At 37.5% G+C, this 144,179-nt stretch overlaps 2 protein-coding genes and 2 long non-coding RNA genes across 5 annotated transcripts; 1 reads left to right on the forward strand and 3 right to left on the reverse strand.

The window, feature by feature from the left end:
* The first annotated feature begins 13,417 nt into the window (after positions 1-13,417).
* LOC145821457 (uncharacterized) lies at positions 13,418-14,430 on the forward strand. The gene is made up of 2 exons (XM_082917978.1): positions 13,418-13,582; positions 14,131-14,430. Exons 1-2 carry the CDS (start codon positions 13,418-13,420, stop codon positions 14,428-14,430), a joined length of 465 nt encoding a protein of 154 aa, XP_082774104.1.
* Positions 14,431-36,010: 21,580 nt separating this feature from the next.
* LOC114294239 (uncharacterized) lies at positions 36,011-41,504 on the reverse strand. The gene is made up of 5 exons (XR_014363827.1): positions 41,275-41,504; positions 40,669-40,742; positions 36,462-40,449; positions 36,298-36,364; positions 36,011-36,173 (listed from the first exon to the last, which is right to left on the reverse strand). It is a non-coding gene; the product is annotated as an uncharacterized LOC114294239 (long non-coding RNA).
* A 33,939-nt stretch (positions 41,505-75,443) lies between these two features.
* On the reverse strand, positions 75,444-76,844 carry LOC145820961 (uncharacterized). Its single transcript, XR_014363005.1, has 5 exons — positions 76,456-76,844; positions 76,198-76,301; positions 75,910-76,125; positions 75,740-75,805; positions 75,444-75,636 (listed from the first exon to the last, which is right to left on the reverse strand). It is a non-coding gene; the product is annotated as an uncharacterized LOC145820961 (long non-coding RNA).
* A 509-nt stretch (positions 76,845-77,353) lies between these two features.
* LOC145820962 (uncharacterized) lies at positions 77,354-81,712 on the reverse strand. 2 transcript variants are annotated; one of them, XM_082917616.1, is made up of 8 exons: positions 81,375-81,712; positions 80,467-80,505; positions 79,224-79,373; positions 79,065-79,142; positions 78,884-78,969; positions 78,680-78,728; positions 77,972-78,037; positions 77,354-77,789 (listed from the first exon to the last, which is right to left on the reverse strand). In XM_082917616.1, exons 3-7 carry the CDS (start codon positions 79,317-79,319, stop codon positions 78,011-78,013), a joined length of 336 nt encoding a protein of 111 aa, XP_082773742.1. In that variant the 5' UTR covers positions 79,320-79,373; positions 80,467-80,505; positions 81,375-81,712; the 3' UTR covers positions 77,354-77,789; positions 77,972-78,010. The 2 variants fall into 2 exon arrangements, with proteins under 2 accessions (XP_082773742.1, XP_082773743.1); XM_082917617.1 differs by lacking the exons at positions 80,467-80,505; positions 81,375-81,712 and having other exon boundaries at positions 79,224-79,451.
* Positions 81,713-144,179: the final 62,467 nt, after the last annotated feature.

Here is a 144,179-nt window from a genome sequence, read left to right on the forward strand (position 1 = left end):
GAGCAGGAACACTCTAAGGCCATAATTGTTTTCGAGAGAGCTGAGAAGAGACGGCATCAACAATTTCTGAGAGATGAAGCTGCTGCTGCTGATGCATTCCAAAGGGAAACTGCAAGAAGGCAACAAATTGCCGAACATTACTATGTTCGTAGCTCTCCTATTATTGCCAACACTTCTGAAACAAGTAATTTCTTTTATGCTTCTGCTATTTTTCCTTGTCAAATCTTGGTATTGAAACTTGACATTACTTTACATTTCTTCCTTTTGTAGCAATAACTACTGAGTCTATTCTTCCAATGAGGACTCCCTCAGTTTCAGTTAAAGTTGATCAGCAGCAGAACGTGAGGACTATTCAAATCATCCTTCCACTTCCCAAGCCTGCATTTGATGTACTCTCCTTGAGACCAAGCATTCCTAAATTCCTTTCTTTTGGTTTGACTCCAAATCTTCCCCATCTGACCTTTGACCCACCTTAATTCGGTTCTCTTTCGAACCTTGCTCTTCCTCCTTCTTCCAAGGAGATTCCAATTGCTACTCCATCTCTGATGGCAGTTGATTTTCCAATAAAGGGTACTGGCAGCTTTCAAACCCATGGTTTATTACCTCTGCCTTGTTCCAGCCCCTCTTCCCTTGACCTATTGGTGGTTAGGACCATAGAGACTACTGAAGATGCTCCACCCATTTCTCTTATCCCTATGCAGTCCTCTGTGCCTTTCACCACAGTTTTCTCTGCGCCCCTGATGTCTACGGATGAGGTAGATATCTTCGAAGCAAGGCTAGCCAGTCTATTCGACATACCCTCTACCTCTCCAATAGCCAATGACGAAGCTGAGCCATCAGTCTTGGCTATCTCCTTGCTAGAAATTCTTGAAAGCTCATCTTCCTCCAGTAGCAAGCCTTCTGAACCTCTAATGGACTTAGATACCTGCTTGGGATTATTAATCTCTTTTTCGAGGATCCCTTTTGAGGCTTTACAAAGGCCTATAATAAGAAATGGGTTCCTTCAGTGCTGTAAAGTTGCTGAGCAGTCCGACATGAATGTCTCGAATCATCTATCTCAGGCAGCAGCTACCATCGACTTCTATATCAACATTTGCCATTCTGCCAAGGTTACAGAGGAGAAATTAATAAGAGACCAGAGCTTTGTTTCCACAGTACATGCTGAAGTCTCAGGGCTAAATTCCTTTGTCTCCCATTTTCGAACTCAGCTACTGGAGAGAAAAGCTCAACTTGAGGAGGAGCTATCTGCAGTGAACCAGGCCTTAATTCGAACTGACACCAAACTGCAAATCACCAACCAAGGATTGGCCGATCGAAAAGAAGAAATGACTGCAGCTATTCAGTTGTTTTCATCATTTAACAATAGGAATCTGTTGTAAAAGAACAATTAAGACATTGTAATGATTTTTGGGCCAATTTATGGCAAAATGTGCTCTACTCTTTATGAAAAAACAAATTCTGATTTATCATTTGAGTACTCTTGTGTTCTTTTGCTTGACATTTATTCTATTCCTTGTGTTTTTCAAATAGTTGGAAAATAAGGCTTCAAATATCTGCCATTAATCTTTTTGGGATGTATGTATCCATTCAAATTTCTCAAATGGTATGCTCCGAAAGGCAAGACTCTATGAATTTGATATGGTCCTTTCCAGTTAGGTGACCATTTACCAAACTTATGGCTTTTAATTCCTATTGGGAGTATTGTCTTCATACCAAATCACCTTCATCGAAGCCAATGTGTTTGACTTTCTTATTGTAATTTTTGGCTGCTTTCTTCTTTTGAAAGAAAATGCTATTTAATGCCAGGATTCTGGCTTCATCTATTCCTTCTAATTCCAAGCACATACTCTGATGGTATTGCTCAGGATCTAGCTGGTCTTGGCATCTTACCCTCAAAGACTTAACATTAATTTCCACAGGCAACACAGCATCATGCCTATACACCAAGGCATAAGGAGTAACTCCTGTGCTTGACCTTGGGGAAGTTCTATAAGCCCACAATACATCTAACAATAAGTTATGTCAATCCCTAGGATTGTCTTCCACAACCTTTTGTATTCCTTTCTTCAAGGACTTATTGGATGATTTAGCCTGGCTGTTGGCTTGTGCATAATAGGAGGTGGAATTAACAAGGCTAATTCCAAACTCTGTTACAAAAGACTTCACCATTTTCCCATCGAACACAGTCCCATTTTCAACAGTTATAGTTTGTGAGATGCCAAACCTATGGATTAAATCCTTGATGAATCCAATGACCTCAGTCTGGTCTACAGCCTTGTATGGCTTAGCTTCGACCCACTTGGTGAAGTAATCAGTAGCCACTAAAATGAAACAATGATGCTTCGAAGAGGGTGGGTGTATTTTTCCTATCATATCCATGGCCCATCCTCTGAATGGCCAAGGCTTTACTACTACATGCAGATCAGTTATGGGCACATGCCTTATTGTGCCATGTTTTTGACATGCCTGGCAACCCTTTGCATATTCTATGCAGTCTTGAAGGATAGTTGGCCACTAGTAGGAATGCCTTCGAAGCAACCATCTCATTTTCACACCAGGATGATGAGTACCACAGATGCCTTCATGAACCTCAGCCATAGCTGTTAATGCTTCTTTTGAGCCTAAACATTAAAGCAATAAACCATCTCTTCCCCTTTTGTAGAGAGCATTGCTATATATGATGTATTGCAGAGATTGCAATTTAATTTTTCTACTGGCCTTCGAGGATGGGCCAGCCAAGTACTGCATTATTGGATGCCTCCAATCTTGTTCCTGTAAGTCATTATGATTGACTCCCAAGAGCACATTCCTTTTATTTAAGGGTGGTATAGATTTTTGGTATGTTGTTTGGCTTATGCCCCTTTGAGTATTATCCCTCCTCTTGAAATTCGAAGCTTTCTGAGCCACATCATTAGCTCTATTATTTAAGAATCTTGGGACATGAGTTACATTTGCTATTTGAAATTGAGAAAGCAGATGTAATGCAACAACATAGTATGGCAACATGCTTATACTTTGACATTTGAAAATCCTTTTCACTTGGTTAACCACCAATTGAGAATCTCCAAATATGTCAACTGCATGAACTTGTAATCCAATAAGAATTTCCAATCCCACTATTAAGGCTTCATATTCAGCTTGATTATTAGAACAAGTAATTTCATCCACTCTGAAACCATGTGTGGTTTCTATTCCTTGTGGTGACTTAATCACTATACCAATTCCAGTTAGGCCATTGGCTTTCGATTCATTGAACCACATTTGCCATGGCTCAACACTAGCCATACCAAGTTCCATTATCTCTTGGCTCTCTGTTTGAGATGGATGGTCTGCCAAAAAATTAGCTAAAACTTGCCCTTTCACTGCCATTTGGGGAACATATTCTAAATGAAATTCTGACAAGGCTAATACCCATTTGCCAATTCTTTCTCTCAACATAGGTCTAGATAACATATACTTAACCAAATCTATGGTTGCAATTACCAAGACAGTTATAGGCAAACGATAATATCCTAATTTCACTGCAGCAAAATACAAGGCAAGGCACAACTTTTCTACAGCTGAATATTTACATTCACAAGAATTTAAAAACCTACTAAGGTAATAAACAGCTTGCTCCTTGCGTTTTTCATTGTCTTGGGCTAAGAAAGCTCACAATAAATCTTCTGCTGCAGCTATGTACAACTTCAAGGGCTTATCATTCTTTGGTGGTATTAGCACTAGAGGGTTGGCCAAGTAGGCTTTGATTTCTTCGAAAACAATTTGATGCTCTGCTGTCCATACAAATTCCTCTTCATCCTTTAACCTTAACAAGGAAGAAAATACTTTAGTTTTCCCTGTAGTGTTAGAAATAAATCTTCGAAGAAAATTAACTTATCCAAGGAACTTTTGTAATTCCTTCTTACTGGATAGGGGTTTGGCTTCAATGATGACTTTGGCTTTATTCTAGTCAATCTGTATTCCTTTCTTGTGTACTACATAGCCCAAGAAATTTCCAGATGATACGCCAAAAGCACACTTAAGAGGATTGAGTTTCAACTTGAACTTTCTCATTCTTTCGAAAGCTACTTCTAAGTGAAACAAATGCTCCTCCATGGATTGGGATTTAACTACAATATCATCAATATAACACTCTAAATACCCTCCAATGAGGTCGTGAAAGATAGTGTTCATAGCCATCTGATATGTAGCCCCAGCATTCTTCAGACTAAATGGCATTTTAACCCATTCGAAGGTGCCAATATTTCCAGGACATCTGAATGTTATTTTGTGAACATACTCCTCTGCAATGCAGATTTGGTTATAACCAGAGTGCCTATCCATCATTGATAAAATTTGATGCCCTGCTGAACTGTCTACCAGCAAATCTACTATAGGCATAGGATACTCATCTTTTGGAGCTGCTAGATTTAAGTTTCTAAAATCAATGCATACCCTCATTTTACCATTCTTCTTAACTACAGGCACAATATTAGATAGCCATTCCACATACCTGGCTGTCCTAATAAAGCCTGCCTTGAGTAGTCTAAGAATTTCCTCCTTAACTTTCTGAATCACTTCTGGACCCATTCTTCTTGATTTTTGCTTGTATGGCTTGAAGTTAGGCTTCATAGGGAGCCTATGTTCCACTAATGACCTATCCAATCCTGATAGTTCATTATAAGACTATGCAAAACAATCTTTATATTTCCTCAGAATAACCAACAATTGGTTCCTGTCAAGAGCATTCAACCAAGCACTTATATAAATGGGTTGTTGTATAGAACCTTCCCCTAAATTTATCTCTTCTAATTTATCTCTTCTGAGAACTTGCTGAAGCTCCTTCTTTGATTCCTTCTGACTTCGAAGCAATCTCCTTGCTGTGTTCTGTTCCTAGGTTCTTTGATTCAACCTCTTTGTCTTCCTCTTCATGGACAAAGTCTATCCACAAGGCTTCTTCTTCCTGTATTTCCTGGACTTTTGTTTCAATGTCCAATGCACATTATTTATCAAGGGCCAAAACTCTGGCTTGTTGCTGCTCCTGCTTGTAGCCTACTATCATGGCTTCTTTCTCTTGCTCCTTCACTTTCTGGACTATTGACTTTACATCTAATATTGAAAACTTAATTAAAGCCAAAGACTTGCCTTCTGGCGCTTCATCTCTTTGCCTATAACCAGGCATCATTGTCATCTTTAATGACAACCTTTTCATTAGCACTCTCCTGGACTAAGTGCTTCAGGTGTGTCACTTCCTCATCAGCCGTCACTTCGGCTGAGCCATCAGATTTCCTCAGTATACTGAGTGGTGTCACTCCCTGAATATATAACTTGGCCTCTGCGAAGCCTGCGTAAGCTATGAAAGGTTGAGGATCTGCATCAATTTCCTCTGTCTCTCCATTGCCCAAGGCCATCATTATTTTCTTATGCAAAGAGGAAGGCACACATTTGTTAGTGTGGATCCAATCTCTACCAAGTAAAGCATTGTACTTAGCGTTACTGTCGATCATGAAGAACGCCGTCATGCAGTCCCTGGTTCCCACACTCAGGTTAATGGGTAGAATTTCCTGAGCCATCTGTCTGTCTCCAGCGAAACCTGCAATGGTTGTACTGGTTGGGATTAACTTGGGATTCTTTTTCCCTAATTTCTTCAAGGAAGATTTCGGTAGTAAGTTCACCGCTGCCCCATTATCCACCAAGACTCGGTTCAATTGTATCCCATCGAAGAAGGCCTTAATATACAAAGGCTTGACATGCTGTGTCATAGAATTCGAGGGATACTCAAAAGGATATGAGAGGTTAATATTCACCACTTCTTCACTCTCATATTCAATTTCCATTGGGGTAACCATTCCGGAATTATCTTGCACCATACTCACTTGTGAGTTTTCACTAGAGATTGGAATTGGGTCAATTTTTTGCCCCTCTTAATTCTCATCTCCAGCTTGGAATTCACGTAGTAGTATGTGTACCATGTTCACTAACACTGAGCCAAATTGAATGGCTGGCTGTGTCTGTTTCTCCTTTTGGCCACCTTGTTCAATTACTCCAGAAGCATCCTCCATGCTGCTCTCTGGCACTTCATCATTCGAATGGTCTGTCATGACTGGTTTTTCAACCAAAAATGTTTGTTCAGCCATGAAGGCTTCGAACATTTCTTCCTCAACCATTTCTTTTTTTTGGCCCAAGCCAACTTCTTTCTCCGTCTCGCTGTCACTCTCCATCAATGCCTTCTCCAATCTCGCTAAACTGGACTTCTCTCTGGCTTTTAGTTCAGAGTGAACTTTGGCCAACTGTTCTCTGTTGCAACCCATTTTGCCTTGTAGAGTTGGTTTTGGAGTATGGTCTGACTTTGGATTCTTCTTTCCTTCTGTTTGTACCAATGAAGAACTCTCTCCATTCTCTTTCAGGTCTCGCTGGTACTAAGTGTACCTACGCTGAATTTTTCTCCTTTGTGATCTAGAAATTATGGGGACCATATCTGGTTCCTTTGTTTTTGGGTGCTTAAGCAACATCTAATTGTTTGGAGCCACCAAAGGAGGCTTAATCATCCTGTCTTGGTTTCCAATTATATCTCTTTGGGTAAACACTTCCCTAGGTTTATTCTGAATCACAAACCAATCTGGGACCCCTGGTACCCACGAACCTACTGACCCTACTGTTGAACTGCTTCTTTCCTCCTTCGAAGCCATCTTCGAAGCTAGCTACGAAGGCCACTGCTTGGTCCTGACTTCATGCTTTGGGCCTAACTCAGGCTTTCGATGAAGGTGTCCACTTTCTGTCTTACGTGAGGCTGGTCTAGGGGGCCAATTTGTGGCTTTGATCCCATAAACTGATCCTCTCTCCAATCTCCTCTCAGAATGACTGCTCTTCATTCTGTAATAATTAGACGGCCTGGATTCATGTAAAGGCCTTTTGCCTTTGGAATGCATCCTATCAGCTGTTGGTTCAACCCTCAATGGCTGCTGCCTAACACCAGATGGACATGGCCTTTTATGTAAGCATTGGTTGGTTTAGGATGTCTCTGCACATCCTTGTAGTATTGCTTCCCATCAATTGGAAGTCCTTTCAACCACTTGTAGCTTAGTCTGCACCTAGGACACATCCTCTGCATTACAGCTGCTTCTAAGGAATCGTCATCCAGTGCTTCTTCCTCAGAGTCTTCCCTCTGGTGTGAGAAACCTTGTCCAATAGCTGGTAGATTTCCAGTGTCTTTCTTGATAGTTGTCTGGTTGGCTACATGCATCTGCACATTGACTTCTTCTAATTCTTTCAAAGACAGGTTCTGAAAATCCGGCATAATGACATTGGCAGCCACCTCTCCAATTTCTGGAAATGGATTACTGTCGATCCCCATGGCTTTTTCAGCTTTGGTTGAGAATTTCAAACTTCCTTTCCGAATTTGTTCTTGGATCCTGTCTCGAAAAACAATACAGTTCTTAGTCGAGTGAGACCAAGAATTATGCCATTTACAATCTACTCTTCCTTTGAGTTCATCAAGAGATGGAATTTTAACCCCTTTTGGTAACTTAAGGAAGTTGGCCGCAAGCAAATGATCAAAAATATCATCTACCTTAGTTAAATCGAAAGAGTATTTCCTGTGAAGGTCTTTCTTTTTAAACTGCTGGTCAATTGTTGTATCCTTATGAATTAATGCTTCACAGATCACAGGTTCTTTCCCCACAATCTCTGCTACATCAATCTCATAGTTAGGATCTTTGTAGTATGTCTTATATGATGCATTATTTCGATCTTGTTCCTCTTCTAGTAATGCTTCATACCTAGATACCTTATAAGTCAGTTCCACTATGTCCCTGAACTCTATTGAGTCAAACTTCTTTCGAAGCCTAAATTCTAAGCCAATCTTACGAATTCTGGCTCTGGCAAGATGACTCTACATTTATTTTGAGCCCTTTTAAATCTGGCAATAAACTGAGTAGCCTTCTCTTCAAGCCTTTGACTCAACCTTGCCAGGTCTGCCATGGAAACCTTTGGCTCTGATTGGAAGAATTAGGCATGAAATGCCTCTTCCATTTGTTGCCAAGTTTGGATTGAGCCAGGTGTAAGGTTAATGTACCATACAAATGCTCCCCCAGTTAGAGAGTTTGGGAACAGTCTCAGCTTTATATAGTCATTATTAGTAAATTCACCGCATTGAGCAGCAAACCTAGCAATATGCTCTACTGTTGATTGGTTTCCATTCCCATAAAAAAGGGCGAAATCTGGTATCCTGAAACCTTTTGGGTATTCATGTACCCTATCTACCCATTCTGGGTATGATTTTCTGTACACAGGAGTTTGGACCCCCTGAGCCATCGGTCCACACATTTCCCTAACGATGTCAGCAATTTGGTCCCTAAGAACCATATTTTGTGCCTGCTGAACCACTACTGGAGAAACAAACACAGGATTTTATGGGTAAACTTGTGCCTGTGGTCCTCTTGGTCCATAAGGTGGTATATTTGGAACTGGTTGTCCCTGTAGTACAGGTTGCTATTGGGGGTGTGGGTAACCCCTTTGAGCCTGTCCTGCTAAAGGACCTGTGAAAGGTGCTGGAACTGGTGTTACGTCTCTTCCATTTGTAGGAAAACCTTCCAACCCTCTGGGTATAAATTCGAATAAGGGATTAGTGAAACCCCTTGTGCTAGGTATGGCTTCGAACATGGGATTTGGAACCATTCTTATGCCATTTTCTTGTACTGGACCAGATCCACCAAATTGCATGGCTTCACTATTAAGTACTGAGGCATTTTGACCTGCTATAGGCCTCGGAATAGGCTCGTACCAAGATTGAGGTGATGGTCTCACAATTCTGATTACTAGTTTGACCATTAGAATGTCCATTAACTTGCATAGGCTGTTTATCTCTAGCCAATGTTTGCTGAGGGACATTCGAAACTTCCTCCATGTGTCTTACGTTTGTTAATTGGTGGTTATTTATTCGATCCAAAAAGGATGTTGCCCACCTTTCCATTGTGTTCATTAATTACTGTCCTATTGCATCTATTAAGCCACCCCATGGATTTATTGTCTGAGTAGATGGGACACTGGATGGTCCAATTCCTTGGTCTCATCCAACATTACGAACATGTGGTACTTGTTCTGAAGTACTGGTCTGTTCGACCATATGTTCTGGTAAAATGGGAATTTTCACAGGATGTGTTATTACATTATCCTCTGGATTAGGTATGTCTACCTCTCCTTCTATGCCTTCTTCCAGGCGTTCATTTTCTCATTGTCTCCTATGTCTAGCCATTTCAATTAGTCCCACTCGGCGTGCCAAAAATATATGTTGGCTTTTTGGCTTTCGAAGGTTATTATTGTAATTGCGAGCGTGCTAGCAAGGATCATTCAGTTCTTACAAAAATTTAATTGCCAACCAATTATTAGATGATTGTGTTTTTTAGTTCTCTCAGCCTCAATGAAGAGGACTTTTACTGGTGGCTTGATTTAGGAGAATTGAGCAAAATATCAATCAACTAAAGAACAACTAAAGCATTTCATTAGAATAAAAAATTTACAATGATTCAAGCTCAGCCTCGTGGAGGTTTACAGCGACAATCTACTTGAAACTATTCCTATGAATGAAGTGCAGTGCAAAATTTAAAGTACAGGAATGTAAAGAATAGGAAATGTAAAACTAAGTAAAGTAGAATAAGACTGGTTTTTTGGATCTGAGTCTGGGGGTTTTTTTTGGGGCCTTCTCTGCTATTTATAATGCTCAAGGATGACCATCGAACTGTATTTCAAACCGTCAAACTGCTCCTCCATGATCACTGATCATGTTGCCTTAAGATTAGCTCCATTACGCCATCACTTGCAGTTAGGCTTCCATCTTAAATTTGAATTTAAATGTGAGTAACCGTTGATGCCACATCACCTTGTATCTCTTTATTGATCCACTGCTACTCAGATCTCGTAACAACCAATGCTAACTGCCATGTGTACGATCAGGATTGAAGATTTGAATAGTCTTCCCGTACTACCCTTACTTTGCCACGCGTCGAATTGTAACTGGCTTGTACAAAATATGTAGCCAACAATATCTATCTTGTATTTAGTGCAAGTTCTTTCTTATGTGATGCAAAATTTTTGAACATGTTAAAATTACACTAAAAAAAATTCATATATATTGCAATTTTTTAGACTGTCTCTTTAAGATCCAATTGTCCTTGTATATTTAGTTGGGGGAACTACATGCAGGTGGGAGTTGGAAAAAAAAATTATCAACACATAGAGCGGCGCAAGTGTGACAACCTTTCATTTGCACCCCACTACTGCCTTTCATTTGTACCTTATCATAGACACACTTACACCCTTTATGCGTTTGTAATTTTTTTGTCCAACTCCTATCTACATGTAGTTTTTCCTATTTTGTTCCTACTATCAAGGTATGTTGAAGTACACGATATGTCAAGAATGTCTCATTTCATATTTCATTTTAATTTTGTTTATAATATATCGAGATGAAGTTGGCACCTGGGTATGGGGATACTACGGTTACTTAGGCAACTGCACTAGTTTGGAAGCTGAACTATGGAGCATTTACAGAGGCCTCACTATAATGATGCAAAAAGGAGTTTCTAATGTTGAAATAGAAACTGATTCTTAGATGGCCAAGAAGCTGATTAAGGAAGGTGTATAAAGGATCTTTTCTTATAGAGCTCTGATTAAAGACGCCAACTTTCTACAAAGAAGATAATTGGTCGAATGAGTTCATCCCTAGAGAAGATAACCTATGTGCTGATACATTAGCCAATCTTGGAGTCAACCAACAAGAACACACTTCTTGAAGATTCACCTAGTTCCTTAACTTCAATGCTTGTAACTGTTGGAAATTGTGAGGACATATTTTGTGAGTGACAGCACATGGTCGAGGTGACGCCGAAGTGTCAGCCAAGGTGCCACATGACATGGCCCTGATACCGAGGTTATCTCGGCTAAGCTGAGGTTATCTATGGAGATACTAGAATCCAAAATGAGTGGATAAGGGACAGGAGTCTTAACATAGGGGAGGATCTCAGTCTGGATAAAGATAAAGCTCTCAGGGAGTTTATCCCTATCTAGCTGAGAGTCCAAGATGAGCACTAAGCCAAAGTTCATTGAAGTGAGGCTTCTACAGGGATCAGGTTAGTGCTGGCTATAAAAACAGGGCACCATCGTGGGCCTAAGGTATGCTTTTATGTTTTGTCTAGTGAGTGAAGCATTATTGATTATCTTTAAGAGATATTTGATTACTGGCTTGATCATCGGGGTACCCCCGGGTGGACGAACCATCGTCGGATTCTTATCTTTCTGTGATAAGTTGTTCGGCCTTAATCTATTCTGCCGGTGCTCTCCTGTTGAGTTTCCCTATTTTGTTGTGTAGTCAAAAATCAACACCCACAATTTGGCACCGTCTGTGGGAACATAAGGAGAATAGATGGCCAACAACGGACAGAAAGAGAAGATTAGGGACAACATCTGTAGTGGGAGCAATAAATTCGGAGTTGTAGGCAGGCACCAAGAAAGTAAGCACAGAATTCACAGTAATTGACACCCTCTCCCCTTACAATGTTATCTTGGGAAGGCCATGGTTGCACGCAATGAGGGTTGTTCCCTCAACACTACACCAACTGTTGCGGTTCCCAACAGAGCATGGAATTGAGGAGGTCAGAGGGGATCAGGCGCAGGCAAAGAATTGTTCCATGGTAGCAATGAAATCCACATGCAACGGGCGAGAAGCAAAAATAGTAGAAATTGATGGTGAGGACATGAAGGTCCTGGATGATGTTGGCAAAGCGCCAGCCGACAAAAGCGAGAAAGCCTTAAAGAAAATTCTAGTGCAACAAGGTGATGAATAACACTTCTTTCTCCTCGGCTCAGGATTGGCTGAGGAGGAGGAAAGGGAGTTAGAGTCATTCTTGCGAGCAAACATAGAGGTGTTTGCCTGAACGCCATATGAGGTGCCTATCCCGAGGTCACTTGCCAGAGACGAAATATAGAAAGGTCGACTAAACTTGTCATTCAGTGAGCAAGGAGGCCGACGTTGATTCATGTGGAGGCAGTAGAGGAGGAAATGGACAAATTATTAGAGGCCAGAGCCATTCAAGAGGTAAACTACATAACTTGGTTGTCAAACATAGTTGTTATGAAAAAGAAGAATGAGAAGTGGAGGATCTGCGTGGACTTCACCAGCCTGAATAAGACTTGTCCCAAAGACAGTTTCCCACTGCCCAATATCGATTAATTAGTAGATGCCATTTCAGGGCATGGAAGGATGAGCTTCCTAGATGTTTACAAGGGATACCACCAGATAGCAATGTACCCCCCTGATGAGGAGAAAACTGCATTTATCACCTCAAAAGGGCTATATTGCTACAGAGTGATGCCTTTCGGGTTGAAAAATATAGGAGCAACCTACTAGAGGTTGGTGACCAAGATGTTTAGACATCTGATTGGCAAAATAGTGGAAGTATACATTGATGACACAGTCGTGAAGTCTAATGAACCTGAAAATCACCTGGCCGACTTGAAGGCAGTTTTTGATATTCTTAGAACATATCGGCTCTGACTTAATGCTTCGAAATGCGCATTTGGAGTTAGGTTTGGTAAGTTTCTAGGATACCTGGTTATTAGAATGGGCAATGAGGCAAGCTCAGATCAAATCAAGGCCATTATTGACTTGAAGAGCCCAACATTGGCAAAACAAGTACAGATGCTGACTATAAGGGTTGCAGCCCTGTATAGGTTTATAAGCAGAAGTTCAGATAAGTGTAAACCATTTTTCAGTTTATTGAAGAAGGCCATAGATTTTTTGTGGACAGAGGAGTGCGAAGTCGCCTTGGCCGACTTGAAAAAATACCTGACCATAGCTCCAGTTCTCTCAAATCCAAGAGTTCACACACCTGGTGTCATCTCACATCGGGCTCTTGTAAGCCGAGGCTTAGGGTGTCCAGGGAAACAAGAAGAAACCCAATTGGGAATAAAAAACCCCACAGCAGAGCAAAAGAAGGTAGAGAAACCAAAACCTTGCGACATCTATATCTGCGCCTCCTTTCGCTTATTTGTTGATAGAAGTTCAAACCGTCAAGGAGCGGGGGCAGGAGTAGTGTTAGTATCACTAGATGAGCGAATGTTAGAACAGTCTATTCGTTTGGCGTTTAAGGCCTCAAATAATGAAGCAGAGTATGAGACACTGATCATAGGGTTGAAGTTAGCAGCAACAATGGAAGTCGACGAGATGGTAGTCTTCTGAGACTCCCAACTTATTGTGAACCAGGCAATAGGCGAGTATGTCGCCCGAGATGAAAGAATGATAACCTATGTCAAAGAAGTTGTTAGACTGCTAGCCTTATTTTAGGATTGCCGACTACAGCAGGTTAGCTGAGATGACAATAGCCATGCCGATGCCTTAGCTAACCTGGCTAGTGCAATGAAATCAGGGGAGGTAAGGACAATAATGGTTGATTATTTGTCAGGTCCAAGTATGGAATCACTGATCACAAAATATGAAGCAATGTGTGTGGAGATGGGTCTAAGTTGGATGGATGTAATAGTGATGTTTCTTAGGGACGACATGTTACCGGATGATCGCAAAGAGGCGCACAAGACCAGACTGAAGTCGGTAAGGTTTAGCCTAACAGCAAAAAGACATCTCTACAGAAGGTCTTTTACTGGTCCCCTTTTGAGGTGTGTGCATCCCTCCCAGGTTGAAGATTTCTTGTATGAAATACATGAAGGGGTATGTAGCAGCTATGCTGGGGGCAGATCACTTACTCATAGGGCCATTACTTAAGGGCACTGGTGGCCCTACATGCAGAAGGATGTTGAAGCCTACGTCACAAAGTGCGAGAAGTGTTAGAGGTTTGCGCTTTTGATACATCAACCAGCCGCAGATTTGAACCCAGTAACCAGTCCTTGGCCGTTTGCCCAGTGGGGCATGGACCTAAATGAACAATTGTCCCAAGCAACTAGGCAAAAGAAGTTTTGCTAGTAGTAATTGATTACTTCACAAAGTGGGTAGAAGCTAAACCCCTTGCAAAGATTTGAGACATTTATGTGAAGAACTTCATATGGACGAACATCATCACCAGGTTTGGGATTCCAAGGGCAATAATAGCAGACAATAGTATACAGTTTGACAATAAGCTAATCAAAAACTTATGTGCAAAGTACAAAATCAAGCACTACTACTCTACTTCAAGTTTTCCTCAGAGTAATGGTCAGGCAAAAGCATCCAATAAGACTATCTTGGATGGGATCAAAAAGAGGCTGGAAGCAGCAAAGGAAAAATGGGTGGAGGAGTTACCCAATGTACTATGGGCATATCGGACTACGTCGAGAAAATTAACTAGGGAGTCTCCATTTGCTATGGCTTATGGCACTGAAGCAATTATCCTACTAGAAGTCGGCATTCTAGGGATCAGAACCCAGGGAGTGGAAAATGGTACAAATGAGGCATTTCTAGCCTGAGATGTAGACCTATTGGAGGAGAAAAGAGAGAGAGCAGCAATTCGGCTGGGGGCATACCAGTAACAACTTGCTAGGACTTATAACAAGAAGGTCAACTCTAGAGAGTTCAAAGTTGGAGACCTGTGTTGAGGAAAGTAGTCAGCAACAAGAAGGATCCTAGGGAGGGTAAGCTAGGCCCAAATTGGGAGGGGCCTTATAGAATTATCTCGGTTGCCGGCAATGAGGCATATCGGCTTAAGGACATTGATGGCAAAGAGTTGCCAAGACATTGGAACACTTGCAACTTGTTGTTTTTTTATCATTAGACTTTTGTTTTTCGAAGTTTATGTCATTAGTTGAAGTAATAATAAAATTTTAGTTTGATTTTTATGAATCTAAAATTTGTGTGATACGACTGACCAGTCCTATGGCGATGTTTCTGAATGAAACATGACGAATAACTTAGACTTATTATATAGTAGAGTTGAATTATATTTGCATATAATAGAGTTGAACTAAGTTGTCGATGTTTCTGAATGAAACATGACAATAACTTAGACTTATTATTTAGCAGAGTTGAATTATACTTGCATATAATGGAGTTGAACTAAGTTGACAATGTTTCTGAATGAAACATAACGAATAACTTAGACTTATTATATGGCAGAGTTGAATTATACTTGCATATAATAGAGTTGAACTAAGTTAGTGATGTTTCTGAATGAAACATGACGAATAACTTAGACTCATTATATGACATAGTTGAATTATACTTGCATATAATAGAGTTGAACTAAGTTGAATTAACCTGGACCTCCCACATCGGTAAAGTCAAACTCAAAATGGAACTAAATTCATTAACAGAGAAAACCAAGGTTGAAACACCTCGGGAAGTATTTGTTTGAATCTGACTTCGGCAAAGGACCATAGACACATGCTTAAATGTGAGCTTAAGTGGAACTTAGGTTCACATTTAGGGGCAGGGAGCAGGAATGATAAATAAACTTAAGAGCTTGGGACTTGTTGGAATTTTTAGAAAAATTTACAAGTTGAAATGGGCTTAATACTTGTTGAAATTTCAGAGAAATTTACAAGTTGAAGTTAACTGAGGTAAGTATGAATAAAGTATCCGAGATACATATTACTTGAGGTGACCAACCAGATTGATAAAACTTGGAAAGGGTGAAGTCTTAATAGAAGATAGCATATGGAGGTAAAAAAACAATACTGAATAACACTTGTAAAAATATTTTGATATTTTTAAAGTGTTAGTCGAGGTATGCCAATGGTTGCCCGAGGAAGACAGCCAAGGTTTGTATCCAAGGTATTATATCCCGGAGTTATTATACAGTTAAGGTATATTATGAAGAAATGCCAAAAATATTCTATATAAGAAAGCAGTAAACATGCACAGAAAAAAAAGAAGGCATACATTCAACACTTGACTTGCATTTAGAAAAGACAACTTGTTCAAGTACAAAAAGGCACATCGGCCAAATTGAAGTTAAAACATTGTCCAAAAGGTTACAATGACTATAGAGGAAAAAGTACAAAGTACAAAAAAAGAGGAGATTCTAAGTGGACCGCTCTGCTTCGGCGATTGGCTATGTATCGACCTTGACAGACAGCTGGGAAAGCTTTTCGGCAGTCCTCTCCGCCTCGATCTCGAGAAGAGTTTGGTCGAGGCTCTTCTCGGCTGTTTGTACCTCGACTTCTAACACGACTCTCTTGGGAGAGGCACTTTTGGAAACCTCGTCCTCCTCATCTTGAGTCATGTCAAGGACTTGCTCATTTAGAGTAGGGGACTTGGCCCCAGTAGTAGTCTCGTCTTCATTTGCAGCCTCATCGGCATCGTCATCAAATTCTTGTAAAGCTGGAGGGAAAGGCACTTGGAACTGGTCAATATCACAAAGTGAGGAGTCCATTGGGACAACCATCTTGTTGAGTGCCATTGTCTAGCCGAGGTAATAACCTCGGCTGCAAGCCAGGTTGACTTGCTCTTTATATTGGTCGTGGATGGCGGATTGCCCTTCTTCAAAGGCCTTTTCATCAGCCTCCTTGACCTCGGCGTTCTTTGCGTCAAGGACCTCTTGAAGCTTGGCCTCTAGCTTAGCTGCCTTGTCTTTGGCAGCCTCAAGATCAGTCTTGACAGCTACGGCTTCAGCATCGACCATTTTTTCTTTTTCCTCGGCTTGATTTTGAGTAGCTTTGGAAGTCTTAGCCTAGTCCAACAGAGCTTGGTTGTTGCCTTTGGCATGATTGAGTGAGGAGAGGAGTTCGGTAGCTTCCTTAGTCTTCCTTGCCAACTTCTTCCTTGTCATCTCTGTCTTGACCGTATACAAATGTGCATGCTGGATGGCCTGCAAGGATTGAAACAGATTAGTGAAATTTGGCTAAGTATTGAAAAACTTCAAAAAAATGTAAAGAATGTGACTTACCAAGACTGAGTGTTGTATCATCAGTCCGAAATTCTCGTATTCATGGAGGTTGGCTATATAATTCATGTCCTCGGGTTGGAACACGGCCGTTGACAGGGCGGTCTTGACCTTGACGTCATTGAGCGCGCTATCACTAGCTATTAAAGGCTCAGCTTCTTTGCTGAAGGTACATCGGGCGATGGGGCCTCTGCAGGCCTCTTGTCGGCAGCAGGAGTGTTCTTTTCAGCCTTAGCTAGCTTTGAGATCGATACAGTGTCCTCAGAATCAATCTGAGTCACTGTAGCCTTGGCCTTAGCCTTCTTGACTCTCTTTGGCTTTGGCTTGGATTGAGAGGAAGAAAAGAAGGACTGTATAGTCACTACCCCTAGGATGTTGGCTAGAAAGTCTTCAATGACTGCTGGTTTACCACCCATTTCGTCAGCAGTGGCGACAAATGTAACTTTGGTGTCGAAGTGAATAGTGGGAAGGGCGATGGGAGAACTGGTCGGATTGTAGGCTGACGCCTTAGAATCTTGTTGTTTTCAGCTACGAGTTTGGCCTGCTGGTACGTTTGGTAGAGCACGACACCGGCGTCGGCGTTGGGATGGTGGGATTAGTTGAGCTGGAGCAGAAGTGGAGGGTTGCTCTAGTGGGTCCGATGAAGAGGCCTGATCTGGCCTTGACGATGAAGCAACTGTGGGAGTTGTTACTGATGGGGGAGTCTTGCTCCGGTGTTGGACGTCAGGTAACACAGACTTGTAGGTCGGGCTATAATTAAGCAGCAAAGGGGCTTTGCACTTATTAATATCCAAACTTAAAAGCCTTTTTAGATCGGGGCTGGGGAAGAAGGTCTGCCGAAAATCCTTCGTTGGCTAGGGAAGAGCTGCAAAAAGAAGTAGAACATCACAAAACAGATATATACCAACAAATCTTAGCCGAAGTATGATTAAAAAGGTAACTCAGCTCTTACCATCACCCTCTTTAAACATCGATCGGCATAGAGGATAGAGATGAAGGTCGTCGTCAGGTGCAAACTCCCAGTTACCTAAGACGATGAAATAATCGTCTCTAGCACCCTTGTTAGAGTCTGGGAGGTCGGCTATTAATTTGTAAGCGGTCGATCTGGGCTTGAGGTAGTATATGTAGCATTTTTTAGACTTAAGGCCATACATAGTATAGCAGAATTGGATGTCGGTTAGAGTGATCCTAGCTTTTTCTCAGTGTGCTAATTCAATTATGCCATTAATGATCCGATATGAGTTTATGGCAAGTTGCATGGGGTTAAGTTTGTAATAATGGAGGATTTCATAAAAGAGTATATCAAGGGAAAACCAAAGTCCACATTTGATAAAGGCAACCACTGGGAAGGGCATGTAATCCCCATCCGGCATAATAGAGTCCTCCTCCCCAGTAAGCCTAAGCTGGATGTCGGCTGGGATAGAAAACTCTCTCCTAAAGTGCTCAAGTTTTTCTGGGGAATCTACCCTCTACCTAAACATACCCATTATCTCAGCTTTGGGTGTTTTGGGGTGAATATCAGAACAGAGAAAATGGTAGGGATTGGGAACCTCGGCTAAAACCTAAGCTGGAACTGGAGCGAGGGTTTTTGAAGATCTAGGAGGAGTTTGTTTCAATTTTTCTAAAAAATGTGATTTCTATCAAATCCCAAACCTAAGTCTATACGAAAACAAGAATCAAAGGCAAGAATCTAGAAACAAGTCAAAGAAAAACATAAAAGAACATGATTTAGAATCAAGAAAGTAACATTTTTCAAGAAACATTAAGCAAGTGTGTGCAGATGTGCAAAAGTAAAGTACAGTGGCAAAATTGTTAGAACTTTAAATTTATGAACACTATGTGTGTACGGGAATCACGAACAATGTGAATAGACACAAGGATGTATTGTACAACAAAGATTCAAGAACAAAAACTGATTTGCAATGACAACGAATAAACATGTAAACAGGTAACAGATACGCAACAAATCAAAAATAAAGGACAGAGATTACAAGACAAGAAGTTATGAACTTACACATTAAAGGCTGGAAAGAAGTTCGCCGGAGTCCAACATTGGTATTGTCTAGGGCCCGGTGGTAAAAAGCTTTCCTGAAACGGAAGTCAGGTGAACACAGAAAGCTTGAAAGGACGGTAATGAACGTTTGAGGGAAATTTCGTAGACAGAGAAAACTTTAAGAGAGAGTACGAGAATGAGAAAGTGTTTTTGTTAAAATGTGAAAAGACGGCAAAATATAATTAAACACCTTGGACGACGTGCTTGTTAGGCGGCGTGCGCAGATAGCGCATGTCAGGTACAAACTGAGAAGGAAAGGACACGTGGCAACAATGGTTGAGAAAAACTGTGCGTGACAGCTCATGAGTAGATAAAACTCTTGGAGTTCTTGATTGAATAAGGCAGAAACCTCGGCTAGAGGAGCAGATTCGGTTGAGAAAACTTTAAAACTTGGTTTTTGGTTCTTGATTTGTGACGAATGGACAGTTGAGTTCTGGGTGCATGAAGCTGACAAATAATGATCTCGGATGTGGAAGAAAGAATGAATTTCAGCTAACGCTGTGAATGAACTAGCTATGTAAGTTCCATCATCTCAGGTTGCCGAGGTAATAAAACTTAGGGGACAGTTGTGAGGACATATTTTGTGAGTGACTGCATGTGGCTGAGGTGACGCCGAAGTGTCAGCCAAGGTGCCATGTGACATGGTCCTGATACCGAGGTTATCTCGGCTAGGCTGAGGTTATCTGCAGAGATACCGGAATCCAAAATGAGCAGATAAGGGACATGAGTCTTAACATAGGGAAAGATCTCAGTCTAGATAAAGATAAAACTCTTAGGGAGTTTATCCCTATCTAGCTGAGAGTCCAAGATGAGCACTGAGCCAAAGTTCATTGAAGTGAGGCTTTTACAGGGATCAGGTCAGTGCTAGCTATAAAAATAGGGCACCCTTGTGGGCCTAAGGTATGCTTTTATGTTCTGTCTAGTGAGTGAAGCATTATTAATTATCTTTGAGAGATATTTGATTATTGGCTTGATCGTCGGAGTACCCCCGGGTAGACGAACCACTGCCGGATTCTTATTTTTCTGGGACAAGTTGTTCGGGTTTAATCTATTCTGCCAATGCTCCCCTGCTAAGTTTCCTTGTTTTGTTGTGTGGTCAAAAATCAACAACCACAAAAATTATGGTTTTTATAGGCTTTTTTTAGCCAACTTTGAGCCCGAATTTGAGTGGGGCCCATACGTCATTTGGGGTGGGTCTAAAGAGGTGATGTGTTCTTTGCCTCATGGTAAGTCACACGGTGCAAACGGTTCGTCAAAACCATTTATGAGTGAATGGAAAGGTGACGTCATTTTCGTATTCATTGAAAGGGAAGTTAAAGAGTTAAACGTAGGTTTCCTTAAATTGGTTGTCCCACATTGAAAATTTAAGAGAGCTTTTGTAAGTACATAAGTTCTAGGTGAACAAACTTGGGTTGGACCCCAAAAGGCACCCCAAGTTTGTAGAACGAAGGAGTTATGGACAAAGTGGGCTTTGGATCAAACCACCACACACGTGCTGCCGCCGCCGTTTGTCTGGCCATGCCGAGTATGGGTCAGGTCTTAATATTAATTTTTTCAAAATTCTTGCAAAAAAAAAAAAAAAAAAATTGAATTTTGCACCAAACAATTTGAATTCAAATTTTGTTTTTGCTCCCAACCAGTGTATCCTTTCCAAACCAGTCCAAATAGATTCAAACAGATTTTTAACCTGTTTTAATAGATTACACCGGACAGATTCAATTTCTTCCTAGACAGATTCAAAACTGTTTTAACAGTTTGCAACTATTCAATTCGAAATTAGACATGTTCAGTTTGAAATCATACTTGTTCGACCTTTCCTAAAGGTCACCACTTAGCCTATAAATACTAGAAGTTTTCCAGCAGTTTGATCATCCGAAAATTCTCTGCTTGCCTTGAATTTTGCTCTCTTGCATAGATATATTTTTCATATTAGTTTTAGACAAAATTCTGAGAGTATAGAACATAGATTGTAGTTCGGTAAAACAAATTGTTTTTAGTGCTAATACAATCTATGTAAGATCATTGTATCCTGAGAGATAGACGTCATTATTCTGTAAGCACCTGAGCTGGGCGAATCTATCTTAAGGACAAAGTGTCACACACTTAACTTGATCATTATTGTTATTAAGCTGTTTCGATAAATAAATTCTGCAAGTAATTTATTTTGTTTGTTTGATTTGTTTCAAATTATTTATTATACACAGAAGATTGTTCCAACAATCTTAAGACAGACCCGAATTATTTTGTTTATATAGAATTTTTCGTTTGTTTCATTTTCTTTGTTTATTCGTCTTGCATAAATTATTTTATGTGCTTATATGAAGTAATATTCTGGTTGGGAAATACAAATAGTAGTAAATACTGTTTGACAAATAGTAGTAATATACTTTTTATTTTCTTTGACAAATAGTAATAATATACTATTTATCATTAACAATTTCAGAATATTAATTTGTGAAGTTGGTCAGAAATTAATTTCGGTTTTCAGAAATAATTTCTGAGTTTTCATTAATTAAAATTTTGTTTTCATTATTTTAATTTTTGAAGTGTTACAGAAATATTTTTCTGTATGGAATTAATTTGTTTAAATAAAATTTTATTTTCAAATTAATTGAAAACAAAAGTTACAATTCTTGTTTCTTTTATTTTTACAGAATTAAATTCTGTGTTTATTGTTTAATTTTTTTGTATAGTATAAAATTCTAATTATAATTTTGTTTTATAATTTAGAATTCAAGGCTACTGAAACTAGTCAAACTAATGTTCAAACTAGTACTGGTATGGTGACTGCAATTGTTATAACCCCTCATTCTGTTATGACTATTCCAGTCAATCACGGTGAAAGGTCAAAGAAGTTCTTAGGAACTGATTTTAAAAGATGACAGTAGAAAATACTGTTCTATCTTACAACCCTCAACCTGACACGTTTTCTCCATGAGAATGCTCCTACTCTAAAAGAGGATGAAACCGACCGACAAGTGGTTGCAGCGGTCGATACCTGGAAAAATGTTGATTTCCTTTGTTGGAACTACATCTTAAACGGACTTGATAACATATTGTACAATATCTATAGTCCTAACAAGACGGCAAAGGAACTTTGGAAATCCTTGGAAAAAAAAGTACAAAACAGAAGATGTTGGCTCAAAGAAATTTGTGGTTGGTAAATTTCTGGATTTTGTGATAACTGATTCAAAATCTGTGATCAGTCAAATTCAAGATCTCTAACTCATTATGTATGACATTCATGCAGAAGGCATGTTTCTCAGTGAATCCTTCCAAGTTACTGCCTTAATTCAAAAATTACCACAAGGTTGGACGGAATTCAAGAACTACCTCTCAAACACAAATACAAAGAAATGACTTTAGAGGAATTGATTGTGCGTTTGAGGATTGAGGAGGATAACCGCAATTCTGAGAAGCAGGCTGGTAAGTATCCAATGAAGTCTAAGGCAAATGTGGTGGAACACGCACCAAAAGTAAAGAAACGTAAGTATTCTGGAGAAAGTTCCTCATAAGGCTCTAAAGGAGGGGAAACTAAGAAGTACAAGTTCAATGGCAAATGTTAAATCTGTGACAAAGAGGGACATCGGGCCAAAGATTGCCGTAGCAAGCGCAAAGGCAAAGGAAGATCAAGCAAGAAGCCTACTCAAGCCAATATGACCGAAGTAGACAAAATTTCTAATGGTGTAGAAGACATAGATCTTTCTGTAGTTGTTTCCAAGGAAAACCTTGTCGGAAATCTTAAAGAATGGTGGGTGGACACTAGTACTACTGGCCACATCTGTGCCGACAAAAAGATATTTTCATCTTATTCTGTGGTGGACAACGGCGAACAATTATTCATAGGCAATGCCTCAACTTCTAAAGTCGAAGGATAAGGACAAATTATTCTAAAAATGACATATGGAAAGGAATTCACACTCAATAATGTGCTACATGTGCCGGATATTCGCCAGAATCTAGTCTCTGGATCTCTACTAATTAAAAATTGGTTTATGCTAGTTTTTTAAAGTAACAAATTTGTACTTACCAAAAACGGGATGTATGTAGGAAAATGTTACATAAATGATGGCATTTTCAAAATGAATGTAATGACAATTATTTCTCCTATGATTAATTATAATACATCTTCTTCTTATTTGCTTGAGTCTTCTAATTTATGGCACGGTAGATTAGGACATGTTAATTATGGATCTTTGCGTAAATTAATTAATATGGAATGTTTGCCTAAATTTGTAATTGAGCCAAATCATAAATGTGAAATTTGTGTTAAGGCAAAATTAACCAAAACTTCTTTTCATTTAATTGAAAGAAGTATGAAATTACTTGAATTAATTCATATTGATATTTGTGATTTTAAATCAATTTAAACTAGAGGTGGGAAAAAATATTTTATCACTTTCATAGATAACTATACTAGATATAGTTATGTTTATTTATTTCGAATCACGGATGAAGCTTTGAAAACTTTCATCCAATATAAGAATGAAGTTGAAAATCAACTTGAGAAGAAAATTAAAAACCTAAGAAGTGATATGGGTGGTGAACATAAATCACCTTTTGGTGAGTTTTGTAAAGAACATGAAATAATTCATCAAACCACCACTCCTTACTCACCTCAGCAAAATGGAATTGCTAAAAGAAAAAATAGGACTTTAAAAGAAATGATGAATATTATGTTAATAAGTTCTAGATTACCTCAGAACTTGTGGGGGAAGCAATACTTTTTACTAATTATATTCTTAATAAAATATTCCGAAAGAAAGTGAATCAAACACCTTATGAAATGTGGCGTGGAAGAGTACCATTTTACAAATACTTAAAAGTGTGGGGGTGTTTGGCTAAAGTAGCTATTCCTAATCCTAAAAAGACTAAGATAGGTCTTAAAACTATTAATTGCATATTCATTGGTTATGCCATAAATAGTAGTGCATATCGGTTTTTGATTCATAAGTCAGAACATTCCAAAATGCATGTAAATATTATTATAGAATGTCAGAATGCATCATTCTTTGAACATGTGTTTCCTAATAAAACTGGACAAGAGACTAATACTAATAAAAGATCTTATGATGCTATTACTAGTCATGATCAAGAACAATAACAAAAGTTAGATCAAAATGAGGAAAATGAATCTAGGCGTACTAAACGTGCTAAAACCTCAAAATATTTTGGTCTAGATTTTCTAACTTTTTTGTTAGAAAATGAGCCTTTAACTTTCAAAGAAGCTATGTCCAGTCCTGAGACTCCTTTATGGAAAGAGGATGTAAATAACGAAGTTGAATCCATCTTACAAAATCACACTTGAAAATTGGTGGATTTGCCACCAGATTGTAAACCTTTTAGGTATAAATGGATTTCCAAGAGAAAAATGAAAGCAGATGGATTAATTGACAAATACAATACAAGACTTGTGGTTAAAGGATTTGACACATATTCACCAGTTACTAAAATAACATCCATTAGAATGCTAATTGCCGTTGCATCTTTGTACAATCTAGAAATTCATCAAATGGATGTAAAAACAACTTTCTTAAATGGTGAGTTAAATGAAGAAATTTACATAGAACAACTATAAGGATTTTATGTTTCAGGAAAAGAAAAGAAAGTGTGTGAATTGGTTAAATCATTATATGGTTAAATCATTATATGGTTTAAAACAAGCGCCAAAGTAATAGTATGAGAAATTTGACAAAGTAATGATGTCAAATGGATTTAAAATTAATGAATGTGACAAATGTGTTTATATTAAAAACATAAACGAAGGTTATATTATAGTATGTCTTTATGTGGATGATATGTTTGTCATAGGTAGTAATAATGACATGATTAAAACTACTAAGAAAATGTTAAACAAACATTTTGACATGAAGGAGATGAGAATTGCTGATGTAATTCTTGGTATGAAAATTACCAAAACATTAGAAAGATATGCTTTGTCACAATCACGTGACAATGAGAAAATACTTAACAAATTTAGCAAAGATGATGATCATCTTGTTAGAACACCTGTGGATGTTAATTTGTTTCTTTCTAAAAATGTACAGGAAAGTATTTCTCAATTAGAGTATGCCTAAATTATTTGAAGCTTAATGTACTTGATGAACTGCATTCGTCTAGATATAGCCTATGCGGTAAGTAAATTAAGTAGATATACAAGTAATCTATGAGTAGAACACTGGAAAACTATTATAAGGGTTCTAAGATATCTCAGATTTACTCGTAATATTGGGCTAAATTATACCAGATATCTAGTAGTACTTGAAGGTTACTATAATGCAAATTGGATATCAGATACTAGAGACTCAAAATCCACCAGTGGATATGTCTTTACCCTTGGTGGTGCAGCTGTATCTTAGAAATCTTCCAAACAGACTTGCATTGCTAGGTGAAGTATGGAATCATAATTTATAGCTTTAAATAAAGCTGGGGAAGAAGCAAAATGGCGTCGTTACTTCTTTGAAGATATTTCAATGTGGCCAAGACCGATGCCTACTATATGCATACATTGTGATAGTCAATCAGTAATAAGTAAAGCACAGAGTCATATGTATAACGTTAAGTCATGACATATTTGTTGTCGACATAACACTGTGAGACAACTACTCTCTAATGGAATTATTTCCATTGAATATGTAAAGTCTAAAGACAACATAATAGATCTACTAACCAGAGGGTTATCAAGAGAGTTGGTTGAGAATTCATCGAGGGGAATGAGACTTAAGCTTATTAAATAAGAGTTACCACAATGGTAATCCAACTTAGTTGACTGGAGATCCCAAGATCTAGGTTTAAAGGGACAATTGAGTTGTGTATGACTCGTACGGATCACTGGGGAATCAAACTTCTACCCATTTTTATGATGAAATAAGGATGTTTGCAGCATTTTAGGTTAAGTAATACTTTTAATGATTCTTATATTTAGGAATATCTAGTGGAGTATGGCAGGATACTTTTCATAAGAATCACCTATATGAGTGTGAACTGGGCCGATTCTATGAGATTTGTGAAAGGCTATAAATCTCTAAAGCACTCATGAAAGACCAGGTTGTTGAAGGCCAAAATGAACAAAATAGTGAGAACTAAACTATATCTGATAATATACTGTGTGAGTTCTATTGTCTTGGTTTACACAAATGGCTGAATAGTTCAAGACATCATGTTCATTGGTTAGCTAGTAAATCCGATAGTGTCTCACAAGGGAAGGTTCAAAGCCAAAAGCTACCTATCTTTTGCATAATATCTCCAATTTTTGTACTCTCTGTAATAAGATCATGTTTCTACATTTTCTCTCCGTCAAATTCCATTCATGTGGGGGATTGTTGGCAATTATTATTTTTATATGCTTATTTTGGGCCAACTTTGAGCCCAAAAGTGGGGCCGATACGTCGTTTGGGGTGGGTCCAAAAAGATGACGTGTTCCTAGTTGTATGGCAAGTCACACAATGCAAACGGTTCGCCAAAACCATTTATGAGTGAATGGAAAGTTGACGTCGTTTTCGGGTTCGTGGAATAGAAAATTGAAGAATCAAATGTAGGTTTCCTTAAATTGGTTGTCCCACATGAAAATTTAAAAGAGCTTTTGTGAGCATATAAGCTCTAGGTGGACAAACTTGGGTTGGGCCCCAAGGAGCACCCCAAGTTTGTAGCAGGAAGGAGTTATGGACAAAATGGGCTTTGGCTAAAACCACCACACACGTGTGCGCGCCGCCACCACCGTCCGTCCGACTGAGCCATGCCGAGTTGAGTGTAGGTTGTGAGTCGGGTCTTAACATTAATTTTTTGGACAAAATTTTTCCAAAATTCTTGCAGAAAAAAAATTAATTTTGCACCAAACCGTTTGAATTCAAATTTTGTTTTTGGTCCCAACCAATGTGTCATTTCCAAACCAGTCCAAGCAGATTCAAATAGATTTTCAATCTGTTTTAACAGATTGCACTGGACATATTTAATTTCTTCCCAGACAGATTCAAAACTTTTTCAACAATTTGCACCTGTTCAATTCAAAATCAAACCTGTTCAGTTTGAAATCATACATGTTCGGCCTTTCTAAAGGTCACCACTTAGCCTATAAATACTAGAAGTTTTCCAGTAGTTTGATCATCCAAAAATTCTTTGATTGCCTTCCATTTTGCGCTCTTGCATAGATATATTTTTCATATTAGTTTTAGACAAAATTTTGAGGCTATAGAACACAGATTCTAGTTCAGCAAAACAGATTGTTTTTAGTGCTAATACAATCTGTGTAAGATCATTGTATCTTGGGAAATAGACGCCATTATTCCGTAAGTACCTGAGTGGGACAAATTTGTCTTAAGGTCAGAGTGTCACACACTCAACTTGATCATTCTTGTTCTTAAGTTGTTTCACTAAATAAATTCTATAAGTAATTTATTTTGTGTGTTTGATTTGTTTCAAGTTATTTATTATACACAGAAAATTATTCCAACAATAATTGACATGATAAATGTCAGCTTTAGAAGGGATTAGTTGATCCCATTGCTTTATTTGGTTATGTAAACTCCAAAGCTGCTTTCACTTTCTTATGAATCAAAAAAGAAAATAGTGAACAATTCAAGCTAGCAAAATGTCACATACCGATTCATTGGTAATGCGAGTTCTACACTAAGCACCTTGTAAGCACATTAGTTTGTGAGCGGCAAGGCAGGTAAGGTAAATCTCTATCGCATCACCTGGGTTGGTCTTTGGACATAATGTACGGGGTACGCAGTACCACTCGTGGGACCGATTTGTCGGGAGGATGACAAGTGTCCAGTCCATGACAAGTGGTATCAGAGCCAGCCTATGGGCCCTGTGATGGGGACAGTACGTGAGACTTACACCAAACACCTTCATTATGGGGTCCGCACCATGGTTGGTGTCCTCGCAGGGCGGGTTTCCCATGGATAGGGGAACGGACAAGTATGGAGGCAGACAAGGTAATGTTCCCCTGACGAGGTCGTCATGGATTGGTAGTGGTAGCATGTCACATACCGACTCATGAGTAATGCGAGTTCTACACCAAGCATCTTGCAAACACATTAGTTTGTGAGCGGCAAAGCAAGCAGGGTAGATCTCTATCGCATCACCTAGGTTGGTCCTTAGGCATAATGCACGGCGTACATAGTACCACTTGTGGAGCCGACTTCTCAGAAGGATAACAAGCACCCAGTCTCTGACAAAAAGCTAAAGAAAAAAAATTGGGTTAATTTTTCACTTTGATAAAAATTGTTGCACAAAAATTGTTCTGAACTTTAATGATCATTCCCATTATAATGTTGGAGGTCATTCCCTATTGTAATTGTTAAAATTTTTTAGGATTTTTATATGATTGTATTTGTGTTAAATTTTCTTTCATAATTGAATGTCCAGTCAATATAATTTTTAAAGTATTAATAACAATAAATAAATAGAAGGTGCACAGAAGTTGATGTCATTGTATCTTTTGACTATTTTATTTATTTATTTATTTATTGTTTTATAAAAAAAATCTCTATACCTATCTCGCTCAAGTATAATGCATTAATGCAAATCATATGTACAGAAGCGCTATAGATTTCCACAATCCCTACGCACTTGTGTGAGAAAGAGAGAGAGAAGAAAAAAAAATACATAATGAGTGGTCACTAATCAGTTGAGAGTCATGCGAATCATCTATTTTGAAAGTCTCAAGCATTAATCCTTATTTGTACATTGTGTGCAAGGTCAATGAGATGATTATTTATTTATGCTTCTCAAATAAATGAGATGATTTTTTTTTTCTAGGTTCGAAATATATCCTATTTGGATGGAGAAGGAGAGCCGCTAAGTGACGGAGACAAGTAAACCTGCAACAAGTAACAAATGATACAGATAAAAATTAAAGGAGAAATGCGACCAAATCTCATATCTGACGAGACTCAAATATTATCTTTGATCTCTTGCGGGAAAATGCCACTAGGCCAAAAACCCTAATGGCGTGTTTGGTTGGAGGATTTGGAGAGGGATTTGGAAAGAGAAATGGAAAAATGTAGATGAAATGTGAATAAAACATACTTATATTTCACATAGTTTCACATACCTTTTCTCTTTCCCTTTCTAAATCCCTCCCCAAATCCCCAACCAAACACAATATTAATGATTAAACAATTTTGCTTCCAACCATGACGAGTGATTAAGAATTTTAATAGCTTTAGTTTAAACCATTGACTTTCCATGAATTTACAATTATTTTGCTCCAACACAATGGCCCTGTTTGGTAGAGCTGTAGGAAAGTGCTTATAACTTATGCCTAAACAGCTTATAGCTTATAACTATGAACATAAGTTGATTTCTGACTTATAAATTAAACATCTCCTGCCCCACTCAAAGAATAAGCTGATTTTTGACTTCCAAAAAGCTATATGCTATAAGCTATAAGCTAAACCAAACACATCAAAATAGCTTAAATTAAGCTGAAAGCTGAAATAAGCAGCTTTTAAGCTGCACCAAACAGGCACGACACGCAACTTACCACAAATTGCTTCTCTCTTTATTAGACCACTCTTCTCTCTTTCACACACAATTTTACTATTTAAAACAAATCTCTCTCTTTTTTTTTTTTTTCTTTCAAAACCATACTAGAAAAACAAAATTGAAACATCATAATTATAGCACGATCCTTCAATTTAGGCATGATCAATACAAATGTAAATGTGCATGGTTTGATTGGTTCGGTTTAGAGACAAACTTATAATCGATCCAATTTTGATTAGTTATTAAATTTTAGATTCAGAACTAAAATCAACTGGGGTTGGCTTGGGTTGAACATCACAAAAATCAAAAAAAAAAAAAAAAGGAAAAAAAGAAATGAAATACATTTTATTGTTTATCAAAAAAAAATCCCCAAATGATTGAGTTATATGGGAATAAGTTAGGGGAATAATTGGTTTGATTTGGGCAAATCAAACTTAACTTTCGTGTCAAATTTTAATATTCTAAGATTGGACTAAAAATTTTCCACCTAGCACTTGTCATGAATTGCAATATGTGCCTTTTTCGGAATTCATAAATGGTTCAAGATTTGTTAAATCTTTGACTATTTCTCACTTTCTATTCTTTGACTCCATTAATTCTCTCGTGGGGACCTTTCTGTTTAAAATGGGATTATTATTCAGTAATTTTGAAATGTTGTGTAATATTATTTATGTAGTGTTCTCAATTAGTGATATATTAAAAAAAAATTATAATTGAAACAAAAAAATACTTTTGTTAATTAGTTGAAAGGCAGGGATCAACCACATAATGTGTGTTGTGATTTTTCATTTGTTGGGAATAATATGTACCTAATAATTTTTTTTTAAATGGGAATTTAAATACGAATAAACTAGATGTGATTATACATAATATAAGGATCTCTTAGTTAATATGGATCTTGTGTCTCAAATAAAAATAATAATAATAATAATAATAATGGTCCCATGGGGACACAAGAGATCCGCAAAAAAAAAAAAAAAAAAAAAAAAAAAAAAAAAAAAAAAAAAAAAAACTATTGCATTGAACAATCAAAAAAGAGATTAAAATTTTTTAAGGGATCCTTCTATAGACAACATTTTCTTAAAAATTAGGTTTTAGAATTTGTTTCTATTTTTTTTAATAAAAAAAAACACACACACACACACACACACACACACACAACTTAGTTTGACAAAAATAAATACCAAAAAATTTATTGTTGAATTTGTTAAAAAAATTTTTGTCCCAAACAAAGATAAAATCATATGAAAATAATAGTATGTTTTTTCATTTCTTCCACCCAACTAGTTTTTGAAAAAAATTAAAAGTAAATTTTGAAAACTAAACCAAACATAATGGTAGTTTAGTAGGTCTCATTTTGAGTCCAAAACTCAGTAAATGGTTCAAAGTAAATTTTTTTTTTGGCACAATATAATTCTTAGCTAGGGCAAACAAAATTGTAATTATAGGTTTTTTTTAATATTCAATTAAATATTTACTAACTTTTTGTGATTTGTGTGTGTAAAATTCATTTTTCTATTATTCAAAATAAAATTTTAGAAGTTTTATGTACAACATTACTATTGAGGCCTTTTGTCTATAAAAAATGTATTTTTAACGGGGCCTTTGGAGATTTTTTTCCTCAACACTAATAGAGAAAAATGATTATGGAACTAAAGAGTGAAATATGAAACCTCAACTTACAAAGACTTTTTGGTACTAGTTGAGGTTACTAGGTTAGTGAGCATTGAATATATTCATGATGGTTAAGTTCATAGAGTAACCTACTTTAAATAATAATAATAATAATTGAATGTAAAATTTGGCTTGCAAAGTCAAACATGCACAATTATTATGTGGTAGCATTAGTACACTACAAAAATTTCAATTTTTTGTGACGGCAAAATGTGACGATACATCTAATGTCGTCTCAAAAAAATTTTAGTGACGGCAAATGACTTTTAGCGATGGTAAAAGGGGGGTCACAACAGAGGTTGTTGCAAAAAAGTTTTAGCAATGGCATGCTGCCTCCGTTTTTTTTTTTGCGACGACAAATGTTGGCTTTCGCGATGGCGTTTTACTATCGCCTATAATATGTAAAAAATGAGACCTTTTGTGATGGCAATACTTCTACCGTCGCTAAAAATTTTATTTAAGACGACAAAAGAAGTTATCACGATTTTTTTTTTTTTTTTTTAGACGGCATTACCTCTATCGCCAAAAACTATTTTGCGACGGCATTACCTATGTCGCCAAAAAGTTTACATTTTAGGTCTAATGTTTTAGCGACGGTATAGTGTTGTCGCAAAAAAAAATGCAATAAAATTATTAAAAATATTAAAACTACATGTATTAAATGAAAAAAAATAAAAAAAGAAACCAATAATTGTATAATAATATAAAAATTTCTGTACAGAAATAACAATTTCTCTATAATAAAAATATTCTTGCATTCATAACTTAACATCAGCAAATTACCCCACTACATAATGTTGCATAATACATATATAATGTTTAAGTACATAATGTTGTTCAGAATTCAAAATAACATAAACCAAAAATAAAAGTTTTCCTCATCATTCTTTGTGGGTAACAAAAACAAAAGTTAGTCACATTCTTCACGGGCATGCATTCCACAAGAAACAAACTCCTACTCGGGTAATATTTGAAAACTAAAAACAAAAATAATTAATGACAAAATAATTATGTGTTAATATGTTAATTACAAAAAACATACAAATTTAATAACTATATAATTACAAATATAATTAAGTAAACAAATTTGCCCAGACCGAAATCTGACTCTAACTCCCAAACTGGGAACCCGATTCGAGTCCCATCTTCTCCCGCAAGTTTTTCGTGCCTAGGTGATCGTGTGTGCCAAGTTTCGTGCTAATCCGACATTATTTGGTGATTTTGGGACATCAACACCTCGAATTCAAAGTTTCTTAAAGAACTAGATTACCGAAACCGAAATCTGACTCTAACTCCCAAATTGGGAAGCCGATTCGAGTCCCGTCTTCTCCCACAAGTCTCTCGTGCCTAGGTGGTCATGTGTACCAAGTTTCGTGCTAATCCGACGCCGTTTGATGATTTTGGGACGTCAACACCTCGAATTCTAAGTTTCTTAAGGAACTAGTTTGCCGAGACCAAAATCCGGCTCTAACTCCCAAATCGGGAATCCGATTCGAGTCCCGTCTTCTCCCACAAGTCTCTCGTGCCTAAGCGGTCGTGTGTGCCAAGTTTTGTGCTAATCCGACGCCGTATGGTGATTTTGGGACATCAACACCTCAAATTTTAAGTTTCTTAAGAAACTAGTTTGCCGAGATCGAAATTCGACTCTAACTTCCAAATCGGGAACCTGATTCGAGTCCTGTCTTCTCCCACAAGTCTCTCGTGCCTAAGCAGTCGTTAATGCTAAGTTTCATGCTAATTTGACGCCGTTTGGTGATTTTAGGGTGTCAATACCTCGAATTTTAAGTTTCTTAAGGAATTAATTTGCCAAGACCGAAATTCGACTCTAACTCCTAAATTGGAAATCCGATTTGAGTCCCATATTCTCCCACAATTCTCTCGTGCCTAGGCAGTTGTGTGTGCCAAGTTTCGTGCTAATCCGATGTCGTTTGGTGATTTTGGGGCGTCAACACCTCGAATTCTAAGTTTCTTAAAGAACTAGTTTGTCAAGACCGAAATTCGACTCCAACTCCTAAATCGGGAACCCGATTTGAGTCCTATCTTCTCCCACAAGTCTCTTGTACCTAGGCAGTCGTGTGTGCTAAGTTTCGTGCTCATCCGGCACCATTTGATGATTTTGGGGCGTCAACACCTCGAATTCTAAGTTTCTTAAGGAACTATTTCGCCGATACCGAAATTCGGCTCTAACTTCCAAACTAGAAATCCGATTTGAGTCCCGTCTTCTCCCACAAGTCTCTCGTGCCTAGACGGTCTTGTGTGTCAAGTTTCATGCTAATCCGATGCTGTTTGGTGATTTTAGGGCGTCAACACCTCGAATTCTAAGTTTATTAAGGAGCTAGTTTGCTGAGACCGAAATCCGACTCTGACTCCCAAACCGAGAATCCCATTCGAGTCTTGTCTTCTCCCACAAGTCTCTCGTACCTAGGTGGTCGTGTATGCCAAGTTTCATGCTAATTCGACGTCGTTTGGTGATTTTGGGGCGTCAAAACATTGAATTCTATGTTTCTTAAGGAGCTAGTTTGCCGAGATCGGAATCCGGCTCTAACTCCCAAACCGGAAACCCGATTCGAGTCCCGTCTTTTTAACTTCCAAATTAAATTATATGGTTCGGTAATTCGAAATCAACTTCTGAATGAAACGTTATGATTCGAAAGTAGATGTTCAAACCATGTAATTTTGTTCGGACACCAAATTCTAAATGAAAATGGGTGTGTGAACTGAGAGAAAGTTGTGGGTGGAAATTGAAGCTCCCATAATTAGACAGGAAAAAACAATGGTTGCATGTATATAACAAAAGTAGACAATTGAAAGTGTGTAAGATGACATGGATTTATGTAAAGAAATCACACTACCGTAGAGGAACAAGAACATTACAGTTTTCCTGACTAGGTGGTACCAGGGGAGATAATTTCTTTTCGAACTTCTGGGTTGGTAGATTATCTATTTCCTTGAAATCAAATGAGTGTACATCCTTAGAAGAGGTATTTGACCTAACTCTTTTTGAAGCAACTGGATTTCCTCCTGCAGCCATACACGGAATAGCATGTTAGAGCAGCAAATGGAGAATATAGTTAGAAGCAATATTGGCACAGGAAACTGCAGAGAATTTATTGGGTATCAAATACGATCCCTACTTGAGCAAAAACCTAAAAATAACATATTTAACCATGTTTTATGCCTAGGCAAGCACATCAAACGAATATAAGCCGACTGCCAACTTACCTTTAAAATAACACAGGAATCAGTCTAGTTCCAACTTTCACAATAGCCCAGCATGAACCAAGATGCTTAAATTTGGCATGAACTGAATTTGGACTATTGGACCAATGGACCTTCATGTTGGACAACAAGGCAATTATTACCTTTTAACCTACCAGGTCAGCTTCCAATCTGATATTGGTTGATCAAGTTAACAAACAAAAAGATCAAGTATGTCTCTGATTTTTCACAAATTAAAGATAATGCTAAACAAACATAAATTTCTCATAAATTTTTCTATAACCTTATATCAACCTCTTTTCCATTAGAAGATTTTCTGTGCTTCTAAGGCAATGGCGGATCCAATGTGGTCATGTGAAAGCATGGCCTCAAGGACGTACAATAATTTCTCTATGTCGTACTTCAAATATTGAAGTATGCAGGTGGGGACAAGACTATTTTAATCGAACCAAAAAAATAATAATAATAATTTCCATATACTATTGCAGCCATTCATCATATAGTACTTAGGCTCTATAGGCAAAAAATAAGAGCATATTCAGAAAATATACCTCATTTCAAAATCTAAATTTTCATTAGTGAGGAATATATGATAATTGAATCTTCAAAAGGGGGGGGGGGGGGAATAGTAGTTAGTAGAAGAATATATCAACCACCATAACCTGCCATGAAAAGAATTGCAAAGTATTTAATTAAGTCAGATTTCGACTAGAACTTTGCATCATCATCCATTTGTTCACATAAAAAACCAGACATCACACCAAACTTCAAGGCTGGTTTTAATAATGTCTCCCTAAAAAGAACAGTAATTAGGTCAATGACTATAGGGAAGTGCTCAAAATGTATTGTCTTAGAAGCAAAGGTGTCATGTGTCCAAACGATTGACACATGTACCATCGGCCCTAACCAAAGTTTCAATTCCATGGAATGAAAGGCCCTGCCAATGAGCAGGCAAACATGTCGCTTGCTACACAAAAAATACTTCTATTTGAGGAAGTTTGGTCATAGATAACCTCATTAATACAACCCACATTCGATACAAAACTACAGGTTTGGTCATAGATAACCTTACTATTACTGTAAGAATAAGAAAGTAATTGCAATTTCATGAAAATCATTTTGAGTCGAGTCTTTACTATGTTTTAGTGCAAGTGTTACTAACTAAGTTACACAAGACTAACAAAAAAATTCATTTAAAATCACGAGTATTTTGCCTAACCATTTCTTTTTCAATTCCCCCATGAAAGATAGAGAGATTTCAATAATACGTTTTGTAAAGAATTTTTGCACCCCTCATCATTAACTTGAATTGAATCAAAATTATGTGAAACATATTAGATTCTCACCTCTTGTAGCCATTACACCGTCTTCATTGACTGCCATTGCATTGATGATGGTTTTCTGCCGAGAGCTGCATGAACAAAGGCTGAGTACTGAAATCAATGGACATGATAAATTGAAGTTCAAAGAGAGAGAGAGAAGCACACAGTATACTCAATGCTTAAACTTCCTATTGAAATTGAAGTGTATGGGATGATTGGTATAAGCGGAAAAAAGATCATTCAATGGGGGTGAAGGAGCTTTATTAGTTGGAAGAATAGATTTTTGAATCTCTTCATAGAGTTGGAGCAATTTCCCCATTTCCAAAATCTAATAATGAAGAGAATAAAAACGACAGAAAGAAAGAAAGGGAAAAAAAAGATAATAATGCCAAAATATTCATGGGAAAGAGCAAACTATGTATCTTGCAGTAGCATTGGAATGATGTCTATGTATAAATATTTTTAAAAAATAAAATAAAAGATACTCACAGTATGTTGTGCATAAATTCTCCTTTTGGAAGGTTGAATTTTTTTATGTTGTCAGCTGACGCAGATGCAAAACAATTCCTAAAGCATAAAAGCAAGAAATTAAGTTTAAGGTCAAACTAGAAAACATAATTATTGAAGCATTTTACATCAACCATAACTTGAGGGCCTTACAAAGGAACAAATTATATTTATAGATACATACTCTTTAGGATGTAAAGCCATTACTCGCACAAATTTCTTATGGTGTGTAAGGGTTGTCATCGTTTTACCTGCCACACAAAAATCAATTGCTATCATTAGAAACTTAAAGGAGAAAAAAAACACACAAACAAAAGCACAAAAATCAAAAACCAAAATATTGATTACCAAATCTAAGATCCCGGAATTTTATGATTGTGTCAGGAGAACCAATTACAACTTGTGGATCTGTAGACACCCCATTTTTGACGGCCCTTCAAGACTTGGATATTTTTGTAGGTACATCTGATGACGAGTCTGATTGCTTGCCGAGCGCTCAAAGTCCTCAATGGAACGCCACAGGTTTGAGCTTTCCAAACCCTGCATCTTTTTTGTCTCCTTCTTGGACCATGCCTTGGCCTCTCTCCCCTGCAGTCTTTGTTGGCCTACCGGCCATCTATGAGGGCTATTGGCGAGGTCTTTTGGCCTGCCGGCCATCACTGATGGTCGGCCGGCCACTAGTGTTTTTTGTAGATATTTTGTACCAGCTGTGCCAGCTAGTTGCATAGAGGCTTGTATTTGCCCACACGTGGAGGGCTAGATCTCTTGGTATGGAATTCATATTTTCTATATATTGGGGGGTTCTTCCCCCATTTTTGGGGGTTAGAAATTTTGGAACAAAAAAATCTCTCTCTCTAGATTTCTCTCTCTCTTGCAATTTTGTGCCTGGTTACTTGTTTTCTCTACACTTTTACATACACTACCTTAATCAAAGTTGCTTCTCTTTGAGTTGAGGTTATTTGAGACCCTCTTTGAGCTCTAGCAAGTGGTTTTAGCTTGGTTTGGTGCCTAAACTTGAGCTTTGCTTCAAAGGTATAACACTTGCCTTGTTCGCTTTGTTTTAATATACTTGTTTTTCCATCTTTTCTTACTATTTTGGGGCTGGTTTTAAACTAAAAAAAAAGTTTTGTTTTTGTGGCTTAAAAGTGGTGGTTTGAGCCCTTTTTTAGTTAGGGAGTGGTTCACTCTTCTTGCTTCTTAGTTTGTAAATTTTTTGTGCCTTTGTTCATCACTTTCAAACCAACTTTTTTGGGCCTTTTAACCACTAAATTTTAGAGGTTTTTCAGTAGTAAAAAACTCATTTCGAAGTCTAAAATTGAAAGGGTTATCCTCCCCTCCTTGTGTCTTGTTTGCATGCCTAGTTAGCCCCATGTATTAGCTTAATGTTTTAGCTTTTTGTGGCTCAAGTCTAGCATGTATTAAGCTCTGTTTTGAACTGTTTTGCCTTTATTTTTAGCTGTTTGTTTCATTTAAGCCTTGTATGGCATAGTTGTAGTGTAAATTCCTTCACTAACTTAATGTTTTATGGCTTTAACCACCATTGGTTTGAGTTGGTTGCATGTTTTAGTGCTTTTATCACTCATTTTAAGCACTTAATCATCTCTGTAACCTCCCTCCTTTCTTGGTTTTATTTTTACTTTGAAAATGGTTCAAACCATTTGCTTGTTTAAAGCATGAAATTGAGGTTTTGTGCTTAATGGTTTAATCCCTTTTGGGGTTCATTATCAATGGCATGAGGTCTCTTTCATGCCTAAAAAAACCTTTGGTTTAAGCCTTCTTTCCATTAGAGGACACTCACCAAAGGATTTAATTGATTAAATGATGACTTGGTAATTAAAATGAGTAAACAAAATTGGTAAGTAAAAGAGGCAAGATAAGCATCTTTTTGTGTTGCATTGCATGTGTTCAAATCGGACATTAATTTGAACCAAAGAAAAATGGGACATTTCATACTCAAAAGTGATGAAATGTGCCACTTCCCTTAGTCTCTATTGCCCTTGATCATGCATGATAGGGTGATGAATATTTTGGTCTTGTTTGTGTATTTATTAAACTTGCACAATTAGTTTCACAAGCCATCATGCAATGAAATTGCTTGATTGATCGTTTGCGAACCAAATTTTGTCCCTCCTTTGATTTCCCCATGAAAGGAAAGGCAAAGCGTGCAAACAATCCTTGGAAAAACCCCATTTTTTGCTCTGTTTGTGCTCTGTTGCAACATGGTGATCCAATGCATCAGTGGCCGGTAATGCACCATCAGTGGCTGGCAGTGCACCATCAGTGGTCGACAAACCCCCTTTTTTGGCAGGCAGAGGGCCGGCAGCAGCCATCCATGGCCGGCAGGTCACTGATGTGAACCTTAGTTGATTTTGGTAAGATGGAGCAAAAAGGTTCTGGAAATTCTCAACCCTGCAAATAGAGGCTTTCGAGAGCAAAACAGAGGTCTTTTCGGGCCAAAACCGAGCATGTGCATCTTTCATTTCCCGAGGCGGAGTAGTGGCAGCATAGTTTAATGTCTTAAATGATTAGTTCGTGTGCATTTGTGTTGTAAATTAATTAATTAGTTTGCTAATTAGTTAAAGTGTTGTAATATTTAGTAATTAGCTTGGCTAGTTATTCATTTGGCCTGTAATAATTAGTCTAATTAGCTTAATTAGATTAGCATAGCTAGTTAGCTTTTATTCATTCGGACCCTCTTTCACGAGGGCGTAATGTTGTAATAAGTGTGCGTGCATGTGTGTATGTCTTCCAAGCCCATGACTTTCTCCCTTTTATTTACCCACTTTTGATGGTTAGATTAGGGACATATTTCAATTAGCATATCGCAAGCTTGCATCCATTCATTCGTATTGCATGCACCGAGGCTCGGCGCATCATTCAAACTACATTTCCATTTCAAATATCTTATTTGAATACGTGTTTAATCGCATGTTGTTCAAATCGATCCATATGTCATATTCGTAGCCGAGTCTATTAATTGCATATTGCATGTGTTGCATTAGGCATCTTAACATAGTTAGGAATCATGCATATTTCACTAACTCATATTTTCCTAGCTTGGAGTACTAGGTGAGTTTTTATGCTTTAGCATACTTGCATAAATGTGAATGTTGCCATGATTAGCATGCTTGCCATGAAGCTATATGCTTACTTGCTAAACTGCTTGAATGCATGTGGAAGAAGGCTTGTTGTTTGAATTGGAACGATTCAACGAATGAGCGTTTTAAGCCTACTTTGTTGAGTGGCAAATCATGTTTTAAACCCACTATGGTTGGTGGCAAATTCAAACCATTTTCGCAAACAAACATGAGTTAAAATTGTTCCAAATTGAGCGAATTAGTTTATACTTGCTTGTGCGCATCACATAGTAATGCTAGTTTAAATAATCGGAACAAGAGCACATAATGTTTATAAAATATCACATCATGATTAGTAGAGGCCGATCTTCGATCGAGCGAGCAGGGGTGCTCGATTCACGACCTTCCCTTCTCGTACCTAAGTTCCCGAGCCGAGGCAACTTTGGTGATGACGGACACGTGGCCTTTGGCACGAGTCATGGGTTTCCTAAATTTCTCCAAAAATAAAATATTTAGGTGGCGACTTTATATCTGACAAAGCAATCCAATTGTGGCATTTTTTGATTCAAAATCAATTTTCCAAAACGATTTGCCGAGGACTCTTTAGTGTTTATCAATTTCACATTGCACTTATGAGATTAGATTTAGAGCCACGGAAGTCCGAACTGTAGGGCTTTCTTTTTAAGCTTCCGAAAGGGGGTGCGAAAAAGCCAGGCTACAGGATCCTGGAACAAACATTTCACAATGAGGTTTGATCACAAGAAAAAGACTTCCTTTCTATAAATAGATGTTATAATGCATAAACTACACAGCATAACCTTTTTCTACTTTGTCATACCAGAGAGCTCAAATCCTTGTTGGAGACCAAGCCTCTATCTCTATATTTTCAACATTGAGAAGAAAGGGCCTAGTCTCTCTCCACTTTCATGTTGATCACCAACAGAAGTATATTTTTGTGCTGTGTCCTTTAGCATAAATTATCAAATCACCCTATGCTTCTGGCATCTATGACATGACTAAAAAGTATAATATATCTAATAGATGAAGAAAAATATTCTAATGTTGCAGCCACTCAGAAATTTTATACAGTTTCTCTCCCATAAGATTCTATCACAATTTTATTTAGTCTAAAGGTACAAAATACTTTTTAAGAAGCACATGCAATTTTATTTCAAAAGGAACTAATACGTTTAGAATAGCACAACATAGCTGCTAACAATACCATTTGGGCGAAAGGCAATTGATCATACTCATGTAGCCTGGAACACAAAAAAATGAAACAAGAAAATTGTGAGGAAAAAAAATTCCATCACCGACCACTAGCAGTGAACTCAACAACTGGTCCCTACAATTTCTAGTTGAAGAAAAGGAAAAATCAATGCTTTATAAGACTTTAGTAAGTAACTAAAAAAATATAAACTTTCACAGATATTCAATTATAAATTATCAATGAGTTTAGGGTCACGCAAGCCCAATACCTCATCCGGTCTGGTCGATCCAATCAGTTCCAAGGTCTCTAAACCCCAAAACTTCACTGTCCTGTCTGCTGAACCTAGAAAATAACTCACCCATGACTATAACTTACCAGGGAAAGAAAGTGAAAACAAGAAGCCAATTTAGAGAACAAATGAGGTAGGAAATCTTATATAACCCACTTCAATTCAATTCAATTCAATTCAATTCAATAAAAAAGAGCAATCTCGATGTAGAGAAGAATATTGTTGTAACGAATGGTGTTAATTGAAAGTATATATGAAAGACAAGGGGTTTTGTATGTGGTTACAAATGTACATAAACAATTTCAATAATATTGACAAATCCACAAAAGAAAATTAAAAAAATAAAAATAAATAATGGAATGAAATGGAACAAAGAGAAAGAGAATGGTGTATAAGTCTGAATGAAGTATGTGTTTGGTGACTGAGAAAATATGTGATTCGAATGGAAAAGGAAACTGATAAAGGATGTGAAATTGGGAAAATGCAAAGAATTGGAAGGAAAATGTAAAATGAGAGGACGATTGATGCAATGGAAAGGAATGTGTGTGTGAGAGAGAGAGAGAGAGAGAGAGAGAGAGAGCATACAGGCGTCGTCACTCGCTAAGTGAGTGAGAGAGGCACGATTGAGACTGACTGCTGCTAGCCATCGTCATCGTGGTTGCTCGTTGCTCGCCGTCGTCGCTGCTCGTTGCTCGGAACAAAATTCCGCCATCGTTGTAGTCAATATGTCTCAAAGGTAGCAAAAATCCACTGTCGTCACTCACTTGGAATTTTTGCTTCAAAGGTTTTAGGGATTTTGGAGAAAACGAGCTCGAATAGGGATTTTGGGGAAAATGAGCTCGAATGGGCTAAAGGAGCGGGATATAGAAAATTTTCATTACTTTTTGCGACAGCATATTTCAACTGTTACAAATAATAAATCTAACAAATAAAACGATGTCGTTTTAATAAGAGTTTTTTTGTGATACACAATTGCAGTCCTCTGTTTGCGACAATAAATTTTTCTCGTCTCAAAAAGGTTTGTTTTGCGATGGGACGCAAGGCATTGCAAATACTTTCGAATTTAAACACACCTTTTCTCATATGTTTATTCGCAACGGGTCACTACCGTCACAAAAGGTATTTATTGGTGACGGTTAAAAATGATATCACAAAAGACCATTTTCTGTGCCGGGATAATTGCCGTCACAAAAAGTTTCGTGTTATTTAACCACTTCTCTGTTAGTGGTAAGTGATTCTGGTTATTATGTTTGTAAATAATATTGTCATATTATATTACATTTATTATTTTATTTGTCAATACATTACCAGCGTACTTGGTCTCACTCTCACACTAATATATTTTCAATGTACAATATTGACAATTAGACTGAGATAAAATAAGTTAATAAAAATAGATAATCATTATATTATTATTGATTTGAAAAAAAAAAAATCGTATTTAAAAAGATTATTTTTATTTAATCAAAGTCAATTTTTTTTATTTATTATGAAATTTGGTTTTAGTTTATTTTTATACTGTCATACCAAATATTAATTTTTTTTTTTTTTTTTGAATATTTTGTCAAAACAAATGGATCATAAACTCATTATGGCTCAACTTCAATACTCATCAAGTACAATCTAATCAATACTCGATAGCCTTCAATTATTTTTTCATATAAATATGATGCTTTACACACTTTTTTTTTATTTATTTCTACCATTTTTATGTTTAAAATGAGTGTACAATTTACACCATCTACATTCAAACATCAACAATATGAAGTTAATGGGGGACACTGATTAAAACAAGGTTCACAATCAATTTTGTGTCTCAAACTCACAATCTTTGTATTCAAATTTACTTTAGCAATCATGAGATTATGTAAGAATTTTAAAATATAAAAATCTCAAAATATAATCAAACAATTAATAATCTGAAAAATCTAGTTTTATCCAAAATCTTTTTGAAAATCTAGATTTGTCCTGTGATTATTGATTTAAGTAATCCAATTAAAAATTAATGCAACCATGATCAATGTAGAAAAGAGAGAGTAAAAGAGAAAATCAAACCACGACACAAAATATTTTTTATGTGAAAAAAATCACAATTGGAATCCACCAACTTGTGATAAAAAAAACCATAGGCCCTCAGTCAATCGAACAATCCACTATAAAAGAATATAGTACAGGAGATATTTTACAAAGGCCACTCTAAGCATACGTGTTTGTTCAACCTACAAGTTACACTTCTTCCTCTACTGGATCTCCGCAACAGATGTGGAATCACGACAACGCCAATGATTCCAGAATCCACCAAAATCCACAATCTTGGAATCCACCAAGAAGGTTGTTGAATCACCACAACGCCTATGACTTCAGAATCCACAGAAAAAGTTCACAGTTGAAAGGTGTGAATGACTTGTTACAGCTTGATGATGAACTTGAAGCACTGATGAGCTAACTAATCATCAAGCAAATATAAGAGTAATACAATTGAAACCTTACTACAACATTTACTCTCAAAAACAAAATCTCTCTACAAAAATGATCTCACTTACAAATGATCCACACTCATAAAAATAACCTTTCGCAAGATAGAAAATATTCAGAAAAGCTTAGGAGAGAGTACTTAGAAAAAAGAGTGCAAGACATACCCAAACATAACAGTCGAGCATGCCTTAAATAGGCTTGGGCCAATAACCATCGCAGCCGCAGACCAGATGGTTGCGGGTGCAACCACTCTTCGCGGGATGCAGACGAGAACTTCTAGGAGCTGATTTGGTCACAGCCTAGACGTGACCTGGTCGCGGGTGCAATGTGGCATACCAACCCAGCAGTCCATCAGCTTTTTAAGACTTTGTCGCTCCATTTTTTGCATGTTTTCTTCCTTACTTTCGGCCATGATTTGTCTACCATTTCTCTCAACACAAGCCCATCTTTTAGGTTGGAAAAATCCATACTCGTTCACACAAGGTTGTCCATAAATCATTTTGCAAAGATTCTGACTTTTGACTAACGAAAATTCCATACTGTTTTACACAAGGTTGTCCATAAATCATTTTGCAAAGATTCTGATTTTTGACAAATGAAACCAAAGACAAAACTTCAACATAGATAAAGTCACATGCCATCTTTGAGCCACCATAACTTTTTGTCAACATGCTCATATCAACAAGATCAGGTCAACCCTAATCTTGAGCCCCCCAATCTGCAACTTTGTCATTTTATAAAACCAAGAAGATGATAACACAAGAAATAAAAAATCTAATAAAGATTATAACTTTGACAAACAAGATCAAAGAAAACTCTAGCAAATATTAGTCCATGCATGCACATGTGAGGATCTATCTTTTCACTCATGTGTTGCCACCAATCGGCTGAGACAAACAACCTTATTTAGAATCCCACGATTGCCATTTTCAACTTCTGAAGATTCATCACCACATGTTTCTTGTCCAACATGATCATCACTTTTTTACTTAAACAAAATGTTAGAACAATTGAGTCCATTTTATGTCAACAAAATCAGCAATATCTTAACAATCTTGAAGCACAATAACAAATCAAAACAACTTGAATCAATGATTTTAAGTTTTGTCAAGAAAGGTATTGTCAAAACATTAACTCCTTTAGGATAAAAATCCTAACAATCTTTCTTTTTGGCAATGTCGGGACAAAATTTCATAACCCAGTCCTGCATAAGATCCGTTGATTCAAACAACAAAAGAGACGAAAATGATTAAATTAAAAATCATGATTTTGTCTTTGGAACAGGATTGCCAACTTGCATTGTAATGCAAAAGATTAGGATTGAAAATCTTAACATTCTCCTCCTTTGGCAATTTCGTGACAAAAATATTAGTAGTATGCAAGACAATACAATCTCTCCCCCTAAGCAAATACTCCCCATAAACATATGACAAAAAAAATTCATAAAATTTTTCTCTCTCCAAATAAATTCAAGACCATTCTCCCCATTTTTGTTCGGAATTGACAAATGCGAAACATAATAAACTGAAAATAACACATTCAAGGCAATGAAGAAGGACAAACTAAACAAACACGCACTACAAAACAAGAAATGGCTCGAAAGAATCTTATTGCCATTCTCTCAATTTGAAAAACAAAATTTTATAAAGATGAGAATGTTTAACAAAGTATAAAATGACACTCACTTGAAAACCATTGGAAATCGGCAAACATAAATCTCATACAAAGACAATGTGTTGTGCGGAATGAGAGAATACCATGTTTAACAATGCCATGTAGAGATCAAAGTTTAACATTTTGTATTGAAATTGAGCCACTATTTTTGGAAGTCAAACCTCAAGTTTGCAAAGTATGTATGACTTTTGAGAGAGCATTTATCCAAAATTTTCTAACATCCGTAACCTCCTTTATTTTTCATAATTGCTTTTCAATTTCTTTTCCTTTTATTTCAAAAATTCAAAGGGGACTTTTACACTACTAAAAGCGGTAGCTGAATCTAATAAATCATGAATTTTATCATCTGAAAAAGGCACCTATAACACACTCTTACATGTAGCCCTTTTCCCACGAGCGTAGCACAGATGCAATAAAATATTTTTCAGCTCAACTCTCATTATCATACTTGTGAGTATTCGATATCAGTCAATCCGAAAGAGTTAAAGCACAAAAAAATTAACACATTGTTCAAGATTTCTCATGAGCTATGGATAAACATTTAATCCTCCTAAAAATGTGTACAAAATAAGATCATGTTCATCAATCCTCAAGTATTCTAGGTGAAGTGAGAATTACACAAATCGTACACGACATACAAAATAAAACAAAGTTTTTCAAGAGTGAGTTTAGAGACCAAAATTCTTTTAGACCAACAATATTTTTTTAAAAAAAATTTGGTTTCCCAAAAACAATTCTAAGACAAGCATTCTAAAATAATCAAAATACAATTTGGGGAAAGACTCTAAAACACTCAAAAGACTCAGTAGACATGACACCAAATAAATTTTTTTTTTTTGTCAGAGAACAAAAAAAATATTTACAACCCAAGAACACAAAACCCTTCAACCTAAATCATTTTTCCTAACCCAAACAACTCTAGTTTTGACACGAGGAGGTTCAATACAGTTGTTGGGAAAGTTCACCAAATTTTGAAAATCTTTTTGACACTTGGGTTTTTGTTGGATAACAAGGGTTATTCAAAATTCTTAGAGGTATTGGAAAACTTATTACCTCTATGTGGAATGTGGCCATGAAGCAAATAACAATAGGAACGAAGATAGCCTAATTTACCACAAAAATCACAACAAAAAACAAGCTTACCATCCTTCGGATATTTTGTGGGTGACTTACCTCATTGGATGTTCCGCTTATTCACATGTTGTGGCCTTTGAGCTTGTCGAGGAATAACTTCATCCCTACCATAATTAGCCTTATACAAATTCAAGCATTTAGGCCGAATGTGACCAACAGCTCCACAATAATGACAAATAGGTATAAATTTCTTCTTCAAAATATTTTCATGAGAAAAACTAGGAGTTGAAGAAATTGTACATTTCACCTTGTCAACGCCTTTTACCTCTTGGGTGCTTGTAATGTTGACTGTTGACGCTTCAACCATGGCATTTGCATCGATCAGTTCAAGTTTCCTTTTTGCATACTTCTTCGTAAGCTCTTTGATTGTCTTGGCACAAATTTCAGCATTTTCTTTAAGAATATCATTTTTCTTTTTGAGCTCATCATGTGCGCCAAGAAAGAAATCTCTCTCATTTTTACAGGTGGAAAGTTTATTGATCAAAATGTCCTTTTTATTTTGTAGGACATGAATTTTTGCTTGGGTCTCTAAAAAATCAATTTTCAACCGATTCTTCTCTTTCACACATTTTTCCAAGCTGTTTAAGAGTTCTTTTCGTTTCATCAACTTACAACATTGGAGGTGCATCTTATGAATTTCATGAGAATTCTCGTCTTCACTATCAGAAGTGTCTTTATTTTCTGAAGTCCAATCAAGACTTGCAACCAAAGCATTATGGGTTGCATCTTTCTCAAGTTTTAAAAATTTGAAAGGACATTCGATTGAAACATATTGAATCCCATGACATTTTAGAGCATTGAACTTCTTGAAATTTGAAGTTTTTATTGTTGGGCTTAAAAAAATTTTGCTCAAAATTACATCTGTCTCTTGAATTTAAATCTTTGAAATTAGGCTTTTTCTTTTTCAAAAATTGTTGGAACTTTTCAGTAAACACAGCCATTATTTTGGATTCAAACTCTTGATCAAAATTGTTTCCTTGGATTGAATCCATCAATAATTACGAAAGATCACACTCTTATAGCTTTAAAAAACAAAGTACGAGCGACTCGCTTTGATACCAATTAAAAAATCTAGTTTTATCGAAAATCCATTTGAAAATCTAGTTTTGTCCCGTGTTAACGTGATTATTGATTTAAGCAATCCAATTAAAAATTAATGTAACCATGATCAATGTAAAAAAGAGAGAGTAAAAGAGAAAATCAAACCATGACATAAAATATTTTTTATGTGAAAAAAATCACAATTGGAATCCACCAACTTGTGATAAAAAAAAACCACGGGTCCTCGGTCAAGCGAACAATCCACTATGAAAAAAAAGAGTACAAGAGATATCTTACAATGGCCACTCCAGGCACATGCGTTTGCTTAACCTACGAGTCACACTTCTTTCTCTACTAGATCTCCGCAACGGATGTCGAATCACCACAACGTCAATGATTCCAGAATCCACCAAAATCTACAATCTCGGAATCCATCAAGAAGGTTATCGAATCACCATGACTCCTATGACTCCGGAATCCACTGAAGTTTACAATCTCGAAATCCACCGAGAAGGTTCACATTTGAAAGGTGTGAAGGACTTGTTACAGCTTGATGATGAACTTAAAGCACTGATGAGCTAACTAATCATCAAGCAAATATGAGAGTAATACAACTGAAACCTCACTACAATATTCACTCTCAAAAACAAAATCTCTCTACAAAAATGATCTTGCTTACAAATGATCCACACTCATAAAAATAACATCTCTTAAAATAGAAAATATTCAGAAAAGCTTAGGAGAGAGTACTCAGAAAAAGGAGTGCTAGACATACCCAAACATAATAGTTGAGCCTGCCTTAAATAGGCTTGGGACAAGAACCATCGTGGCCGCAGACAAGATGGTCGAGGGCATAGTCATGGGTGGTTGCGAGCACGACCACTCTTTGCGGGATGCAGATGAGAACTTTTGGAAGCTGATTTGGTCACGACCTAGATGCAGTCTGGTTGTAGACGTGAATGTGAGGGTTGTGAGCGCGATGCGGCATGCCAACCCAACAGTCCAGTAGCTTTTTAAGACTTTATGGCTTCATCTTTTGCATGTTTTATTCTTTACTTTTGGCCATGCTTTGTCTACCATTTCTCCCAACACAAACCCATCTTTTAGGTTAGAAAATTGAACACTCTTTCATACAAGGGTGTCCATAAATCATTTTGCAAAGATTCTGATTTTTGACAAACGAAACTAAAGACAAAACTTCAACAAAGACAAGGTCACATGCCATCTTTGAGCCATCAAAACTTTTTGTTAACATGCTCATATCAACAAGATCAGGTCAACCATAATCTGAGTCCCCCAATCTATAACTTTGTCATTTTATAAAACCAAGAAGGTAACCAATGGAGACGACGCCAAGGCAATGACCAGTGTTGATGACAACGCTTGTAAGCTTATTAGGGATCCACACCCTCATTGGTTTGTCAAGTAGACCCGTCAAGAGAACCATCGGCCGCTTATCGGTGGCTAGGACTTACGTTGTCATACCTCCGTCGCCGCTATATTCTTACTCTTCTTCTTCCGCCATCGATGACCTCAAATTTGAGCTCGGAAAAAGATCTGCCCGTTGGATCCGTTGTGGAGATCCACGAGTTTGACAGATCCATTGTTGCTCGCTTTGGATTTCTAGTCGTCGGCAATGGCAGAACTGTAGTGGGACCCCCTGTTGTTTTTTTTTTTACCCATACATTCTGTCTGCTAGGTCGTCAAGGCCTGCTGCTGAGAGTTGGTCGTAAAAGTCATCCCCATCTCGCATGGGTGGTTTATCGTACCATTCTTGATCATTCTCTCCCATCACCGGTGATTCATGAGAGACGCCATGCTGATAGTTCGGGTACTGACTTTCATCGACAAATGTCTCTTTGCTGAATGGATATCCTAGGATGGCTAGATTACAATGTATCTTCTGATGTTTATCTTCACAGACTAAATGTCCATAATTTCCATTATAGGCTAAGAGAGAGTTGCTAGCAAATTTTCTCCATTTTTTGAGCTGGTCTTTGAGTGAAAATCTTCTGCATGGCCAGGGTCTCCTATTGAGAAGTCCTGGGTATCCTGGGAATGTAGAGGTTCCTCTGAGGTACATTTTGTGTTTAGCTGGATTGCACTATATTCCCTTCCACTCTGGTAGTTTGCTATCTATCAAAGCTTCCACATACGAATGATGTTCTTCCATTACGCACAGTACTGCATGAGCAAGCTTATGTCCAAAGTCATCTGTCTGATCTGGATCTGTGAAAATTAGTCTAGAGACAAAGCCGTAATCTAACAATTTTGGGGCTGTTAGATAACGAGTTTTGCCCCTAATTTCTATCTCCAACGGCTCGAATGTAGCTAAATTTATCTGGCAAAGGCAAATGCTGAAGTCTAGGTTACACTGACATCTACCAAAATGTTTTGACCTCTTATTGCATTTTTCTTCGTCTAAGCAGGGTTGCTCTTCGTCTTCATAGGTATAGGTCCATTGATAAGCTAGGCCGAGGCAGTCAACTCTTGCTATGGAGAGATTTTGAAGAAATTGCTGAATAATGACTAACTCGTTATTCCTGCTATCTCCGGCTAAGGTATAAATATAGGGTTTTAGGTCTTCCATTACTTGGCTTTTCTCACAAAAGGATCGAATGATAGAATGCCTGAAGAAATACATTCTAGCACTCAATTGATCAAATTCCTCACTAGTGAGTTTTTTGATTTCTGGGCTAGGTAAGGAGGTAGGTGTTCTTTCTGGAGCTAATTTTATAAGCTGGTTGGTTAGGGTTCGAACGGTTGCTCTCAATTTTTTTTCTTCGTCTCGGAGCTAGTCTAGCTCTTCACTGACCTTCTTGTCTTTATCCATAATTTTCTTGAAATTTCTGGAAAGGCCTTCACAATGTCTGCACATTTGGAGAGGATTCTGAGAATCTATCTGAGGATTAGAACTACAGCTGCCTGTACTACTGCTTCCAATTGTCTGGCTAACTGGAACTCTATTGGTAGCAAGGATGGTAGATCTCATCTTGCTCAATGTGTCCAGGTAATCTTTAGCTATCTGGCTAATAAAGTAACTGGTTCCTATTTGTCTTTGGGCATAGGTACTGGCTGACTCAAAATCATAAAATCCTTTAAACTGAGGTGTGGGAAAATATTTGACTAAAGGTTCTACTTCTGTCCAATCATGGTAAATACCAGGCTTGGTTCCTTTAGCTACTACATAGAAAGAAAAACTTTTAGACAAGGGCTTGTTTTGGATTTTTGAAAAATATATACTGAGAGAGTTTAGGGCTGAAAGGTGCTTAGCTGGGTGGTTTTGACTGGTCCAAAGGTTATCTAAAAGACACTGTTGAATTGGGTCTAACTCAATCCCTGTTAAAGGTCTGAACTTGGTTCTGCCTTCATGAATGGGAAGAGAAAATCCCCCAAAGTTCATGGTCTTGCTGTTTTCCATTATCTGCACAAAAATCAAACTGGTTATCTTCTTTTTCTAAATAAATTTTTCTACTTAACTAGTCTGTTAATCTATTATCACTTCCTTTAATATGCTCAAATTCTACTTTATATCCATGTCTTACTATACAATCTAAAAATTTTGCCCATCTTCTAGTACTTAATTTACGCTCGTTTAGTTTGTTATGAAATCTAACTATGGCTTCACAATCTGTCCTTATTGTAAAAGGTTTGTGCAAAAATAATCTAAATTTATTTATTGCGTATACTACTCCTAGTATTTCAAAATCTAGGCTGGTCATAGTTGTATCTTTTTCTTTAAATTTTCCAGAACTGTATCTACAAATGCGTTCTTTATTTTTACTGTCATATTTACTGGGTTTAGAAAATAATATTGTTCCCCATCTTAATTGACTTGCGTCTGTTTCTACAACTATGTATTCTGATTCTAAGGGAAGTTGTAGGTCTGGTAGATTTTTACAAATGTCTTTTATTTTTCTAACTAGAGCTATATCTTGCTGATTGAAATATTTCTGTCCTGTGGTTGTGGTTTTACTATAAAGGGGTCCTATTATTTTACTAAGGTTTGGAATATACATTTGTGTATAATTTAAAATTCCTAAAAAGGATTGAAATTGTTTTGTATCTTCTAATTTATCTGTATAGTCTAGAATTTTCTTGACTATATGAGGTTGTAACCTAATTTTTCCATCTCCTAGCTCCATTCCTAAAAATTCTATGTAGGGTTTATTTAATACCATCTTTTTCTTGCTAATTATTATTCCATTATTTATGAATTCTTCTAATGTTATATACAAATGATCTATGTGACTATTTTTATCTGGACTGAACACTAATATGTCATCTATATATACCAGTATAAAACTATATTTATTAAATATACTATCCATTTTACGCTGAAATATGGAAGGTGCATTTTTTAATCCAAAGGGCATAACTAGCCACTCATAATGTCCTTGAGGGCAACAGAAGGCTGTCCATGGTATGCTTTCCTTTTCCATTTTTATCTGCCCTGACTTCCAATCAAATTTGCTAAATATCTTTGCTGCCTGTATTCTGTTTATGAGTTGGTCTTTATCTGATATATTATATTTATCATCTTCTGTATTATCATTTAATCTTTTATAATTTATCACCATTCTAGCTTTTCCTTTTTTTTATCTCTGCATGATTTCTAACCATAAATGCTGCGCTCCTGTGCGGGCTATTGCTGGGTCTAATTACTCCTAGATCTAGTAATTCCTTAATCTGTGTTCTAAACTCTTCTATGTCTGCTGGTGTATGATCTATTTGTGCTGAGGTAATCCTATAATCTTTATTTTTTATATCTAGACTAGCTAAGATTTTATTTCTTTCCCAATATTTCATGGGCTGTTCTCCTAAAATTTCTGCTGTTTCAGCTAATCTTATTATCTCATCTAAATCATTTTCGGTTCTCCTGCATATTGGTTTTTTCTTTATTTTTCCTATTTTTACAAAAATTAATTCTAAATTAGCTGGTTGTTTAAAATCTTCTGGGTTCCAATAATCTTCCTTATTTTCAAAATCAAATTCTTCTAAATCATAATTTTCTGTATCTAAATTTTCTGAAGACGTATTTGCTATCTCATTAGGTATGTATTTTTGGGCTAGGTCGGGAAAAATATTTCTACTTGAAAATAAAAAACTAGCGGGAACTTAATCTACTCCTATGGTACCACCACGCTTCGTACGCAACTCTGAGGAATGGGCGATGGTGCTAAGGGCATAAGCTGTTGGGGTATGTACAGTTCGCTTGAAGAAACTAATGTTGTGTTGACTGAGTAACATGCCACCCTGTAAGCTAAGGATGAAATTAAGTCCTAAGATGAAAGGATGATTCTGTCGGGTATTTCCAATCCAAACCTGAGGTAAAGGAAACCATTCTATATGTTGATCTTGAGAACCTAGATGATGAAAACTAATCTGTGCTCCATTGATGCAATGTGTGTATATCTGTTTAGTGCCGTCGGCTATACTAACTAAAGTTGGGGTTATTAAAGTTATGCTCCATCCTGGGGGAACTACTTGTTGTTCAATATATGATTTACTAGCTCCTATATCTATCATGGCATCTATACTAAGGGTTTTTGCTGCAAACTTGATTACACAAGAGATCTTAACTAGATTTGGTTTAAGTATAACCGGATAATTGAATGGTAAAGATATAGTAGCTGGTTGGGCTTTAGAGTATTGACTAAAGGGTTGAGAATCAACTAGGTTGACTAATTCTAATGAATTCATATGTTCTTCAATCAGTTTGTCTTTTAAATGGTACTTATTGTGAAATTGTTCTAGCTGCTGTTTAAGCTGTCTATTCTCTAATTCTAAACATTCTATGTCAAAACTAGTCTTAGTTTCTATCTCGTGTATTTGTACCTTAAGTTCTCTTACTTGTAGTTCTAATTCTCTAATTGTTAAATGTAATTCTCTGCTTTCTAGACTATGATCTTCTTTAGTACTTCCTAATGCTATCTTATGTGTCATATTTAATTTTTCTAGACAGACTATACAATAGGTTATACTGCATAATAAACATTGAGCTCGTTTATCTTTAGCTAGAAACCAATTACAATAGCTGCATCTAGTGGTATCAAATCCTAATCCTATTTGAAAGTTATGCTGACATTCAGTATCTGCATTACATTCCATCATAAAGAAAGTATCTTGGGAAGGTGTTAGTCCTATTTCTTGGTTGAGTTGTCCTAAAAGATTATCTATATTAGTATCACTTTCTGGATCACTATCTGAACTTATGGCTTCTATTTGATATTCATAATCGCTTACTATACTATATACTTCTGAATCATCACTAGTTATGCTAACTATATCTTCTTCTAAGTCTTCTATAATATGTAGTCTTTCTATCTGTTTATTAGTATTTGGTCTTTGTCTTTTTGGGCAGTTTTTTGCAAAATGATTGGGTTCTCCACATATAAAACAATTGCATTTTTTACTGTTGGGTTTTCTAACATATCTTTGTTTTCTTTTATCTTTTTCTTCTCTGGGTAATTTCTTATAATTTGTCCTATTAAAAGTTCTACTTTTTCTAATGAATTTTTGTTTTTTCCATGGTTTTCTATATTTTTTCTTCCAATATTTGTCTTTTCTATATTTTCCATATTTTTTGTATTTTTTTCCTATTATATTCATCTTCATATTGCTGAGGAATATATATTACACTGCTACAAAAGTCGTAACTTTGTTTTTTCAAGTTTTTCTGTATTTTAACTTCTATACATTTTTCTCTGAGCTTATAAAATGTAAAAACTATTCTAGGTCCTATTCCTAAAGTTCCTTTTATTCTTAATTCTCCTGTGGCTATTTTTGCTGGTAAACTTGCATAATAAATTGACCATTTGTTTTCTATCTCTCTTCCTAATTCTCCTGGTAATTTTCTAAAATATTTATTTCCTATTTCTTCATCAAAACTTTTTCCAGTTCTTGCTGCTATGGCTAAGTATTCTCTACTAAAAGGTACAATATATTTCCAACTTCCTAATGTTATTTGGTCTAACTCAGTTAATGCTATGCTTTGAGCGGAATCATTTCCTCTAGAAGGATCATATCCTATAAGTATTTCTTTAATAAAATATGTAAAATTCCACGGGTTATTTCCTAATTCTTTGAGCTGTTTAATTGTTTCTTCATATTTCCCTTTGAAAGTTAAATAAATATTATAAGCTGAATCTCCTAAAAATGTCTCCATATATTCCCACATATCCGTTGATTCATAGGGACTAGTCATCCATGCTTTTACTGCATCTTTTTCCCACCTTTCTATTACTTCCTGCCATATCTGAGGGTCGAATCTAGCTAAATCTAAAAGGGTTCCTTGATTACGGACTGGCTGTAATTGTATACTCATATCTAGTTGTCTACGCTTTCCATGAAACTTATAGCTTTTATTTGGGTCTGCGTGACTACGTCCTGAACTGGCTAATGGTCTTCTTCCTCCTACTGCATACTGCATTGGTTCTATTGGATCTTCTACAGTTGGTTGTGGATTATTGGTTCCTGAGCTTTCTGTATTCATATAAAAAGTATCTTCTAGGTTAGATTGTTCTGGTATTCTAAATATTTTGCTAGGATGTATATTATCTTCTATGATATCATCTACATATTCCGTATGAAATTCCTGATCCAAAAATGACACTGCATCGTCATGGGTATCTCCTCTGGCTAAGTATTCATAATATCTAGCATCTAGTATTTTATTCATGTCTTCTAGGGTAAATTTTTCTAAATCTATCTCATCAATATTATATATCTTATTTTGTGATATAGTTTTTTCTTCTGTCATTACGTAAAGCAGATTTATTTCACTACGATTATCTTGATTTTCTTCCCTATCTATACTACTAAATTCATCATCTTCAGATTTTTCTGGTGCTACATAAGTGTACTGAGTAAATCTTACTGCATAATTTCCATCTACTGTTTGGTATAATAAATTATCTTGAGGGGCTAATCTCTTTTGTCCTAGAAATCTCGTAGTTGTCAATCTAGTGCTGCATTATCTTCAGAATTAAATTTTTTAGCTGGTAATGCTTTTATTCCTTTTGCGCCTAATAATTTAACTATCTGATCGTTAGCAAGTCTATAGTGAGTATTGCTTTCTGAGACTGCTAAACCTAAAAATCCTATGCAAACTAATAAATTCTTTTCTCCCTTTTTCATTTTATATCCTCTACTCTTTATTCCTATTTTTATCTTTTTATGAAAGGTCGAGGTAGGTAGTAAAAATCTGGTGTAAAATAAACTATTCCTCCTTTTGAATTCATATCTAGTTCATAACTACCTAAAATACTCTGTCCGATATCATTAAACCTATCATCATAGAAACATACAAACACTTTAGTTCCTAAATTTTCTCTGGTTAAAGCCTTAACTCCTACCACTACTAATCCTAAATGAGTCATTTTAAGGTGTTCATTTACTGCATATTTATAGCTTTCTCTTTCTATTAAATTTAGCTCTATTTTCTCATCTTCTTGAGTCACACTAATCATTTGTTCACCATAGTATTTAAATAAATATTGTTTTTTATGAATCTTACCTAGCTTATACACATATTTAGCTGGAATTAATTCTAACTTTTCTTTTTTGAATTTTTCTATTTGTTGTTCTACATCTATAAATTCTTCTACTTTAACATCTTCATCTTCATTACGCTTTTTACTACTACTTCCTTTTATTAGCTGTTTAAATATTTTTATTTTTTGTAAATTCTACACGCTGGTTTCCTAGGTAATTTAAGCTTTTCAAAATATCTAGCTATATCTTCCTCGTTTACTTGAGATTGAGGTTTGTTGGATTGTCCTTCTATTCCTTTTGCTTTCTGAAGTACTATCTTTTCTAAAGACGCTAGACGATTTTCTAAGCTATGTAGTTGTTCTGATAGGTATTCAAATTTTTCACACAATCGAATTAAAAATAAAATTTCTATATTATTTTGTCTTACTGATATTTTATCTTATTGATTTATTCCTTGATAACTACTAATTCCTTCCGGGTTATTATGAAAATCTTCTGGTTGTTTTAAAATAGTCTGGTAATCTCTATTAGCTTTCTTATCACTACTCATAAACTAAGACCTTACGAGTTGTTCTAAAATTTCTAATTTTTGATTTAAATTATCTTGAATTTGATTAATTTGTTCTATTTGTTTAGCTATTTGATTTGTAGCTGAAATTAATGTTTCTATTTCTAGCTTAGTAGGAAATTTTTCTAAATTTAAATCTATTCTTTTTTGTAGGATAGAACTACACTGATTTTGGATATAATCTAATTTTTTTATCTTAATCTTTAATTATACTACGATTATTACGAAGATGATCTATAGATGAAATAAAAAGATTACTAATTTTATCTATGTCCTTTTTAATATTTTCTGCAAAATTAATTTGATAATCTATGATACTATTTAGCTGAGGATTATGTTTACTACGAAGCTCATGTGTAAAAGTCTCTTCAAATTACAACGGGAATTATTTTTATTTATGCTAAGGCGACGGTTATGGCTGCTGAGTTCTAAATCTAGATACTCTACTTTTTTCATACACAAAATTAACTCCTACTTTAAAATTATTACAGGCTACTATAATATGAAATTTATAACTAAAATCTCAAAAAATAAAAACTACTCTATTACCATAAGCAAAATGCATAAACTAACTTAAACTGTCCTAAAATCGAACACCACTCTGATACTAATTTTTGGGGGGTTGAGTTAGTGGTCTACCACTATTTGGAATTGGGCTGAGAATTATCTAATTAATTCTACAGTTATGCTAAAAGATCTTCAAGCTGTTGTATGGCTAACTTTAAGGCTTCTTGTTTTATAGTTAGTTGTCTATTTATCTGAGAAATTTTTAAACTGTAATTTTCTAGAGATCTGTTAGAAGCTAATGATAAAAGAAACTAATATCTAAATTTTTGATCTCCTAATTCTTGTATTAATTCAGTACTAATTTTAATTTTATTCCTAAGGTCTTCGTTTAAGGGCATATACTTTTTTGATTTTTTGAAATTTAATTTTTATTTCTAAGGTTTACGTCTAAGGGCATACAAATTGTTGATTTTTTAAAATTCTTATATGGACAATATTTCCTTAATATTTTTACTCGGGTTGCTCTCCTTTTATTCTAAAATTCTTTTCTATGGCAAAAACTATTTTTAGGCAATGCTTGTTTTCATTACATGTACTCTCACCTTGAGACTAAGCCTCGTTCAACATAGTATATTTTTATTTTCCATTTTTTACTTTTCCCTTTCTGCCTACAATTCACCCTCCAACGCCTAACCACGGCTCACACGGGCTCTTCAGCTAAGGTCACTCAGTAACAAAATAGAAAACTGAAGATACTATGAAGGTTCAAAGCATGTAATATTAATGAGCAAACAAGCATTCCATAAACTTAGCTTTCCCAAAAAGAAAATAAATTTTTAGAATAGAAGAGTTACCCTTTCGAAATATTTAAGGAAAAAGAGAAACTACTCACACTTCATATTAATAAGAAATATACTTACAAAGATTATATTACAGACTTTGAAACTCTGAAAAACTTAATACACTTAGAGGTTTTTGAGAGGGGTTAGAAAATTTACAACGCAGAGTGAAGTGGTGTTTTTTATTCTGCTTTCATCGTTGGCATGCAAGCCAATTTATACAACTCAAAAGAAAGATAAAAACAAAAACCCTAATCTATGTCCTATGACTAACCCACAAGCCTAGACTCTAGGCTTTTTGAAAACTTTCCTAAACATATGCAAACTTTGACGGAAAATTGTATGCATATAAAGACAAGACATATATGTATACAATTATAAGCTTGACTTAAATCACTATTCTAGATATAGGTAAATTTTATCAATAAAAGACTAGGATAATGATATCGGGTACTACTTTGGGCCCCATCGCATATCATTCAATCCTTCTTTTTTGACAAAATTTTGACACTATAATTTATTACAAGACACGTATAAAGATTTTCACACATTTTCTTTAATAAAGCAGGATAAGAGATATCCACTTTATTAAAGTAGTGAGTGAAGGAAAATCCTTACCACTGACAGACTCACAAAATATCTACAAAAATCTTTTTTGTCTTTTCTTGGCGTGCATTTTTCTGATATCTGAGGAGAATCTTTTTCTTCTATAGATTTTGTCTTTTTTTGACGGAGAGCCAATTATTGATGCTGACCCATGGAGTGATGCTTCTAGGCGGGTTCTCGAATGTTTTGCAAAATTGAAAGATTCACGTAGAAATACTTTTTTTTTTTTTAAAGATTATATGAGTCTTGTAGTGGGACCCCCTGTTGATACAGACAAATATAAGAGGCTGTGAAGATAATATTTCTCTTTTGAGTTTGTTCAAATGAGAGAGAATTTTGCCTATTTCAATTGTGGGGCAACACTGACGGCCCTTTCTCAGGAGGCAATTGTTATTGCAGTTATGGTGAGAATACTTTCTGTTCTTTGATCCAAACACAGATATGAGCCTCAATTTTCTCATTAATATCTTCTAAATGCATGAATATATATCTAATTAAATACATATTATTATATATATTTACTTTAATAAAATTGTTGATTTAGGTTTTCCTAAATGGTCCTGTTTGAAAGCCAAATGTATGAGGATAAATAAATCATGTTGAGTTAGGTTTTGCCTAGTTTGATTTGATCTGAAAAAAGATTGTTATTTATTTTCTATCTGATTTTTTTCCCATTTTTCTCTTTATTTTCTATTGTTGTTGTTGTTGATGATAATGATGAAGATAAAGAAACAGATTGCAACAAACTGACAGATAGGATAGACTTATTTTGAACATATTTGTTCAAATTTTGAACAGATAACAGGATAGATCTGTTCAAAATTTGAACAGATTGCAGCTTGGTATTTCAATAAATAGAAAACAAAATGAACTGATAATAAAATTTGGACAGATATTTGAACTGATAAGAGGGAAAAGTTGAACAGATAGTCAAAAAATTTGAACGAATAAAAAATAATTTAAACAGATAGTCAAAAAAATTAAACAGATAAAAAAAATCAACAGATAGATTAAAGGGTAAAATTAGAAACAAAATGTCCTTCAAAACAAATAAAAGAATTTCTTCCCAAACTATTTCACAAAGCGTAGGCCTCTCACTAACAAAAATTATCCACTGGACCTAATGCATTATATTTAGGTTGGACTTTTTAACAATTTTTTAATTAAAAAATTGGGAAAATGGATTTTAAAACAGAAAAACTTTATTGTATGTTTCAAATTGCAATTTATATTGGGAAGCAACAAAAATTACAAAATGAAAGCTTTCTGATTCAAAGCACTCATTGAACTAACAAAATCACGAGTGCCTATTAGGTGCTCCTGAAGTACGGTTACATGGGTACTTCAAGGTGTTGTGATTGATGAAGAAGGTAGCGCCCATAATTTTGTGTTGGGCCATTGAGAAATATGAAGATGCAACATGTATGATAATTAATTTTGGAATATGAACACATGACGCTTTAAAAGTATTGAATAATTTTTTTAAAATCACCCAGACTTGCCAAAATTACCCTCCAATTCCAACAATTTCTACTAAAACACCATTCTCTTGACATAAGTTTCAACTAAACCGGTCTCTTGACATAAATGGATACAAATACACATACTAATGACTTATTAAAAATGGAAATGAGCCGTAGCTCGAATCCAATGGCTCGAATTGGCTCGAAAGAGAGAGAGAAGAGAGGAGGAAGAAGCAGAGGAGAAAGAAGGAGAGAAGAGAGGAGGAAGAGAGGAGGAGGAAGAGAGGAGGAAGAACAGAGGAGAAAGAGGGAGAGAAGATCGTCGCTGCTCGCCTCACCTCCACCCCCCGGCCCCACTTCCAGCCCCAAATGTTGGGCCCCCTCCAGTCCCTCATCCTCCTCCCCCTCCTGTCCCTCCTCCTTCCTCCTTCCTCCTCCTCCCCTCCTCCTCCTCCTCCTCCCTCCCCTACTTCTGATTCTACTTCACCTTCATCTCAAAAAGGAGGCCGTTTTTGAATTCGAGACATTTCGAGCCACTCGGTTTCGAGCTACCTATCACTGCCGTATTAAAAAAAAGTTTGGACTAACAAGTGCCTCTAAAAAAAATTAAATTTTTTTTTTTTAAAATAATATAAGATATTTTTTACTAAATTCAATATATTTTTATTGAAATCAATACACATTTTAACATTTTTAAATATTTTCAAAACACTTTTTATATACTTTCAACATTAAGCAATACTCATAAAGCACATGTTAACATTTGCCTTAAAAAGAAAAAAGAAAAAGAGTATAGTAGAATTTATGTAGAACCTCACACCCTATTTTTAGGCTTTTGGTGACCCTATTAAAAAACCCACAACTTAATACCCTTTAACTGAAAGCAGCTAATAATTTATTGTAATTTACCAAAGAAGCAGTTGTTCATTAATTTCAACATTTTCCTCTATTTAAAATCTGAACAGACCCTCTAGCCTCCAGATTAGACTAATAAGGCCTAGTTTGGCATGTCCAAAAAAAGATAAAAAGTTAAAAAGTTACTTAAAAAGTTAAAAAGTTATCACTATTCATTAAAAAAATATTAAAAAATTAATTTTACATACAAAATTACAACACAGATGTGACTGGTTCAGATCTGGGGCGGCCTTTTTTTAAGAAAAATTACACAATTGGGGTGTAATTTTAACACACTGATTTTCGATTCGTAGGGGCCCATCACGGGTCCCATTTTGACAATCTAAACCGTTCAATGTGTAGAACTTGTCGAGTACTATATGTCTATAAAAAATCACATTGAACGGATATCACTAACTACATGATCAAATCAGTTTTGTATAAAAAAGGATGGTATTATAGTTAACGGTTGAAAAAAAACTAATATAATCTGATAGCTATCGATATCCGATCAACGTGATTTTTTACAGGCATATAGTACTCGACAAGTTCTACACATTGAACGGTTCAAATTATCAAAACGGAACCTGTGATGGACCTCACGGGCCGAACAACATCGTCCAGTGCAATGTCCGAAAAGTAGTCCATCATTTCTTAGCATCAATTCATCTACCTAAATAATACGGCTGTCCAACTCACCCTCCTAATCTTCTCCTACATACTAATTTATATAATTTTTTAATACACATTTTTCTATAAAAAGTCAAAAAGTTAACCCAAACAACTATATTTTTTTCTTCAACTTTTTAGTCCAAAAAGTTAAAAAGTGTACTAGTTTAGGACACCCCAAACAACCCCTAAGTTGATTACTCAAATGGGGAAAAGCTATTATGTACACTCCTTAAACAGTGCACATGGCAGACTAACACTATAGAAATTCGTAATTTTTATTATAAATTAACATAATTTTTCTCTCCACAAAAAAGTATAATTTTTTATTCATCATAAGTATTGTAACTTTTACAACAAAGTTGTATAATTTTGCTATTCTTAATTTTAGAGGGTACACCATAAATTCGCTTTTGTAACTTTTATCACAAAATACTACAACATACCACAAAAATTTATATAACTTTCACTACCAAAAAAAAAATAAAAATGTAACAATTTCTTACAATGGGCTCCTTTTTCTATTTAAAAGATGAAATCCAAATCATAGACAAGCCAAACATGTCTTTGTTTATGCGTCATTAAAGCATTTTGAGCAATATTAAGAACCCCCAAAAAAATTATCAAATATTATACGCCATACTTAGATGAATATAGGACCTATATTTGTGTGAGTATTATGTAAAATATTTAATAAATCATTTAAAATCTCTAACATTTTTTATCGACAAAACCTGTCTATGTTAATGTATCAGTAAGGCTTTTTTGAAATTATTAACATAAGGGCTTTGAAAACAGTTGAAAAAAATCAACACTGCTGGAAAAATGACTTTTAGCGGCTGTGTGAAAAACGCCGCTAATTCCTTTAGTGACGCTTACCACCAAACGTCGAGGACGCGGCCGTCGCTATAAGTTTATGACGCTTTAAAAACGTCGTAAAATTAGTATAGGCGGCGTTTATAAAAACGCCGCTAAATGTCGCAGCCAACGGTAACATGACGTCACACAGCATTCAGCGACGCTTCAAAAACGTCGTAATAGCTTTTTTATTATTTTAAAAATATAACTATAGTGACGTTTTAAAAAACGCCGCAATAGATTTTTTTCCTTTTTTTTTTAAACTACTAATTTTGTAAGCTTTAACTTTAAAAATATACTTGTAAAATAGCAATAATGAATAAAATTTTGTACAGACATATTTCTGTGAGATTATTATTCCCTCACATCTATAATAGTACCCAATACAACATCCTTCAAGAAAAAAATCCAATAAGTTAAATCCATGCAGTAGCTGATCCATTCCAAAATAAATTAACACTCACTCTACCGTAGTTTTAAGTGTTGATTCTTGATGAATCCATGCCATTTGGAAACAGTGGTGAGGACAGTCCATGATATTGATTACCAAAAAATTATAAAGAAGATAAACATGGACATGGCATTGCACATGCTCACAAAATATACAATGGTGACACAATATTTAAAATTTTAAATAAAAAAAAACCCCATTTTTTTTTTTTTATTCTATTTTGTGTTTTGGGGGTTCATGGCTCTTGACTGCTGTGAAGTTCCAGCATCTCATGGTTTGGGTCAACAGAGACAGCAACTCGATAGTCTCGCAAGGCACCCATAACATCACCGATATGCTCGTGAAATGCTGCCCTCAAGTGTAGCAGGTTGAGGTCCGCTTTGAATAACACAGAGCACGACATCTCAACCTTTGGATATCAACAGGTAGATCATTATTTGCGAGTCTGGAATCTGATTTTACAACATGAACCACCTGCAAAAAGTGAATTGATAAATGATCCCTCAAGCTCAGACAATGTGATAATCAGATTACTCTGTCTAGGTTAAAATTGGTTTTTTCATTTATTTCAATAAATAACAATATGAACCACCATAATAACAATAGTAATCTTTTTTTTTGGGTGAATAACAATAGTAATCTGCTCTAAGAAATAAAAGAGCAAGCCCATATGTACACATTGACTATGCAAACTCAAAGTTAAACCTGCCTCTCACAGTGCCTAGCGTGACACTTAAACCTCCCTCTCACAAATCACAATTGGCATTCATATCTTTATCATTGCCCAAACTTCTACTAATAGACTCTACTGAATCCATGAGAAAGGTGACGTGTCAGTTACCTTCACAAAGACTAGATAAGTGTCATGTCAGTAAATTCAACGCTAAAGTGACATGGTGCCAAACAACAAGGTGTCGAAATATAATTTTTCCTACTTTTGGAGGGATTGTGGAAAAGTTTGTCAGCTTCTGATAAGCCTAACTCAAAAAGAATAAAAACTCAAATGCAAAGCACTAACCGTGGACCCATGTCATGGATAGATTTTGCAGCAGAACGCATGTCGTCGACTGTTTCCAATTGAACACCACCAAGTAAAGCAGATGCTTCTTTTAAATTTGGAGTTACAATGTCAGCCATGGGAAAAAGATACTCCCTGCAGTCAGAATACAGCAAGAAACGGTTCAGACCTAACAGATTAATCACTCCAATCTCATATCCCTTGAAAATCTAAGTGATTCGTGATTAGATCAAGATTAAAATATTCCAAATCCCAAAAAGAACCAAAACACACAATCTAAATCAACAAGCACTTACGAAAGTGATTTAGATTGTTTGTTTTTGACAGATTAAATAATAAATCGACACAAAAGATTTTTACGTGGAAAAAACCACAATTGGACACCTCCAACTGTGATTAAAAAACCACGGGCGAAACGCCATAAATCAATCCACTACTGAAGTAAAAAGATTACAAAGATATCTTACAAATTACCCAACTTAGTCAATCTGTCTTCGAATCTTCTGTAACTCTTTTTCACGACTTCATCTCGGAACTGATCAATCTTGAAGTTGATTCCACAACCTCACTCACATATAGAATCAAACACCTTTCGAAACTATATGCTAGAATCTTCGGAATCCACCGAAGAGAACTCTCTCTTGAATTTAAAGAAACCAACTCCTTGATGTATGTATTTTAGATCCTGAGTGAAGAACTCTTCTCAAGACATCAAGAAAAACTCTCAAAAATTTCCCAAGAAGACTTTTAAACACAACCCTAGTTTGTTTTTCTCAGATCTAGGAAAAACGTCCCAAACAAAACAACGTTAGCAGCTTTAAATAGGAATCTGAATCGCGATCTCCGCTCGAGCTCACCATAGCCCGCTCGAGCGGACTGAACAAAAAACTGCATACGAAGAAACAGAGATGCGCTCGAGCGTAGGAGTTTCCGCTCGAGCGTCAAATTACACCTTCCAGTATCTGTGCTTGCCCTGTCAAACTACTGTGACCTGCTAATCTACGCTCGAGCTCAAGAGTCTCCGCTCGAGCGGACAGTACAAAAACAGAAAAACATAGTTTTGAATCAACACAAGATTTTGTCTCCGGATTTGACAACACAGGGACCTAACAATCTCCCCCTTTGTCAATTCCCGGACAAAACTATTCTAAACAAAAGTCCTTGAACACAAGCACTAGACAAAATTAAAAAAAAAAACAACCACAAAAACACTCAAAATAATTCTATAAACAAACAAGCTTTCCAATCTTCCAATCTTGCCATATATCGATCCATCAATCCAATTCATCATCCACCATTCACCTGTGAAAAAACGAGCAACATACCAGAAAAACCAAAACTTGTGGAACGATATAAGAATATAACAAAATGTATCCATTCAATAGAACCAACAGAACAAAATATCAAAATATAAGAATATAACAAAATGTATCCATTCAATAGAACCAACAGAACAAAATATCAAAATATATCAAAAGATCCATGTATCATAACCAAAAGACAAAACGAAACAAAAGATATCAACAATATCCAACCATTAACAAAATATACCATCAATATCCATCAAATCCATCAAAGCAAATGTATCCAAACTCTCCCCCTTTTTGACCGGGAATGAAGAAAGCAACATATCAAGCACCAGAGGGAGGAGGGGGCGGCTGAAGCGTCAGTAAGGAAATGATGTGATCCAGCTGTGAAGTAGTGTGCGCAGCAGTCTGCTCCAGCTGACCAAGACGACCATCAAAGGCGTCAAAGCGAGCATCAAGAAAGTCTAACCTCCGAGTCATAGCCTCCTCAAAATGCCGAAGCTGAGCAGGAAACGAGCGAGGTGGAACAGGTGGAATAGGATCCTCCTCACCCCCGGCGGTAGCAGCATCATATTCAGCCTCCTCAGCAAGACCAGCTGTAGTACCTGTAGAAGGACCAGCCCGAGAGGACTCCCCCTTAACATGAGCCCGACTCTGGGAGACAGTTTTCTTTGTGAAAGGGCGAGAGGGAGAGGCAAACTCATCATCATCGAGGATAGGAGTCCCAAGGTCAGACAAAAGTCGGTTGATCAAGCAACCGTAAGGAAGGCCAAGCTTGGAATGGCCATGGGCACTGATCATCTTGGTGATAATAAGAGAGGCGAGATCAATAGAACGGTGATTGGCAATACAAGACAGAATGAATCCTTGGTCTTGTTTGACCTCGGAAGAATGTGTGGTGACAATAATGTTGGCACAGACAATCAAATTAAGCAGTCTGAACTCCGGAAGAAGTTCAAACTGTTGAATCAAACCGCCTTTAGGCCAATGACGGGCAACACCACAAAGTTCCAAAGACACCTCATCAAAATCACACGTAGGACGATCAGGTACAGGAAACGGATAGTATTGAGGAAAAACTTGTTCAAGCTGTAGAAGTTGGCGAATCAAAGCAGGGGTGACAGATATGGATTTGGACCTAACCCAAGTGGTGAAAGATGGCTCATAATCCCGTATACCCTCCATATTACAGTAGAATTCTCGAACCCAATCGAGATTCTGACGCCCCGAAAAAGATAAAACAAGGTCACCACCTAAAGGATCGAACAATGATCGAATTTTGATGGACTCAAAAGTATCGGGTTGAACATTACGTTCTAAATGAACGGTTCGAGTCACAAAAGATTTAAGGAATGACTTGGATTGAGAGGCCGACTGAAACCTCTCAGGGTTATAGGTAGGGCGAGAAACGGTGGCCTTTCGGCGTTTCGGAGCAGGAGCAGACATACCGAAGAAGATACTATGACACCCAATCCAAACCCCAACCCAAACCAAAACAAACCAAAACAAAACATTAGTGCAAGAATCAAGTCAAAAACAGGGCATAACAAAAAAAACAGGGCATGAAAGCATGGTAGGGAAGAACTCATAATAAATACACAAAATGTGAGAGAAATTGCACAGGATAAGTATGGATCATGAGTAAACCACAGCAGTGTATCTAAGCCCAAGTTGTTACCCACACAAAGAGACCTCAACAGCCCATGAAAGGAGGAACACAGAGATCTTCAAAATACCACAGACACAACACAAAAAAAAAAACACAAAAAAAAAAAACAAACAGACAAAGAAAAAGAATGTGAGAGAGAGAACCACAGACACGACACACAACACCCCACAAAGCTACAAACCCAACAACCAATCGAACCAAATAGAACAAGAAAACGGGAAAATAAGAGAGGATAAACCTTACCAAAGAGCAAATCAGTGGGAAAGATGATGAATGGGAGGAGAATCGACCACAATGCAGCCACACGACCAACCCTAGATCGAGAGAATGAAACAGGAAGAGAAAAAAAATACCTCGAAGAGTCAAGAGAGGGAGTTAAGTATGAAACAGGTCCGCTCGAGCATACTGAGTACCGCTCGAGCGTACAATACTGCAAGCAGACTCCCGCTCGAGCGTGACAAAGGCCGCTCGAGCTCAAAAAACCATCTCTCAGAACTGTCAAAACACGAACAAACTGCTGCAAGAGTAAAAAACACGCTCGAGCGTAAAAAATTCCGCTCGAGCGGAACAAAAATTTTTTTTTTTTTTTTTTTTTTTTTGTAAAAACACTCTAATATGCAAAATCACGAGGTGAGACCTGAAACAAAAATAGATGATCAGACTGAGCCAAATGAATACTAAGATGAAATAATCCACAATTCATGAAACGTGTGAACTTGCACCTTTTTATTTAAAAAAAACGACACTGAAAATCATGAGCATAGCAAAAAAAATATAATCACTGATCATAAGCTACATGAGAATGTACAACTCAAAATCCAATATGAGAGCTCACATAAAAAGTGTGTGTGTGCAATCCATGAGAGGTCACTGAGCTAGAGTTAATCCTAGTAGTGATCGGATGGCTGGACCTCCATCAAGAGTAACTCAACAATACAGTGAAAAGTCAAACCACTAGGAATCACGGGGTATTTGTTGAGTAAATGCGGAGGCTCCCCCTCAGTCAAAGAGTTTTTTTTTTTTTTTTTTTTCTTTTCTTGTGGGCACTCACTGGTGGCTTTCACTCTCAAGAGTATGGAAACCAAACCAGAGAAAAATGAAATCATAAAGGATGGCCTGGTTGGTGCCTCTGAGGTAGCCTTTTCCTAATGCCCGGACTTCAGGGAACTGAGGGAGAAACCGTGGAAGTGAAAACAGATGGTGGATGGTTAAGAGACTCAACATCACCCATGATATGCTAGTATCGGTCAATTCCACAGTAAAAGTACAAGAAACACTGTTAGTGGTCCATAGAGAACTTTGATCACTTGTGCGGAAACCCCTGCAACAATTAATCTCAAGGATGTGTACAGAATGAGATCATGAGGTTAATGAGCATGGGCATTCAAAATGAGCTATGACCAATGAACAATGAGATCTTGTAAGCAGCATGAGTAGTGTATAAAAATTGGATGCAAGTAAACAGATATCAATGATAATGAGATTATCACATCCAAGCATTCATAAGGCACAAACATTTACACCTACTCAAGAAACAAGTAACACTCTAGTGATCGAGCATGACACCCAAGGTCTTTCTAAGGAACTCAAACCGAAGAAGATCAAGGGGTTTTGTAAAAATATCAGCTTTTTGATGCTCAGTGGGAATATGCTCAATAACAACAAGGCCCTCTTCCACTAACTCTCGAATAAAATGATGACGAATGTCAATGTGTTTGGTGCGAGAGTGTTGGACAGGATTTTTTGAAATGTTTATGGCACTTGTGTTATCACAGAAAAGAGTAAGAGTGTTCTGTTCTATCCCATAATCATGAAGCATTTGCTTCATCCACAACATTTGAGCACAACAACTCCCTGCAGCAATGTACTCAGCCTCAGCAGTGGAAAGAGAGATGGCATTCTGCTTTTTACTATGCCAAGAAACCAGATTATTCCCAAGGTAAAAACACCCCCCAGATGTACTTTTCCTATCATCAGCACATCCTGCCCAGTCGGCATCAGAAAAACCAGTAATTTCGGCTGTAGTGTCAGTGGAAAACCAAACCCCATACCCCAAAGTCCCATTAACATACTTGATGATGCGTTTTACCGCAAGAAGGTGAGACTCTTTAGGACTGGCTTGGTAACGAGCACAGACACCGACACTGAAAGAAATATCAGGACGACTGGCTGTAAGATACAAAAGACTCCCTATCATACTCCTATAAAGGGTAGGATCAACATCAATACCAGAGGAATCTTTGGAGAGGTGAAGACTGGTGCTCATGGGAGTGCGTGCATGCTTGGAAGACTCAAGACCAAACTTAGACACAAGATTTTTCGCATACTTAGACTGAGACACAAATATACCTGAAGGAGACTGTTTAATCTGAAGACCCAAAAAATAAGACAACTCTCCCATCATGCTCATCTCAAACTCATGTGTCATACATTCCGAAAAATATTTCACAAGATGTTCAGCAGTGGATCCAAACACAATATCATCAACATAAATCTGAGCAACAAGAATATGAGACTTAGTATGTTTCACAAACAAGGTCTTATCCACACTACCCCTTTGAAAATCATTGTCAAGAAGAAATGTAGTAAGTCTATCATACCAAGCTCGAGGGGCTTGTTTCAACCCATACAAAGCCTTGTCTAACTTGTAGACATGATTAGGACATTTAGGGTCCTCAAACCCTTTTGGTTGCTCAACATATGCCTCTTCTCTCAAGTACCCATTCAAAAAGGCACTTTTCACATCCATTTGAAACAATTTAAAGCCAAGAAAACATGCAACACAAAGCAAAATACGAATAGATTCGAGACGTGCAACTGGGGCAAACGTCTCATCATAGTCAACACCCTCTACTTGTGTGTAGCCTTGAGCAACCAACCTAGCTTTATTCCTAACAACTATACCATTCTCATCAGATTTATTTTTAAAGATCCACTTGGTACCTATCACATTCATGTCTCTAGGTCTGGGAACTAGAGTCCAAACCTTGTTACGTTCAAATTGACCTAATTCTTCATGCATAGCATTGACCCAACTATCATCTAGCAAGGCCTCTTTAAAATTTTTAGGTTCAATTAAAGAAACATAACACATATGTGATACCTCATCCCGAATCTGTCTTCGGGTTTTCATTCGATCCGAGACACTTCCAATCACCTGTTGAGCTGGATGATTTAGTTTCACCCTAGCTGATGGTTTAAGCTCAGGACTCGCAGTGACAGGGGCAACAGGAGTTATGTCCCTTGGAGCACTCTTTGGACTTGACCTTACCTGTGAAGATGGTTCTGTAACCATTTCTTGTGATGGGTCCACACCTTCTCCTTGATTTTGTGATTCCGTGTCCAAGATTGGAGACTCATCATTATCATCCTCATTTGTTGCTGGAGTAGGTGCACCTGTGTCATCTATAACCACATTGATAGATTCCATTAAAGATGAAGTTCGCAGGTTATAGACTCTAAAGGCCCTACTAGTGGTTGAATACCCTAGAAAAATACCTTCATCACTTCGGGAGTCAAATTTGCCCAAAGGCTCTCTATCTTTGAAGATGTAACACTTACTCCCAAAAGTTTTGAAGTATTTTACATTAGGTTTCAACCCCTTCCACAATTCATATGGAGTTTGTAAAGTGCTGGGCCTTAAATACACGCGATTTATGACATAAACAGCAGTATTTAAGGCTTCAGCCCAAAACTTAGGAGGAAGTTTCTTACTAAGGAGCATGACCCTAGCCATTTCTTGAACAACCCTGTTCTTCCTCTCAACAACTCCATTTTGTTGTGGAGTAATAGGAGCAGAAAATTCATGCTTGATTCCATGCATATCACAAAAATCCGAAAACGAACTATTTTCAAATTCACGACCATGATCAGTTCGGATTCTTATGATACGCCCAATGGAAACACCCTGTTCATTTTGGATTTTAGGGACTAAGGCCTGGAAAGCATCAAACGTATCAGATTTTTCCCTTAAAAAATTTACCCACGAAAATCGAGTAAAATCATCAACAGTTAAAAAAATGTATCTTTTACCTCCGATGCTTTCAGTGCGAGTAGGACCCATTAAATCCATGTGAACTAATTCAAGAGGACGTTTGGTTGTAAAGCTGTTCACTTTTTTATGAGGAGCACGGGTTTGCTTTCCAAGCTGACATGGTCCACACACATGGCTCAAATTCTTACCTAGTTTAGGTATTCCCCTCACAAGCTCTTTGTTGGCAATCTTAGTTAGGTCATTGAAATTCATGTGACCTAATCTTTGATGCCACAAATCAATGTTACTAATGATGGCAGAATGACAAGTGAGATCATTAGTTGTAACAATCCCATAGCAGTTATCAGATGTGCGAACCCCATGTAAGACAGTATTTCCTTTTTTATCCAAAATTTCACATTTATTTTTAGAAAACAATACTTCATGATGGGAATCACACATTTGACTAATGCTTAAAAGATTTGCTTTAAGACCATCAACTAGTAAAACATTATCTAGCTTGGGAAGACCAGCAACACTTATAGAGCCCTTACCAATGACTCTCGAAGTGCCACCGTCTCCAAAGGTAACAATTCCTCCTTCATATTTTTCAAGGGAGGTGAAGTAGGATTTGTTACCGGACATATGACGAGAACACCCACTATCAAGATACCACATGTGTGAATCACGTGCTTTTAGAGCAGTGTGAGCAACAAAACAAGTCAAATCCTCTTTTCTAATCCAAATCTTTTTAGTCTTGGTGTTCAGCCTAGACATGTAAGGTTGTCTCCTAACCCAAAAAGTATTAGACTTTCTACCCTTTTGAGACACCTTACCAAAGAGTTCAAAACAGTAAGGACGAATGTGGCCATACCTACCACAGTGATGACAAATAAAAACTGGTTTTACCTCCTTTTTGTTGATTTTACCAGCTTTCGGTAGACGGAGAGAGAGATCAGCCTGGTCTACCTTCAATTTTCCCTTTGCTTGAGTCTTCTTGTCATGTGAAGTAGAGGCCTGTCCCTTGTGTGCTGTTGCATCATAGCCTAACCCGCTTTTGTCGCAACCCATTTGTTGAGACCCGAGGATGTCTTCTAAGGATTTTGAACCTTTGTTCCACATGGCAATAGTGGTTCTAGCAACCCGAAGCTCTTCATCCTTTTGACAGATTATCTCTTCCAATCTGGCTTGTGACAGCTCAAGACTTTCAAGCTTTTCTTCATATGTGGAATACACCTTCAGAAATTCATTCCTTTCAGTTTCAGAGGATAGTAATTTTCCACATAAGTCTTGCCTGTCACTCGAGATCTTGACAATATTCTGCTTTGCTGCTACAAGTTCTTCTTTCAGCCTGACATTCTCACCCTCACATGTCTTGAGCTTGAGAGAGAGTCTGTCGTTGAGTTTGGACAAATTCAAAGATTCCTCGTACAGCTTTTCGTAGGCTTGTTGTAGTTCATCGCCATTGATCTCCTCATTATCCTCAGATGTCTCATCATCCTCTTTTTGCTCTTCATTCTCCTTTGCCTCCTCCAATCTTGCAACTAAGACTGAAAAGTCGCTGGATGGTGGTGAATGTGAGTTTCCTCTTTCATGGAATTGGCTCAAAATTTCCCATGCCTCTTTAGCCTTTGTGCAACGAACAACCCGTTGTTGTTCTTCAGCAGAAATTGCTCTACGAATAGTGCTAAGGGCTCTCAGATTGCTCGGACTGTCAACACTTTCTGTATCTTCTTCAATGGCCTGCCAGCCTTCTGGATCAAAGGCTCTCAGAAAAGCCCTCATTCTGATTTTCCAAAACAGGTAGTTACTCCCATCAAAAGTAGGAGCATGATGCAAGTTCTGACCACGAGCTAACTCCGCTGGCTTTGGAAGAGTTTGAGTGAAAGTGGACCAAAAAGCCATAAAAGCACTATCCCCGTCTTCTCCAGATTCAGGTTCTTCGGGTTCTTGCTCCAACCCGCTTTCATCATCCCAAGTTACAGTGTAGACTTTCTTTCGATTCTTTTTCGAAGGGCATTCAAGGGCAATGTGACCAAAGCCTTGACACTCATAACACTTGACCCCTGGTCCCCTAACAATCTTTTTTTCAGTAGTTTGAGCAAATTTTGGTGGAACATTTTTGGGTTTGTCATTACTCTTATCTTTTGAAATAGGGGCTCTGAAATTCGGCTTTTTTTTCAAAAATTTTTTAAACTGTTTTGTAAGCATAGCCGTCATCTCAGACTCTAAATCAAATTCAGTCTCCGGAGGTTTTGCAGTCTCATGTGCACTCGTGAAAGCCATATTTTCTTTTTGCTTTTTCTTAGAAATTTGGTGGGCTTCATAAGTCTGCAAATTTCCAACCAATTGATCGAGCTTGAGGGTATCAACATTCTGAGCCTCCTCAATGGCTGTCACCTTTGGTTGGAACCTCTCGGGAAGGGACCTCAAAATTTTTCCAACAACTTTTGCTTCCGGGATTTTCTCACCGAGAGTGAAACAGGAATTCACGATATCACTGAGTTTTGCATAAAATTCATCGAACGTCTCATCGTCGCGCATAAAAAGGGTTTCAAAGGCGGACGTGAGACGTTGAAGTTTTGCCCTTTTAACAGAGGTGGTACCTTCGTGAATCGTTTCAAGAATATCCCACGCCTCTTTTGCTATTTCACATGTGCAAATTCGACGGAATTCTTCAGGTGTGACAGAGCAGAAGAGGGAGTTGAGAGCTTTGCTGTTCCAACTCGAATTCTGGTAATCGATTGTGTCCCATTTATCCAGGGGTTTAGGAATATCACTCCCATCAATGGTGATTGTAGGTTCACTCCACCCAAAGATTACGGAGTGCCAAACTTTCTCATCAATGGATTTTAAAAATGCTCTCATACGAGCTTTCCAATAAGAATAGTTTGTACCGTCAAGTAAAGGGGGTCTATGAGTGGAGTTACCTTCACGAATAGAATCCATGATACTAATCACACAAAATCACACTCCTATAGTTTTGAAAAAACAAAGAGTGACCCGCTCTGATACCAATTGAAAATCTAAGTAATTCGTGATTAGATCAAGATTAAAATATTCCAAATCCCAAAAAGAACCAAAACACACAATCTAAATCAACAAGCACTTACGAAAGTGATTTAGATTGTTTGTTTTTGACAGATTAAATAATAAATCGACACAAAAGATTTTTACGTGGAAAAAACCACAATTGGACACCTCCAACTGTGATTAAAAAACCACGGGCGAAACGCCATAAATCAATCCACTACTGAAGTAAAAAGATTACAAAGATATCTTACAAATTACCCAACTTAGTCAATCTGTCTTCGAATCTTCTGTAACTCTTTTTCACGACTTCATCTCGGAACTGATCAATCTTGAAGTTGATTCCACAACCTCACTCACATATAGAATCAAACACCTTTCGAAACTATATGCTAGAATCTTCGGAATCCACCGAAGAGAACTCTCTCTTGAATTTAAAGAAACCAACTCCTTGATGTATGTATTTTAGATCCTGAGTGAAGAACTCTTCTCAAGACATCAAGAAAAACTCTCAAAAATTTCCCAAGAAGACTTTTAAACACAACCCTAGTTTGTTTTTCTCAGATCTAGGAAAAACGTCCCAAACAAAACAACGTTAGCAGCTTTAAATAGGAATCTGAATCGCGATCTCCGCTCGAGCTCACCATAGCCCGCTCGAGCGGACTGAACAAAAAACTGCATACGAAGAAACAGAGATGCGCTCGAGCGTAGGAGTTTCCGCTCGAGCGTCAAATTACACCTTCCAGTATCTGTGCTTGCCCTGTCAAACTACTGTGACCTGCTAATCTACGCTCGAGCTCAAGAGTCTCCGCTCGAGCGGACAGTACAAAAACAGAAAAACATAGTTTTGAATCAACACAAGATTTTGTCTCCGGATTTGACAACACAGGGACCTAACATCCCTAATCCCCATAATAACAGATAATATATACTAAGATCAGAATACAGCAAGAAACGGTTCAGACCTAACAGATTAATCAGGTCGTGCAGGTTGTAAACGGGGCATAAACACAATCCGGGTAGAATATGATATACCCACAATGATAAATAATCAGGCCGAAAGGATAATTATGTTACATTTGATAATGATGTGTGTCTCATTTTGTGAGACTGCAACTCAATGTTTCAGGTGCCATCTGATTTGCATACTTCTTGCTACTAAGAACAAGAGACTGAGTAATAATGACCAAGTGTTTTATGTGTTTGGGCAAAACTACTATATTTTAAGGATGTTTTTTGGCTAACAAATACTAGAAAATGCTTTGGGTTAATTCATGAGTCCTCTTAACTTAAGGCAACAATCGAAGTTTAAACAATCAAGTAAACAAGGTCCTTCTTCCATTTATGTGCAAGGCATTCCCCAATGCTGGTTCTCATTAATTGCAGGTTAAACCCAAGTTTATGCCTTATTGTCTCATGTTAACATTGTCACCAACACCAACCTGTCCAAACTGTACAAGAAAAAGAAAGTTCGAATTGGTTGATGGAGATAGCAATACCTTCTTCTGTTTGTTATCAAACTAGCAAACTTTTTCATGATATAGAGATGCAGTAGCATTCAATTAAAAAAAATAAAGGAGAATTAAGTCATCAACCTTATTCCAACCCCAACCGTAAAGTTTTCCATCAGATGTCAGTGCCATGGTGTGTCTCCAACCACCTGATATCTGAAAAATTTTAAAGCCAATAAAAGTTTAAAAACACAGGACAATAAAAACATCAGTCATAGTTGCAGACAAGTGAACAAATGTACGTATCTACACTTACTCGCACACATACACATATATAACTGGACAGGCAATATAAATTTGTTTTCAAGGGACAACGGAGACATGCGAACTAGTTTTCTTCCTTCTTTCCTTCAGATGTTAAGTGTTTATTACTTTTTGAACTACAAAAGGTGACCAATTTGTTCATCAAAATAAGCATCTGTTTTGATCAATTAAGTTGGTGAGGCAAAAAAATCCATGAAAGCAAGCAATCACATTGGAAGACATTCATAGGTCATTCTTGGTTAAAGTCTATATACCTTAAAATACAGCCCATGTTTGTTGACACTGTTTGGGTCACCATAATAAATGGCCAGTAATTTTCCCACTTCGAACTCTCCAGAAGGAACCTTAGAGCCATCATCAACATCATCATCACTGTCCAAGCTGTTTTGTTCAGAATTGGAATCTTCTGATTGATGGGAACCCAACAATTGAAATTCTTTACAAAGCTTTTCCCACTCCTTAAGCAAAGATAGGAAATCTTCTGCTACTTCATTTCTCACCTATAATCATTTTGGACTTGTCCTTGATAAATATATATATATATATATATATATATATAAATTACTAATAAAAAAAGTAAAGGAAAGGGAACAAATATACTACCTCAGTTTCAGGATGGTTCAACTTTAGACTTTCGCATGCATTAGAATTTATATCCACAGCCCACCTCTAATAAACAAATACAAATAAAACATATATAAGCCTTTGCATGGAAGAGTGCATAGAAGAACAAGTTTTACAAAAATCACATTTACAATCACTTCATGACTTACAGTAACCAGTTTCAAACCAGATACGGATGCTCCAAGGCAGAGACCAGTTGACATGGCTCCACATCCAGAGTATAAATCTAGTAAAGTCATCCGATACTCTTGACATCTAGAAACTTGGGAAGACTTTGCAGCGTCAGTTGTCTCCTAGTGCACTATTTGAACTAGCTTCACTTATTGAGGATGCATCACTATCCATCTTTAAGTTTTCTGGATTTGCTGAAGCAGACAACATCTATTAGAAGAATTCATTTTAAAAAATGATTGTAGTCCTTGGGTAAACATACTAACCTGTAGCTGTATCTAGAGTTGTAAACGAAAAGTGTGGCAATGAATATGCCATATCATAATACAAGTCTGAAGACAAAAGTATTCTCTTTTTCAGCCAAGTCAGCCTGTTTCACAGAGAAAACATTTCAGAAACTTGGAAAGCAATAAACAGGAACAGAGTTTTAGAAACACACACACACAAACAGAGACAAAAATAATCATAAGAATAAAAACAAACAGACAAAGATATCAGTAGCCAGAAGTAAGTGATGGTCATACTTTTGCCGCAAGTTGCACAATTTTCACTTTTGACACAATGGAATTCAATGGATTGTCATCTCTTATGTCTGAGTAAAACACTCATCTTTTATCAATGAGGTCAGATTGGTTCTTAATTACCTGGAAACAACCAAATACATAAATAGAATAATGCACATGTATAACATCCATTTCATAATTTCATTTAATAGCATTTAATATTGTGCTGTTAAATTACATGAGAATTTAAAAAGTGAAAAGTAATAGTTAGGGGTTAAATTATAAAAAATAGTTCCTAAGATAAGTAGTGTGAAAAAAACAACAAAAAAAAAATGTTTAATGTGCACTTTTATCATTTGCACCAAAAATAAAACTTCAATTTATATTATTCCAATTTCCCTTGTAATAAAAGACCATCATTCCTTACTTTGATAAGACTATTAGATTTCTTTTTGCTGAATGTAAGTTCTATGATAGAGTTTTTACATATGCTTTACTGGAACTCAATATAGACAATTCCTAAAGTATATAATTTTTGTAGATATAAATATAGAACTTTATTCAGTTATTTCCACACAATATAATTTAATATAATCAATTCAATCATAGAACCTCACACAGATCTAACCTAGACGGTCCTTGTTGGAATATGTGAATCCTGTATATTGTATGAATCCAGTATATTGTGTGATTACAGGATTTTAGGCATATTTCCTTATATTTGATTTTATTGTTATTCTACCTTCCTAAATTGTAACCTCCTCAATTCAGTATATATATATACACACGAGGATAATCATATATTGTGATTAAGCCATTCAATTTATTATCTTCTTATGTCCTGACAAGAAGGTGGATAAATATTATAACATTTAAGAGGTGAACCTCACTGACAAAACTGCTTTACATTATGTAAAGTTCGATTCTGCTGTGACCCATTTTGTTTGGCTTTTGGAAGTATTTGAGGTTGAAGATTGAATGAAAATTTTCTTTCAGTTGATGAGGTGGTTAATGGAAACTCAATCCCACACATTAGATTGACAATATATGTATAAGCATGTTCAATCCCACACGATAGATTGACAATATTGGTATAAGCATGTTCAACAAAAATTAAAACAAAAAATCACAACAGTTTAATCAATTATGTAAATAGTAGTGAAAAATACCAAGTAGAGTTTACTAGACTCAGAGCAGTGCAGAATAAGTGAATTGGCTCTCTCCATGGCAAGGTGTAAAGCGCACAGAACCTTCATTCCTGATTGGCATCCTGGTCGAGAAGATTCAATGGACGAAAATATCTGCGAGATTTTGTCGATGCATTTCTTAAGCTCTAGGCACATTAAACGATGCACCTGTGGCATATTAAAGAAATTTGGGAGGATATGCTTAGTTTATTTCATTCATAAATCTTGAAATACTTAATTTGGTGCAACTAAATTGCATTAAATCTTGTTCTCAACGGACAAAATAATACTAGAGATGCTAAAATGATAATTACATATCCTAAAACTCAAAGACAAAAACTACTATTTACCTTAACGGTACAATATGGAAGTTCCATAAGGTCAGCACCTCATTCACATTTTTTAATATCTGTGGCCTGCACATTGAAAGTGATAATCATAATGTCTTCAATTAGTGTTCCTGAAAGAATAAAGTAATTAATGACTGAGCAATCAAAGTTGATAAAAGTCACATGAACCCAAACAAATAAATAAATAAATCAAATTCAATTTCTAGGTATGACTAGAAAGCTGTATGTGAAATTCAGGAATACATGCTAATTGCAGACATCCAAAAAAGGAGAAAGTCAATTGCTGTTGTGACTCTAAAAGAGTAAGCTATGAAGATATTAAAATAGTTCAAATAATGTGACTTTAAAAGAACATACTTTTCTGAGCCACCAAACATGAACTGAGAAAATAAACTATCAAAACTAGTGTTTCTCATGTAAACGTATAAAAACTGCAAATTGCGAAATTCATCCCGAAACTGAAAGCCATCTAGCAAATAAACACAAAAACATTTATGCACTTGTTTTCAACCTAAAGGGTCCGGAAAATAGTATGAGGTTCGATTATTAGGACCTTCTCAAGTGTCTAGTAAAGAAAATCAGCTCAACCAAAAGTCAATCATATCTGGATTCACCTATAACAATAATGCCATGGGCAAGTATATATCCCGTGATAAGTATTATGTCTATGAACACTTTTCTTCCACCAAATCAATCTCCATAACTAACCTCGTATCTATGCCGATGTCGTTCATCCACATACTCTGAATTATGGTACCTAGAAATAAACAGAGAATATAGTATTATGCATGCATGAAGGAAGTTGAAAAAATCAAAGAAACTTGATTGGAAAATGTGGACATTCATATCTCGCAGAAAGGGATGTTGGGTTCACTTTTGGAAATTATTAAATGGAGCATTGATATCTCTTACAGTTTTGCAGTGATACAATCAGGAGTCTGAAACGGCGTTTCGCGACACCCCAGTCTCATTGTGCTTCCCATATGTGTTCTTGAACCCTGTATAAAAATAGAAAGATGATGGTTATTAATTTGCTATAACCAGTGTTTCTTGCAAAGGAGTAGCTCAAAAAAATGCAATACAATGCAAGCACCTCTGGCATGAAAATTACAACAGGATTGGGTGTCTCGTTGTCAAATTCTGTACTATTTGCCTTTTCCCAACCCAAAACCTAAAACATGTGATGAAAATAAGGTTAGTACATGGTCTGTCATATGAAACATGTCAATCTATTGGAAGGAACGTCACTTACAGATCTAGCATACTCAATAACAGAAATCTGCATGGTCAAGCAAATCCCAAGATATGGAACTTTATTTTCTCTGGCATACTTTGCAGCTAGCATCATTCCTTTCACACCACGATCTCCAAATCCACCAGGAACTAAGACACATGCTGCATTCTGAAAATGTTTGGGTAACCAAATTTGTATGATTTGGTGAAAATGTTCTAACTAAAAAATTAATGGCAGTCCTACTCAATACTAGCTTAAGAACAATCAAGATGGTCATTGCTTAGGTTTGAACAAATAGTATGCTCAACACTCAACTATCAAAAAGATTAAAAATATAATAAAAATAAAAGGAAGTAAGAAAAACATGCATCTATAGATAAACACGCATCTATAGATAACATGTATCCTGGTATAAAAAATAACATGGCGTGAACGGAAGAAACATGAAACAGTGAAACAATCACAAACCTATTTATACCAAATTCCAAACAAATCAGAAGACTGCTGGGAAAGAGGAAAATCAGAAGATTTGGCCATATAGCCAACAACGAATACAAAGAGGTTAGAAAATTCCCAATAATGTTCTTCTGTAATCATGAAAATAAATAATGTAAATAGAGACAAATTATGTGAGGTGTGTGTATATTCTTTGTTTCTTCTGAAAAGTACTCAACTCAACAAATCAATATCCCAATTATTTGGGGTCAATTATTTCCTCCAATTGATTCTATTTGAAGTTATATCCTCAATTAAATTTAAGTTAATCATGTTATTTCTTATCACCACATCTCAGGTTCTCCTCGGTTTTCCTCTATTTTTTTTTTAATCACCCTCCACATGGATCAAATTACTCCTCAATTCACATGTTCAACTTAATAGGAATCGTGCAATCACACAACCATCTTGATACTTTTCCACTTTTTTGTACAACTGGTCACCTCATCCACATAGAACTAGTTTCCTATTTCAAAATCCATTTCTTCTTAATTATTCTATTCTTAAGGAGAGCTAAAATTTCTTGTCTTTAAAAAAAAATGTATTAGAAAAAAAAAATCAATGGGGATGCCACTCATGTAGACTATTATGTAAACTATGTTTTAAATAATGTGATTCGCAAAACAAGAGAGTTCCCATTTGAATACAAACAAATTATTGAAGATGTGTGACCTATTGGGAAGAAAAATATAAGAACAAAAAGAAGATGCCACACACCAAAAAACTAAGGCAAAAAAGAAGAAGAGAGAGATTCCATAAAACTTACCTTCAATGCCTCTCATGCAGTAGCATGATCTTCTGGTGCCTGCACAAGGAACAATGAAATAACACATTGTCCTCAAAAACATTTGATAGAATATCCAACATACAACTAGTAAAGGCCCAATGCCAATTTTGCAGTTTCATCTCCAAGGTCTGAAGCTGCAATCCAGTCAACTGATGGCTTCAATGAACATGCAATACAAGCATGTAGATAGAGAAAAACGTGGGGTGCCATTAAAATAATTCATAGCCACATCATTACTTGAAAGGGAAAAATCGTAGATATTTGGTATATTTACATAGTAGATAGCTTTGAAAAGAAAGAGCATTCATGGTAAAAACAAACACTCATCATCCTATTGTCCTAACAGTTGATGAAACAGAGCTTCTTATTCCTAGAGAACAAGTTTATCAGAAATTTCTTGCCACAAGCCTAAGATCCTACAATCAATTTTAACAGCTTTTTCCTTGGGCTATATTTCGATCATTGACTTGTGGTGGGAAAAGTCAAGAAGAAACTGAAGTGAAATAAGATTTTTTTTTTTTTACTTTCCACTTGATAAATCCATGATCTGAACATAACACTAATTTGTGTTGGTGTGATCGTGCAGGTTTATCACTTCTGAAATCCCAACTAGAGAATAACAGCCATACTGAACAAGCATAAAGGATATCAAAATCATTCAAAAGCAGCATAAAATGAAATATTTTCAGAAACAAAATATGAACCAACAAACAATTAGCACGTTCAGTGAGAAGAAACAACAGGACATCAACATTCAAATATCAAAACCATTCATAGAATTCACAGGATTGATTTCAATAACCAAATCGACATTGCACCATCAGTTCAGCTTGAGAGAGAGATAGAGACAGAGACAGAGAGAGAGAGACAGAGACAGTGGAGCTCACCGATCTAAATCGCTGAGATGAACTTCGATTTCGATTTCGAGAGAGAACTTTGAAATGGCTCTGATGAATCACCAATCTGTTTCGTTGAGACCATGCTGAATCTCTGAATCACCGAGCTGAATCCCTGAGATTATTAGGGTTTAGACAGCAGTGAAGCTCACCGATCTGAATCGATTCACCGATCTGAATCTTTGAGATCATTAGGGTTTAGACAGCAGTAGAGCTCACCGATCTGAATCGATTTTGAGAGAGAACTTCGAAATGGCTCTGATGAATCACCGATGTAAGATCTTCGAAATGGCTGTGACTTCGATTTTGAAAGATCTTAGACAGCGCAAAGAGAGAGAGCTCCAGATTTTCATTTTCGCTTATCAGATCAAAATAGCTTATTATATTCAAAATAAAGGTTGAAAAGACGGAGATAAAGAGCGCGTGGGACAACACCATTTGAAGGCGTTCAGAAGCGTCTTCTATTCATGAAACGGCGCCGTTTTGATTAAACGAAAAGGTGACGTTTACAAAATGTCATTAAATATTTGAAACAGTGACGTTTTCAAAAACGCCATTAAAAAAACGCCTCCAAAACAGATATTTCTTGTAGTGCAAATAATTAATCTTGGCGGATCCTTTCTCGGTTTCCATAATTATGTTAGCATTAGAGGCGTTCAAAAAAATCAATAGAATTGGTAATCTGATCCAATCCGGTTTAAATTACCAATTTAGTCTTATTTTTTTAGTTACAAAATGATAGAACCGCTCAAATCGGTCTAGTTCCTAATTTCAAGGCTTTGATTACAGTTTCAAACTGAACAAAACCATAACATATTTGTTTATTATTTTTTATATTTTTATATAAAACAATTAAAATATAAAACGCTTCTTATAAGATTTGAATACTAATCATCATTGTAAGATTAATAAAATCTAACCAACTTAACCAAACTAATTATTATTAATTTGTTTACTAATATAAAATACATATCATATTTATTGTTATATAAAATTCTTAAAACCTTAAACTGAACCGATCCAAATCGGTTTCTATGGTTTAGTTCTGGTCCAGTTCTACAGATTGACGGTTCGGTTATGGTTTCAATTTTTACCGTAAAAAACAGCTCGATTCCTGATTTATTCTAAAACTAGACCAATCCGATCCGTGTACACCCCTAATTATAATCTTCCAACAGTAATGCATCACTCAATGAGGTCTTTTTTAGTGCTCTAGAAGATGAATAAAAAATCAAAAATGCTAAATATCCTAAAAATTCTATCAAAAGTTCTACCAAATGTGGTGTGGGACTCACATGTAAAACATTTGGTAAAAAATTTGGTAGAATTTTTAGGGTCTCTAATTGATGATGCTGTTCATTCCAGCTGGAACGCGTCAGACTAATCCACGCTCCTCAAGCCTATGTCCGAATGACCAAGCCCACTGAGGAACCTGCACAAAAGTCCAATGGGGAATGGGGAGTCCCCCAGCGAACCCTCTGACGAGCAAGTTAGGAAGAGAAATGGATTATAGAGGTAGACTAGAGATAGAAAAGCTTAACATTCTTCTTGTCTTCAACGTCTGCTTATATCCTTTGGTAATCATTTTGTTGTCCCTTCCGACCTGTCACCTTGACCGAAAGTCTATGCTGTAACTTACCTTGTTCAGGGTGAGGGTGTGTTGTCCCGACGAAGAGGGGTTATCGCAATAAATGCTGTAAGGGGCCTCATTAATGGCGATGTGCCGTGGCAATAACTTTGCAGATCTTTGTCTGCTGATGTGGCTTGCCCTTCTCTCGCTACGTGCCTTGATGTCATTGGTTCTTATTGCTATGTAGGGCTTTAGCAGTGTTGGGCTTTAGTATTTGAGATATGTATTGGGCCCTAAACGGTGGGCTATAATCTTTATGGGCTTACCCATGTCAGTCTGATGATGTAGTTCGTTTCAAGTGGAACGGGTCGGACTGATCCACGCTCCTCAAGCCTATGTCCGAATGACCAAGCCCACGGGGGAACCTGCACAAAAGTCCAATGGGGAACGGGGAGTCCCCCAGCGAACCCTCCGACGAGCAAGTTAGGAAGAGAAGTGGATTGTAGAGATAGACTAGAGATAGAAAAGTTTAACCTTCTTCTTGTCCTCAACGTCTGCTTATATCCTCTGGTAATCATTTCGTTGTCCCTTCCGACCTGTCACCTTGGCCGAAAGTCTATACTGTAGCTTACCTTGTTCAGGGTGAGGGCGTGTTGTCTCGATGGAGAGGGGTTATCCCAATAAATGCTGTAAGGGGCCTCATTAATGGCGATGTGCCGTGTTAATAATTTTGCAGATCTTTATCTGCTGATGTGGCTTGCCCTTCTCTCGCCACGTGCCTTGATGTCATTGGTTCTTATTGCTATATGGGGCTTTAGCAGTGCTGGGCTTTAGTATTTGAGATACGTATTGGGCCCTAAACGGTGGGCTATAATCTTTATGGGCTTACCCATGTCAGCAGTCCCCCATTCCCAAGTGCAGCTTTAGTCCAACGAAGGAAATAATGAAGAAAATGGGGGTTGTGAAGGACCAGCAGGGTCAAGGCCGACCGAGAGTGGTGGTCGACCATGAGGAGGGCCGACCGCGAAGGGTGGCCGAGTGGAGGGACCGACCAAGATGAGGGTCGATAGCAAAGGGTGGCCGAATGGAGGGACCGACCAAGAGGAGAGCCGACCGCGAAGGGCGGTCGAGTGGAAGGACTGACCATGAAGAAGGCCGACCGTGAAGGGTCACCGAGTGGTATGGCGCGGGGCTCAAGAGGCGGCGTGGCACGTGCTGAAATGAAGTGGAATGGACAGGGAAGGGGAAAGGGACAGTGGATCGTGGTCGTACACGTGGCGGAATCGCGTAGAGGGGGAGGTTAGGCGTTGGGCAATAAGTGAAGCGATAGGTCATGATAGGGTGTTGAAAAGAAAGTTTGGGCAGATTTTTGAAAATTTTCAAACTGGCGAGAATTATACAGATTTTGAAACTGGCGAGAATTTTGAAACTGGCGAGAATTTTCAAACGTCCCCGAACGCCCCGGGAGGAACGAGTCCCCCGTTCCGTTCGATATTGGGCCCACTACAGTTCGGACTCTCAATTTGTCACAGTTCTAAATCTGGACCAAAGAGTCCAAATCCGGCAAATCGTTTTGAGAAAACAGATTTTGAAAGAAGTGCCAAACATGGACTGCTTTGCCAGATACAGAGTCGCCACCTAAACGTTTTATCTTGGGAAAATTTAGGAAACCCTGACTCGTTTGCCTAAGGCCACGTGTCCGTCATCACCAAAGTTGCCTCGGTTCGGGAACTTGGGTACGATTGGGGAAGGTCACTTCGTGAGCACCCCCGCTCGCCCGATCAAAGATCGGCCTCTACTAACCATGATATCTATTTTTTAAAACATTATGCGTTCTTATTCCGGTTATTAGCCTGGATTTACTATGTGATGCGCACAGCATACAAGTATAGACTGGATCGCCTGAATTGGAACAAAACATTTCATGTTTGTTTGTTTGTTTGAAAATGGTTTGATGGTGCTACTCGCAAGTAGGCTAAGACGTGGATTTGCCACCCTCAGGTGGGCTTAGAAAACATGATTTTGCCACTATCGAGTGGGCTTAAAACACACAGTGAATGAATTGTTCCAATCCAAATAACCCAACCTTCACCCACAGGCATTCAGGCAGTTATATCACATATGCAATTAGCCTCATGGTAAGCATGCTATCATGGCAGTCACTCACACGCATGCAAGGATGCTAAAGCATAAAACTTACCGAGTACTCCAAGCCAAAACAGAAACTAATTAAAAATCCATGCATGATCCTAATTATACAGAAATGCCTAATGCAACACATGCAAAAGTGCAACTATAGCAGGCTCGGCTATTCTAGACATGGCATATGAAATGCTACAGCTAACATGTATTCAACTTTGGAATTGAAATACAATGCAGTTAGTATGATGCGTCGAGCCCGGTGTATGCAAGACAGATGAATGAATGCAAACATTCGATCATACTGTATGCTAATTGAAACATGCCCTAATCTAACCATCATAAGTGGGTAAATAAAAGGGAGAAAGACGTGGGGTTGGAAGACATACATCACACACACGCACACTTATTACAGCATTGCCCTCGCGCGGAGGGTCCGAATAAATAATACAGTCTTGAATAAATAATTACAGTCCAAATAATTACAAAATCCTAATTAATTAACAAATTAAATTAGGAAAGCAATAAATTGGCATGCAAGCCAGGGACTGCCTCAAATCTGCTCCGGATGATGAATGATGCATGCTCAGGTTGCCTTGTGCGGAGAATCCCTCGCGATGCCCCGGTTTGCCTCTGTTTGCAATTGTTCTTGGAATGCGTGCCAAGCTCTGGAAGGCTGCCGATTTCTGATTTGCTGCAACAGAGAGCAACAAAGGGGCATGACAAAGTATTTTCACATATGTATGCATGACTACTCTTCAGGGAGTGTAGTCCTCGATCCTCGTGCCACCAATCACGCATCTCGATGCATGATGGCCGGGGAGTCGAATTGCATGACTCAATATGAAATGAATGCACATGAAAACACAACAGGGCCTAGACTCCATCATGGATAATCCGGAGTGTCGGCAACCAGGAATTGAGATACGTTCCGTCACTCGGAGTACGAAACGTACCTCGTTTTCCGTGCCCGGGCTAACTCCTATCCCAAACACAATGCAATATACATGACATGCATGAATGCAACTAATATACAACCTAGCATGCACAATGCTATGAAATGGCATACACGATGCACGAGGTAACATGGCATACACAATGCGCTAACATACAACCTAGCATACACAATGCTATGAAATGAAATGGCATACACAATGCGCAATGAGCTTACACCAACATGAGCGGACCTTAGCCACACTCACATCGGTAGCCATTAGATGAAAATGAGACACTCGAGATGCATGCACGCATGCACGCAAATCGAGGACCGAACCCAAGGCATAGCATGCAACACTAACAAGGCATGGCAAGGCATGAAACATGGTATGCAATCATGAAAATTTCAGTGCTGAAATATGATGCAAAACAGCCCCGAAACATGGAAACATGGCACCCGATGCATGGAATGAACCCGAAACACAAAACTAGGCATATGCATTGGCCTATAGCTATACAAAACATTCATTATTTGATCATGAAGTATGAAGACAGAAGCAAGACAGCCCAAAAACATGCATATTTCCAGTTTATAATAAGTCTCAAATACGAACACAAATAGGGCTAATCCATCATGCAAAAATGGCCCCAAAATAGAGATTAAACACAAAGGGACAGCAGCTGACCCCAAATGGCAAAGAGCCCTGCAACGAAGTTGAAGAGGGGCTCAAAACAAGATATTTTACAGTTTACATCAAGCCACGAAAATAATCAAAAATAAGGCCAAACTATCATGCAAGAAAAGGCCTAAAAGAGGGGTAAAGAGACAAGTAGCAGCTTTTGTTCTCAAACAGAGGAGAGCCCTTCAACAAAGTTGAAGAGGGGCTCAAAAAAAGACATTTCACAGTTTATGGAAGAGTCAAAAACAGCTTACAAATGAGCCTAAACTATCATGCAAAAATTGGCCCAAAAGAGAGATAAATAGGCAAGTGACAGTAGGGGACCTCAAACAGAGAAGAGTCCTTCAACAATGTTGAAGAGGGGCTCAAAATAAGGCTATTTACAGTTTGTCTTGGAGCCCATAAATGATCAAAAACAAGGCTAATATATCATGAAAGATTAGGCCCTAAGAGAGAGATAAAGAAGCAAGTGGCAGTAGGAGATCTCAAACAGAGAAGAACCCTTCAACAATGTTGAAGAGGGGCTCAAAATAAGACTATTTACAGTTTGGCTTGGAGCCCAGAAATGATCAAAAGCAAGGCTAATATATCATGCAAGATTAGGCCCTAAGAGAGAGATAAAGAAGCAAGTGGTAGTAGGAGACCTCAAACAGTAGGAGGTCCTTAATAAAACATGAAAAGAGGCTCAAAATATGACTATTTATAGTTAGGGTTGGAGCCCGAAAGTGTAAGCGAGTATGGCTTAGATATGGAACAAAACAAGGCAAGAAAAAGGAAAAATGGGACTCACCTTTATAGAACCAAGCTTCAACGACTTTTGGACCAAGTTTAGAAGCTTTTCACCTCTGGAAATCAGTTTCAAAGGTCTAGAATGGAGTATGGAGGCTTTGTGCTATGAGGTAGTGTAGAAATGGTGTAAGAAACTTGGGGTTTTGGAGCTTGGAATAGAGAGAGAGAGAGAGAGAGAGAGAGAGAGAGAGAGAGAGAGAGAGAGATATAATGCAAGAGCCTTAAAGTAAATTTTGTAACCCCTGAAAACATAGCTAGGGGTGCTGGTTATATAGGCAAAGGAGTGGAGGAAAAGGGGGGAAAATGAAATTCAAATTTCCCCCCAAAAATAGGCCTAAAAGAGATATAAAGAGGCAAGTGGTAGCTTCCGGCCTCAAACTGAAGAGAGCCCTACAACAAAGTTGAAGAGGGGCTCAAAACAAGACATTTTACAGTTTATGACCAAGTCCGAAACAGCTCACAAATAAGCCTAAAATACCATGCAAAAATAGGCCTAAAAGAGAGTTAAATAGGCAAGTGATAGTAGGAGATCTCAAACAGCAAAAGGTCCTGAATCAAACATGAAAAGGAGCTCAAAATATGACTATTTTCAGTTTGGGTCGAAGCCCAAAAATGCTTGCAAGCAAGGCCTAGATATAGAGCAAGATAGGAACAAAAAAGATGAAAAAGAAGCTTACCCTTGAAGACCAATGGACCAGCAGCTCTTGGTCTGAGAAATGGTGCTCCTAAGCTCTGAAAAACAGCTCCAAGTAGTTGGAATGGATGGTGGTGGGGTGTATACCAAAAACCGGAGCAAACGGAGGTGGTTAAACGGTCCCGAACCGAGGCACACGGCCGACGGTTCCGAAAACCGGGAACCGGGCTCCGAAACAGGAAAAACGGCCTAAGACCACGAAACGTAGCCTACAGCCACTGAGAGATGATCTACGAGACCTCTCCCTCCCTTCGAGAAGAGAAGACGGAGAAAACGGGACCTAGTTCGCAAACCGAGGCAAAACACAAAATAGTCTGAAATCCGGAGGCAAGGCTCACGGTCGAGACTCCGCGACCTCTGAACGAGCACAATATGCAACATCACCGAGCGCTCAATCAGTGACGTCTGAGTCTTAAGGTCGGTCAAAAATGGGGTGTCTACAGTTGCCCCTCTTTGACAGAACTCGAAAGTCGTAAATGACGGGAGTGAATGTCAAAGCCCAGAGACGACCCATTTTTGACAAGGCCGAAGACTTAGACAAACATACTAGATAACAAAGAAATGTGCCCTCAGGCATGCCCGCAGGCAGGGGGCAAGATGCAAAATGATATACAGGAAGATTTTGATAATTGGACTTACACGCTACGCGAAGCCGGTTTGATAATTGGACTTATACGCTACGTGAAGCCGGTTTGAAAATTGAGGGCTCATGCAATGCACTGCAATGTAGTGGCTAAAATGCAATGTAATAGCTAAGAGGTAAAGGTACCTTACACGGGCAATTGGCAATGACTTACCTCATGCTGCTGGGGATCTTTCACTTCTCCATGGTTGAACCGCAGGTACTACTTTTCTCCCTGACTATGGTCGCAGTTTTCCCTATTCTCCAACAGGGTGACAGACTAGGTTGGTTCAGTATCCAGAATTGAGGCGTATACACATGCTATCTCAATCTATGGGGCTGCCATACAGATTTCAAGCCGAGGATATACCCTTGGGTATTTAAACCAGACTTTAGTCTCGGAAATCCCGAACCTTTGTGTTCTAGGCATGAGCAATTCGAAGTCTAGTTTCCACCGTCTCAGTTGGTCTCCTAGGAACTCACTACTAACACAGGCAGGTGGCTATACCAGACCATCGAAAGTCGTTCGGGCACGACAAACACCAAAGGAATTGCACCTTTAGAGGATTTAAGGTCTCTTAGACCGGGGAGTGCACAAGACAGTGCGAATAAAGATGCAGGATTTAAGGTCTCCTTAGACCAGAGGATTTAAGGTCTCCTAGACCAGACAGTAAAATAGATACGATGTAATAGATGTGGTGCAATAGATGCAAAGGGTGAACACACGCCAACCACGCTGGACTCGTGAGTGGAGGAAGAACAAAGAAAATCAAATCAAGAGCGCGTTCCACGCACCCTAAGATAAATTCCAAACACGCTGAAATCGTGTGAGAGAAAAGAACACTCTAACCACGCTAAAATCGTGAGAAGAGGTCCGAAAACAATTGCTCAAGTGCACACACAACGCAACTAGAGATAAAATCCAAACACGCTGAAATCGTGTGAGGAACGAGACACTCAAACCACGCTGAAATCGTGAGAGGAGGTCCAAACACAAACCGCCCAGCGCATCTACAACGCAACCTGGGATAAATTCTAAACACGCTGAAATCGTGTAAGGAAGAGGACACTCAAACCACGCTGAAATCGTGAGAAGAGGTCCAAAAAACCGCTCAAGTGCGCACACAACGCAACCTGAGATAAAATCCAAACACGCTGAAATCGTGTGAGGAAGGGGACACTCAAACCACGCTGAAATCGTGAGAAGGGGTCCGAAAACAACCGCCCAGGTGCATACACAACGCAACCTGAGATGAATTCCAAACATGCTGAAAACGCGTAAGGAATGGAACACTCAAACCACGCTGAAATCGTGAGAGGAGGTCCAAACAAAAACCGCCCAGGTGCGCACACAATGCAACCTGAGATAAATTCCAAACACGCTGAAATCGCGTAAGGAACGGGACACTCAAACCACGTTGAAATCATGAGAGGAGGCCCAAACAACAACCGCCCAGGTGCGCACACAACACAACCTGAGATAAAATCCAAACACACTGAAATCGTGTGAGGAAGGGGACACTCAAACCACGCTGAAATCGTGAGAAGAGGCCCAAACAACAACCGCCCAGGTGCGCGCACAACGCAACCTGAGATGAATTCCAAACACGCTGAAAACGCGTAAGGAATGGAACACTCAAACCACGCTGAAATCGTGAGAAGAGGTCCGAAAACAACCGCCCAGGTGCATACACAACGTAACCTGAGATAAAATCCAAACACGCTGAAATCGTGTGAGGAAGGGGACACTCAAACCACGCTGAAATCGTGAGAAGAGGTTCGAAAACAACCGCCCAGGTGCATACACAACGCAACCTGAGATGAATTCCAAACACGCTGAAAATGCATAAGGAATGGAACACTCAAACCACGCTGAAATCGTGAGAGAAGGTCCAAACAACAACCACCCAGGTGCGCACACAACGCAACCTGAGAAAGTCCCGGAGGACAACGATTCTAAACGTAGCACGGCGCAAAAGGATATAAGATAACACAAGATGCAAATAAACGCAACAAGTGCGATGTTACAAGCAATGTAGAGCATGATGTTTAGGGAATGCAATGAATAGACAAAGCGGCACTCTAGAAAGCACCTTATGGAGTGAGTGGCGGTAAACCGCTTTACTCTGACGGGGAACGGTACTCAGGGAGAGCACTTCTGATCGCCATTCTGGCTTGAAACAGTGAAACAGTCAACACAGTATTCTGTTCAATTTGAACACACGGCTCGTATCGGCATACTGCTCATTCTGAACACGCAGCTCATAACACAGTATTCGGTTTACTCGGCACGCAGCTCAGTCTAAACAGACAGTCCGATCTAAAAAGACGGGATGTAAAAATGGAACCTGTAGAAGTTGAAACAAACTCGGATGCTCCAAATTTTCCCTCTTTTCTTTTGCTTTGCAGTCTGGAACCCATATAGCTTCAGATAGGTCCTGGTTTTACTGTTCTCACATGACCTGGGTAGAACCCTGCGTTTTTTTTTTTTTTTTTGAAAGAACAAAATCTTGTTTTGCACAAATGTAGAGAACGACACGGCACTCCTAAGCACAAAACGATTCATTTTGAAATTGAGAATGAATTCTTAACCGGGTATTGAGCCTACAACTGACCACAGCCAAAAAGACTAAACAACGAAAAACAAAAGGTAAACAACCTAAACACATCGAGACACACTCGGAACGACTCAAAGCAAGAATTGAGACAAACAAAACAAAAGACACGACACACAGACGTGTTACCAAGACGAGAGACCTCTCAGTTCGCGAGGAGCCAGTTTCTCCGGGTATTGTTTCCCACCCTTTCTTATTTGTGATTCTCACATCACTCGGCCCTCAGGCTCGGCTTTTCTCACAAAACCCTTTTCCTCACTTTTTCTCTCAGCGCACATCTCTCTATTCTTTAATCTCTCATTTTTTATCCCTCCCCTGGGTGGTTGATGGATAAACAAGAAGTTGCGGGCTCTTGCCCCTAGCATTCTGCTAGATTCTCTTTCCTCTACGCACAGCTAGTGAATTCCTCCCACAGAGGAATTGCGCTACAACTGGGTGTGTAGCAAATCTGCAGCAGATATCGGCTGTTGATGCTTTGCCGGGGAGTTTGGATGTGGTTAGATCTGCCCAGATAAGGGAGTGGGATATCTTGATCCATTCCAGTTCGTGCTTCGCACTCGGCTTGATACCTCGTTGCTTGGAGGATGAGAGAGCTTTCAGCTCATTTGTTGACAGTTTCAGCTGTGCCCTTTTCTGGCAGGGAGAGTGCCCTTCTTGGCCAGTATGGTGCCCTTTCTGGCAAATGCACTAACAACGAGGGGGAAAGACAGGAAGCCTGACTCAACTGTGCCCCTAGTTCATTATTTTGACCATTTTTTGTTTTTGACATTCTGCTAAAACAATTTTGACCAACATGAGAGTTAGATTAACACACTTGTTCGATTTTTGATTTGAAATCATGCAAGTCAGGTTATGAGCACTGAAAATTTTCCTTTTTTGGGTCCAAAAAATGGTCTAGTTTGGGAAAATGAAATAATTTTCGAGAAATTAGTCAGCCTCAGTAAAAATTTTCAAAAACTATTTTTGCAAACGGCCACTGCTCAACGAGCACGGAACCTACTCTTGAGATACACAACCTCATATCCGAAGGAAAATTGCCCCTTGCCTGAAGGACACTGCATGGCAATGGAAAGTTGCCCCTTGTTTGAATGACGCCGTAGCATACTGAATGGCAACAGAAAGCTACCCCTTGTTTGGATGATGCCGCAGCGCATTGTAATCAGTCCTCAGAGTGACGATCATAACCGAACCCTCGGATTCAGAGAAGGCAAAAATGATCAAAACCATTACATGGACACAGTCGATTTGGATTGTTTTACGGCTGGACGTCAAAATGAAGTTGCCTACGTATCCCAAAGATGGGAATCAAGCCTTACGTAGTTCGGGGGTTAAGGTACACTCGGGTATTAACCTCTCCTTTTGCGCTCTAACTTTTGCCAAGGCCGTCCTTCCGAGTTTTCAACCTTGCGAGCTTTGTTTTTCTTTTCATTTTTTTTCTTTTTCTCTTTTTTTTTTTGGTTCTTTGCATTTTTCTTTTTTTTTGTTCTTTTTCTTCTTTTTCTTGCTCTAACTTTTGCCTGGGTCGCCCTTCCGGGTTTTCGGCCCAGCGAGCCTCTCAAGGGTAAAAGTGTAGCTTGGTCCATGTCAAATGGTTCTGAGATCTCGAATTTGTCTGAATCCAAGAGAGTGGCTGCTGTTCGCTGACGATGTAGGAGTCCATCCAACGGGGGCTGAATTTGCCCCTAGTGTTGTGGATAGGAACTTGGTTGTCCTTCAGCAATGTCTTCTTCTTTCCTCCCTTCTGGGGTTTGGCATTCTTGTCGATCTTCGTTGATTTGTGGAACGATCCGTCTTCGGCTTTTCGAGCACAATCTGGCATCTTTCGCCCCTAGTTCGAGTGGTGCTTCTGATCTAGCTTTGCAAGCTTCTTTTGACGACATCTGATCTTCTTGATCTGACTTCCCTGCCGCTAATTCATGGGCTGTTTCGACTCTGGCCACTTAGGCCTCACATTGTAGTTGACCGTTGAACGTTCTGAATTCAAGTTCCAGGTTTTGAAAGCAGAGGGGTCGAGTCTCGAGGCTGAGGGCGATCCTAAGCTGCACAATCTCAAGAGCGATTCCACACAGGTCTTCGCAGGATCGCGCAAAATATTTTTTGAAATCTTTTAAGAAAGCGACAAGTCGCTCACGCTGAAGACAGTGTAGAACCAATCTGGATCAAGCTAGGATCCTTCCCAGTACTCACACTAACAAGTATAATCTCAATCATTAAGGGCTTAGCATGCCTCTCTTTCCCTCAATTTGATCAAAGTTTTGCAAATCCCGAAGAATTCCTTCCTCTTTGTTTTCATCACAATGTTCAAAAGGTTTTGAAAAATTTAGGTCAATGCAATGATCTTCAAAGCACAGAAAAGCAGGTGAAAAGCACTGTCGTTTCATTCAGAACTTCCAGCACAACTGGCACAAGGCAGAAGCGAACACAAGAATGTGAAAATCACTGCTGTTCATTCAAATCTGTTGGGATTACTGGCTCCAAGACAGAAACAGACTCAAAAGAAAGCAAAACGACAAACACAAAACAAAACAGTGATGCCCGAGGTAACACCCCCGGAATCACCTGACTCTAACAAAACAAGACTAACTCGGTACAACAAAACAAACCCAACTGACTCAGTAAGAAAAGACTGACTCTGTACAAAACAACAAGACTAACCCAATACCCAAGTCAGACAGTACAAATTAACAACATTTGCAAATGTGCTCAAAACAGTGCATGCCATTCCTACGTCTGGAGTTAATCGAGCGCCACCCGCAGCTGGTTCATCCCCCGATCACATTATCCCCCCAAGTTCACCGATCTAGTGTCGATAGACTTTGCAGGACCTGACGCGAAGATGACCTTTTTATCAATCAGATTTTGTATTTCATGGTGAAGACGAAGACACATGTCAGTGTCATGGCCGGCTTGTTGATGAAAGACACAGTACTTCGCCGGGTTGTGGGAGAGAAGAAGTTTATTCAGTAATGGCCGCGGCTCCAGGGGCTTCAGATGCCCCTTTTCGATCAGGACCCTCAGGGCCGTTGACAGAGACATTCCAATGGGGTGAACACACTCTGGCCCCGAGGTGGGTATTTGGCAAGTTGTGAGCTGGTTGTGTTGGATGTACCGGCGAAAGGGTCGGTAGGTGCTGACTTTTGATGATCTCTTCCGAGTGTAGGATTGGAGCTGAAAGGGGTGTTTCTGGTACAACATCTCTTGTCTCGGCTTGCCCCTCGATTCAGACTGCACCCAACTTGAGTGGCAAAAGTATCATCCACAGTTTTTGTAACCACTGCAAGCACTTGCTGTTTGTTTAGTCCTTCGGCCTTCAAAGCCTCAATAGCCCGTTGAAGGTGTTCATGGGGATCCATGTCCGCCCCTATCTTGTCCTTTCCACTCGCCTCCACTTTGCCAAGGGATTGGCATTCCTCAAATACAGCCCGTTCCAAGGCTGGGGAGCCTTTTGACATGAACTCCCTAGTATGTGATGTGGTTGATGACGGAGCCGATGTCTCGGAGGCCAAATCTGTCACAGTTCTCTGAAGATCTTCGATCATTCTCTTCAGCTCAGAAGTAGTGGGTTCACGGGTTTGAGATGATTGGGGTCCAGGTGCATCCATCATGCATAAGTCCATGCTTTCTGGAATGAACACCTCAGGCTTGGGTAGATGGGCTGGGGTGATGTATATGCTGGGGTCGAAGGTGGATGGTAGTGTATGGATGAGGTTGAGATGGGGAGGTGACGAGTCAGTACTATCTTGATGTCCTTTGGGTGGAGCTAGGGTCTCTTCATCAATAAGATCCTGAATCTTATGACGAAGGCGGATACAACGGTTCGTATCATGACCGTGTTGTTGATGATAGGCACAGTATTTAGCTGAGTCATATCTTGGTAGAAGAGGATTTGGAAGGGGTTGAGGTTCTAGGAGTTCTAGGTGCCCTTCTTCTTGCAGCTTTTTCAAAGCTTGGGAGAGACTCATGTAAAGAGGATGGAATTTTCGGGCTTGGGGCCGAGTTGAAGTGGTTGGTTTTTGGTCATTGAGGGAAGTGGTGATAACGTCTACTTCTGAGCATTTCGTAGTTGTGCTACCATCAGTAGTAGCATTGGAACCGCGAGCAACATTCCTCTTCGAAGGCTCATTATTTTCTGCAAAGATCCCTTGTCTGATGGCATCCTCAATTTGAACCCCCATTTCATGAAGGGCTGGAAAGGTAAACAGAGGTAGAACGACCATCTTTTGTAGCAACTTGCCATGCAGATTCCGAACAATCATCCTGATCTGATCTTTGTCGGAAGGCCTTGTAGTCATCATTGAGGCCTTTGCTCTCCATCTTGTCATGAACTCTAAAAAACCCTCCTTTGGCTCTTGGTGGGTGACTTCGAGATCACGAGTCGTGACCTCGATCTGTGTGTTGTAGGAGTATTAAGCAATAAATGCCTCAGCCAACCCTTCCCAATTCTGTTTCACAGAGTTCTCCAATTTTGCATACCAGATTGTGGCTATCCCAGACAAGGTTCGGCCGAATAGTGACAATTTCTGGGTTGTGGTCAAACCCATTGGCCTCAAGATATCAGAAAACAGTTGGAGGTGCACCATTGGGTCTTCAGAGCCATCAAATCGATCGATATGCGGCATTTTGAACCACTCTGGCAAGGTCACCACTGAGTCGATATAACCATCCTCTATATCAGGAATAGAGCGGGCCCCCTGAGACTTTTTGAACAATTTCTGAAGCTTGCTCACTTTCAATGTTGTGGGGCCCGTCTTGAACTCAAAGAGGGAGTCTGGCAGGTTGGTGGGTGTTTTAGACAGCTGGGGTAGCACCAGGGGCGGAGCTGGCCCACCTGGAATGTCCGTATCATCCTGGACGTGGGTTGCCTCCCCGAGTATGGGAACTCTTGGTGGGGGGGAGCCTGGTGTGAAGTAAATACTCCAGTTTGCTGCTCTAACCTGGCAATTGTCTCTGCCTGTTGGGCTATGACCACGGCCTATTGCTTGGTGAATTCCGCTTGACGGACAGCATCTTGCTGCATGGCTTTCATACTATCCTGGAGTTGGCGCACCATCTCTTCCAGATCTGACATATTGTCCTGATCTAACTGAGAAACTGGTATACCTGTGTCTGCAGTAGGCTCCGAAATCTTGACCTGGCTGTTCAAAGACCACTGAGCTGGCAGCTGCTGTACTGGTGGTCTGTGCCTGACCGACCTTTTCACCCTGCCTCTGGTAAAGGAACATTGATTGCCTTTGAACTGAATCTCTGACCCGACAAAGTCTATCAACACAAGTTCGATGTACCCGGGGGATATTTGGAGCCCTTTGAAGCTATGGTTCCCAGACTACCTAGTAAAAGAGAAAACATGCAGCATCTCAGCCCGATTTCATGATAACCCATATGAGCAGAGTTGAATGATTGTGCCTCCTACAGAATTCTGCCCAAAATTCTGCCGTAAACTGATACCCTCAGGTGAACTGAATCCCAAAGTACTGAACTGGTGCCCGCAGGCCTGATGCCCAAACTTGTAGACTGATACATGCATTCCTATAGAGACGCACTCTAAAAGCACATAGCAGACAAGTGAGAGCCAAAACACCCCTATGTTGGGGTAGGGTTTCCCTGTCCTATTTTGTCAGGAGCTAGGGTTTCACTACGCACGCAGCGGTTTCAAACAACCTACGATCGGGTAAGCAACCTGTCCTAGCTTGGAATGGTCACTACAGATTCCGAATATGCACTAGGTCGAATGGTCAAAAAGGGTGCCCCGATAAAACCGGGGTTTGTGTTTCCATACTGGCAGAGCCCATAACCGGTCAGCCTTATGGTCATGCCTTGACAAGACAAGCCTCCGGCAAACAGTTCAGGAATAGCAGATGGCAAACACGGTGTCCTAGGCGCACCAATGCAAATGCAATGCAAAGAAACACACACGTGTAGTCAAAAACAGATATCATGAGTTCGAGTCAAGTTCTCTAACTCCCCAGCAGAGTCGCCAGAAACTGTAGACGTCCCCGAACGCCCCGATAGGAACGAGTCCCCCGTTCCGTTCGATATTGGGCCCACTACAGTTCGGACTCTTAATTTGTCACGGTTCTAAATCTGGACCAAAGAGTCCAAATCCGATAAATCGTTTTGAGAAAACAGATTTTGAAAGAAGTGCCAAACATGGATTGCTTTGCCAGATACAGAGTCGCCACCTAAATATTTTAATTTGGAAAAATTTAGGAAACCCTGACTCGTTTGCCTAAGGCCACGCGTCCGTCATCACCAAAGTTGCCTCGGCTCGGGAACTTGGGTACGATTGGGGAAGGTCACTTCGTGAGCACCCCCGCTCGCCCGATCAAAGATCGGCCTCTACTAACCATGATATCTATTTTTGAAAATATTATGCGTTCTTATTCCGGTTATTAGCCTAGATTTACTATGTGATGCGCACAGCATACAAGTATAGACTGGATCGCCTGAATTGGAACAAAACATTTCATGTTTATTTGTTTGAAAATTGTTTGATGGTGCTACTCGCAAGTAGGCTAAGACGTGGATTTGCCACCCTCAGGTGGGCTTAGAAAACATGATTTTGCCACTATCGAGTGGGCTTAAAACACACAGTGAATGAATTGTTCCAATCCAAATAACCCAACCTTCACCCACAGGCATTCAGGCAGTTATATCACATAAGTAATTAGCCTCATGGTAAGCATGCTATCATGACAATCACTCACACGCATGCAAGGATGCTAAAGCATAAAACTTACCGAGTACTCCAAGCCAAAACAGAAACTAATTAGAAATCCATGCATGATCCTAATTATACAGAAGTGCCTAATGCAACACATGCAAAAGTGCAACTATAGCAGGCTCGGCTATTCTAGACATGGCATATGAAATGCTACAGCTAACATGTATTCAACTTTGGAATTGAATACAATGCAGTTAGTATGATGCGCCGAGCCCGGTGTATACAAGACAGATGAATGAATGCAAACATACTATCATACTGTTTGCTAATTGAAACATGCCCTAATCTAACCATCATAAGCGGGTAAATAAAAGGGAGAAAGACGTAGGGTTGAAAGACATACATCACACACACACACACTTATTACAACATTGCCCTCGCGCGGAGGGTCCGAATAAATAATACAATCCCGAATAAATAATTACAGTCCAAATAATTACAAAATCCTAATTAATTAACAAATTAAATTAGGAAAGCAATAAATTGACATGCAAGCTAGGGATTGCCTCAAATCTGCTCCGGATGATGAATGATGCATGCTCAGGTTGCCTTGTGCGGAGAATCCCTCGCGATGTCCCGGTTTGCCTCTGTTTGCAATTGTTATTGGAATGCGTGCCAAGCTCTGAAAGGCTGTCGATTTCTGATTTGCTGCAACAGAGAGCAACAAAGGGGTATGGCAAAGTATTTTCACATATGTATACATGACTACTCTTCAAGGAGTGTAGTCCTCGATCCTCGTGCCACCAATCACGCATCTCGATGCATGATGGCCGAGGAGTCGAATTGCATGACTCAATATGGAATGAATGCACATGAAAACACAACAGGGCCTAGACTCCATCATGGATAATCCGGAGTGTCGGCGACTAGGAATTGAGATACGTTCCGTCACTCGGAGTACGAAACGTACCTCGTTTTCCGTGCTCAGGCTAACTCCTATCCCAAACACAATGCAATATGCATGACATGCATGAATGCAACTAATATACAACCTAGCATGCACAATGCTATGAAATGGCATACACGATGCACGAGGTAACATGGCATACACAATGCGCTAACATACAACCTAGCATACACAATGCTATGAAATGAAATGGCATACACAATGCGCAATGGGCTTACACCAACATGAGTGGACCTCAGCCACACTCACATCGGTAGCCATTAGATGAAAATGAGACACTCGAGATGCATGCACGCATGCACGCAAACCGAGGACCGAACCCAAGGCATAGCATGCAACACTAACAAGGCATGGCAAGGCATGAAACATGGTATGCAAACATGGAAATTTCAGTGCTGAAATATGATGCAAAACAGCCCCGAAACATGGCACCCGATGCATGGAATGAACCCGAAACACAAAACTAGGCATATGCATTGGCCTATAGCTATACAAAACATGCATTATTTGATCATTAAGTATGAATAAAGAAGCAAGAAAGTCCCAAAACATGCATATTTCCAGTTTATAACAAGTCTCAAATACGAACACAAATAGGGCTAATCCATCATGCGAAAATGGGCCCAAAATAGAGATTAAACACTAAGGGACAGCAGCTGACCCCAAATGGAAAAGATCCCTTCAACAAAGTTGAAGAGGGGCTCAAAACAAGGTATTTTACAGTTTACATCAAGCCACAAAAATAATCACAAATAAGGCCAAACTATCATGCAACAAAAGGCCTAAAAGAGGGGTAAAGAGACAAGTAGCAGCTGTTGTTCTCAAACAGAGGAGAGCCCTTCAACAAAGTTGAAGAGGGGCTCAAAAAAAGACATTTCACAGTTTATGGAAGAGTCCAAAACAGCTTAAAAATGAGCCTAAACTACCATGCAAAAATTGGCCCAAAAGAGAGATAAAGAGGCAAGTGGCGGTAGGGGACCTCAAAAAGAGAAGATCCCTTCAACAATATTAAAGAGAGACTCAAAATAAGACTATTTATAGTTTGTCTTGGAGCCCAGAAATGATCAAAAACAAGGCTAATATATCATGCAAGATTAGGCCCTAAGAGAGAGATAAAGAAGTAAGTGGCAGTAGGGGACCTCAAACAGAGAAGAGCCCTTCAACAATGTTGAAGAGGGGCTCAAAATAAGACTATTTACAGTTTGTATTGGAGCCCAGAAATGATCAAAAACAAGGCTAATATATCATGCAAGATTAGGCCCTAAGAGAGAGATAAAGAAGCAAGTGATAGTAGGAGACCTCAAACAGTAGGAGGTCCTTAATAAAACATGAAAAGAGGCTCAAAATATGACTATTTACAGTTAGGGTCGGAGCCCGAAAGTGTAAGCGAGTATGGCTTAGATATGGAACAACACAAGGCAAGAAAGTGGGAAAATGGGACTCATCTTTGTAGAACCAAGCTTCAACGACTTTTGGACCAATTTTAGAAGCTCTTAACCTTTGGAAATCAGCTTCAAAGGTCTGGAATGGAGTATGGAGGCTTTGTGCTATGAGGTAGTGTAGAAATGGTGTAGGAAACTTGGGGTTTTGGAGCTTGGAATAGAGAGAGAGAGATATATAATGCAAGAGCCTTAAAGCAAATTTTGTAACCCCAGAAAACACAGCTGGGGGTGCTGGTTATATAGGCAAAGGAGTGGAGGAAAATGGGGGGAAAATGAAATTCAAATTTCCCTCCAAAAATAGGCCAAAAAGAGAGATAAAGAGGCAAGTGGTAGCTTCCGGCCTCAAACTGAAGAGAGCCCTTCAACAACATTGAAGAGGGACTCAAAACAAGACATTTTACAGTTTATGACCAAGTCCGAAACAGCTCACAAATAAGCCTAAAATACCATGCAAAAATAGGCCTAAAAAAGAGTTAAAGAGGCAAGTGATAGTAGGAGACCTCAAACAGCAAAAGGTCCTTAATCAAATATGAAAATGAGCTCAAAATATGACTATTTTCAGTTTGGGTCGAAGCCCAAAAATGCTTGCAAGTAAGGCTTAGATATAGAGCAAGATAGGAACAAAAAAGAGGAAAAAGAAGCTTACCCTTGAAGACCAATGGACCAGCAGCTCTTGGTCTGAGAAATGGTGCTCCTAAGCTCTGAAAAACAGCTCCAAGTCATTGGAATGGATGGTGGTGAGGTGTATACCAAAAACCGGAGCAAACAGAGGTGGTTAAGCGATCCCGAACCGAGGCACACGGCCGACGGTTCTGAAAATCGGGAACCGGGCTCCGAAACGGGAAAAACGGCCTACGACCACGAAACGTAGCCTACGGCCACTGAGAGATGATCTACGAGACCTCTCCCTCCCTTCGGGAAGTGAAGACGGAGAAAACGGGACCTAGTTCGCAAACCGAGGCAAAGCACAAAAGAGTCCGGAAGTTCGGAGGCAAGGCTCACGGCCGAGACTCCGCGACCTCTAAACGAGCACAATATGCAACATCACCGAGCGCTCAATCGGTGATGTCTAAGTCTTAAGGTCGGTCAAAAATGGGGTGTCTACAGCCTTCACAATGTCTGCACATTTGGAGAGGATTCTAAGAATCTATTTGAAGATTAGAACTACTGCTGCTTGTACTACTGCTTCCAATTGTCTAGCTAACTGGAACTCTACTGGTAGCAAGGATGGTAGATCTCATCTTGCTCAATGTGTCCAGGTAATCTTTAGCTATCTGGCTAATAAAGTAACTGGTTCCTATTTGTCTTCGGGCATAGGTACTGGCTGACTCAAAATCATAAAATCCTTTAAACTGAGGTGTGGGAAAATATTTGACTAAAGGTTCTACTTCTGTCCAATCATGGTAAATACCAGGCTTGGTTCCTTTAGCTACTACATAGAAAGAAAAACTTTTAGACAAGGGCTTGTTTTGGATTTTTGAAAAATATATACTGAGAGAGTTTAGGGTTGAAAGGCGCTTAGCTGGGTGGTTTTGACTGGTCCAAAGGTTATCTAAAAGACACTGTTGAACTGGGTCTAACTCAATCCCTGTTACAGGTTTGAACTTGGTTATGCCTTCATGAATGGGAAGAGAAAATCCCCTAAAGTTCATGATCATGCTGTTTTCCATTATCTGCACAAAAATTAAACTAGTTATCTTCTTTTTCTAAATAAATTTTTCTACTTAACCAGTCTGTTAATCTATTATCACGTCCTTTAATATGCTCAAATTCTACTTTATATCCTTGTCCTACTATACAATCTAAAAACTAGTACTTAATTTACGCTCGTTTAGTTTGTTATGAAATCTAACTATGGCTTCACAATCTGTCCTTATTGTAAAAGGTTTGTGTAAAAATAATCTAAATTTATTTATTGCGTATACTACTCCTAGTATTTCAAAATCTAGGCTGGTCATAATTGTATCTTTTTTTAAAAATTTTCCAGAACTGTATCTACAAATGCGTTCTTTATTTTTACTGTCATATTTACTGGGTTTAGCTAATAATATTATTCCCCATCCTAATTGACTTGCATCTGTTTCTACAACTATGTATTCTGATTCTGAGAGAAGTTGTAGGTCTGGTAGATTTTTAAAAATGTCTTTTATTTTTCTAACTAGAGCTATATCTTGCTGATTAAAATATTTCTGTCCTGTGGGTGTGGTCTTACTATAAAGGGGTCCTATTATTTTACTAAGGTTAGGAATATACATTCGTGCATAATTTAAAATTCCTAAAAAGGATTGAAGTTGTTTTGTATCTTCTAATTTATCTGGATAGTCTAGAATTTTCTTGACTATATGAGGTTGTAACCTAATTTTTCCATCTCCTAGCTCCATTCCTAAAAATTCTATATAGGGTTTATTTAATACCATCTTTTTCTTGCTAATTATTATTCCATTATTTATGAATTCTTCTAATGTTATATACAAATGATCTATGTGACTATTTTTATCTGGACTGAACACTAATATGTCATCTATATATACCAGTATAAAACTATATTTATTAAATATATTATCCATTTTACGCTGAAATATGGAAGGTGCATTTTTTAATCCAAAGGGCATAACTAGCCACTCATAATGTCCTTGAGGGCAACAGAAGGCTGTCCATGGTATGCTTTCCTTTTCCATTTTTATCTGCCAAAATCCTGACTTCCAATCAAATTTGCTAAATATCTTTGCTGTCTGTATTCTATTTATGAGTTGGTCTTTATCTGGTATATTATATTTATCATCTTCTGTATTATCATTTAATCTTTTATAATTTATCACCATTCTAGCTTTTCCTTTTTTTATCTCTGCATGATTTCTAACCATAAATGCTGCGCTCCTGTGCGGGCTATTGCTGGGTCTAATTACTCCTAGATCTAGTAATTCCTTAATCTGTGTTCTAAACTCTTCTATGTCTGCTGGTGTATGATCTATTTGTGCTGAGGTAATCCTATAATCTTTATTTTTTATATCTAGACTAGCTAAGATTTTATTTCTTTCCCAATATTTCATGGGCTGTTCTCCTAAAATTTCTGCTGTTTCAGCTAATCTTATTATCTCATCTAAATCATTTTCGGTTCTCCTGCATATTGGTTTTTTCTTTATTTTTCCTATTTTTACAAAAATTAATTCTAAATTAGCTGGTTGTTTAAAATCTTCTGGGTTCCAATAATCTTCCTTATTTTCAAAATCAAATTCTTCTAAATCATAATTTTCTGTATCTAAATTTTCCGAAGACGTATTTGCTATCTCATTAGGTATGTATTTTTGGGCTAGGTCGGGAAAAATATTTCTACTTGGAAATAAAAAACTAGCGGGAACTTAATCTACTCCTATGGTACCACCACGCTTCGTACGCAACTCTGAGGAATGGGCGATGGTGCTAAGGGCATAAGCTGTTGGGGTATGTACAGTTCGCTTGAAGAAACTAATGTTGTGTTGACTGAGTAACATGCCACCCTGTAAGCTAAGGATGAAATTAAGTCCTAAGATGAAAGGATGATTCTGTCGGGTATTTCCAATCCAAACCTGAGGTAAAGGAAACCATTCTATATGCTGATCTTGAGAACCTAGATGATGAAAACTAATCTGTGCTCCATTGATGCAATGTGTGTATATCTGTTTAGTGCCGTCGGCTATACTAACTAAAGTTGGGGTTATTAAAGTTATGCTCCATCCTGGGGGAACTACTTGTTGTTCAATATATGATTTACTAGCTCCTGTATCTATCATGGCATCTATACTAAGGGTTTTTGCTGCAAACTTGATTACACAAGAGATCTTAACTAGATTTGGTTTAGGTATAACCGGATAATTGAATGGTAAAGATATAGTAGCTGGTTGGGCTTTAGAGTATTGACTAAAGGGTTGAGAATCAACTAGGTTGACTAATTCTAATGAATTCATATGTTCTTCAATCAGTTTGTCTTTTAAATGGTACTTATTGTGAAATTGTTCTAGCTGCTGTTTAAGCTGTCTATTCTCTAATTCTAAACATTCTATGTCAAAACTAGTCTTAGTTTCTATCTCGTGTATTTGTACCTTAAGTTCTCTTACTTGTAGTTCTAATTCTCTAATTGTTAAATGTAATTCTCTGTTTTCTAGACTATGATCTTCTTTAGTACTTCCTAATGCTATCTTATGTGTCATATTTAATTTTTCTAGACAGACTATACAATAGGTTATACTGCATAATAAACATTGAGCTCGTTTATCTTTAGCTGGGAACCAATTACAATAGCTGCATCTAGTGGTATCAAATCCTAATCCTATTTGAAAGTTATGCTGACATTCAGTATCTGCATTACATTCCATCATAAAGAAAGTATCTTGGGAAGGTGTTAGTCCTATTTCTTGGTTGAGTTGTCCTAAAAGATTATCTATATTAGTATCACTTTCTGGATCACTATCTGAACTTATGGCTTCTATTTGATATTCATAATCGCTTACTATACTATATACTTCTGAATCATCACTAGTTATGCTAACTATATCTTCTTCTGAGTCTTCTATAATATGTAGTCTTTCTATCTGTTTATTAGTATTTGGTCTTTGTCTTTTTGGGCAGTTTTTTGCAAAATGATTGGGTTCTCCACATATAAAACAATTGCATTTTTTACTGTTGGGTTTTCTAACATATCTTTGTTTTCTTTTATCTTTTTCTTCTCTGGGTAATTTCTTATAATTTGTCCTATTAAAAGTTCTACTTTTTCTAATGAATTTTTGTTTTTTCCATGGTTTTCTATATTTTTTCTTCCAATATTTGTCTTTTCTATATTTTCCATATTTTTTGTATTTTTTCCTATTATATTCATCTTCATATTGCTGAGGAGTATATATTACACTGCTACAAAAGTCGTAACTTTGTTTTTTCAAGTCTTTCTGTATTTTAACTTCTATACATTTTTCTCTGAGCTTATAAAATGTAAAAACTATTCTAGGTCCTATTCCTAAAGTTCCTCTTATTCTTAATTCTCCTGTGGCTATTTTTGCTGGTAAACTTGCATAATAAATTGACCATTTGTTTTCTATCTCTCTTCCTAATTCTCCTGGTAATTTTCTAAAATATTTATTTCCTATTTCTTCATCAAAACTTTTTCCAGTTCTTGCTGCTATGGCTAAGTATTCTCTACTAAAAGGTACAATATATTTCCAACTTCCTAATGTTATTTGGTCTAACTCAGTTAATGCTACGCTTTGAGCGGAATCATTTCCTCTAGAAGGATCATATCCTATAAGTATTTCTTTAATAAAATTTGTAAAATTCCACGGGTTATTTCCTAATTCTTTGAGCTGTTTAATTGTTTCTTCATATTTCCCTTTGAAAGTTAAATATTATAAGCTGAATCTCCTAGAAGTGTCGCCATATATTCCCACATATCCGTTGATTCATAGGGACTAGTCATCCATGCTTTTACTGCATCTTTTTCCCACCTTTCTATTACTTCCTGCCATATTTGAGGGTCGAATCTAGCTAAATCTAAAAGGGTTCCTTGATTATGGACTTGCTGTAATTGTATACTCATATCTAGTTGTCTACGCTTTCCATGAAACTTATAACTTTTATTTGGGTCTGCGTGACTACGTCCTGAACTGGCTAATGGTCTTCTTCCTCCTACTGCATATTGCATTGGTTCTATTGGATCTTCTACAGTTGGTTGTGGATTATTGGTTCCTGAGCTTTCTGTATTCATATAAAAAGTATCTTCTAGGTTAGATTGTTCTGGTATTCTAAATATTTTGCTAGGATGTATATTATCTTCTATGATATCATCTACATATTCCGTATGAAATTCCTAATCCAAAAATGACACTGCTTCATCATGGGTATCTCCTCTGGCTAAGTATTCATAATATCTAGCATCTAGTATTTTATTCATGTCTTCTAGGGTAAATTTTTCTAAATCTATCTCATCAATATTATATATCTTATTTTGTGATATAGTTTTTTCTTCTGTCATTACGTAAAGCAGATTTATTTCACTACGATTATCTTGATTTTCTTCCCTATCTATACTACTAAATTCATCATCTTCAGATTTTTCTGGTGCTACTTAAGTGTACTGAGTAAATCTTACTGCATAATTTCTATCTGCTGTTTGGTATAATAAATTATCTTGAGGGGCTAATCTCTTTTGTCCTAGAAAATCTCCTAGTTTCCAATCTAGTGCTGCATTATCTTCAGAATTAAATTTTTTAGCTGGTAATGCTTTTATTCCTTTTGCGCCTAATAATTTAACTATCTGATCATTAATAAGTCTATAGTGAGTATTGCTTTCTGAGACTGCTAGACCTAAAAATCCTGTGCAAACTAATAAATTCTTTTCTCCCTTTTTCATTCTATATCCTCTACTCTTTATTCCTATTTTTATCTTTTTATGAAAGGTCGAGGTAGGTAATAAAAAATCTGGTGTAAAATAAACTATTCCTCCTTTTGAATTCATATCTAGTTCATAACTACCTAAAATACTCTGTCCGACATCATTAAACCTATCATCATAGAGACATACAAACACTTTAGTTCCTAAATTTTATCTGGTTAAAGCCTTAACTCCTACCACTACTAATCCTAAATGAGTCATTTTAAGGTGTTCATTTACTGCATATTTATAGCTTTCTCTTTCTATTAAATTTAGCTCTATTTTCTCATCTTCTTGAGTCACACTAATCATTTGTTCACCATAGTGTTTAAATAAATATTGTTTTTTATGAATCTTACCTAGCTTATACACATATTTAGCTGGAATTAATTCTAACTTTTCTTTTTTGAATTTTTCTATTTGTTGTTCTACATCTATAAATTCTTCTACTTTAACATCTTCATCTTTATTACGCTTTTTACTACTACTTCCTTTTATTAGCTGTTTAAACATTTTTATTTTCTGTAAATTCTACACGTTGGTTTCCTAGGTAATTTAAGCTTTTCAAAATATCTAGCTATATCTTCCTCGTTTACTTGAGATTGAGGTTTGTTGGATTGTCCTTCTATTCCTTTTGCTTTCTGAAGTACTATTTTTTCTAAAGACGCTAGACGATTTTCTAAGCTATGTAGTTGTTCTGATAGGTATTCAAATTTTTCACACAATCGAATTAAAAATAAAATTTCTATATTATTTTGTCTTACTGATATTTTATCTTATTGATTTATTCCTTGATAACTACTAATTCCTTCCGGGTTATTATGAAAATCTTCTGCTTGTTTTAAAATAGTCTGGTAATCTCTATTAGCTTTCTTATCACTACTCATAAACTAAGACCTTACGAGTTGTTCTAAAATTTCTAATTTTTGATTTAAATTATCTTGAATTTGATTAATTTGTTCTATTTGTTTAGCAATTTGATTTGTAGCTGAAATTAATGTTTCTATTTCTAGCTTAGTAGGAAATTTTTCTAAATTTAAATCTATTCTTTTTTGTAGGATAGAACTACACTGATCTTGGATATAATCTAATTTTTTTATCTTGATCTTTAATTATACTACGATTATTACGAAGATGATCTATAGATGAAATAAAAAGATTACTAATTTTATCTATGTCCTTTTGAATATTTTCTGCAAAATTAATTTGATAATCTATGATACTATTTAGCTGAGGATTATGTTTACTATGAAGCTGATGTGTAAAAGTCTCTTCAAAATTACACCGGAAATTATTTTTATTTATGCTAAGGCGACGGTTATGGCTGCTGAGTTCTAAATCTAGATACTCTACTTTTTTCATACACAAAATTAACTCCTACTTTAAAATTATTACAGGCTACTATAATATGAAATTTATAACTAAAATCTCCAAAAATAAAAACTACTCTATTACCATAAGCAAAATGCATAAACTAACTTAAACTGTCCTAAAACCGAACACCATTCTGATACTAATTTTTGGGGGTTGAGTTAGTGGTCTACCACTATTTGGAATTGGGCTGAGAATTATCTAATTAATTCTACAGTTATGCTAAAAGATCTTCAAGCTGTTGTATGGCTAACTTTAAGGCTTCTTGTTTTATAGTTAGTTGTCTATTTATCTGAGAAATTTTTAAACTGTAATTTTCTAGAGATCTGTTAGAAGCTAATGATAAAAGAAACTGATATCTAAATTTTTGATCTCCTAATTCTTGTATTAATTCAGTACTAATTTTAATTTTATTCCTAAGGTCTTCGTCTAAGGGCATATACTTTTTTGATTTTTTGAAATTTAATTTTTATTTCTAAGGTTTACGTCTAAGGGCATACAAATTGTTGATTTTTTGAAATTCTTATATGGACAATATTTCCTTAATATTTTTACTCGGGTTGCTCTCCTTTTATTCTAAAATTCTTTTCTATGGCAAAAACTATTTTTAGGCAATGTTTGTTTTCATTACATGTACTCTCACCTTGAGACTAAGCCTCGTTCAACATAGTATATTTTTATTTTCCATTTTTTACTTTTCCCTTTCTGCCTACAATTCACCCTCCAACGCCTAACCACGGCTCACACGGGCTCTTCAGCTAAGGTCACTCAGTAACAAAATAGAAAACTGAAGATACTACGAAGGTTCAAAGCATGTAATATTAATGAGCAAACAAGCATTCCATAAACTTAGTTTTCCCAAAAAGAAAATAAATTTTTAGAATAGAAGAGTTACCCTTTCGAAATATTTAAGGAAAAAGAGAAACTACTCACACTTCATATTAATAAGAAATATACTTACAAAGATTATATTACAGACTCTGAAACTCTGAAAAACTTAATACACTTAGAGGTTTTTGAGAGGGGTTGGAAAATTTACAACGCAGAGTGAAGTGGTGTTTTTCATTCTGCTTTCATCGTTGGCATGCAAGCCAATTTATACAACTCAAAAGAAAGATAAAAACAAAAACCCTAATCTATGTCCTATGACTAACCAACAAGCCTAGACTCTAGGCTTTTTGAAAACTTTCCTAAACATATGCAAACTTTGACGGAAAATTGTATGCATATAAAGACAAGACATATATGTATACAATTATAAGCTTGACTTAAATCACTATTCTAGATATAGGTAAATTTTATCAATAAAAGACTAGGATAATGATATCGGGTACTACTTTGGGCCACATCGCATATCATTCAATCCTTCTTTTTTGACAAAATTTTGACACTATAATTTATTACAAGACACGTATAAAGATTTTCACAGTTTTTCTTTAATAAAGCAGGATAAGAGATATTCACTTTATTAAAGTAGTGAGTGAAGGAAAATCCTTATCACTGACAGACTCACAAAATATCTACAAAAATCTTTTTTGTCTTTTCTTGGCGTGCATTTTTCTGATATCTGAGGAGAATTTTTATCTTCTATAGATTTTGTCTTCTTTTGACGGAGAGTCAATTATTGATGCTGACCCATGGAGTGATGCTTCTAGGCGGGTTCTCGAATGTTTTGCAAAATTGAAAGATTCAGGTAGAAATACTTTTTTTTTTTTTAAAGATTATATGAGTCTTGTAATGGGACCCCCTGTTGATACAGACAAATATAAGAGGCTGTGATGATAATATTTCTCTTTTGAGTTCGTTCAAATGAGAGAGAATTTTGCCTATTTCAATTGTGGGGCAACACTGACGGCCCTTTCTCAGGAGGCAATTGTTATTGCAGTTATGGTGAGAATACTTTCTGTTCTTTGATCCAAACACAGATATGAGCCTCAATTTTCTCATTAATATCTTCTAAATGCATGAATATATATCTAATTAAATACATATTATTATATATATTTACTTTAATAAAATTGTTGATTTAGGTTTTCCTAAATGGTCCTGTTTGAAAGCCAAATGTATGAGGATAAATAAATCATGTTGAGTTAGGTTTTGCCTAGTTTGATTTGATTTGAAAAAAGATTATTATTTATTTTCTATCTGATTTTTTTCCCATTTTTCTCTTTATTTTCTATTGTTGTTGTTGTTGTTGATGATAATGATGAAGATAAAGAAACAGATTGCAACAAACTGACAGATAGGATAGACTTATTTTGAACATATTTGTTCAAATTTTGAACAGATAACAGGATAGATCTGTTCATTGCAGCTTGGTATTTCAATAAATAGAAAACAAAATGAACTGATAATAAAATTTGGACAGATATTTGAACTGATAAGAGGGAAAAGTTGAACAGATAGTCAAAAAATTTGAACAAATAAAAAATAATTTAAACAGATAGTCAAAAAAATTAAACAGATAAAAAAAAGTCAACAGATAGATTAAAGGGTAAAATTAGAAACAAAATGTCCTTCAAAACAAATAAAAGAATTTCTTCCCAAACTATTTCACAAAGCGTAGGCCTCTCACTAACAAAAATTATCCACTGGACCTAATGCCTTATATTTAGGTTGGACTTTTTAACAATTTTCTAATTAAAAAATTGGAAAAATGGATTTTAAAACAGAAAAACTTTATTGTATGTTTCAAATTGCAATTTATATTGGGAAGCAACAAAAATTACAAAATGAAAGCTTTCTGATTCAAAGCACTCATTGAACTAACAAAATCACGAGTGCCTATTAGGTGCTCCTGAAGTATGGTTACATGGGTGCTTCAAGGTGTTGTGATTGATGAAGAAGGTAGCGCCCATAATTTTGTGTTGGGTCATTGAGAAATATGAAGATGCAACATGTATGATAATTAATTTTGGAATATGAACACATGACGCTTTAAAAGTATTGAATAATTTTTTTAAAATCACCCAGACTTGCCAAAATTACCCTCCAATTCCAACAATTTCAACTAAAACACCATTCTCTTGACATAAGTTTCAACTAAACCGGTCTCTTGACATAAATGGATACAAATACACATACTAATGACTTATTAAAAACAGAAATGAGCCGTAGCTCGAATCCAATGGCTCGAATTGGCTCGAAAGAGGGAGAGAAGAGAGGAGGAAGAAGCAGAGGAGAAAGAGAGAGAGAAGAGAGGAAGAAGAGATGAGGAAGAAAGGAGGAAGAACAGAGGAGAAAGAGGGAGAGAGGATCGTCACTGCTCGCCTCACCACCGCCACCACCGTCGCCTCGCGGCCGCCGATCATCGCAGCACCAGCGATCGCCGGCTCTGCCTCGCCTCCGCCCCCCGGCCCCCGCTTCCAGCCCAAATGTTGTGCCCCCTCCAGTCCCTCCTCCTCCTCCCCCTCCCCCTCCCCCTCCCCCTCCAGTCCCTCCTCATTCCTCCTTCCTCCTCCTCCTCTTCCCTCCCCTGCTTCTGGTTCTGCTTCACCTTCATCTAAAAAATGAGGCCGTTTTTGAATTCGAGCCATTTCGAACCGCTTGGTTTCGAGCTACCTATCACTGCCGTATTAAAAAAAGTTTGGACTAACAAGTGCCTCTAAAAAAAATTAAAATTTTTTTTAAAAAAATAATATAAGATATTTTTTACTAAATTCAATATATTTTTATTGAAATCAATACACATTTTAACATTTTTAAATATTTTCAAAACACTTTTTATATATTTTCAACATTAAGCAATACTCATAAAGCACATGTTAACATTTGCCTTAAAAAGAAAAAAGAAAAAGAGTATAGTAGAATTTATGTAGAACCTCACACCCTATTTTTAGGCTTTTGGTGACCCTATTAAAAAACCCACAACTTAGGCCCCGTTTGGGGACTTACCTTTTTAGCCAAAAGCCAAAAAGTTACCTTTTTAGCCAAAAAGCCAACAACTCATACCAAAAAGTCAAAAATTCTCTTTTCTCTCTACTTTTTGCACATCTTTTCGTAATTAGCCGAAAAGTCATCCCAAACATATAAGTTTTTTTCACCTACTTTTTTAGCCAAATAGCCAAAAAATTACTAAATTAGCCTGTTCCCAAACGAGGCCTTAATACCCTTTAACTGAAAGCAGCTAATAATTTATTGTAATTTACCAAAGAAGCAGTTGTTCATTAATTTCAACATTTTCCTCTATTTAAAATCTGAACAGACCCTCTAGCCTCCAGATTACACTAATAAGTTGATTACTCAAATGGGGAAAAGCTATTATGTACACTCCTTAAACAGTGCACATGGCAGACTAACACTATAGAAATTCGTAATTTTTATTATAAATTAACATAATTTTTCTCTCCACAAAAAAGTATAATTTTTTAGGGCAGTGATTGAGGGCCCGAAATGGGAGAGCCCGAATGCCCCGAAATTCCATTTCAGGTAAAAAAAAAAAAAAAAAAGGAAAAAAGAAAGAAAAAAAGAAAACAGTTTCCAAAATTAGAAATTAGGGATATTAGGAGCAACTTTTTTAGGGCTACAAATCATTTTCCAATTTTTTATTCATCATAAATATTGTAACTTTTACAACAAAGTTGTATAATTTTGCTATTCTTAATTTTAGAGGGTACACCATAAATTCGTCATTTGTAACTTTTATCACAAAATACTACAACATACCACAAAAAATTATATAACTTTCACTACCAAAAAAAAATAAAAATGTAACAATTTCTTACAATGGGCTCCTTTTTCTATTTAAAAGATGAAATCCAAATCATAGACAAGCCAAACATGTCTTTGTTTATGCGTCATTAAAGCATTTTGAGCAATATTAAGAACCCCCAAAAAAATTATCAAATATTATACGCAATACTTAGATGAATATAGGACCTATATTTGTGTGAGTATTATGTAAAATATTTAATAAACCATTTAAAATCTCTAACATTTTTTATCGAAAAAACCTGTCTATGTTAATGTATCAGTAAGGCTTTTTTGAAATTATTAACATAAGGGCTTTGAAAACAGTTGAAAAAAATCAAATAATTAATCTTGGCGGATCCTTTCTCGGTTTCCATAATTATGTTAGCATTAGAGGCGTTCAAAAAAATCAATAGAATTGGTAATCTATCCAATCCGGTTTAAATTACCAATTTAGTCTTATTTTTTTAGTTACAAAATGATAGAACCGCTCAAATCGATCTAGTTCCTAATTTCAAGGCTCTGATTACAGTTTCAAACTGAACAAAACCATAACATATTTGTTTATTATTTTTTATATTTTTATATAAAACAATTAAAATATAAAACGCTTCTTATAAGATTTGAATACTAATCATCATTGTAAGATTAATAAAATCTAACCAACTTAACCAAACTAATTATTATTAATTTGTTTACTAATATAAAATACATATCATATTTATTATTATATAAAATTCTTAAAACCTTAAACTGAACCGATCCAAATCGGTTTCTATGGTTTAGTTCTGGTCCAGTTCTACAGATTAACGGTTCGGTTATGGTTTCAAGTTTTACCGTAAAAAACAGCTCGATTCCTGATTTATTCTAAAACTGGACCAATCCGATCCGTGTACACCCCTAATTATAATCTTCCAACAGTAATGCATCACTCAATGAGGTCTTTTTTAGTGCTCTAGAAGATGAATAAAAAATCAAAAATGCTAAATATCCTAAAAATTCTATCAAAAGTTCTACCAAATGTGGTGTGGGACTCACATGTAAAACATTTGGTAAAAAATTTGGTAGAATTTTTAGGATCTCTAATTGATGATGCTCTTCGTTCCAGGTGGAACGGGTCGGACTGATCCACGCTCCTCAAGCCTATATCCGAATGACCAAGCCCACGGGGGAACCTGCACAAAAGTCCAATGGGGAATGGGGAGTCCCCCAGCGAACCCTCTGACGAGCAAGTTAGGAAGAGAAATGGATTATAGAGATAGACTAAAGATAGAAAAGCTTAACATTCTTCTTGTCTTCAACGTCTGCTTATATCCTTTGGTAATCATTTTGTTGTCCCTTCCGACCTGTCACCTTGACCGAAAGTCTATGCTGTAACTTACCTTGTTCAGGGTGAGGGTGTGTTGTCCCGACGAAGAGGGGTTATCGCAATAAATGCTGTAAGGGGCCTCATTAATGGCGATGTGCCGTGGCAATAACTTTGCAGATCTTTGTCTGCTGATGTGGCTTGCCCTTCTCTCGCCACGTGCCTTGATGTCATTGGTTCTTATTGCTATGTAGGGCTTTAGCAGTGCTGGGCTTTAGTATTTGAGATATGTATTGGGCCCTAAACGGTGGGCTATAATCTTTATGGGCTTACCCATGTCAGTCTGATGATGTAGTTCGTTTCAAGTGGAACGGGTCGGACTGATCCATGCTCCTCAAGCCTATGTCCGAATGACCAAGCCCACGGGGGAACCTGCACAAAAAGTCCAATGGAGAACGGGGAGTCCCCCAGCGAACCCTCCGACGAGCAAGTTAGGAAGAGAAGTGGATTGTAGAGATAGACTAGAGATAGAAAAGTTTAACCTTCTTCTTGTCTTCAACGTCTGCTTATATCATCTGGTAATCATTTCGTTGTCCCTTCCGACCTGTCACCTTGGCCGAAAGTCTATACTGTAGCTTACCTTGTTCAAGGTGAGGGCGTGCTGTCCCGACGGAGAGGGGTTATCGCAATAAATGCTGTAAGGGGCCTCATTAATGGCGATGTGTCGTGGTAATAATTTTGCAGATCTTTATCTGCTGATGTGGCTTGCCCTTCTCTCGCCACGTGCCTTGATGTCATTGGTTCTTATTGCTATATGGGGCTTTAGCAGTGTTGGGCTTTAGTATTTGAGATATGTATTGGGCCCTATACGGTGGGCTATAATCTTTATGGGCTTACCCATGTCAGTAGTCCCCCATTCCCAAGTGCAGCTTTAGTCCAACGAAAGAAATAATGAAGAAAATGGGAGTTGTGAAGGACCGGCAGGGCCAAGGCCGACCGAGAGGGGGAGGCTCCAAAGAAGAAGAAGAAAATGAGGAGTGTCCCTGAGGGGGCTGTAAATGCGCCTGGATCGAAGAAGGTGAGGGTCGGTGGGGAGGACAACCCTATGGCTGAGGAGGCATGGGAGAAGGGAGTGAGGGTGACCCTAGAAATGGTGGTTGTCCCAGAGGTGCAAGGGGACAAAGGTCAGGGGGACCAAGAGGGAGAAACGAACATGAGTGCCATGCCCAAGATGCAAGTGGAGAGTGGGTCAGCCAACCCTGAGGAAGTGATGGAGTAGCAGCCTAAGGGGGGCATGCGCCCCAAAGAGAGGTGGTCAGGTTGAAGCATGCCATCTATCACGCCCCCGCAGTAGCTAGGCGACTGGAGGGAGAAGAAGGCCCAGCCAGGACAGCAGCAGATCTTCTCTTGGGGGTAGTGGACGAAGCAGCTGTGCTCTCTGCCACTAGGTTCAATGAGGCTGTGTTCTGCCCAAATTGAGGCGACCACTTTAGCAGGGGCTCTGCTGAGAAAGGCAGCGGCTGCAAAAGGTGAAGTGAAGCCTCTGAGGGCCAAGTTGGAGGAGACGAAGGCCCAACTTGAGAGTTTGAGGAGTGAAACTGCGAGGTGGAGGAGGACCGCACGGAGCGTTTGCGCTAGGGGGTTAGAAGAGGCTCACAAGGCGAAGAAGATGGAGGTGTTGGCGATTGTGCAGCGCAATGTTGCCACTCGAGCCCATGCTAAGCTGCTCGCGGTCAAGTTGGAGCTAGAGGACGGACGTCGCAAGATAGTGTCGCTCGAGTTCTAGCTGGCTGGCGAGCAGAAGAAGCTGGGGGATGCTCAAAATACCTGCACGGTCGCCACCGAGCGGTTTGAAGAGGCTATGACCAGCAATGAAGAACTGCGCGCCCAGCAAATCAAAGAAAATAATGAAGCAGACCTGAAGATTGCTAGGCTGCAGAAGGAGCTGGAAGATGAGCGTGCTAGGGCAATGGAGGAGAATGGGAGGTTGGAGAAGAAGTTGGAGGAAAAAAAAACTAAGGCAGCCTCTGAAAGGGCAGCATACCCCGATCTGTACGTCGTAGCAGTAGAGCAATTTAAGGTGTCTGCTGACTTTCAAATGGCTATCGATGCTGCTATTGCCAGCAACTTGGCGAGAGAGGGGGCTGGTCCATCGGGGACGATCGCTGGGAGTAGGAGCGAAGACGAAGTGATCTAGAGCTTCCAGCGGTCGGACTTCTACAAACACAAAATGGCTGAATTCTGGGACAGTGGCTGAAAGGTGTTTAAGCGTAAAGCAGAAGAGCTGTTCCCAGACATAGACTTCAGCAGTGTTATAATTGACGAAGACGACGTGGCCCAGACCCCCCTAGATGAGGGCATTGAAGAGGAAGATCTCACCTCAAGTGAAGAAGAGGAGTGAGTGGAGTGGAAAAAATATGTACTTAGAGTTTTGGTTGTTGTTTTTTTTTTTTTTTTTTTTTTTTTTTGAATGGCTGTAATAAACTTATGTGCAAGTTTGTAAATAAATAAAATTTTGAGTCGTGTTTTCATGCTATTGCTTTTGTTTGTGCATCTGAAATGAATGAGAATGGTGACTTGTATAAGGCTTGTGTGTAAATCATTGTGAAGTGCAAAATGTAAGAAAAACTCAATGTAAAGTGAAGTTTAAAGCGTAAGGCAACCTCAATGCAAAGTGACTGTAAGGAAAACTCAATGTAAAGTGGAGTTTAACTTGTAAGAAAAATTCAATGCAGAGTGAATGTGAGAAAAACTCAATGTAGAGTGAAGTTTAACTTGTAAGAGTGTTAAAGATGCGAAGTTTGTGAATCCCAACCCAGCAAGGAACTAGTCTAATTTGAAAAACGTTTGTGACAACCCTCACTTCTGTTTACTGATAACACCACTGATTACTGCTAAACTGAGACTGGTTATGATAAGTAACTAAATCGATTGAAATTCTGAGTTAATTGATTGAGTGTGGTAGTTTAAGTGCATGTCTATTTGTTTGACTGTTAAATTATCTGTTCGTGTATTATGTTTAAATTGCAAATTGAAGGCCTTATCGGCGGCCGAATCCGAAATTGATTAATGTTTTATGCTAATTGGAATTTATGTGATTTTATGATATTTTTACTTGAAATGTGATTTGGTTTGATTAAATTGGATTAAATAGTGTTAAATCACATAAGTTGGACTTATTTACGAGAATGCCACTTAGTGGACTTTCATGAGCCTTTATTTGATCTCTTTATGCTAACATTTCAACACTTCATCAGCCCATTTCTTGAGCTAGCCTACTAGAGAGAGAGAGATAGGAGAAATTGAGTTCATCTAGGCATTTAGCTTGGAGACTTGAAGAATTTGGAAGAGAATTGTATATTTGAGCTTGTTTACCTTGAATTCAAGACATAAGGTAGAAATTTCATCCTCTCATTTGTGAATTGAAGTTGTGTCTTGCATGATTCATGGGAGTTTAGTGATCTAAGTCAAGTTTTGGTCTAAAAATGTTGAATTGAAGCTTGAATCATGCATGTATATGCATCTTTTGAAGTATAGAGCTGTTTTCATGGAAATTATTGTTTGCATGTCCATATCTTGAGTATAGTTCATGAATTCATCATGTTCTTGAGGAAATTGACTCTTTTGAACAAGTATTTAAAGCTTTAAAGTTGTTTAAATTCTTGTATGTTGCATTCACTTCATGTTCTTGAAGTTTTGTTTGAAAATTGTGTTTAATTGAACTACCTTTGGGCTTTGATTTCTCAAATTGATCTTTGAAACATGTCATACTATGATTTTACAAGTGTTTTCCAGAAAATTGGCCCAAAAGGATCGAATTTGATGATTTAAAATTGAGTTTTGAGCTTGAGGTGCAAATCTGGAATTTCCAGATTTTGGACCCACGCTCGAGCGAGGAACTCCACGCTCGAGCGTACACTCTGAATACATGAAGTCCGCTCGAGCGAGGAAAGTGGCGCTCGAGCGTGAAATGCGTGTATCCAGTACTTCGTATGTGTTTACAGTCTGCTCGAGCGAGAGAGTTTACGCTCGAGCGAGGACTTGTGTCTCACGCTCGAGCGTGTATCAAGCGCCCGTCGAGCGTGATTTTTGTGCATCCAGTACTTTTACTGTAGCTTACAGTCCGCTCGAGCGACGGAAGTCATGCTCGAGCGAAGCTCATTTGTCTACATGTCCGCTCGAGCGTAGAAAGCCACGTTCGAGCGAGACCCCTATAATCTGAAAATTCTGAAAAGTGTTTTAAAGTGCATCTTTGCATCCTCATTCCATCCTAGGCATTCTTAGGCCTAGTTTAAGACATCTTAATGAGGATATTGGTGTAGAACCACACAGAGGCAAATTAGGGATTAAATTATTATTTCCCAACTATGTAGCTTAGTGTGTGTTCGTTCTGTAACTGTATAGGGTTGGCATCCGAGGACGCTCTAGCTGCTTATAGCCCAGTGCTCTGTGAGTAACAATGTTGTAAAAATATGTTCAATTAAGATTATTTTCTGAACAAATGACTGTACTGCTTTATGAAATGACATTGTTTACTGAATGAATGTTTGTCCTATTTGTGAACTGTACTCGTGGCATCCATAGCAATTTACTGTTACTGAACTGTTACTGCTACTGTTACAGAGATCTCTGTCGGTTCCCATGTTTGGAACCACTACTGTTTACTGATATGATGGCCATTATTGACTGCTTGGTCTGTTAAGACCTACTGTACTGTTTTGCTATTGGATGTACCACATATGACTATTCTAGTTTCTGAATAACTGTTATGGCATGAATTATGAGCCACAAACTGAATGACTAATATACTGATAAACGACTGTTTTCAATACTGAAAGGACATTCATTCTTAACCTCTTTATGCATCTGTTATTCACTGGGTTTAAGCTTACTGCTATATATATATATATATATGTAGGTGTTCAGGCACCGGACCAGAGTTAAAAGCACTGGATTAGCCCTTGTTTTGTCAAGCCAACCATCGTGCCTCACTACGAGGTTCCAAGTGCTGCCAAGCTAAGGCTGCTTCGGGGCATTTTAGATTCCCCATTTCTGTATCTGTTTGTATAAACTGTTTAGACTGTTATTGTACTGTTATGGTAGGGACTTGGTCCCTAACCTGTATGATTGTATATGAATGTATATGTACTGTTTATGTGAATATGTATGAAAAATCTTTTGCATACAAACTGTCACAGCTCATTGGACATCTTTTAATTACTGTTTTGGCTTCCGCCAGCCCCTGTACTCTGTATTACTGTCTTACTGTTAAGCAGGCCTTCGATAATCTCGGATTACTGGTCGGTTATGGTGCTAAACCCATAGGAGCGGGTTTGGATCGTGACAACGTTGGACTGGAATTTGACTAAGTATGGCCATTATGCTTACGATCGTGAAGTTGCAATGGTGGCTCAGTCTGGCTTAGACTTGAAGTAACTCGGTTTGGACGTGCTTTTCATATTCAATCTGGCTGAGGCTTTAAGTGTCTCGGTCTGGCTGAGCTCTTCATACTCAGTCTGGCTGAGGCTTTAAGTGACTTGGTCTGGCTGAGGCTTTTAGTGACTCGGTCTGGCCGAGCTCTTCATGCTCAATCTGGCGGAGGCTTTTTGTGCTCAGTCTGGCTGAGGCTTTTAGTGACTCGGTCTGGCCGAGCTCTTCATGCTCAGTCTGGCTGAGGCTTTTTATGCTCAGTCTGGCTGAGGCTGCAATCAAAGCGTTATTGGAATACCACAGATAACTGAGATACAACCTTGCTGTCATACAAAGTGTAGCCCATCGGATCATAAATTTACACCATATGAGGAGAAAGTGAGAACATTCAAATATGCAGATTGTCAAAAAGAACATACAGCAATAGGACAATACAAAAAAACAACTTTTATTGAAAATAGCGCTTCAAATGCTCAACGTTCCAAGGATGTGGGAGGTCTCGACCTTCCATGTCCTGAAGTCGGCAAGTACCCGAACGTGGTCTGGCTTTCACAACGTAAGGTCCCTCCCACTTTGCTGCCAGTTTGCCCTCAGTCGGATTTTTGGTAGCAAGAGTTACTTCTCGCAAAACAAGGTCCCCCACGGCGAATTCCCTTGGTCTGACTTTGTAGTTGTAGTGTGTTCTTATTTTCTATTGGTATGAGGCCCGTCTAATAGCGGTGGTTTCTCGAAGTTATTCGATCAAATCTAGGTCTGCCCGACGCAGCTCTTCAGTTAGTTCTGGATTTGGGTGTAAAACCCTTGGGGTTGGCAGACCGACTTCCACTAGGATGACCGCCTCAGCGCCGTATTTTAGGCGAAAGGGGGTCTCCCTAGTGGGAGTCCGAGCGGTGGTGCGGTAAGCCCAAAGTACATTGGGTAATTCCTCAGCCCAAAGTCCCTTAGCAGCTTCCAGCTTGGTTTTGATGATCTTCAGGAGAGAACAGTTAGTGACCTCAACTTGGCCATTGGCTTGGGGATGACCTGGGGAAGAGAAACATGGCTGGATTTGGAGTTCTGCACAGAATTTCCTAAACTTAGCGTTGTCGAATTGTTTGCCATTGTCAGAGACGATGGCTTGAGGGATACCGAACCTGCATACGATTGACTGCCAGATGAATCAGGTTGTGTTCCGCTCAGTAATGGTAGCAAGGGGTTCTGCTTCCATCCATTTAGTGAAGTAGTCGATGACGACAATTGTAAATTTGGTTTGGCCTCGGCCAGTGGGCAATGGGCCAACCAGATCGATCCCCTATTTGGCGAATGGATAGGGGCTGCAAAGCGTGATCAATTCTGTAGGAGGAGCATGGGGGATGTTAGCAAAACGATGGCACTTATCACATTTGAGCACAAAGTCTGTCGCATCCTGATTAAGAGTAGGCCAGAAATAACCAGTGCGAAGTATTTTGTGGGCTAGAGACGGGGCGCCCGAATGATTACCATATATGCCCTCATGGATTTCCCTTATCACATAGGTTGCTTGAGCAGGATTGAGGCATCTGAGATATAGGCGTGAAAAACCACATTTGTATAAGAGGTCGCTGACAAGAATGTAGTTGGACGACCGGGCCCTGACTTTGGCAGCCTGCTGTTTGTTGGCTGGCAGTGTTCCCCCATTGTCAAGAAGAGAGAGATATCGGCCGCTCAGGGGATAGGTTCGTTTTAGAGAAAGTAGACTTGCTGTTGGTTTAGGAAAATGGCAGGGTGAGTCAGGTACTCGAGGCGGACACCGTGGCTGAGGTCTGACTGGTCGACCGAGGCCAGCTGAGCCATTTCATCGACCTTGGAGTTTTTTGTCCGAGGGATGTGCTTGATGTGGGAATTGCTGAAGAGGCGAACGAGAGAGAGTGCAATGTCCCTGTAAGCCCGCATTGTGTCGTGCTTGGCATTGAATTCCCCCATGATTTAGCCGACACTGAGCTGGGAATCGCTGAACACTTGGATATGGCTAACACATATGTCTCTGGCTAGGCAGAGACCTACTATCAATGCCTCATACTCGGCCTCATTATTGCTTGCATCGAACAAGAAGCGGAGAGCACATTTGAAATAACCACCCTTAGGGGTGGTGAGGATGAGACCAGCCCCGCTGCCTTCTTTGCGGGATGATCCGTCGACGTTGAGGGTCCAAGAGTGGGGGTCTTCTGGCTCGGTTGGGGGTGGTGGAGGCGGAGGAGTTGTGGTTGAAGTGGGATTAGTGAATTCGAGGATGAAATTGACAACAGCCTACTCCTTAATTGCTGTCCGAGGTCGGTAGGAGATGTCAAACTGACTGAGTTCGACCGACCACTACATAAGTCCACCAGAAAGCTCTGGTTATTGCATTATCTTCTTCAACGGTTGGTCAGTGAGGACCACAATGGAATGGGCTTGAAAGTAGGGACGAAGCCGTCTGGAGGCGGTGACTAAGGCCAAGGACATTTTTTTTTAACAATGGGTGATTCTGTTCCGCTCCCCTAAGAGCCTGACTGATGTAGTAGACTGGCCGTTGGATCGAGCTGTCTTCCCTGAGAAGAGCTGCACTGACTGCGGTGTTCGACACGGCTAAATAGAGGTAGAGGGGTTCGCCCGTGATTGCCTGAGAAATGAGGAGGGGTTGGCCATGCACTGCTTCAACTACTAAAAAGCCTCTTCAGATTCGGCCGTCCACTCAAAAGTTTGCGAAGCACTTTGAAGAAGGGGAGGCACTTATCCGTTGCGCGTGAAATGAAGCGGTTGAGGGCGGCAACTCGGCTAGTAAGTCTCTGAATCTCTTTAACCGTTCAGGGAGACTGCATTTCAATCAAGGCCTTGATCTTTTCAGGGTTAGCTTCAATGCCCCGTTGACTGACCATGAAACCCAAGAACTTTCCAGATCCTACGCCGAAGGCGCATTTCTCCAGATTGAGCTTCATTTGGTACTTTCGTAGGGTGGCGAAGGTCTCTCGTAGGTCGGCCAGATGATCTGTGGAGAGCTTACTCTTGACTAGCATATTTTCGACATATACTTCCATGTTCTAGCCTATCTGGTGATGGAAGACAGCATTGACCAACCGTTGGTAGGTGGCCCCAGCATTTTTCAACCCAAATGGCATCACACGGTAATGGTAGGTACCTCGGTCGGTGATGAAGGAGGTGTGTTCCCGATCAGACGGGTGCATCAGAATTTGGTTGTACCCAGAAAAGGCATCCATGAAGCTGAGCATTGGATGATCGGCCGTGGCGTCAACCAGAGATCTATACGAGGAAGAGGGTAGCTGTCTTTGGGGCAAGCTCGGTTGAGGTCGGAGTAGTCGACACAGAACCGCCATTTACCATTGTTCTAACGGACTAGGACCACGTTTGACAACCATCTAGGGTAGTCCATGTTCTTGATGAATTGAGCCTCAAGGAGCTTATCGACCTCTGCAGCAATGAGAGTATTGCGCTCCGGATGAAATATGCGCTACTTCTAGCAGAAGGGTCGGAAGTGGGGCTCAATGCTGAGGCGATGAGTTATGAACGAGGGGTCAATACCCGGCATGTCTGAGTGGGTCCATTTGAATACATCATTGTGTTCGATCAGGAAGGCGGTAAGGTCGACCTTTGCTTGGGTGGATAGTTGACTGCCGATCTTGGCAGTTTTTGCAGGGTTGGTGGGATTGATGGGGACCTCGATAAGTTTTTCCACTGGTTCCCCCCTAACCAGCTCGTCTTCGTCTCTAACATCGAGTCCCTCAATGATCATAGCCTCCTTCAGCTTGACTTCTTTGAGTGAGGTGACATAACATTCTCTGGCCACGGTCTGCTCTCCCCTCACTGTGCCGACCCCAAGATCGGTGGGGAACTTGATGGTAAGGTGAAAAGTGGATGTGATAGCTTGGAAAGCATTTAGGGCAATGCGGCCAAGGATGATGTTGTAGGCAGAAGGGCAGTCGACCACAAGGAATGTGAGCAACTTGGTGGTCTGTCGAGGGTACTCGCCGATTGTGATGGGAAGATCGATGGAGCCAATGGAGGTCACCCGGTCGCCCGTGAAACCGACCAAAGGGGTTTGGAGAGGGAACAGACTTTCTTCCCCGATCTTGAACTGGCAGAAGCAATTGAGAAAAATGATGTCTGAAGAACTGCCGTTGTCGATGAGAACCCGTCTGACCTTGTAATTGGAGAGGAGGGCGGAGATGATGAAAGGGTCATCATGGGGGTAATGGATGCCTGTGCAGTCGGCGTCTGTAAAGGTAATAGGCTTGGTCCACTACTTAGGCTATTTGGAGGGTCGGTCCAATGTGGCAACTTCTTTGTCCGAGCCCTGCCTTATTTTTTTGAGTTCTGCCCGCTGGGCCGAGCGAGATGGTCCTTCACAAGCAAGCCCGCCGGAAATAACTCTGATTTCTCCAACAGGTATGGCGGGGTTACCTTGTGCCCGAGATTGCTGTGGAAGGTGATCATGACCTTAGTTAGGTTGTGCTGGTTGTCGGGGAGGGGTGTGTCGGCAGTTGTTTCTGATGGGTTCAATCCGTTGTCTCTGCTGAGGGCGAGTTTCCGTGAATCGACTGAGACGACCTTGACGAATCAAGCCCTCAACCTAATCTTTTAGGTTAACACACTCTTCAGTGTTATGGCCGTGGTCCTGGTGAAAACGGCAGTATTTAGGCTGGTCTCTCCGATTAAAAGGAGTCCGTAATGGTTGGGGCCATTTTAGGGGGTAGTTACGCTGGATCTGATTGAGGACTTATTCCATGGATGAATTGAGGGGTGTGTACCGCTCGAAACGGCCAGGCGGTCGGGCTGGTGCCGATCGGTCGGCTTGGGAGGGTCGATCGATATAATGAGGTGTCCGGTTATTGTATTAGGTGTTTCTGGTGTCTGAATCCTTTCTCTTCTCCCTGGTGGTGGGATTTTTGGCTGTAAGGTCCTGGCGAGTGGCTAGGGAATCTTCGGCGTTCATGTACTTTTGGGCTTTAGAGAGGAGGGTTGCCATGGAGGTCGGAGGGTTTCTTGAGAGGGAGAAAAAGAAATCAGATGACCGTGGACTGGCCATGAACGCCATGAGGATGACCTTGTCATCCTTTTTCACCACTTGCAGGGCTTTTGTATTGAAGCAGGTGACAAAGCTGCGCAGCGACTCCCCCTCAGTCTGACGAATGTTGAGGAGTTGGGTTGCCGGACGCCGCTGGCGCTAGGCTCCAATAAAATGGCTGAGGAAGGAGTCACTGAGGTGCTGGAAGGTGGAGACAGAGTTTACCGGCAGTTGACTAAACCAGAGTCGAGCCGACCCCTTCAATGTCATGGGGAAGGCCCGACACATGATTTCATCGGGGAATGCATGGAGAATCATAAGAGTTCTGTAGGTTTCCAAGTCATCGACAGAGTCTGTTGTACTGTCAAAAGAGTCGATTGTGGGCATTTTGAACTTAGGAGGTAGAGGTTTGTCCCTGATGGAGGCAACAAATGGGGAGTTAACTGTGGTAGACGGTTTATGTTGTATGTTCTGCATGACCCCCTGGCGTTTGAGCTTTATGGCTCGGAGTTCTGTGTCCCAGAGAGGGATGTTATCACCACCGGAGGGCAACGGGGGCTGGACGCTGTTGACCTCTCCTTCAGGGGTTGGTGTCGGGATCGATGGCTGTGGGCCCCGGGGGGACAGGTGTATACCTAGGGGGGTTGGTTGCAACCCTTCTAAGTTGGGTGGATTAGGCTGTAGGATAGTATGGCTTGGGGCTCGTTCTTGGTTGGGGGGAATATCTGGAGGTGGTGGAGGAGACATAGGAAGGTTTCTTTGGAGTAGAGCATTTATCAGGGCTTGGTTTTGCTCGGTCATGATGTTAATGCTGTTGGTAAACTCGATGAAACACTGTGGTGGGTTGTTTGGATTGGAGAGGGTCAGCTTGGTGGTCGGCAACGTTATGGTGAGAAGCCATAGATCTAGTCATGACCATACACTTTGATGGGTAGCAAGAAAGGGTTGTTGGGATAGGGTTTCCGGTGACAATGAGCACAACTGGCGCGCAGAGCAAAGCGTTCCCACAGACGGTGCCAACTGATGATGCAATTCGTTCCAGGTGGAACGGGTCGGACTGATCCACGCTCCTCAAGCCTATGTCCGAATGACCCAGCCCACGGGGGAACCTGCACAAAAGTCCAATGGAGAACGGGGAGTCCCCCAGCAAACCCTCCGACGAGCAAGTTAGGAAGAGAAGTGGATTGTAGAGATAGACTAGAGATAGAAAAACTTAACCTTCTTCTTGTCTTCAACGTCTGCTTATATCCTCTGATAATCATTTCGTTATCCCTTCCGACCTGTCACCTTGGCCGAAAGTCTATGCTGTAGCTTACCTTGTTCAGGGTGAGGGCGTGTTGTCCCGACGGAGAGGGGTTATCGCAATAAATGATGTAAGGGGCCTCATTAATGGCGATGTGCCGTGACAATAACTTTGCAGATCTTTGTCTGCTAATGTGGCTTGCCCTTCTCGCACCACGTGCCTTGATATCATTGGTTCTTATTGCTATGTGGGGTTTTAGCAGTGGTGGGTTTTAGTATTTGAGATATGTATTGGGCCCTAAACGGTGGGCTATAAACTTTATAGGCTTACCTATGTCACTAATATTACTCATAAAAAATTATAGAACAAATGCATCGTCATTAATGGGTTATTAAGCCATTTTTAAACTTATACACAAAAGGGGTTTGCAAAAAATTAAAGAAAATCAAGTAATTAATTTTGATGGATTCTCACTCGGTGACCACAATTATGTTAGCACCCAAATCTTTCAACAGTAATGCAGTACTCGATAAGGACCTTTTTAGCCGTCTAGAAGATGAAATCAAAAGTATGCACGTAAAAAACTGGTTTCAATTAATTCGCCATTAAGGCATTTTTGAAGCTATTATAAAAATAAAAAAAAAAAGGCTAGAAAAAATTAAAGAAATTTGAGTAGTTAATCTTGTGACCAAACTTATATTAGGGATTTCCACTCTAATCTTCCAACACTAATGTAGTACTCAATGAGTTCCTTTTTCGGTTCTAGAGATCCAAATTATACACCTAACCCGTCAATGTGTAATAAAGGCATTTTTAAAGTTAAAAACCAAAAAAAAATTAAATATATATTTTAAAAAGTCAAGTAATTAATCTTTCCATACCGATTGTAGGTGACCAAAATTATTTTAGGGTTTTCCACTCTGATCTTCCAAATTACCATTAGTGCATGCAAATTGCCTCTAGTAATTTTTGGGCCTTTGATTTTCAAATTACACAAGCAAATTATTACAACCTAGGCGTGTGTTAATATTTATTGGTCATGTTTGATTCACAAGATTATTAGTGAAGTATTAATAATCTTGTGAAATTAGTGTGGTATTCATTATCCAATTGGATTGATAGGATAAATTATCCTTTAGATTAATAATCCTAAACCAAAATGTTAAAACAAATATATGATAATTGGGCCCTACAAATTAATAATCTCAATCTCATACTCTAATCCATCCAATCAAACACGCCTATTGAGTAATATTATACAAACAAAAAATTCATACATAATGATATGTCTCATTGTGAACCTTTCACTTAAAAAAAAAATATTATTAAAGATGAATTCTTTTACAATAATATTGTCAAATTTTTTGTATGAATTTTATTTATATTTAAAATGTCACACTAATAGAGGTAGGAATGATTTCATAGGACTTGCGTTTGATTTCTAAAAGAGTAATACTAAAAATCTTAAAAATTTTATTAAAATTTCTACCAAATGTCTCACATGGCTATGAGACTCACACAATGTAAGTCCCATGTGAGTCTCACACCCATGTGAAACATTTAATAGAATTTTTAAATTTTCTAACGTTTTTGTTTGTAAAATATAGTGTGGCTTGGGCTTCATTCAATTACCTAATTACGAGCCATTTGCAAATTGCAATGTATTATGCATATTATTTGTCCTATCAATAAATAAATAAAGGGTAAATTACAAATACATTTCTTGAGATTTGTTTAAAGTACAGATTGTTCTCTGTGGTTTGAAAAATTATAAATACCTCCTTATTAGTATTTTTTATTTAACAAAATTAACTAAAAAAATGAAATTCATAATTGATCTCCTATACAATAATAAAATTACCTAAATTATTAATTGAAACATATTTGTAACATCATTAAAAACTATTAATTGACTTGATGATTTATTAATAAAATGTGTGATTTGTTATGAAATTAAAAATCTCAGAAGTAAAATATAATTTTTAAAATTACATAAATAATTCATATTTTAATCAAATCTCAGAAAGTATATTTGTAATTTACTCATAAATAAATAACCTTAAAGGACAGGTTAGGGAACCCGTAGTAATGAAAGTTTACACAACTAGACAGATAATTTATTAGCCTTAGCTAAAGATATTTTGACAAAAAAGGGAAAAATTATTTTACTACTTTTAAATTTTTAATCAAAGGCGTGCCAAAGTCAACTTCTAGAATTAAAATAAATTAAAAAAGTAAATTACATTTTTCATCCTTTGCTTTTCATTCCCAATTCACTTTTTGGTCCATCATTTTCTAATCGCAATACTTAAGTTCTGGAGTTTCAACTCTTGTTACGCAATAGTCTTCTATCACTCACCGTTTTTTTTTTTTTTAAACAAAAAAAAAAAAAAAAAAAAAAAAAAAAACTGAAAATGCTCACATGATGGTTATGTGAGCACGTTTTAAAGGCAATAAAGGAAAAAGATTATGAAAAAATTATAATTTTCACCATTTAACTTTCACTCAAATCACACTTTAATTATTTATGTTTTTACTTTCTCTCAAATTTTAAATGGTGAAATACCGAGAGGATTATAAAACTCGAGTTAAAATTTAAAGACTTTTAATTGTTGCATTAAAAGGAGAGAGATTAAAATAAAAATTAAATTGTGTAAAGTATAATTTACCCAAATTAAAATAATACTCATCACTCAGAAGCAATGACTAGATATCTTTTTGCAGAAATGACTTGTATGATCCAAAACAAAAAGATAAACTGGGAATGAGGTACAAAGAACAAAATTGAAAAGGACTAGTTATGTTGCTTGTTTTATTGTTTTTATCTACTAGTTATATACCTGTTCATAATAATTGTCGTCTTTTATTTTTCATTTTTTTATTTAGCATTATATATGACATGTTTATAATGGAGGACCCATTTTATCAATAATTATGAACATGCGACATTAAATAATAAAACAATATAGAGTTGTTGGTTTCTTTGAATTTTTTCCACTTTCGAAGGGCAAAAATTTAATCGTAAACATTTAAATTTGTAATTGATCAATAAATTTTTGGATTACAAAAGGATATTGAAGTTATTACATTATCTTGCTACTCTACCTATCAGAATAAAAAAAATACATGTAAAATACATAAATTAGAATCTACTTCTATTTTTACTCCTATGGAAAAGAAAGATAAGACTAGAGTGAAATAAATAAAATTATGGTTTGACAGAGTTTGATTTGGATGAGTTTCATATTAAAAACATCATTTACTACTAAAGCGTAAATTACACAGACATCCCCTCTATTTTTTTAAAATCACACCGTTATTTCTTTTGGCGTTATTTGGGATGTAAAGATTAAGACTAAGGAGTTGTTTGAGATGACCTAAATAAGTGTGCTTTTTGTCTTTTTATAAAAAGATGTACAGAAAAGTAAAGAGATGATGTGATGGAAAAAAGATAAAAAGTGTGTACTTATTTTGGGTTGCCAAACTTAACCTAAGTTTGGAAAGTCTCAAAAAAGTCAAAAAGTTATTCAAAAAGTTAAAAAGTTATTACTATTTATCAAAAGTCAACAATTACGACTGCACAACTCCCAATACTAATTTTTCTCTACACATTAATTTATACAATTTTTTAATATATATTTTTCCATAAAAAGTTAAAAAGTTAACCCAAACATTCATATTTTCAATCTTAACTTTTTAGTTTAAAAAGATAAAAAATACACTTAGCCTCCATTTGGGAAGTGGGTTGGCTTTTTAGCTATTTTAGCCTGGTTTGGGAAGAACTTTTTAGCTTTTTGACTTTTTTGACTTTTTTTGTGAGAGAGGATTGTAATGATTATAGGTTAGATTTAATGTTTTGTTTTTTGTGACTAAAATAGTCTATTTTATTTTTTGTGACTATTTTAACCAAAAAAACCTAATTTGTTTCTTCCTAAACAAAATCTTATTTAAGATACCCCAAACAATCCCTAAGATAAAAATAGGTAATATAGTGAAAGTAGTCAATAAGCATATACAAACAAAAGTCCATCACGTGACTTTACAAGACTATATGGACAAGTTGTCAAAGGACGCTTTTACTCCTATGATTTAATAGTTGTTGCTTGTATTTCCATGAAAGAATATTGTCACATCACTCCCGATTATGCTTGGGAATAACATCATTGTTGTAGGGTGTTTTAGTCATTTATCATTTCAACATCATTTCAAATGTATTTTTTAATACAAAAATAAAAATAAAATAAAATAAAACCAACCCTTCTTCACAAACAAAAAAAACTTAAACAACCTACTACTAAAATAGTGAAAAAATAACGTATTGCCAAACAGAGCTTTTGGGTATGTTTGGTTTGTGTTTGAGAGATGTGTTTTAGAGATAAAAAGTATGAAAAGTTGTTTGGTTTGGTTTTTTTCAAAAGATGTTTTGGAAAATTATTTTGAAAGAGAGTTTTGGAAAAAGTGATTGATTTGATGTGTGTGAGAGAGAGATTTGTTTGGAAAACTTGTTTATTTTACAAGTTTTGAGAAATTTTTTTGAGAAAATTTGTTTTGTTTAATTACTTTTAAAAACTTATTTGTAGAAAAAAAATACAAACCAAACGAACCCTTTATTTTCTGAAATATCACTACACTCCCTTACTTTAGAAAATTATGTGACTGTCTACCGCTTTTGTTGGTCAACGGTCAATTGACTTAACAAAAGTTGATGATGTAAGCAAAACAAATCTTTTAAATTTATAATTTACCCTTCATTTTGGCAACAACGAAAAAGTCAATTTTTTTGATTTTTAAATTTTTTTAGTTAAAAAAATTAACTTTTTTATTCAAAACAACCCAATTTTTTTTAAAAAGTCAAAAAATCAAAAAGTCAATCTTTTACTAACTTCTCAAAACATTCCAAAATTTTTTTTTCTTCTCAATTAATGACCATATGATATGCCAACCCAATCCTCTCACTAAGAGGATGAAAATAATTTTTTTTATTCAAAAAATAAATATAGAGGATGTTACTATTCATTCAAACTCCAACCACAAACCTTCACAACCCTTCATCTTCCCTTCATCAAAAAGTAATTTTTATTCATTAACAAATATTTAATTTTAAAATTTTTGTAAAATATATTTAATATTATACTCATTTTAAAGGTATGATTTCATACTTTTTAATGATGCCAATTTTATAAAAATTAAATTTGCATATTAAAAGTTATTTGTAATATGATAAAAAATATAGAATGAATAGTGTTTTGAAGAGCATCCTCTATTTTTTATCCTCCCTCCAAATATGGAGGATCAACTCATCCTCCTCCCAAACAAAGGATCGATTGGAGAAGCAAATCCTTCATATTTGAAATTATGGAGGATGTATTGGAGATGCTCTAAGCGATTAGGATATTCCTCAGAGGCAGCCTGTAGCAATTGGTAGGCAAAAGAAGCATGTAAAGAAATATTGCATGGGTTTAGAGCATCTCCAACCCAATCCTCTCACCAAGAGGATGAAAATAATTTTTTTTATTCAAAAAGTAAATATAGAGTATGTTACTATTTATTTAAACTCCAACCATAAACCTTCAAAACCCTTCATCCTCCCTTCGTCAAAAAGTAATTTTTGTTCATTAACAAATATTTAATTTTAAAATTTTTGTAAAATATATTTAATATTCTACTCATTTTAAAGGTCTGATTTCACATTTTTTAATAATGTCAATTTTATAACAATTAAATTTACATATTAAAAGTTATTTGTAATATAATAAAAAATATAAAATGAATAATGTTTTGGAGGACATCCTCTATTTTTCATCCTCCTTTCATATTTGGAGGGTCAACTCATCCTCCTCCCAAATAGAGATGGATTTAGAGGATGGGTTGGAGCAACAAGTCCTCTATATTTGAAGATATAGAGGATGCATTGGAGATGCTCTTAGTATCGACGGGGCCATTTATTTAAGAAGAAATTACACCACATTGGGATGTTCAGAAATTTTTTATCAAAAGATAGGGTGTAACTTTTGCTATGATTTTTTTATGCATAGAAAAGGTTGCACCTCTATATGTTTATAATTATTTTTATTCTTTTATATTGATTTACAGTATAATTTGTCCTTTATTTAATGGTAAGAATTTTATTAGGCATGCTATAAATAATCAAAATTTTAATGTATGGTGAAAATTTAGAGAAATTTTAATATGAGCACCTTAAAATAGTATATATGGTATGCATTTTATAACATCATAAGAAAATTTGTAATATAAACTAATAAGTGACCTAACTTTTCTCATTACCAAAAAAAAAAAAAAAAAAACACTTTACTCACCACATAAAAATATGATTTTTATATTAGAGTGCACATCATAAATTCACAAGTACTACTATATATTCATATTTTTATCACCGAAGTACATAGTAAAATATTATTTCCTATCATTAATATTTAATAATTAACTCAAAGCAAGGGAACCAATTATGAGTATTTATATAAGAGGTGATATAAAATAGCGACAAAAAAATCAATGACATATAGCATTTTCCTAAATCCTCCATTCATAATTTTTACCACAAATTTGCATAATACATAAACATTCCACAAAAAATTATAACTGTCATACTATATGCCATTTTAAAAAAGTGCACATCATATATTTTTCCATATATTTAAACTTAATTTTAATCCACATTTTAAATTTGGATGTTGTTACCCAAAAGGCAACAAAAGAGGGGTGAATTGGATTTCTACAAATTAAAACTAATAATTACCCAATAAAAACTTGACAACTAGTACAGTAGGTATAACAGATAATAATCGCAATAATATCAGATGAACATCACAATTAAAGCAATTTATAGAGATGAAGGAAGAAAATGCAAATATAATTTATGGTGTTTCGGTTTCAACCAAACCTACGTCCACTCTTTAAGTTTCACTTGAGATTTTTCACTATACTTCTAGTTTCACTAGAGTGCTAGCAACTTCATATACATGGAGCAATCCTTCACAGATTTCGTAACTTCACAAGAATGCTACTAACCTCATACACATGAAGCAATCATCCATAAATTTTCTAGCTGTGGGGATATATTTTTGAGTACCAACACGTGGCAAGGTGACGCCGATGTATCAGCCGAGGTGCCACGTGTCCTGATCGTAACGCCGAGATGATCTCGGCATGACCGAGGTTATCTCTGAAGATATTGGAATCCGAGATAAGCGGATAAGGCACGAGAGTCCTAGAAAATGGAAGACTACAGTTGGGAAAGGATAAGACTCTTAGGGAGTTTATCACAATCCTACTGGGAGTTCAAGATTGATAGTAATCCTAAGTCCATTAGAGGTAGGCTCCTGTTGGGACAAGGATTGAGTTAGCTATAAAAGAAAGGCACCCCCATGAGTCTAAGGTACGTAATTTATATTCTGAACAATGAGATTTGCACTATTGATTATCTTTGAGAGATATACTGACTTGATCGTCGGAGTGCCCCCGGGTGAACGAACCACCGCCAGAATCTTCTCTTTCTGTTGCAGGTCAGCCAGGTGTCATCTATTCTGCTAGTGTGCTCCAGCTGAATACTAAGTTGGGCAGTGTGATCGGAAAATCACTCGCACACTAGCCTTACAGGAGAGCTAGTGCCCTCTTACAATTTGGTGATGAGTGTTTTTGCTTTCAAAAAAAGTTACAATAAATAACCTCTCACAGGTAGATACAAAATAATAAAGCTCTCAGATTTTTCTATAAAATCTCTCAAAGGTAAATAAACTTAAGGCTAAGGCTCAGTGTATATTTTTTGAAGGTTGAATGAAACAAAGATTTAGAACTCTTTAGGTAACTCAGAGAAGATAGAATGTATGATTGATAAAGAATGAAATAATATTTCTTGCACTTGGTTTTCTTCACTCTGTATATTTCTCTATTCTATATAAGAGCTTTGTTATATACAAAGTTCAATGCTCTATATCTTTCTTCTTACTGTTGGTTTCTTCTCATTGGTGATGGTGAGATAATATACATAAAATCAATGTTAGCCTTTGTCTCTAGTCCATGTGAGTTTTGCTCGTTGGAAAATGGGTGTGAATTAGTTAGTTGTACGGAAGTTGAACTTTGAAAAATAGTCGTTGCAGAACTAATTCATATAGGGTGGTCGTCCACCTAGATGTCCAGAGTCATCATTTACACTAGATGGTCATCTGTCCAGTCGTCCACCCGGATGACCGCGCGGTCAACCATGCAGTCAAGCAAACTTGGCAAAAGTTACTCTAATTGGTCAAACCACCCAATGTTAGCTTTGACTTCCTGTTTTGCTGCTCTTAGCTGTTGTGTTCTGCTGCTTGGTTCTTGCTTGTTTGAGCTACAATTTTGGGTTTCTAATAAACATAAATAAGACAAAGAGAGAATGAATTATGACGTTAAATTTATTATAAGATTTCAAACAATTTAATTCTTTCAAATAAATCAAAACATAAATCAAAACAAAATCATCAAAATCTATATTATTCATGCTATGGCTAAGAGACGTTTTCATAGATTAAACTAATTTAATCGATATTTTAAAATTTAGATATTTTTCTAGATAAAAATTTGGAGTGCACATTGGATTTTTATTTCATGCTTACCATTTTGGGTAATAGGTCTGATCCAAGTTTTTTTTTTTTTTAAAAAAAGAAAAAATGCAACAACTTACCCAACTGTAATTTATTTATAATCCATACTGATGAAGGCCAATCTTGCTATATTACTTTGGTAGAAGACAATCTTATTAAGGCCTTGTTTGGCATACACTAAAAAAAGTCAAAAAGTCACTATCTTATTTAAGTCACATCATCTCATTTAAGTCACATCACTTCTTTACCACATCACTTCAAACTCAATCCATACCTAACCTATATTTCATAAAAAGTCAAAAAGTATACTTATTTAGAACATCATAAACCATTCCTAAATTTTCTTAGGAAAATGTTTGGTGGCCTGTGGCTCAAATGGTCCGAAAATGTCAAAACGACGTCGTTTTGACATTTTTAGAGTTGTTTTGTATACAAAACGACATCGTTTTGACATTTTCAGACCATTTAAATAACAAAATTTGTGAACACCAATCATTGCGCATTTTCTTATATTACTTTGGTAAGCTTGTTGGCAATGGTGTGGTATTGAGACATTATAGAATTGTTTTTGGATATTCATCAATAGATTGAAGGTTGATTGAATAGCCTTTTCATCACTGTAACTTTGTAGTTGGTCAATCATGATACTCTTATTTATCAAGATAGAGAGAGACAGGTGGGGGAAGAAAGTATTTTATTTGTTAATTTTGATTTTGGGATAATTTGGGGAGATTGGCTTTTTAAGTATTTTTTTTTTAAAATTTTTTTGGCTTTTTTTTACCATATTACTTTCTATTTTTTTATATAAAAAATTTTAAAAAGTCAAAAAATTAACTTTTTATCATTTTTTCAAAACATCACTTTGTTAATAAGGGCATTATAGTAACTTCAGTCCTTCTTCTTCGTTTTTTATTTATTTATTTATTTATTTATTTTTATGATGCCACCTGACGGGGTGTAATAGATATTTTAAAGGAGAGAGGATAACAGTGCGATTTTGGAAGGAAAAAAAAAAGGGCCGGGGGGGGGGGGGGGGGGGGGGGTGGTGTGGTTGGGTTGTCCGTGTAATTTACCTTCACCAAAAATTTTAATGATTTCCAGACTTTTTACGATGATTCAGAGTGACAAAACGTATGCATTAATTTTAAGAGTTGGCAGGCCTGTAGCATCAGGACACTTGGAATTTAAGGGAATGGGAAAAATGTTTTAGGAGAAGTTATTTAATATCTAAAATAAATAAATAACCAAAAAAATATGTTCAAATTTTTAAAAATTATTTATGTCTCAAAAAAAATTTGTATGAAAAAGTATTTTTATTATTCAATTTTTTATAGAAACTTTTATTTTTATTCTGTTTAAAAATTTATTTTTAAAAACTTTTAAATTATTTGCCTGTGATATATGTGCTTTTATTGTCGATGGACGGATATGGATATCGTAGTTGTGGGCGTTGATTTATGACCCTACAACCAAATAGGAAATTTAGCTGGAAAACATATAGAAAAATAAATTAAACCAAATATCTGCGCATAAGAAGACAAGAAATACTACGGTAGCTCGTCCATCCAGGACACTTCGACGATCAAGTCAGTAATTTATCTCACAAGATATTAGCTCAAATTAAGAGCTCATAAGATAAATCACGTACCTTAGACTCACAGAGTGCGTTACTTTTATAATGATCAATGTCCAACTTCTCCTAGAAGTCTTACTTCATGGACTCTATCATTTATAAGGATATCAATTATCCAAAACTCCTCCTATTTGGATTAAGATCAACCATCATAAGAGTCCAACCTTATCCAAATAGAGAATCTGTAATCATCTATGAGTCTAGTCCTTTATTTGAATATCTCATATTCAGATGTGATTTGACCATATCTCAGCCAATTATAATCACCCACGTGGCACCTTAGCTAACCATCTTGGCCATGTGGACAACTCAAAATTATGTCCTCACAACTGCCTCCTAAGTTCTATTACCTCGGCAACCTGAGGTGATGGAACTTATATTGTCTGATCTCCCAACGTATCGGCTAAACAACATATTATAGATACTCCTTTGACCGAAATCATGACTCGTCGGCGTCAAGAGACAAGGACTTAAGTGTCCACTCATTAAGAATCAAGAACCAACATGTTCTTTCAACCAAGATCAACATATCAACCAAGATCGCATTACTAGCTGAGATTGTGACTCGCTAGTTCAAGAATTCCAAGAACCCAAGACGAGTGTGAGCTATCACTCCATCACTGCCTCAACCATATTACCTCCACGTGTCATCACCAGAGCATACCAATCACATCTCTATCATGTCGCATCAATTCTGCCTCATACTGCCTGATGTTTGCACGGGCACGTTGCCTAAGGATTCGAAATTATAACTTTTTGCCACCCTTTTCCAATTCCAACAAAACCTTTTCACTTTTCTATTTCGTCTCTCTCTGTGTCCCCCGACTCTCTCTCTTGGCCTCTACAAACCATCATCATTGTTCTTGAAACTTTCATTGCTGTGAATACTCTATTTGTGCCCAAGGTTTAAACTCTACCAGTACTTTATCAGCTGCTTCATACATCAACCCATCATTTCAACGGTAGTGCAAACGCCGACATAGCGACAATCCTGCTGCCAGAACCAAGAGTAGGAAACACCAAGGTCCTAAGCTCTCATCCTACGACCATGACAATCCTCTAATCGCTCTATCTGCTGTATACTAAAGAGTAGCCATCACCATAACCAAGGACGACATGTCTCGCCGACTCTTGTCGTGGAAGACCTTCTTGCTGACATCCCTGATGTCATAATTGTGCAATCCACTTCATCCCTTTATAGTCAATCCAATATACTCATGCCTCCAGCAACTCAAAACCTCGGAAGAGAAGCACATAAAGCAAAAAAACCAAGTTACTGCTACCAAAGCCGAGGCATGAAAAGCCGAGGCCATTACTAAGGCTGCTAAAAAGGAAACTGTCGAAGTTGAGAAGAAACTAGCAGAGGTACTAACCAAGGAGCAGACGCCAAGGCCTATCAATAAGGCCAAGACTCCGTCTGAGATCAATATAAAAAGCAAGTCAACATCTCGGATAAAACCATCATCTCGGATCATGTCATCTCGGGCACAAGTGTTATCTCAGATACCTTCATCTCACCAAATTTGTTTGAAAATTTCACAAAATATCACTTTCAAATCACTGACTCAGTCTTCATTAACTTGTCTCTGCTCTCTACCCCCTAATGTGAATGTAAGTTATAACTTAGGTTCACATTAAGGACATAGTAGCTCAACCTTGCCTAAGTCTGACTTAGACATCCATGACCGACGTCATCGTGTTTAGCTCGCCTAAACAAAACACTTAAGGCTTAACTTTAGTGCACTGAGAGTACTACCTACCTCGGCTTTTCATACAAACTAGCCAGATCATGGCTGGTTTCACCTTGTTTCTTTTTTTAACATCTTTTTAACTTAGTTCAGCTCTGCCTTCCCGACAAGTCTAAGTTAAACGCACAGTTCCTCGTTGGAACATCACTTTAACTTATTTTCAGCTCTACCTTCTTAGCAAGCCTAAGTTAACTCGCTCAGGGGTCGTTCCTTACTCAAAGGCCATTCATTCGATTTCATGTCAATGGTCATTCATTTCGATTTATTCTTAACTTCATCTATCGATATCATTAGAGCCGAGCTCAAAATTTCATTAAGACACATTCCAAGATCTCGACAATTTTCTAATCTCGGGTAGGCTTTGTTTTATCTCAACTCTGTTTGCTTCTAATAAGTTCTAATGTTTTTAAAATTGTTCACCTAGGTCAAACCCTTTTCATATCGGATCTACCAACCTAGGCTGAGGCCTTTTCCTCTTAAATCTACACACTTAGATTAAACTATTGTCTTCTTGGACCTACTCATCTAGGCCGAGATCTTGTCTTCTGGATCTGGGATCTGTTCACCTAGGTTGAGCTTTTCTCTTTTGGAATCGACTTATCTAAGCCGAGATCTTGTCTTTTGGATATGGGATCTACTTACCTAGGTTGAGCTTTTCTCTTTTGGGATCGACTCATCTAGGGCGAGATCTTGTCTTCTGGAATATGGGATCGGCTCACTTAGGTTAAGCTCTTATCTTCTTAGACCTACTAGGCTGAGATCATGGGTTCGTTTGGTTTGTATTTCTGAAAAATTTTTGGGAAATTTTTTCTACAAATAGGTTTTTAAAAGTAATCAAACCAAACAAATTTTCCCAAAAAAATTTCTCAAAACTTGTAAACCAAACAAGTTTTCCAAACAAATCTCTCTCTCACACACATCAAATCAATCACTTTTTCCAAAACTCTCTCTCAAAATAATTTTCCAAAACATCTTTTGAAAAAAACCAAACCAAACAACTTTTCGTACTTTTTATCTCTAAAACACATCTCTCAAACACAAACCAAACATACTCCTTATCTTTTTGAATCTAGGATCTGCTCACTTAGGTTGAGCTCTTCTCTTCTAGGATGTACTCATCTAGGCTGAGATCTTGTCTTCTAGGATCTGGGATCTGCTCACTTAGGATGTGCTCTTGTTTTCTAGGACCTACTCATTTAGGCGGAGATCTTGTCTTCTGAGATCTGGGATCTTCTTACTTAGGTTGAGCTCTTTTCTTCTCGGACCTACTTATCTAGGCCAATAGTTCTTGTTTTTTGGGATCTGGGATCTGCTTACTTAGGTTGAGTTTTTCTCTTCTGGAACCTACTCATCTAGACCGAGATCTTGTCTTTTGGGACTTACTTATCTAAGGTGAGGTCGTTCATCTAGTATCTGCTCACCTAGGCCGAGTTCTTCCATCTGGGGTCTGCTTGCCTAACTCGATCCTTCTATACTTGAAGGTCATCTTCATTTTCTCGGGAGCGCTCATGCCCTCTATCTTTGCATTCATCTCTTCTAGAAAGGTCTTCAATCCGTTAATGTTGAGGTGTTCTCCATCTTCGCTAAACTCTTTGTCACTGACACGCTGATCTTGCACGATAATGGCCATCTATTCCAACTAAGTTTCCACAGACGGCGTCAAATTATGAGTTGTCCAGGTGGTCTAGATAGTTAGCCGAAATGCTACGTGGGTGATTCTAATTGGCCGAGGTGTGGTTAAACCACATCTGAATCCGAAATGTTCGAATGAGGGACTAGAGTCCTAGATGATGACAAGCTCTCTATTTGGGTAAGGTTAGACTCTTGAGAGAGTTGATCTTAATTCAAATAAAAAGAGTCTCGGATAAATGATATCCTTGTAAAGGATAGAGTCCGTAAGACTTCTAGAGGACACGGGCACTGCTAACTACAAAAGTAAGGCGCCCCTGTGAGTCTAAGGTATGCTTTTTGATTGTGAATTATGTACTTGTGTGTTGATATCTTTGAAAGATAAGTTGACTGAATTGATTATCAAAGTGCCTCCGGGTAGACAAGCCATCGCAGTATTTCTTTTCTTCTTATGCCCAGGTGCTTGGCTTAATTTATTCTTCTGTGTACTCTCCAACTAAGTTCCCTAGATCTTGGCCAGGAGATCTGTTTGATTGTGAGGTCAAAAATCAACACCCACAATTTGGTGTCATCTGTGAGAACTTAGTAAGAATAGATGACCAACATCCAGAAAAAATGATGGGAAGGATCATCTTGATTCTTGATTCTTAGTTATTGATTTTTGATGAGTGGACATTTGAATTCTTATTTTTTGAAGCCAACAAGTCATGATCTTAGTCAGAAGAGTATCTCTAGCATATTGTTTAGTTGACATGTTAGAAGATCAGACGATATAGGTTCCATCACCTCATGTTGTCGAGGTAATAGAACCTATGGGGCAATTGTGGGGACATAATTTTGAGTTGTCCACGTAGCCTAGGTGGTTAGCTAAAGTGCCACATAGGTGATTTTGATTGGCCAAAATGTGGTCAAACCACATCTGAATCCGAGATGTTCGAATGAGGGACTAAAGTCCTAGATGATGATAGACTCTTTGTTTGGATAAAGTTAGACTCTTGAGAGAGTTAATCTCAATTCAAATAGGAGGAGTTTTGGATAAGTGATATCCTTGTAAAGAATAGAGTCTGTAAGACTTCTAAGGGACGCAGACACTGCTGACTATAAAAGTAAGGCACCCCTATGGGTCTAAGGTATGTTTTTTGATTGTGAATTGTGTACTTGTGTTGATATCTTTGAAAGATAAGTTGACTAACTTGTACTTGTATTGATATCTTTGAAAGATAAGTTGACTAACTTGATCGTCGAAGTGCTTTCAGGTGGACAAGCCATCGTAGTATTTCTTATCTTCTTATGCGCAGGTGCTTGGCTTAATTTATTCTTCCGTGTACTCTCCAACTAAGTTCCCTAGATATCGACAAAGAGATCTGTTTGGTTATGAGGTCAAAAATCAACACCCACAATTTGTTGTCGTCTATGGGAAGTTAGTAAGAATAGACAGCCAACATTTGGCAAAAAGGACTAGAATGATCATCTTGATTCTTAGTTCTTGGTTTTTGACCAGTGGACATTTGAATTCTTATTTTTTGAAGCCGACGAGTCATGATCTTGGTCAGAAGAGTATCTCTAGCATGTTGTTTAGCTGACATGTTGGCAGATCAAATGATATAGATTTCATCACCTCAATTTGCCGAGGTAATGAAACCTATGAGGCAATTGTGCAGACATAATTTTGAGTTATCTACGTAGCCTAGGTGGTTAGTTGAAGTGCCACATGGGTGATTCTGATTGGCCGAAGTGTGGTCAAACCACATTTGAATCCGAGATGTTCGAATGAGGGACTAGAGTTCTAGATGATGACAGACTCTCTGTTTGGATAAGGTTAGACTCTTGAGAGAGTTGATATTAATCCAAATAGGAGGAGTCTTGAATAAGTGATATCCTTGTAAAAGATAGAGTCCGTAAGACTTCTAGGGGACACAAACACTGCTGACTATAAAAGTAAGACACCCCTGTGGGTCTAAGGTATGTTTTTTTATTGTGTTGACTAACTTGATCGTCACAGTGCCCCTAAGTGGACGACTCACCGCAGTATTTCTTATCTTCTTGTGCGCATGTGCTTGGCTTAATATATTCTTCTGTATGCTCTTCAGTTGAGTTCCCTAGATTTCGACAAGGAGATCTATTTGGTTGTGAGTTCAAAAATCAACACTCCACAGTAGTGAACAAGATTAATGACTTACAGCAGTGATGAGACTTGATATAAGTGCCATGTCGATTAAAACTTTGCAATGTGATTAATTGTTTGAGAAAGATCATGAAATGAAGAGACAATGGACGGATTGGATAGCTTCTTCAACTTGCCTATTTCCTTATATGATGGGCAATGATAGAGAGCTCTAAGTATAGAGTTCTAAATAGAGCTCTATACAGTTGGCAGTGCAAAAAAATAAAAAATAAATAAATAAAATAAAAAAATCATAGTGAGAAAAAAGACAAATTAAAGCTCTTTTGGAACTCGTCTTTTAGAGCTCTAAAACATTTTCCACGTTTTTTGTTGTGTGCTTAATATACTTACACTTGTAGTTGTTTTGCAATAACCTATTTTAGTTAATTATTTTTTTAATTTTTATTCGTATTTTTATTTAAAAAAATTAAAAAATCAACTAAAACACAAGAAAAATGCACTAAATGAAACCAAAGTGTCAACCTTTTTGAATTGTTTGTTTTGAATTTTTTTTTTTTTTTTTTTTTTTTGGGAGCAGGCGAAGCTCGCATATTATTGGGTTAATAAATTAAATTACTACTATTAAACTGAATATTACTCTATCAATTCAAACTCGAAATTTCATTGAACAAAACTGACGATTATTGCCCAAGGCATCTCGTGTATGTCAACTTTTTAACCACAAAAATAAATTAATTAATTAAAAAAATTACATTAAAAAAAAAAAAACTGACAATCACACATGGTAAGATTGTCTTTTAGATTTTTGTCGTTCTTGATCAGGAGGAAATATAAGTCCTTCAGTTTTCTCATGGAGAAGTTATTTCGTGTCGTGGTCCCAAAGCCACGCATTTCCTGAAGGCTTTGTTTGTTTCTAAAATTGAAGAATGGGATATTGGATTAGTAATAGTGAGGGCACCGTCCGTAAAAAATTAATGTTTGTTTTGAAAAAATAATCATGAGATTAATAGTCGACTATGAAACCCCTCTAAAGAGGGAACTATCATTTTTTTTTTATATATATATATATATATAAATAAGATTGAATTCTCTTCAATTCATAGATTGTATGATGTAGTCCAGCACATTGGGCCTTCACGGTCCTATTTTAATGATTTATTTTGTTTATTTTTTAAATATTTATGTGTAGATTATTCTTCAAGAAAAAATAGATTGATCTGATAATTACAATTATATAATATTATTATATTATTGTTCAAAAAATTGATAGTTTATTTTCTAAGTCATACTTGTTGTTTTTTTTTTTTTTTTTAAAAAAAAACAAAGATAATGAAATAATATAATTATGGTTATCAAACCAATAATTTTTTAATAATAAATTTTAAAAAAAAAATAACGAAATAAATTATCAAAACAAAATTCATCACAAGCCCCGTTAACGCGAAGTGGACTGTACAATGAACTAATGTAGCTTAGAGAGATTCAAATATTTTTTTAAGGGCCCTCACAATCACCAATCTGCTTTTTCATAACATTTAAAAAATTCAAATCTCTAAAAGTTCCGTTGAAAAACAATTATTTTAAAATATCAATGTATGATCCTGTGTATTCATATTTGCAATTTTGATGAAAATGGTAGTGATGATCATAATTTCTGGTAGTATTTTTTTTTTTTTTTTTTTTTTGGTCTTTCTTAAACTCAATTAGTTTTGACTGAAAATAATTTATTAGAAAAATATTTGTGCTTAATGGCAATTTTGAAAACAATGGTGTTGGTGGTTATGGAAGTGGTGGACTGGGTGGGGGTGTGGGTGATGGTTGCGGTGGTGATGGTGGTGGTAAGGTTAGAAGTTAAAAAGTTACTAAAAAGTTAAAAAATCAAAGAGTCATTCAAAAAAGTCAAATTCTATTTTTTTCTATTCTTTGCATTTTTTTTTTGGTAAAAAATTAAAAAATTATCTCAAACATACTAATTTTTTTCACCTCATATTTTAATCAAAAAGTCAAAATGTTATTAAAATAGCCTATTCCCAAACCAAACTATTTGGAAGGAAAAAAAAATCATTTTAAAAAGTTACATTTTGACCCAAACATTCTCCAAGTGAAATATGACTCAAAAAAATTATATCAATATGAACCTTATGCATTTAGACAAGGGGCACACACACATAATTGGATTTTTTAGTTTTTTTTTTTTTAATAACACACAAGAGTTGAAATAATTTAACAATCACCCTTGGATTTAAAAATATAAATAAATAAAAATTTGATGAATGCTTGTCTGACTAAAAACTAGAACTGAAGATTCTTGAAATGTTAGTAACTACTTTTAGTTAGTTTTGATTGATATAATTTTTTTTGTTGCTTTTGGTTATGATGTATGATGAAGGACAAATAGAATGTGTGTGGAAAATTTTTCGGCCACACTGCTAACTGGAGAGCACTGGCAAAATAGATGGCACCTGACTGACCTGCAACAGAAATATAAGAATCCCG

This window comes from Camellia sinensis, chromosome 3 (genome assembly GCF_055761805.1).
Source record: "Camellia sinensis isolate YWXY chromosome 3, ASM5576180v1, whole genome shotgun sequence".
In the NCBI taxonomy this organism is placed as follows: Eukaryota; Viridiplantae; Streptophyta; class Magnoliopsida; order Ericales; family Theaceae; genus Camellia; species Camellia sinensis.

Coding starts and splice junctions, on each gene's coding strand:
- LOC145820962 (XM_082917616.1), bottom strand. CDS start 79,319: ATGATGCTAGCTGCAAAGTATGCCAGAGAAAATAAAGTTCCATATCTT. Junction 78,729..78,883: donor GATTGTATCACTGCAAAACT/GTAAGAGATATC, acceptor GTTTATTTCTAG/GTACCATAATTCAGAGTATG. Junction 78,038..78,679: donor GACATCGGCATAGATACGAG/GTTAGTTATGGA, acceptor TTCAATGTGCAG/GCCACAGATATTAAAAAATG.
- LOC145821457 (XM_082917978.1), top strand. CDS start 13,418: ATGGTTGATTATTTGTCAGGTCCAAGTATGGAATCACTGATCACAAAA. Junction 13,583..14,130: donor ACAAGACCAGACTGAAGTCG/GTAAGGTTTAGC, acceptor TTATGTGCAAAG/TACAAAATCAAGCACTACTA.